Below are 144,179 nucleotides of genomic sequence, written 5' to 3' on the forward strand. Positions count from 1 at the left end.
CATTTTGGTCATTTCAAACCCAGAGTTGAATTTTGACCTAAATGCTAATTAAAATGAGAGAGATTAAAACACATAAAATAAATTAAATTGTGAAATTATGTATAGAAATGGGAAAAGAAAAGAAAAGAAAGAAATAAAATTATTGCATAAGCATGATGTCATAATGACATCATTAAAATTAGTGACCAATTAAATGTTAACAAATGCTTATAAAGGGATAAGGAAGAAAATAAATAGAGACAAAAATTTACTTAACTAATTAAATAACTCATCTTCATCTTCTTTAACACACCATAGCCAAACAACCAAAGGAAGATAGCTTCCTCCATTTTCTTTCTCCAAAGCTTGATTTTCCCTAAACTTTCCACCCAAAAACCCTTAAGTGTCTTCACTAAAATTTGTCCCCACACCTTAGGAAACCTAGTGGCAGCCAAGAATTGAAGAAATTCTTAGAGTTCTACAAGATCAAACTTGGCTCCAAAGAGCTTAGTGCACCATATGACCTTCCTTCTTTCTTTTACAGTTGTTAACATACAAAACTAAGTCAAAATAACATGAAATTGAAAGTAATACCTTGGGAATATGGAACACTAATTTTTGGTAGCCAAGAAAAGATTTTGGATTTATAATTTTTGATGAGATTAATCTTGTTTATTAGTATTATTGATGAACACATGTGAAAGACAAGTTGATTGGATATGAGTTTGGTGTGTATTGCATGTAAATTGAGTATGGAAGTTAGGATTTTTTTACCTAACTTTGAGAACTTTGTGTATGACTTGAAATTGATAATGTTGAGATTATTTGTTGATCAATAGAAGTGCCACGTATGCCAAAATGAAGTTTGGGAGATTGGAGGAATTGAAAATTGAGAGCGTGTTTTCATGCAGGATTTCTGGACTAATGAGTCCAGCATGCTTAGACAACTATAACTTGCATTGTGTTGCTCCAATTGGTATAAGGCCAATTGGAGATGAAACTATGGTTAAAATGCCCCTTTTTTCATGAAGAAGTCATGCCTAAATTCTATCCATAATTTGACCCAAATCCTGCTTGAATCTGGCTATTCATACCCTAAACCCAGAAAAATGACCAAATGAATAGTACATGTTCATTTGGCCATAACTTCCTCTAGAAAGGTCAGAATGACCTGATTTTTATACCATTGGAAAGGTTAGACATAGGAACACATTTTCATAGAGATCACATAACCCAGATCTGCCTTTAACTAAGTCAAATTGTTAGCACAAGTTAGGTCAACAGGGGTGTTACAAATAGGGGTGTTACACTATAAGGCCACAGGAGCCTGTTATAACTGTAGAGACACAGGACACTTTGCTAAAGACTGCACCAGTGCTTGTAGAGTTGGGTGACCTCCTACTACTGCAGAAGGGTTAGTTTAGAATCTTGCCACTAGAGGTTCACAACCACCTAGCAGAGGTAGAGGCAGGGGTAGAGGTAGTCCATCAACAGCCAAGGCACAGTGAATCAGTCAGAGTAAGGTAGTGCTTCAGTCAGAGTCTACGCAATGAGACAGAGAGAAGAGGCTGAGACATCTGATATTGTGGCTGGTACCTTCTCAACTTTTAATCAAGATGTGTTTGTATTATTTGATCCGGGTTCTACTCACTCCTATGTGAGTGCTAGCATCATTGATTGCATTACTGTTCTGTGTACGAAAATGGATTTTGAGGTGCTAGTAACAAGTCCGCTAGGACAAGAGGTCAGGGTCAATAGAATGTATAGGGATTGTCCTTTTGTGATCCAAGGACATACTTTTCTGTCTGATCTCATTGAAATGCCCTTCAGAGATTATGATATCATCTTGGGCATGGATTGGTTAGCCATGCATCACACCATAATGGACTGTAGAATAAAGACAGTCACTTTTGGTCTCCTTTAGTATAGTGATATGGTAATACACGGGGAGAGGCAGCTATTACCATCAAACATCATTTCGACTGCACTAGCCAGAAAAATGATCAAAAAAGGGTGTGAAGCATACTTAGCACATGTGGTAGACACCCAATTGGGGAGTCCAGCATTGAGGGACATCCTTATAGTATGTAACTTTCCAGATGTGTTTCCTGATGAGCTGCCAGGATTACCTCCGAAAAGAGAAGTGAAGTTTGAGATTGTTGGTATGCCTAGTGTGGATCCAATCTCCATAACACCATATAGAATGACACCAGCAGAATTGAAGGAGTTGAAGGTACAGTTGCAAGAACTACTTGAAAAGGGCTTCATCTGCTCTAGTGTGTCACGTTGGGGAACTCCAGTATTATTTGTTAAGAAGAAAGATGGCACTCTTCGCTTATGTATTGACTACTGGCAGTTGAATAAGGCAACAATAAAGAACAGATATCCATTGCCTTGCATTGATGATCTGTTTAATTAGTTGAAAGGTGCAGTTGTGTTCTCCAAAATTGATTTGCGATATGGTTATTATCAGTTGAAAGTGCAAGAGCAGAGTATTCCAAAAACTGCTTTCAAAACTCGATATGGCCATTATGAGTTTCTGGTAATGCCATTCGGGTTAACTAATGCTCCAGCTGCTTTTGTGGATCTGATGAACACTATCTTCGGACCATATCTCGACCAGTTTGTGGTAGTGCTTATTAATAATATTTTGATATATTAGAGGAATGCAGAAGAGCATGATAGACATCTGCGAATCGTACTACAGACATTAAGGGAGAAACAGTTATATGCCAAGTTATCGAAATGTGAATTTTAGCTGAAAGAAATCTCTTTCTTGGGATATGTTGTGTCAGCTGAAGGGGTCAAGGTAGATTTCAGCAAGGTAGAAGCTATCCTAAATTGGAAGCCACCTAGGAATATCACAAAAATTCACAATTTTCTAGGCTTAGCTGGATACTACCACCAATTTGTGAAAGGGTTTTCTATGTTAGCTTCTCCACTAACTAAGCTGCTTCGGAAAGATGTAAAATTTCAGTGGATGAATAAATGCTAGCAAAGTTTTAATGAGTTGAAGAGGTGTTTGACTGAAGCTCCAGTCCTTACTTTACCTACCCCGGGTAAAGAATACACAGTTTATACTGATGCTTCTCACAATAGGTTAGACTGTGTACTGATGCAAGATCGAAATTTCATTACTTATGCATCACACCAGCTGAAACCGCATGAGAGGAACTATTCAACATATGACTTGGAGCTAGCAGCTATTATTTTTACTCTGAAGATCTGAAGACATTACTTATATGGAGAGAAGTGTTATATCTATACAGATCATAAGAGCTTGAAGTATTTGGGCACTCAGCAAGAATTGAACTTGAGATAGAGGAGATGGTTAGAACTAATTAAAGACTATGATTGCTTAATAGACTATCAGCCAGGGAAAGCAAATGTGGTGGCTGACGCCTTAAGTCGCAAGACTATGGCAAGTCTCAGAGTTTCTTCTTTGTCCATGGTACATGAGTTGAAAGAATAGCATGCCAGTTTGGAGATTGTTGATGAGGGACAGACAGTAGTTGCATGGCATGTACAACCAGTGTTGATTGATCAGATCAAAATGGTTGCTCAGAATGATGAAAAATATCAGAAGCTACTAAAAGAAGTCCAGAAGGCAAGAAACCTGAATTCTCTGTGAGATATGATGGTTTATTGCTACATCAGGGTAGAATGTGCATTCCTAATGATGTGGAATTGAGACAGATCATTATAAAGGAAGCACATGAGTCTCCTTCTGCTATACATCCTGGTGGAACTAAAATGTATAGAGGGCTAAAAGAGCATTACTGGTGGATGGGTATGAAAAGGGATGTAGTTGATTTTGTCTCCAAATGCCTAACTTGTCAGCAAGTGAAGGCAGAACATCAAGTACCAGCTGGTTTGTTACATCCATTGCCAGTACCAAAGTGAAAATGAGAACGAAAAACTATGGATTTTGTGATGGCACGTTCGAGGACACATAATAGTCATGATGTAGTATGGGATATAGTTGACAGACTAACTAAGTCTACTCACTTTCTACCAGTCTGGATGGACTATAGCCTGGAAAGATTGGCCAGATTGTACATAGATGAGATTGTAAGACTGCATAGAGTGCCAGTATCGATTGTATTAGACAGAGATCCTAGGTTCACTTCTAGATTATGGAGTAGTCTTCAGAGAGCCCTAGGAACTAGATTGAACTTCAGCACGGCATTCCACCCACTGACAGATGGCCAGTTTGAGAGAGTAATTCAGATCTTGGAGGATATGCTACGAGCTTGTGTGATTGAGTTTGAAGGTTGTTAGGATACACGCTTGCCTTTGATTGAGTTTGCTTATAACAACAGCTACCAATCAAGCATTGGGATGCCTCCATATGAAGCTTTGTATGCCAGAAAGTGCAGAACTCCCCTGTGTTGGGATGAAGTAGGTGAAAGAAAGATTATTGGCCCAAAAATTATTTAGCAGACAGAGGAAAAGATCAGATTGATCAGAGATTGACTCAAGGCTGCATCAGACTGTCAGAAGTCCTATATTGATATGAAGAGAAGAGATATTGAATATGTAGTGGGTGATAAGGTATTCCTCAAAGTTTCTCCTTGGAAGAAGATTATGAGATTTGGCAGAAAGGGGAAACTGAGTCCTCGCTTTATTGGACCATATGAGGTTCTAGAAAGAGTGGGTCCTTTGGAATATCGGTTGACATTACCTCCAGAGTTAGCAAGGATACACAGTGTCTTCCATGTGTCCATGTTAAGGAGGTACAGATCTAACCCATCTCATATTCTATCAGTTGAAGAGATTGAGGTAAATCCAGACCTTTCATATGAAGAAGAACCCGTAGAGATTCTAGCATATGAGGTGAAGCAGCTAAGGAACAAAGAGATACCCCTAGTTAAAGTGCTGTGGAACCATCATTCAGGCCAGGAAGCTACTTGGGAACGTGAAGAGGACATGAGGAGACAACATCCACAGCTGTTTAGAGACTGATGCCAGGTAAAATTTCGAAACGAAATTTATTTTAAGGGGGGGAGAATTGTAACACCCCTATATTCAGTAGTGCGTTCTACTATTCCGACAACCAGTGTCTGTTTGGACAGCTAGAATGCCTGGAACTACACTTAAATGTTAGTGAGGAGACATGAAATAATGAAATACAATAGAGGAAAATATAAGAAAAACAAAGAAAAAATAAGTGCAATGAAATGTAACTAAGTTAAACGAGCCAAAAACCGTAGCAATGGGTGACCGCACTGGGAAGTTGCGGCAAGGACTGTTGACTAGCCCTGGAGTGCAAGAAACCCTGGAAAATATTTTTAAGACTTAAATAAACATCTACTGAGGTATAATTGACTTAGAAAATGTCAAAGAAAAATTAATTAATTAGTGCAAAGAAAAACGAGAAATTGAGAAATCAACAAAAATCGGTGCTACCGAAAAATCAGGATTACAAATCGAATAGGGGCATTTTGGTCAATTGACACCCCGAGTTGTCTTTTAACCTAAATTTCTATTAAAAATAAATGATATTAAACTTTGAAAATGTCATGAAAACTAAAAGTGTGGTACCTAATATAATTAGTGAAAGTACGGTGGCCAATTTGCAAAATTGTGAAACTTTAATTAATTAAACCTAAAACTAAGTTAGTGCTCCACTAAGGGGAATTAATGGACATTAAAATATAACATTAGTGGACAGATTTCTCCACTAAGTAAGCTTCATCTTCTTCATTCTTCTTCCAAGCCGAATTGAGCTTTCTCCCAAAACTCCCATGGCCGCCCCACATGCATAACTCCCAAACCCTTTATTGTCACCATGAAATCAAAGGCTTCCTTCATTAAAAGTGATCACCACACCTTGGGCAGCATTTAGGAGCAAGAAAGAAAGGTTTTGATGAGTTTTTAACAAGCTTCAAATTAAGTAAGTGCTCATTTCCTCTCCCTTTCTTCATTAATGTTTATCTTGGTGTTGAGATAAGTTGATTTATGGAAGAAATGTTGAGGTTTTGATGAGTTAGGGTGGTGTTCCATTTTCGGCAGCCATGGAAGTTCAAAGTGTTTAGCTTGCTTTTACATGTAATTGATGGGAAATCATGTTGATTAATGTTATAAGATATTTTAGCCAATGTATTTTATGTGTATGTGTGAATTGAGCAATTGAAATTAAGGGTTTGTAAGGGAAATTCAATACCTAAGTAAACTGCCATTTTTGGGCAGCCTTTAAACCCATGAAATTATGTATGATATCATGAAACTCATTGATGAATTCTGGTGGTGATGATGTAGGGGCAGTTTGTATAATTAATGATGGAAGTTATATGTAATGGTTAGGAGTATTATGTGTATATGTTGTTTAGAATTGGATATTGTGAATTGGAAGTGTAATTGGTGCATTGTATGTCACACCTTACCCCTCTGTAAGGCATAACATTATCCCGTAGAATACCTAATGAACTATCGAACTTCACCTACTGATAACTTATTAAGTACCCTACAAGGGATTTTGAAACAATTTTCTTACTTTTTGGAAGTGGGGAGCATGTTAGTATGAATTAAAAACATTTAATTAAAGTTTCAAAACTAGTAAAAATTTTTGTCCATTTTTATTTATCCACAATTTAGTAAAAATTTTGGCAGAGTGCCGTCTGTATTTTGAGAAAACAGTTCTTAAAAAACCTGTAAAAACACTTCCAATAATTGTTTCCACAACTGCCAACCACCAAAATAACTTAGTTCATCACAATGCAATTCAAGTCCACAATTCAATCAAAATTTGTCATTTCAAAATATCTCATCAATTCATTCACATTGCATTTAATATTTAATTTACAAATAAATATCTTAATTTAAAAAAAGAAAATCCAAAATACTATATTACAATTTACTGTACAACTACTCAACTTTGCATTAATACATATGACATTACAATATTTACATCAAAATAACTACAAGGGTATAAATAAATACCCGTACCAAAAAGGTCAATGTAGTCCTCTATCTCAATAGCAGCTCACTCTACTGCTTTCTCCTTGCCCTTATCTGCGACAACAAAATAAGCTATCGCTGAGTATAAAAATACTCAGGGTGCACAATAAAAATTCAATATGCAGTACATAAAACATTCATTGATAAATCACAATTTAAATATTTCACAAGTTATCAAAACTCATTGTAGCACAATTTTGGTCAAATAATTTAATAAACTCAGTATTGCTAATTCATACACAACTTAAGCCATGGTACAAAATTTCCAATCAATGCCGCGTTGTACACCACGACAAAGCAATCTACAACCCCACTAATCGAAATCAGTGAGGGAGGTGGCTAGCTAGCTAATGAGTACTCATCCGATCTACAACCTCAACTGGTAAGCCAGAGAGGGAGAAAAATAACCGATCTCAACCCCATAGATGGAGGAGGAATAATGTGGTACTGTCATGCTAAGTGTGATCACAAATCAATTTAAAACAATGTACTCAAATAATTTAGGAAAGATCCCAAACAATTTCAACAAAAATTATTTTTTTTGCAGTCACAAAGTGGCAACACAATTTATAAATAATACAACGTTTCCATAAAGCATAACAAGTCAAATTTTCACTTAGAAAATAAGTACATAATTTATTGCGCATAAACCTGACGTGGGTCGCCTCTAAGCCTTGATTCAGTCCCTTAGACTTTCCAGGTCATTTTCAGCTGAAACACACAATTGACAGTGTTTTAGTATCTTGTCTCACAATAAATCCAATAATTAAATTCATATATGCTCAATTCTAGCCCCAATATGCTTAAACTTACGTTCTTGTAAATTTTCATGTCGGGGTTACTATTCATGTCAAAATATTGACTTTCTTATGCTTAAAAGGTATGGGAAATCCAATTATACCCACATACCACATTTTGGTTACCAATTTTGTTGGTTTTGGCTGTTTTCTCAAATCTTAATTCTTTTAGACACAAATTTCAAATTTTCAGTTTTGGTGTCCTGTATTGCACTGTTCCATTGGTCATGTTTCTGTGGAAATTTGGCTAAGTTTTCTTCATAGAAGTTGTTCCTTATTGTCTTAAATTTATTTCTCTTTTTGAATCACTCCATTTGGAGTTTTTTAGCCTAAGTTATAGCTATTTGAACATGGCTGGGCAGATTTGCTTTTACCCAGAATTCTGGGCATTCACTCGATAAAGGCAGTTTTTGTGAGTTGACTTCAAGTGGCTTTTCAAACAGGTTATGGTCAAAATTTGAGTTTGTTTCCATCATGAAAGTTGTAGGGCTATGTCTCATCTTTCTACCGGTAAAATTTCAAGTCATTTGGACCTTCCTATACTAAGTTATGGTCATTTATGTAACTACTGTTCATTTAGTCATTTTTATATAGGTCAGTTTGCCAATTTCGGATTTGGCCTAATTGCTCACTAAGTTATGGTCACTTTTGGGCATGATTCCTAAATGAAAAATGTGCCATTTTGTGTCTAGTTTCATTCCCAATTGGCCTCACACCAATTGGGTTGGTAAATTTTTAGTTTTGGTCCCTGAAAGGGACCTAGGTCAAGCTGCCTACAGATTGACCCTCACCAATCTGAATTTAAACTTGTTTCCAACAATTCATACACACCACAAATGGTCAAAATTGACCATTTCTCAACTCAAATAAGGTAAATAATACCATTGGCCAATTTTCAAATTTTTCTTCAATTTTTCACAATCTCCAAACCCTAGTTACATGCATTTTAACTCTAATGCAAATTTAAAGTGTATATTCATGATTTATACGCTTAATTCACTTCAAATAACCACTCAATAGCATCAAACTCATTCATATCAAACCCTAAACTTAGCTGGATGAATTTCATATTTGGTCCCTCAACAATTATTTTCTTTTGATTTTAAGTTAATATCTGAGTTACTTGAGCTAAACACACAAATGAGAAACCAAAATTTTCAAAGTAAATTGCTTACCTCTACTTTGCACTTCAATCTTCAATTCTTCTCCTTTTTTTCCTCTTTCTTTCTTGCTCAATCACCTTTCCAAGTGAAGTTAACAAGCTTTAATGGAATAATTTGCGGGCAAAGTAGGGTTAAGTGAGGGAACAAAAGCTTAAGATCAAGCTTTAATGGAGGTTTTACAATGGAGAGGGAGAGAGAAAGCTTGGCCAGCCAAAAAAGAAGAAATGAAATGATTTTATTTTTTTTTTCTTTTCTTTGTTTTATATATAATTATCTTAAGTTTTACTTAGTCGAAATTTGCAATAAATTAAAATCATTTATGATGTGATGGTGGGGTCACTTGGATGATGTAATAAACTTTTCTCTTTTTCTTTTTTTTTTTTTTTCATTTCTCCATTCTTCTTTTATTTAATTCTACATTCCAAAATTTTTGTTTCTCTGATTTTATTGGACAGTTAGGTCAGGAGTCAGCTCTAGGGGTGAAATGACCAAATTGCCCCTCGCTGGTTCAATCCGATTTGCAAGTTATTCGATATTTCTTTCGGATCCATGACCTGATTATTTGACCTGCTTAACAATTCCTTTTTGTGATTTTCTCTTTTTCACTATGTCCGCAATAGTCCTAAGGATCGCAGCGTCACATTTTATAGTTCAAAAATTGAGTTTTGACTAACCTCGCAGTCATTCTCGAGAAGGTCACCCATCGCTGTGACTTTCGGCTCATTTAACTTCTTGTGTTCTGTTTCTTCTCTATACTTAACTATTTGGAAATTACTAATTATTTGTGTTTAGGGCTTAACTAGGTGTCTTAGACATGGTTCTAATTCTCTTAATTGTCTAGACCGACATTGGTCACCGGAACAGTAAAATATACTAGGCTATGCAAATAGGGGTGTTACATTGTAAATTAGTTATATTCTGTCTAAAGTGACTATAATGTAAAATGATGAATGGTTGTGGTATGATACAAATGCAGAATTGTTTGGGAAGTGAATTTATATTTGGTTGAATGTGTGATTGGTTGATGCTTTAAAAATGTGTTAAGGGCAGTATGTATTTTAGGCTATAAATGGAATTGTGTGACTCCAATTGGTATGAGGCCAATTGGAAGTGAAACTAGGTACAAAATGTGCCAACTTTCATTTTGAAAGCCTACCTAAATTTTGTCCAGAAAGTGACATGAAAATGGACCAAATCCGAATTGGTGACATTGCAAACCTGAAAATTGACCATTTGAACAGCAGTCAGTATTTTGGCCATAACTCACTCAAAACAGGTCCAAATGACCTGAAATTTATATGGTTGGAAGGCTTAGACATAGGGATACATCTTTTATAGAGATCACAAAACCCAAAAATGACCATATGTAAGTCAAAATGATTGCACAAGTTCAGGTATAAAAATTGCCAGAATCAGAAATGACCTAAAAATGACCTAAGTTTGCCATTTTAGTGCAATTTGTCCAGCATTGGTAAAATAACCATAACTTGGTCTAGTAAACTCCAAATGACCTAAAATTTATGGCAAAAGTTCAATAAGACATAGATCTACAAGTTTGTAATTCTGACTAGAACCCGAAAATTGAGGAAACTAGGTCATCCAGCTAGCTCAAAACAGCATACCAAAATTCGATAAATTGCAATAAAATACAATACACTTGAAAATGAAATTTGTGATATATACCAACACTACAGGACTATAAAATGTGACAAATTGATAACATTAGAATTGACTCACTTAGAGTGCATCAAAGGTCAATATTATAGGTTGACTAATGAAAGCAATAGTATTAAATGAATTTAATTATTGAACCTTATTGTTAGAAACAATTTAAATGAGTACTGAAACACTTTAAATTGTGTGTTTCAGTTAGCAAAGACTCAGGGAAGGGGAAAGAAACACTGATTCAAGGCCAAGAGGCTACCATTAGAGGTTTGTGCACAACAGTTATTTCTTTTGAATTTTCAATTGAAATAAATTATGACAAATTGTATGTTATTGCTTAAATTGTGGAAAATTTGTTTGAATGAAATTTGATGGATACTTATTGCTTGAAAAATATTGCAAATGGTTTGAAAACACAGCTATCATGTATATTTGATTGAATTACTCGCTAGCTTGTCTAGTGAGACAAATTGGCTTTGAATTCCCTCTCTGACTGAAGTGTTAAGGTGTGTGCGAGTTTAGGACAAATAGGATGAGTACTCATATAATTGCTAGTTAGCTATGTTATTCCTCATTAACCATTGGCTTTTGGGACGAATTGGACTTTGGAATCATGATTAAGTTGTGTGTGTGATTTATTGATATTCATTGAGACATTGTGAAATGGAGTTTAATTCTTTATGACATTCTCTGTCTTTTCAATTTAACTATGATTTTAAGTATCCACAGTTTATATGATTTATGATTTATGGTTTTAAATTGCATTTTCTTAATATTGTGCACCACTGAGACATTGGCTTAGTGATAACTTTTTTATTGCTGTCGCAGGTAAACAGACAGACAGAATAACAGAGTAGGCTGCTTGTGCTACACTTTTGGGATTCTGCAGGGTATATTGAGTATACCACTTTTTTTTGTAAATTTTGTTATAATGTATGTGACTGTATGTATATATATTATACTTGGTCTTGAGCAGTTGTAAACTAAAGTTGTAAACTAAAGTTATAAATTATTTTGGCCTGTAAAAATATTGTAATAAATTTCTCTTATCTCAGCTTTTGGAACTACTGGAAATTGATGTTGAATTGAGTTTGACAAATGTTGAGAAAATTTATTTGTGTTAAACTACTATTGGAGTTTAGAATTCAATAAATATGTTAGAAGTGTTTTTTTACAGGTTTTTGAAGAACTGTTTTATTCAAAATACAGTCGACACTCTGTCGAAATTTTTACAAAAATTATTGATGCTCAGATTTGTTATTTGGTTTCACTTCAGTCAAAAAAAAAATTTTTAACACCTGTCAAAAGTGCTCACCACTGTAAAAAGAAATAAGAAAAAGTTTAAAATCCCTTATAGTGTATTTAATGGATTATCAGTAGACAAAGTTTAGTAATTCATTAGCTATTCTACAGGATCATGTTATGCCTTATGGAGGGGTAAGGTGTGACAGGTAACTTGATGAAAAATTAATTAATTAGGTTAAATAGAAACTTAAGGTTATTTGAAATTGAATTTATTTGTAAATTAAATTCTCAATAATAAATTAATTTTAGTCATCTTGTAAAATTTTAGATGAAGTAACGAAACATATACAAGAGAGTATCCATTAGCGCATGATGTTTGCAGATGATATAGTTCTGAAAGATGAGACGTAAGAAGGAGTTAATAGAAAGCTAGAGCTTTGGAGAAGTACTCTAGAGTCAAAGGGCTTTAAGTTAAGTATAATGAAGACAGAATACATGCATTGCAAGTTTAGTGAAGGCCGAACTAGTGATAGGAAAGGAGTTAGTTTGGATGGAGTGATACTATCCTAAAGTAATCACTTTAAATATCTCAGCTTAGTCCTTCTAGTAGATGGGGGATGTGAGGAGGATGTTGGTCATAGGATTAAAGCCAGATGGTTGAAGTGGACATGCGCCACGGGAGTTTTATGTGATCGCAAGATTCCTAATAAGTTGAAAAGAAAATTTTACCGTACAACCATACGACCGGCCATGTTATATGGCAGTGAGTGTTGGGCACTGAAGGAGTCGTATATGTCTAAGAGAAGAGTTGCAGAAATGAGAATGTTAAGGTGAATGAGTGGCCATACTAGACTAGATAAAGTCCGTAATGAGAGTATTAGAGAAAAGGTCAGAGTGGTACCAATTGAGGATAAGTTGAGAGAAGGGAGATTGAGGTGGTTTGGTCATATGAAGCGTAGACATACGGAGACTCCAATTAGACAAGTAGAGCACATTAGGGTAAAAAATAGAAAGAAGAGAAGGGGCAGACCTAAACTGACTTAGAGGAGAGTAGTACAATATGACCTAGAAGCATCACACATTTTCGAGGATTTAACCCAAAATCATTTAGAATGGAGAAAGAGAATCCACATAGCCGACCCCAAATTTTTGGGATAAAGATTTAGTTGAGTTGAGTTGAGTTGAGTTGAGTTGAGTCATCTGGTAAATATCATTTAAATAATTAGTAACCCCATAGATAGAAATTACTTGTGCATGAAAATTGTTTGTAAACAATAACCCTTTTGTGAATTACTTGCGTGTGTAGGATTAGAATTATATTTTTGGGATAAAGTTTAGTAGAGGACTGGCACTCGAATTAACGAGGTTAGACCAGGCGTAAGACGTGCCTAACATCTTCCCCTTATGTACCTACTATCCCGAACCTAGACATTGGGCTATGGTAATAACGGTTGTGGAAACTCTGTAAGGATTAAATTGCCATCCATGACCCTCGAAAGAAACACTGAATATGTCCCTGTTATTACCCAAGTGGCGACTATGCCTTCGTGATATAAATCCTTAGCACCATGGTAGTGTTATGGGAAGACGGTACTTACCAGTGGTTTGATTCTATTAGGATTGTATGAAGTGCATGTCTAGGAAATGTTGTTTAAGGAGGTGGTACTTAAGTGAGACCATTGTGACTCCACCATCTTTCCTGGGCTTTACCTGGTTCATTTTATATAATTCTAGTGGCTGATAATATGCCTCACGCCCCTCCCTCTTACAGTTTGGTGACTCCACTGGGGACTAAATTGATAGTTACTCTAATATGTTTCTATTAGTTTAATATTATTCCTTTGTTAAACTTTTTGTAATGCACTACACTATCACACGGATTACCCTTACCCTTTTTAGCCCCGTTAGTACTAGCCAAGGAGACCATAGTTTCACTCGAGCTATGAAAAATTAGTGAATGCTAGCACCCCATGCCCGTACCTATAAGTATATAAAAGAGCCACAGCTCCAGCGGTTGTGCTTAATGGACAAGATCTTGCATGGGTGACCTTTTTCCTGCCCGATGAAGCCCATGAGCCATAAAATTCAGCCCTAAGTACCTTGTAGATTTTTGTTGTGCTAGATTTATAACCTTACTGTTCAAACCATAAAGTTATAGTGGTAGTTGAGATGAACCTAGGCCTATGCATAAACCCAATGTGTATATAGGCCCAAGTCCATTTCAAAACCCATGTTCAGCAAGAGGATGCTTACTTATGGTTAAACTTTAAGGATATAAATCATTTGTTTATGAGGGAAGGATCATCTTAGACTACCCCCCTGTTGGTGTGTCCAGTGTACCATAGCCTAGGATAGAATTTTTTTTTCCTACCCTACACATGAGAGTTGGGGGTATAAGGGGGTAACGATTCAGTTCTAGAGATGTTCTTTTTAGTTTTAGTTCAGTCTTTGGTTCGACTTTAGTTCAATTCACATGGTTTTGTTTCGGTTCAGTTTTGATTCTATTAGTATGGTTCGGTTTTGGTTTTGTAAAGGTAAAGGTAAAAGAAAAAATGGTCCATTCATGCATTGCATTCATGTACATAGCATGTTTAGGTTAACCCTTAAATCCTATTTTTTTGAGTAAATATAGCCTCGAAACATACCAAAGAGACTTCCGATCAGGTCACTTAGGTTAGGGAAGGGAAGATACTAGTAAGGATTTTACCTGCACTACTTAAGAAGGAAGAAACTATGGCCATGCTTGATGAAACCTTAAATGCCAAAATGTTTGAGCTAGAAGAGAAAATTGTGGTCAACCTTGGGAAAAAGTGTGACACCCCTTACCCGTGTACAGTGTAGCCGAGTAAAATATGCCACACAGTGTACTGGAATACCATATTTTATTTCAACTATTTTTATCCTTCCTTAATTTACTTCTTCATGGTTATGAAGTACAATTTATGAAATATAATTCATTTAAGTCATTAATTGAAATTATAAATTTATTTGAGGTTTTGCAAATTTTATAGAAAATCCGACAGAGTACCAGCTAAAAATGGAGAAAACAATTCTTCGGAACCTGTGAAAAATACTTCCAATAAGTTTTCAATCATTCCCAAACTCCATTTTATCAACAAAGTCTCAATATTTCTCAACAATACTTCCATTTCTCATTCATTCATTTCACATGATATTCATATACAAGTCATAAATAAATACTCAATTTTTCATTTATAAACACAAATTTCCACTATTTACATTAATACCAAACTATATTACATAAGTATCAATTATACATGAGAAAATAAAAGTTAATTACAAAATACCAAAATAAAACCTAGTGTCCTACCAATGCACTGAAGTCTGTGAGGTGACACGGACACTATGCAGAATTGTGGATGGCCTCACCCAGTTTGTGGTCTATTGGGCTCTCTGTTGGTCTCTCCAGAACCTACTCGTGGCAAAAAGCAACGCGCTAAGCAATAATGCTTAGTGGTGCCAATAATAAAATAAAAAGAACTAAAAGATAATAAATATGCAGTGATTATATTGATGTCTCATGCAGACAAATTTTCGATAATTATTTGTAGTTTTATTTATTTTGTACTTGTTATATTCATTATTTCATTAAATTTATCAACTTTCAGTTTTGGTTGCCCAAGTAACCTATACTGGATGACTGAATTGGATAAACGGGTAAACTGACACTGGGTATCAAGTACCTCGTGCTGTCACACCATCGGTCACATATGTATCTCCCAGTGTGCAACATAATAGCTAATAAGCTGTAATTAACATTAGGCACAAAGCCAAGAATCATCACAATGTCAAAATGGCCAAAAGCCATAAAATCACAGAATGGCATAATGCCATCTGCAGTACTGCTAACTGAACCCTATTGGCATGTCTACCTATCCAAACCAATCTTACTAGGTGTACTAGGGCATGTTACACTTTTAAATTGTACAATTGTTAAAATTGAAGTTTCATTGTTACTATTCATTTCATTAATCAACTAAAATATTGAATTTTTCATAGACAATAGGTATATTGGTTCAAATATCTCCAACATACCACATTTTGCATTCTAAAGTTGTTGGTATTGGTTGCCAATACCATTTCAAAGCTTAGTGTTGATTATTCACAATTTTCAGATTTCAAGCACTAAGTTTACTGTTCTATTGTTCATTTGTACAGTAGGAATTTGATAAAATTTTCTTCATGAAAGTTGTTCCTTACTGTGTCTAGTTATATTTCTTTTTTGAATCACTCCATTTGGAGTTTTATAACTTAAGTTATGGCCTAAATACCATAACTGGCCGGAATACAAATTTTCCAGATTTTTTGGATAGAACCAAATCTACAATGTTTTGTACACTGATTGCAGGTCCATTTTTGAACATGTTATGATCAAAATTTGAGTTTGGTTTCTTCATGAAAGTTGTAGGTCTATGTTTCAGCTATTTCATGGTAAAATTTTAGGTCAATTAGACCTTTCCACATTGAGTTATGACCAAATGAATAAACACTATTCATTTTGTCATTTTGCCCAGGTAGAATGCAAGTCACTCGGATTAGGATAATTTTAGGTTAACTTGGTTTGGTTTTCTGGGCAGGATTTCTTCACCAATGTTATGCCATTATGTGCCTAGTTTTATGTCTAATTGACCTTGCAGCAATTAAACCTACAAAACTCCATTTATGGCTGCCCAAACCTACTGAACTCACAACAAGTCCTGCAGATCACCAAGGGCAGCATGCCTAAGTTCAACTCCAACATCCTTACTGTTAGTAGTATGCCCTAGAGCATATCATTTAGTATGTATCTTGTACATATTTTTTATTAATAAAAGGCATTTCCACTTTTCCGTTTACATAATATATTTGTGTAATAGAAAAGGTCCATTGATATTTTGTTAGAAATTCTATTCTTAAGTTGTTAAGAATATGAGTGACAGTATTTCTAGTACAAAGTATCATAAATAGGTTCACAATCGAGGATACTTCATAATAAGGACATGACTTATCCAGAAAAATTGTATTCATGTTTGTTACCAAGTTATTTATATGAGATATAAATAAGATGGAATGGTGAGTCTCATGCCATATAGCAAACATGATAGGCACTTATAAATGATAAGTAGGTCGAACCAGTGACACTTATGACAAGCACATGGAGTTTACTCTTGTCAATGTTTTGTCATAAATCATATCAGTGCATATAATCTTTAGACCTGAGATAGCACAGCTATCTTGTATATAGGTAGTTTGAGTTTGATACTGCTTTCATACTTGTACTGTGTATGGGTATATGGGCATGTGTTGGCTCCTACTAGTTATATATGGAGGTAGGTGTTGATCAAGATGGAATCTGTTCCTCTAAGTAAATAGAGATAAAATCCTATGTTCATTTAATTGTTCTTGATATTTCAAGTTCCTGGCCAGGACAGATCGATTTATTCAGAAAAGAGTTTCTGATGAGAAAATCTTTTTAATCAAGAACTGGAATTAAAAGAGAACATAATATTCATAGTAAATGGAGTTTGACATAAATCATGACTCCAGCTTGAGTTGGGATTTTGTAACAGAGAGATTCCAGTGCATGGTAACATATGATTATAGGTTCATTTAAGGTAAACCTTATTACTAATTGGGTGGCCATGGCATAATATGCTAGGTATTAACCATGGTCTATGAGATGCATAAAATGATTTGGAGAAATCATTTATGGTAAGAAAGAGTTCTGATGATATTAAGAGTTGATATTATATCTTATTGCCAATTAGTGATGAGCCTAGTAAGTCACACACATACACAAGTTATCACCTAATTAAATATGATTTAATTAATTAATTAAAGAGCTTAATTGATTAATTAAATAGGTTTGGTTTGCAATTAGATTGCAAAGTCCCTAGCATGACTTGAAACCAAATCTAGATTATTGGATTTATAGTATAAGTTAACTTTATATTTAAAGTGTTTAAATATGAATTTAATTAATGAGAAATTAATTAATAGAGATTAATTAATTAATTTATATTTGATATAAATTGATTAGAAGAAAAGAAATAATTATTTTGGGTTAAGAACTCAAAATTAAGACACAGGGAGCATTTTGGTCATTTCACAAGGTGACATGTGGTACCATGAGATGGTGACACATGGCATTACACATAAGCTTGCCAAATGTCTTTTAATCATGTAAGATGATTAAAATTAAGATTAAATATAGGTTTGACACTTGGCACAATGTGATTGGGTCAATTAAACCTAGAACCAATCAGAGGGTGACATGTGGCAAAGGTTTAATGTGTTAACCTAGCTATATAAGTGTTGTTATGAATTAAAAATAAGACAACCAGCAGCCACTCCTCCTTTGTCATGCCATTTTGAGGCTCTCCATCTCTTCTTCTTCATCTGTCATCAATTCAAAGAGATTAGCCGTCAATCTCTTGAATTAAAAATACTAGAAATCGTTTCTAGTGTCCTGTTTACATCTTTAATCTCTTAAAAGACAGAACTTGATTTTCTAAATAATAGAAAAAGCTTTAGAAGCTGTTCAAGGGCTGCCATAGGTGTTCTTGGTGTTTACAAGCTAGAGGGACAACATCTGGTATCCTGAAGACGCATCTTAAAGGCACAAATACACTGCAGTGCATCAATAAGTTAATGTGTTTGTTCTTGACTTAATCTAGGATTCTAAAATTAATCTGATTAATTTTAAAATCTTAAATGGCAAATACAGATCCAAAAACATATTAAAAGAGTTTTAATATGTTGTTTATCATTGAAATTAAATAGATAAAAATAAATCTTCCATGATGCATGTGACCCTAGGTGAAAATTTTGAATTCAATGGCATAAACTTATGTTTTTCACGCTTCCGTTCCTTCAATTGGTATCAGAGCTACTATATTTGCCATTTAGATTGTTAATTATATGATTTAATTATGTGTTTGATCATGAGATGATTTATCCATTGCTGGTTGCAATGGATATGTGGCGGCATGCTTGAAGAACACCATCAATGGTGCGCATGGTTTGGCTTCATGGGTGGTGCAAAGATTTGGCTTTTTAATTTACAATTGTTGTATGATCTAAAAGCTCATCCTATGTCTAATTAAATTGTTTAATTAGAATTTTAATCACACAATTAAATTTTGATTCAAATCAGAATTTTAAAAAATTGTTTGAATGTGATTCAAATCTGAATTTTAAAAGTTGTTTGAATGTGATTCAAATCTGAATTTTTAAAGTTGTTTGAATCATATTTAAATCTGATATTTTAAAGTTGTTTGAATAATATTCAGATCTGAATTTTTAAAAATTGTTTGAATGTGATTCAAATCTGATTTTTTAAAAATTGTTTGAATTTGATTTAAATCTGAATTTTTAAGGTTGTTTGAATGTAATTCAAATCTGAATTTTTAAATTTGTCTGAATAAGATTCAAATCTGAATTTTTAAATTTATTTGAATCATATTCAAATTTGGATTTTTAAGTTGAATATGAGATATTCAATTTAATTTAAGTATGTATGTTTTATTTAATTGTTAAATAGTGTTATGCATGATGGATGATCATGGACTATAAAAGACCAATGTGATTGGATTTATTTCTTTTATGTTTCTTTGGGATTGTAAATTAATTAATTTATTTTAATTTATTTGGGCATGTATTATTAAGTTTTTAATAATTTTTTGTTGTAATTTCATTTTTAAGTTCTTGTAAATTTGCCTTGGTATGCCAAGGATTACTATGTAATATTGGATTGCAAGAAGTTCAAGGAGATCAAGAGCATTGGTGGGACCAGTGGGAGGAATTCAAGATCAAGTGTTGATTATGTACTCCTTCAGTAACTCTTGTAAAATGAATGAATGAAATGCACCTAGGAATGCCCTGATTCAATTCTTGGTTGCTCAGAATTAAATCCCTTAGAAAGTCCATGATCATACCATATTTACTACTTATCCATGAATGCATGAGATGTATGGGAATGTATGCAATTATATGATAAATGCATGCTAAATGGATAATGTGCAAAGTGAGACTTTAATAGTAATTAGGATGACTATAAAATCTTCCAAACAAATGATTAAGTTGGAAATGGTATAATTAAAGTAATTACAACATGGGCCCTCCATTGGGGCAATTATTTTAAGAAATTTTAAATAGTTGCATAAGATGCAATTAATTTAAGAGATTTTTTTAAGAATAATTGTTAAGCATGAGATGTTGTAAATATGTAAATCGGCCAATATTGGATGTACCTGAGGACATTAAAATTATTTGCATAATTACTGGCTCAATGGGATCAACTTAACTAATGCAAGATAAGTCAATAATGGATATACTTGAGATTTTGAGCATTAGGGGCTAGGTAAAGGATTGAACCTCACATGAGATGTGATGGGCAAGGAATTGCTCACTTATAGTTTATTGTAATTCCAATAACGGATGTACCTGAGGATGATCAATAGAATTATAAGAATTCAATCACCCACTAGAAATCCATCCAACTAGGATTTCCGTTTTCTACTTTGGAAGTGTAGGATTCGCTAAGTTAGTGGGAGGACCAATTTGATTAAAAGACCATAATCATTTTGGTTAATTACTTGATACACTTACTAATTAATCTGGTTATTTTCTGTAATTAATTTTCTGATAATAATGAGCACAGAACAACCACCACCATCCAATATCCTTGCAAGCATACTTGATCGTAATAGGTTGACAGGACCTAATCTCTCTGATTGGCTAAGAAATTTGAAACATGTCCTGAACCTTGAACATATAGGATATGTTCTAGATTCAAATGTTCCTGGTCCCTTACCTCCAGAGGCCATTCAAGAGGAACATGAAACTTTGGACAAGTGGAAGGAGCATGATATGAGAGCTAAGTGTTACATGCTTGCTTCCATGAGTAATGAGTTACAGAAGCAACATGAGAACATGAAGAGTGCGAGTGAGATCCTCCTTCACCTACAAGAGTTGTATGGCGAGCACAGTAGGAATGCTAGGTATGAGATATCTAGGCAGCTGTTCCGCATGAAGATGTCTGAGGGACAGAATGTTGGGGATTATGTCCACAAGATGATTCGGCTGATTGAGCAGTTGGAACATCTTGACTTCAACATGGAATTCCAACTACAGATGGATTTGATCCTTCAGTCCCTTCATGAGTCTTTTGGGAATTTTGTGACAAATTTCCATATGACTAAACAGGAATGCACCTTAGCTGGTATACTCAACATGCTGGTTATTGCCCAAAAAATATGCCGGGCAATAAAGGAAAAGAGGTAGCTTTGATTGCATCTTCTTCTACTGGAAAGTCCAACAAGAAGAAAGGCAATAAGAAAAAGAAACCTCAGATTCCTGGTCCTTCCAAGAAGATAGCCAAACAGAAAAATAAAGACCAAAGTTGACAAAGGTAAAGGAAAGTGTTTCCACTACCAGCAGGAAAGTGTTTCCACTGACAGCAGGAATGTGTTTTCACTGTCCAGAGTATAGCAATCTAAAAGAATGCAATGCCATGATAAAAATCAACTCAAAATTCAAAATATATTTGGCACTTAAGATTAGGTCATGTTGCAGAAGATAGGATTGCAAAATTAGAGAAAATGGAGATTTTATCCTCATTGGGCTCTGAGCCTACTCCAACTTGTGAATCTTACCTTCAGGGCAAAATGACTAGATCACCCTTTGTTGGACAAGGGCTAAGGGCTGAAAATATTTTGGAGAGTGATGTATGTGATCTGTTTAAGGAAATGGTTAAAGGCGATTTTCATTACTTTATTACCTTTACTGATGATAAATCAAGGTTTGGGTATTTGTATTTGATGAAATACAAACATGAATCCTTTGAAAAGTTCAAAGAATTTAAATCTGAAGTAGAAAATCAAACAGGAAAGAGTATTAAAGCTCTTTAATTAGATCGTGGAGGAGAATATTTGAGTACTGAATTTGATGAATACTTGAGAGAGCATGGCATTGTTTCCAACTGACTCCTCCAGGAACACCACAGTTGAATGGTGTATTTGAAAGGAGAAATCGTACCCTATTGGATATGGTACGTAGTATGATGAGCTATACTGATATGCCAATCTCCTTTTGGGGATTTGCATTAGAATCAGCTTTGTATATTCTGAATAGGATTCCATCAAAATCAGTTTCTTCCACACCTTATGAGATATGGCATGGAAGAAAACCAAGTCTTAAGCATGTTAAGATTTGGGGTTGTCCAGCTTATATCAAAAAGCTGAACATTGATAAATTGGAAATCAGATTAGAAAAGGATCGATTTGTTGGATATCCAAAAGACAGTTTTGGATATTATTTTTATTTGCCTACATCACAAAAGGTTGTGGTGAGTAGAAATGCCACATTTCTTTAACAACAGTTTGTCCAAGAAGGAGGCAAAGGAAGGAAAATAGAGTTGGAATTAGAGAATTCTGACCAATCAATAGATCAGATGGATATATATCCATCTAGTCAACCTATACCCGTTGATGAAACATCTACAGCTGTTCCTCGTAGAACAACCAGGGTATCTCACCCACCAATGAGATATGGTTTCCTTCATGAAGAAGAACAAGAGTTGTCTGCTCTTGAAGAAGTAGATCATGGAGATCATCCACTTACCTATGAAGAAGCTATATCAGATAAAGATTCTTCAAAATGGATTGATGCTATGAAATCTGAAATTGGTTCCATGTATAAGAATCAAGTTTGGGATCTTGTTGACCCACCTGAAGGTATTGTACCTATAGGGAACAAATGGGTTTTCAAGAAGAAAATTGGTTTTGATGGAAAGGTAGAGACCTATAAGGCAAGGCTAGTAGCGAAAGGGTTTGACCAAAGGCAAGGAATCGACTATGAGGAGACTTTCTCGCCTGTTGCCATTCTTAAATCAATCAGGATTCTATTAGCAATAGCTGCATACTATGATTATGATATTTGGTAGATGGGTGTCAAAACAGCTTTTCTCAATGGATACATTTAAGAAAACATTTTCATGGAACAACCTAGGGGTTTTGAATCCCAAGATAGTTCCAAAGTATGCAAGCTAAAGCGATCCATTTATGGGTTGAAGCAAGCTTCGAGGAGTTGGAACATCTGTTTTGATGAAGCCATTAAATCCTTTGGTTTTATCGAAAATGAAGATAAGCCATGTGTATATAAGAAGGTTAGTGACAGTGCTATTACTTTCCTTGTCTTATATGTGGATGACATACTGTTGATGGGTAATGACACAGGTATGTTAACAACTGTAAACGTATGGTTATCAAATACATTCTCCACGAAAGACTTAGGGGAGGCAACCTATATTCTTGGGATTCACATCTATAGAGATAGAGCAAAAAGAATAATTGGTTTATCTCAAAGTCTATACTTGGAAAAGGTGTTAAAGAGGTTTAACATACTTGATTCCAAGAGAGGATTGTTACCAGTGAGACATGGTATCCATTTTTCTAAAGAGATGTCTCCAAAGACACCTGAAGAAAGAGATAAGATGGCCAGGATTCCATATGCTTCGACTATTGGAAGTTTAATGTATGCAATGTTGTGTACTAGGCCGGATATTGCATATGCTGTTAGTTTGACTAGCAGGTATCAATCCAATCCAGGTTTGGAATACTGGATAGCTGTCAAGAATATCCTTAAGTACTTGAGAAGAACTAAGGATTTATTCTTGATCTATGGAGGTGGAGACTTGCAATTGGATGGTTATACTAATTCTGATTTCCAATCAGATATCGATGATAAAAAGTCTACCTCTGGATATGTGTTCATTTGTAATGGAGGTGCAATCAGTTGGAAGAGTTTCAAACAGAGCACGACTGCAGATTCCACTACCGAGGCTGAGTATATTGCTGCATCAAATGCTGCAAAGGAAGCTGTTTGGATAAAGAAGTTCATGACAGAACTTATAGTAGTTCCTTCTATTGAGTCAACAGTTCCACTGCACTGTGACAATAATGGAGCAGTCATACAGGCTAAGGAATCAAGGTCTCACAAAAAAAAAATCCAAACACATAGAAAGGCGCTACCTCATTATCAGAGAAATAGTTGGGCAAGGCGATATAGTCATGTAGAAAATAGCATCAGCTGAAAATCTAGCTGATCCATTCACTAAGCCTATGTCACAGACTCAGCTAGACCATCATCTTGAGAAGATGGGTCTAAGATATTGTAATGAATGGCTCTAGTGCTAGTGGGAGATTGTTAGTAGTATGCTCTAAAGCATATCATTTAGTATGTATCTTGTATATATTTTTATTAATAAAAGGCATTTCCACTTTTCCGTTTACATAATATATTTATGTGTAATAGAAAAGGTCCATTGATATTTTGTTAGAAATTCTATTCTTAAGTTGTTAAGAATATGAGTGACAGTATTTCTAGTACAAAGTATCATAAATAGGTTCACAATCGAGGATACTTCATAATAAGGACATGACTTATCCAGAAAGATTGTATTCATGTTTGTTACCAAGTTATTTATATGAGATATAAATAAGATGGAATGGTGAGTCTCATGCCATATAGCAAACATGATAGGCACTTATAAATGATAAGTAGGTTGAACCAGTGACACTTATGACAAGCACATGGAGTTTACTCTTGTCAATGTTTTGTCATAAATCATATCAGTGCATATAATCTTTAGACCTGAGATAGCACAGTTATCTTGTATATAGGTAGTTTGAGTTTGATACTGCTTTCATACTTGTACTGTGTATGGGTATATGGGTATGTGTTGGCTCCTACTAGTTATATATGGAGGTAGGTGTTGATCAAGATGGAATCTGTTCCTCTAAGTAAATAGAGATAAAATCCTATGTTCATTTAATTATTCTTGATATTTCAAGTTCCTGGCCAGGACAGATAGATTTATTCAGAAAAGAGTTTCTGATGAGAAAATCTTTTTAATCAAGAACTAGAATTAAAAGAGAACATAATATTCATAGCAAATGGAGTTTAACATAAACCATGACTCCAGCTTGAGTTGGGATTTTGTAATAGAGAGATTCCAGTGCATGGTAACATATGATTATAGGTTCATTTAAGGTAAACCTTATTACTAATTGGATGGCCATGGCATACTATGCTAGGTGTTAACCATGGTCTATGAGGTGCATAAAATAATTTGGAGAAATCATTTATGGTAAGAAAGAGTTCTGATGATATTAAGAGTTGATATTATATCTCATTGCCAATTAGTGATGAGCCTAGTAAGTCACACACATACACAAGTTATCACCTAATTAAATATGATTTAATTAATTAATTAAAGAGTTTAATTGATTAATTAAATAGGTTTGGTTTGCAATTAGATTGCAAAGTCCCTAGCATGACTTGAAACTAAATCTAGATTATTGGATGTATAGTATAAGTTAAATTTATATTTAAAGTGTTTAAATATGAATTTAATTAATGAGAAATTAATTAATGGAGATTAATTAATTAATTTATATTTGATATAAATTGATTAGAAGAAGAGAAATATTTATTTTGGGTTAAGAACTCAAAATTAAGACACATGGGGCATTTTGGTCATTTCTCAGGGTGACATGTGGCACCATGAGATGGTGACACATGGCATTACACATAAGCTTGCCAAATGTCTTTTAATCATGTAAGATGATTAAAATTAAGATTAAATATAGGTTTGACACTTGGCACAATGTGATTGGGTCAATTAAACCTAGAACCAATCAGAGGGTGACATGTGGTAAGGGTTTAATGTGTTGACCTAGCTATATAAGTGTTGTTATGAATTAAAAATAAGACGACCAGCAGCCACTCCTCCTTTGTCATGCCATTTTGAGGCTCTCCATCTCTTCTTCTTCATCTGTCATCAATTCAAAGAGATTAGCCGTCAATCTCTTGAATTAAAAATACTAGAAATCGTTTTTAGTGTCCTGTTTACATCTTTAATCTCTTAAAAGACAGAAGTTGATTTTCTAAATAATAGAAAAAGCTTTAGAAGCTGTTCAAGAGCTGCCATAGGTGTTCTTGGTGTGGACAAGCTAGAGGGATAGCATCTGGTGTCCTGAAGACCCATCTCAATGGTGCAAATACACTGCAGTGCATCAATAGGTTAGTGTGTTTGTTCTTAATTTAATCTAGGTTTCTAAAATTAATCTGATTAATTTTAAAATCTTAAATGACAAATACAGATCCAAAAACATATTAAAAGAGTTTTAATATGTTGTTTATCATTGAAATTAAATTGATAAAAATAAATCTTGCATGATGTATGTGACCCTAGGTGAAAATTTTGAATTCAATGGCATAAACTTGTGTTTTTCACGCTTCCATTTCTTCACTTACTCACTTCAATTCCTCCTCACACACATTCAGTTGGTCACTAATTGGCCATTACAATGTTAGCATACCATTATATGAGCAAACCCTAATGTTGTTCAAGTGTCCACATTTTCAAGGTTCATTCATGCATTACACTTGCATTTCACTTACTCTTACATGTTCAATCACTTATCTCATGCCAAGGGCAGCTCATAACCACTTTGTTTCAAGTAATTTCATCAAACCCTAACCACCCTAAGCTGCCAAAATTATAGGAATGGAAACACATAAGTTTTATTTTGTTATTCTTACATTTTCTACTTATTTCATGCCATTAAACATGAATTAAATCAAAGGTAGTAAGAGTTTGGACACTAACCTCTTTTGCTAACTATTCCAAGTCTTGAAAACTTCCTTCTTCCTTCTTCTTTTTTCTGGCTAGAGGATGTTCAAGTTGCAAGATCAATTTTTTGTGAAGCAAGGTTGTGGTTTCAAGGTGATTTGGTGGGTGGTTTCAAGCTTGCCTTAAGCTTTCATGGAGGAATGGGTTAGGGAAATGGGTTTTTGGTTGGTCTTTGGTTTGGGGAAGAAACATATTACTTTTTTTAATTTTACCTTATTTTACCTCTTTTTAATTGGTTTTTAATAACTTGTTCAAATGTGATTGGTGGGAGCACTTTTAATGACCTCATGGTGATGTCATAATTGATATTTTCTTTCATTTTCTTTTCCTTTCTTCTCTACTTATTTTTAATTTAATTTTTAGCAATATTTATTCAAATTTCATGTCATAATAATTATTTACTTTAATATACAAGTTAGTAAAAAATCATCTGTGAAGATAAAATGACCAAAATGCCCTCCATTTGGCTTAACAGACTAAAATTATCTGTACCGATTGTAAAATTTTTCTAAGCACCTTGGCATTCTAATGCCATAGAAACCTCAATGACTCTTCTCTAGAGTCCCAAAAATTATTCTATGAATCGTCTCCCGGGTTTAGGACTCCTACTTGCAAGAACCGCAACTTCCCACTAGGTTACCCATTGCTAGGGCACCGGCTCATTTAACTTGATTGTATTTTATTTCTAAAATTTTTCCTAAATTTTTCTTATTAATATTTGAGTTAATTATGGTTCCTCACTTTAGTTTAAATATTTTTCCTGATGTTCTAGCTGTCTGGACTGACACCAATCACCGGAACAGCAGAATGTACGGAATTGCTACAATGAGGGTATTATAACTCTTCCCCTCTAATTTAAATTTTGCCCTCGAAATTTAGCTGATGCAAACAGTTGAGGGAACTATTGCCTCATCGTCTCTTCATTTTCCCAATTTGCCTTTTCGGTGTTGTGGTGGCTCCAAAACACTTTCACCAGTGGAATATGCTTATTCTTCAACTCTTTCACTTCCCGAGCTAGGATCCGTATGGGTTCTTCTTCATATGTCAAATCCGGTTGTACTTCAATTTCTTCCATGGAGATTACATGTGAAGGATATGAGCGGTATCTTTTTAGCATAGATACGTGGAACACATTGTGGATCTTGTCCAGCTCTGGTGGTAAAGCTAGCCTGTAGGCCACTGGACCCACACGTTTAATGACTTCATATGGGCCAATGAACCTAGGGCTTAACTTACCTTTTCTTCCAAACCTCAGTACTTTCTTCCATGGTGACACCTTGAGGAACACTTTGTCGCCAATTGCATATTCTATTTCTTTTCTCTTCAGGTCGGCATAAGATTTTTGTCTGTCTGAGGCAACCTTCAGATTGGCTTTGATTAGCTTTACCTTCTCCTCAGTCTGTTTCACCAGGTCTGGTCCTACCAGTTTATCTTCACCCAATTCTGTCCAGCACACTGGAGTTCTACATTTCCTCCTATACAGTGCTTCATACGGGGCCATTTGGATGCTAGCTTGGTAGCTATTATTGTATGCAAATTCTGCCAGTGGGAGATATCTATCCCAACTTCCCTCAAACTCAATGATACAACTCCTCAGCATATCCTCAAGGACCTGACATATATTTCATGTTATTATTATCATTTCAGTTCAATATTTGTATTAGTTCAATTGGTTTCAATTATTTACCTGGATTACTCTTTCTGATTGCCCATCCGTCTGAGGATGGAAAGCTGTGCTGAAGTGGAGTTATGTACCCAAGGATTTATGCAACTTCTTCTAAAATCTCAATGTAAACCTTGGGTCTCGATCAGCTATGATGGAAAGTGGAATTCCACACAGTCTAACTATCTCACTAATATACAATTCTGCTAACTTCTCTAGTGCGTAGTCAGTCCTAACTGGCAGAAAGTGTGCTGACTTCGTCAATCTATCTACTATCACCCATACTGCATCATGCTTCTTCTAGGAGAGGGGTAGACTACTTACAAAATCCATGGTGACCCGATCCCATTTCCATTCAGGTATGCGTATGGGCTGTAGCAAACCCAATGGAACTTGATATTCTGCCTTGACTTGCTGACATGTCAAGCATTTAGTCACATAGTCAGCTATGTCCTTCTTCATACCAGGCCACCAATAATGAAGCTTCAAGTCATGATACATATTTGTACTTCCTGGGTGCATAGCATAAACACTGGTAAGTGCCTCTTTCAGAATACTGGCTTTCAATTCCCCTTCATATGGTACACATACTCTTCCTTTGTAGTACAGACACCTATATGCTTTCACCTCATAGTCAATTGCCTTCCCTTCTGAGATTTTACTCATAGTGGTCATTAACTTCTCATCTACCTTTTGCCCATCTAAAATCTGCTATAGTAGGTTTGGCCTCACTTGTAACTCAGCCAAAATAGCTCCATCTCGAGAGAAGGATAGACAGGCATTCAATGATCTCAAAGCTGTGATGGATTTTCTGCTCAAAGCATCAGTAATTACATTTGCCTTCTCAGGATGGTAGTCAATCACACAATTATAGTCCTTCAAGAACTCAATCCATCGCCTCTGTCTAAGGTTGAGCTCCTTCTGGGTTGGCAAGTATCTTAGAATTTTGTGATCTATGTAAATGTAGCACTATTCACCATACAAGTAGTGCCTCCATATCTTCAGTACGAAGATAATTGCTGCAAGTTCTAGATCATGGGTAGGGTAATTCTGCTCATGTGGCCTTAGCTGCATGGAAGTATAGGCGACTACCTTCCCCTCTTGCATCAGTACACACCCCAACCCATTATGAGAGGCATCACTATAGACCACAAAGCCCTTTCCCGACACTGCTGTGTTAACACTGGTGCCTCTGTCAACATAGCCTTCAACTTTTCAAAACTGGCCTGACACTTGTTGTTCCAGTCAAATCTGACATTCTTGTGTAACAACTTGGTCATTGGAGCAGCTATTAAAGAAAATCCCTTCACAAATCTTCTGTAATACCCAGTTAGCCCCAAGAAACTTCTGACCTCAGTTGTATTCCTGGGAGGCTTCCATTCCATCACTGCTTCTATTTTCTTGGGATCTACTCTAATCCTATCAGCTGACACTATGTGTCCAAGGAATGCAATTTCATTCAACCAGAAGTCACACTTGGACAACTTAGCATACAACCTCTTTTCTCTCAGGGTTTGCAGAACAATCCTCAAATGCTCATCATGTTCTTCCCTGGTTTTGGAATACACCAAAATATCATCAATAAAGACCACTATGAACCGATCTAGGTATGGATGGAAGATACGGTTCATAAGGTCCATGAATGCTGCTGGTGCATTTGTTAGGCCAAAGGGCATCACCAAAAACTCATAATGCCCATACCGGGTCCTAAATGCAGTCTTTAGCACATCTACATCCTTCACTCTCAACTGATGATACCCTGATCTAAGATCAACTTTAAAAAATACTCTTGGTCCCTTCAGCTGATCAAACAGATCATCAATTCTAGGCAATGGATACTTGTTCTTCACAGTCACTTTATTCAACTGCCGATAATCAATGCATAACCTCAAAGTCCCATCTTTCTTTTTCACAAATAGCACTGAGCTCCCCATAGTGACACACTGGGGCGTATGAACCCCTTATCCAGTAATTCCTGTAACTAGATTTTCAGTTCCTTCAATTTTGTGGGTGCCATCCTATAAGGAGCAATAGAGATTGGTGTTGTACCCGACAGTATCTCAATAATAAATTCAACTTCCCTTTCTGGTGGCAAGCCAGGCAATTCTTCAGGGAATACATTTGGGAAGTCTCTTACTGTGGGTATATCACACAGATCTGGCTTAGCCTGCCTAGTGTCCACCACATGCACTAGGTAGGCTTCACAGCCTTTTCTCATCAGTTTTCTTACTATTGTGGCTAAGATGACATTGGACAAAAAATCTATCCTTTCCCCCACAACGGTGATCTTATTACCCTCAGGAGTTTTCAAGGAAATCCTATTCAGTTTACAATCAACTATTGCCTGATGACGTGACAACCAGTCCATTCCCAAAATCATGTCAAACTCATGGAAAGGCAACTCAACTAGGTCTACCAAGAATTCATACCCCTGAATCCTTAACGGGCAACCCTTATACACTTTGTTCACCACTACACTGTGGCCTAATGGATTAGTGACTAGGATGTCTTGGTCACTCTCCCCTACTAGTATCCCCCTTTCTACGGGTAGGTTGATGCAGATGTATGAATGAGTGGATCCTGGATCTACTAATGCATGCACGGATGTGTTGTAGAGGGAGAACATACCCCTGATGATGTCTGGGGCATCTTGCTCCTCTTAAGCTCTTATGGCATAGGCTCTGGTAGGTGCTCTGACCTCTAGCCTTTCAGTTGGCTTAGATGCAGGTCTCTGTGATGGTCCCACTGCCTCAGATTTGTCAGATTTCCTACCCCTTTGAGGTGCAGGAGCAGGTCTGTCTGCTTGTGTTGGAGCAGCTATAGCAGTTTTGTGTGGATAGTTCCTTAACTAATGCTCTGTCGACCCACACCTTAAGCAGGCACCCGTCACTCTCCAACACTTCCCCTTATGCCACTTCAGGCAATGTGGACATGCAGAAGATGCTAGGGCTGGTCTCCTGAACCCAGTCCCTGGAGAGCTGCCCACTGATGGTGTGGACTAACCTCTCCTCGGGGTGAACTATGGCCTGGGCCCCTGGGACTGACCCTAACCTTGAGGTTGACTTGAACTCTGTGCATGTGGACCTTTGAACTTCTTTCCTAGTGCAGGAGATAAGTTAGACTGACCCGGGCCCCTCTTCTACTGTCTCTCGCTTCTAATCTGCTCACTTATTCTAACTTTCTCAACTTTTAATGAAGCTTCCCTTAACTTGGTGAAGTCTGTGATTCCCAAGGCAGTGATCATTATCTTTATATTGTCATTTAGTCCCTCTTCAAATCTTTTACTCCTTTCAGCCTCATTAGGGACTATCTCCCTTCCATAACGGCTCAGTCTGACAAATTCCTTTTCATACTCGGCCACTGTCAGCTGTCTCTGCCTCAGGTTAATAAATTCTCTTCTTCTCTCTTCCAAGTGTACACTACCCACATACTTCTTTTTGAATTCTGAAAGGAAGAAGTCCTAGGTTATTAGTTCTGGCTGCACTTCACTAGACACTATATCCCACCATTGGTAGGCATCATCTTGCAGTAGAGATACAATTGCTTCTAGGTTTTTCTCTGGAGTGCAGTGGAGTAGTTTTAAAACCCTTCCTATTATGTTCAACCAATTTTTGGCTGCAACAGAATCATCTTCTCTCTTGCCAAAGAAATCCACTACTCTAAATTTTCTTAATCTTTCCAGATGTGATTTCTGCTGTGGAGGTGGTGGTGGTGGTGGCATTACCCTAGCCATTTGTCTGAAAAACTCGGCCATTTGCTGGAACATGGCCTGTGGAGGCTGAGCAGGCTTTACTAGAGCTGGTGGAGCAGGTTCTCCCCTACCCCCAGTCTCAGCTACTGCAGGTGGAGCATGACTCTCCACTTCCTCCTCAACTGCCCTCTGAAATGTAGGGTCCATATCCTAATCAAAATAACAAAGATAAATAGATCTGCATTAGTGTCACCACAACTCTTACAAATGCAATTCATGGTATAAACTCGATCTAGACCCTGAAACACCTAAACCGTGCTCTGATACCACTAAATGTGACACCCTTACCCGTCTATAGTGTACTAGAGTAAGATATGCCACACAGTGTACCGGAACACCATATTTTATTTCAACTATTTTTATCCTTCCTTAATTTACTTCTTCATGGTTATGAAATACAATTTGTGAAATATAATTCATTTAAGTCATTAATTGAAATTATAAATTTATTTGAGGTTCTGCAAATTTTATAGAAAATCCGGCAGAGTACCAGCTAAAAATGGAGAAAACAGTTCTTCGAAACCTGTGAAAAACACTTCCAATAAGTTTTCAATCATTCCCAAACTCCATTTTATCAACAAAGTCTCAATATTTCTCAACAATACTTCCATTTCTCATTCATTCATTTCACATGATGTTCATATACAAGTCATAAATAAATACTCAAATTTTTATTTATAAACACAAATTTCCACTATTTACATTAATGCCAAAATATATTACATAAGTCTCAATTATACATGAGAAAATAAAAGTTAATTACAAAATACCAAAATGAAACCTAGTGTCCTACCAATGCACTAAAGTCTGTGAGGTGACACGGACACTATGCAGAACTGTGGACGGCCTCACCCAGTCTGTGGTCTACTAGGCTCTCTGTCGGTCTCTCCAGAACCTACCCGTGGCAAAAAGCAACTTGCTAAGCAATAATGCTTAGTGATACCAATAATAAAATAAAAAGAACTAAAAGATAATAAATATGCATCAAATGTATTGATGTCTCATGCAGACAAATTTTCGATAGTTATTTATAGTCTTATTTATTTTGTACTTGTTATATTCATTATTTCATTAAATTTATCAACTTTCATTTTTGGTTGCCCAAGTAACCTATACTGGATGAATGAACTGGATAAACGGGTAAACTGGCACTGGGTATCAAGTACCTCCGGCCATCACACCATCGATCACTTATGTATCTCCGAGTGTGCAACAGAACAGCTAATAAGCTGTAATAAACATTAGGCACAAAGCCAAGTATCATCACAATGGTAGAATGGCTAAAAGCCATAAAATCACATAATGGCATAATGCCATCTGCAATACTGCTAACTGAATCCTATTGGCATGCCAACCTATCCAAACCAATCTTACTAGGTGTAACACCCCTATGTTCGGTAGTGCATTCTACTGTTCCGGTGACCAGTGTTATCCGGACAGTTAGGATGCCTAGAACTACACTTCGTTATGAATGAGGAGACATAAAATAATGAAATACAAGAAAAGAAAATACAAGAAAAACAAAGGAAATAATAGCAAAGAAAGGTAATCAAGTTAAGCGAGCCGAGAACCCTAGCGATGGGTGACCGCACCGGGAAGTCACGGCGTGGACCGTTGACTGGCCCTGGACTGCGGGACCACTGTATGTACATATTGTTTTTGATTTTGAGCAGTTGTAAATTAAAATTGTACATTGAAGTTGTAAAATAATTATGAGTTATTTTGACTTGTAAAAAAAATTGTATTATATTTCTTTTATCTCAGTCTTTGAAAAATCACTATCGATTTGAGCTGAGAAATATGTTGTGTTAAGAAATATGTTGGAGTTGAGATTTGAAAAAATATTAAAGTGCTTTTTACAGGTTTTCTGAAGAACTGTTTTATCCAAAATACAGATGGCACTCTGCCAAAATTTTTACAGAAATTCCAAATAATTCAAATATATTAGTTCTACCACTTCAATTCAAAAAGGTTTTTAACACCTGTAAATAGTGCTCACCACTGTAAAAGAAGTAAGAAAAGTTTTTAAAATCCCTTGTAGTGTATTTAATGGGTTATCAGTAGACGGAGTTGGTAATTCATTAGGTATACTACGGGATCATGTTATGCCTTACAGAGGGGTAGGGTGTGACATGTTTTAGTGGTATCAGAGCAAAGTTTTTAAATTTTGTTTTCACCTATTATTTGAATATTCTTTCTTCATAGTACAGCTGCTCAATATCATTATTTGATACACACAGTACATTACATTATAAATATGCACTAATGGGAGGAAATCTCCTTGTGTTATTTGTTCAGGAGATCTAAAATCCTCGCATTGACTATGGAAGAGGGTGATCATTCAGTCGATCAATCTATTGAGGCTGAGGTGCAAGGGGATGCCCCAGGCCTACACAATGTCAGTGGTTCAAGAAGACCACCCAAAGAAGCACTGCAGCTTCTGCTCAATTTGCTCAGCAGATGGCTGCAATGTTCCAACAAATGGCTGGTAATGTGCCTACTCAAGTCCCAATACAGACACCAGTGGTACAACCACAGTCTCCTACTAGGCAGTATGAAAAATTGATGAAGTATGGGGCTACAGAGTTCAAGCGGACAGTAGATCCTCTAGAGGCTGAACAGTGGTTAGAGAGGATGGATAGGGTATTCAAGAAACTGGATTGTACAGAGGAACTCAGATTTGAATACTCAGTATCTTTGCTACAGGGGGATGCTTATGACTAGTGGAAAACCATTCCCCATAGTCTGGTAGAACCTACAGTGCTAACATGGAATGACTTCCTCAGGGAATTCAGACAAAAATATGTCCCTGATGCTTATGTAGACCAGAAGCTACAAGAGTTCCTAAGTCTAAAACAGGGGGGCAGATCAGTGGCTGAGTATGAAAGAGAATTTTCCCGCCTGAGCCATTACGCAGTAAGTTTACTTTCTACCAGCAGGGAGAGATGCAAGAGGTTTAAAACTGGCTTGAAGCCCAGTATCAGATTACAAGTAGTCGGCTTCAAACACACTAACTTCTCTGAACTTATTTCTCAAGCTCTAGAGTTAGAAAGAATTGAGTCTGAAGCTGCTCCTGAGAAAAAGAAATCAGAGAAAACAGAGAAAAAGGGAAAATCTATAGAACAGAGTTCCAGTGGTCCTACTGGAAAGAGGAAGAACTATGGGGGACACAGCAGAGGTGGTAAGAAATCTGGTAGGGGAAGATATTCAGGACAAAAGCCTCCCCTATCTGGTCAGCAGAGTACCAGAGGTTCCTAACCTCCCCGCCAATGTGAGACATGTGGAAGAAATCATGGTGGGATCTGCTACAAGGCTATTGGAGCCTGTTATAACTGTGGAGGCACAGGACATTTTGCCAAGGACTGCACCAGTAGTCGTAGAGTTGGACCACCTCCTACTACTGCAGAGGGGTCAGTTCAGAGCCCTGTCACCAGAAGTTCACAACCACCCAGTAGAGGTAGAGGCAGGGGTAGAGGTAGCCCAGCAGGCAGCCAAGGCACAGTGAAACAATCAGAGCAAGACAGTGCTCCAGTCAGAATGTATGCAATGAGACAGAGGGAAGAGGCTGAGACATCTGATGTTGTGGCTGGTACCTTCTCAACTTTTAATCAGAATGTGTTTGTGTTATTTGATCCGGGTTCTACCCATTCTTATGTGAGTGCTAGCATCATTGATTGCATTGTTGTTCCATGTATACAAATGGACTTTGAGGTGCTAGTAACAAGTCCACTAGGACAGGAAGTCAGGGTTAATAGAATGTATAGAGATTGTCCTTTGGTGATCCAAGGACACACTTTCCTGTATGATTTCATTGAAATGCCCTTCAGAGATTATGATATCATCTTGGGCATGGATTGGTTAGCTAGGCATCATGCCATGATTGACTGTAGGCTGAAGACAGTCACTTTTGGCCTTCCTCAGTACAGTGATGTGGTAATACATGGGGAAAGGTAGTTATTGCCATCAAACATCATTTCGGCTGCACTAGCCAGAAAAATGATCGGAAAGGGGTGTGAAGCCTACTTGGCACATGTGTAGACACCCAAGTGGGGAGTCCAACATTAAAGGACATCCCTACAGTACATGACTTTCTAGATGTGTTTCCTGATGAATTGCCAGGATTACCTCCAGAAAGAGAAGTGCAGTTTGAAATTAATGTTATGCCTGGTGTGGATCCAATCTCCATAACGCCATACAGAATGGCACCAACAGAGTTAAGGAGTTGAAGATACAATTGCAAGAACTACTTGAAAAGGGCTTCATCCGCCCTAGTGTGTCACCTTGGGGAGCACTAGTGTTGTTTGTTAAGAAGAAGGATGGTACTCTCCGCTTATGCATTGACTATCGGCAGTTGAATAAGGTGACAATAAAGAACAGATATCCATTGCCTCGCATTGATGATCTGTTTGACCAATTGAAGGGTGCAGCGGTATTCTCCAAAATTGATTTGCGATCTGGTTATTATCAGTTGAAGGTGCAAGAGCAGAGTATTCCAAAAACTGCTTTCAGAACTCGGTATGGCCACTATGAGTTTCTAGTAATGCCATTCGGGTTAACGAATGCTCCAGCTGCTTTTATGGATCTGATGAACACTATCTTCAGAACATATCTCGATCAATTTGTGGTGGTGTTTATTGATGACATTTTGATATATTCAAGGAATGCAGAGGAGCATGACAGACATCTGCGGATTGTACTGCAGACAATAAGGGAGAAACAACTATACGCCAAATTATCGAAATGTGAATTTTGGCTGAAAGAAATCTCCTTTTTGGGACATGTTGTGTCAGCTGAAGGGATAAAGGTAGATTCCAGCAAGGTAGAAGCTATCCTTAATTGGAAGCCACCCAGGAATATCACAGAAGTTCGCAGTTTTTTGGGTTTAGCTAGATATTACCGTCGGTTTGTGAAGGGGTTCTCTATGTTATCTTTTCCACTGACCAAACTGCTTCGGAAAGATGTAAAATTTCAATGGACTAATAAATGCCAGCAAAGTTTTGATGAGTTGAAGAGGTGTTTGACTGAAGCTCCAGTTCTCACTTTACCTACTCCGGGTAAAGAATACACAGTTTATAGTGATGCTTCTCACAATGGGTTAGGCTGTGTACTGATGCAAGATCGGAATGTCATTGCTTATGCATCACGCCAACTGAAACCGCATGAGAGGAACTACCCAACACACGATCTGGAGCTAGCAGCTATTGTTTTTACTCTGAAGATCTGGAGACACTATTTGTATGGAGAGAAATGCTACATTTACACAGATCACAAGAGCTTGAAGTACTTAGGCACCCAGAAGGAATTGAATTTGAGGCAGAGGAGATGGCTAGAACTGATTAAAGATTATGATTGCTTAATAGACTATCAGCCAGGGAAAGCAAATGTAGTGGCTGACGCCTTAAGTCGCAAGACTATGGCAAGTCTCAGAGTTTCTCCTTTGTCCATGGTATGTGAATTGAAAGCACAACATGCCAGTTTAGAGATTGATGATGAGGGATGATAAGAGTTTCATGGCATGTACAGCCAGTGTTGATTGATCAAATCAGAATGGCTGCTCAAAGTGATGAAAAATATCAGAAGCTACTGAAAGAAGTCCAGCAGGGCAAGAAACCTGAATTTTCTGTGAAAGATGATGGTTTATTGCTACATCAGGGCAGAATATGCATTCCTAATGATGCTGAATTGAGACAGATCATTATGAAGGAAGCACATGAGTCTCCATTTGCTATGCACCCTGGTGGAACTAAAATGTACAGAGGGCTGAAAGAACATTACTGGTGGATGGGCATGAAGAGAGATATAGCTGAATTTGTTTCCAAATGCCTAACTTGTCAGCAAGTAAAGGTAGAACATCAATTTCTAGCTGGTTTGTTACATCCTTTGTCAGTACCAGAGTGGAAATGGGAACGAATAACTATGGATTTTGTTACAGGACTTCCAAGGACACAGAGTAGTCATGATGCAGTATGGGTTATAGTTGACAGATTGACCAAGTCTGCTCACTTTTGCGATTCGGATGGACTATAGCACGGAAAGATTGGCGGATTGTACATATATGAGTTTTTAAAATTGCTTGGAGTGCCAGTATCATTTGTATCGACAGAGATCCTAGGTTCACTTCTAGATTCAGGGTAGTCTTGAGAGAGCCCTAGGAACTAGATTGAACTTCAAAGACAAGATTCCACCCACGCATGATGGCCACCGAGAGGGTTATTCAGATATTGGAGGATATGCTACGGGCTTGTATGATTGAGTTTAAAGGTAGTTGGGATACACACTTGCCTTTGATTGAGTTTGCTTATAACAACAGCTACCAATCAAGCATTGGGATGCCTCCATATGAAGCTTTGTATGGCAGGAAGTGCAGAACTCCTTATGTTGGGATGAAGTAGGTGAAAGGAAGATGATTGGGCCAGAAATTGTTCAGCAGACAGAGGAAAAGATCATATTAATTAGAGATAGACTCAAGGCTGCATCAGACCGTCAAAAGTCCTATGTTGATCTAAAAAGAAGAGATATTGAATATGCAGTGGGTGATAAGGTATTCCTCAAAGTTTCTCCTTGGAAGAGGATTATGAGATTTGGCAGAAAGGGGAAACTGAGTCCTCGTTTCATCGGACCATATGAGGTTCTAGAAAGAGTGGGTCCTTTGGCATATCGATTGGCATTACCTCTAGAGCTAGCAAGGATACACAGTGTCTCCCATGTATCCATGTTAAGGAGGTACAGATCTGACCCATCTCATGTACTGTCAGTTGAAGAGATTGAAGTAAATCCAGACCTCTCATATGAGGAAGAACCCATAAAAATTCTGGCTTATGAGGTGAAGCAGCTGAGAAACAAACAGATACACCTGGTTAAAGTGCTGTGGAACCATCATTCAAGCCAGGAAGCTACTTGGGAACGTGAAGAGCATATGAGGAGACAAAGACCACAATGCTCGTAGAGTAATGCCAGGTAAAATTTCGAGACGAAATTTATTTAAGGGGGGGAGAATTGTAACACCCCTATGTTTGGTAGTGCATTCTACTGTTCCGGTGACCAGTGTTATCCGGACAGCTAGGATGTAACACCCCTATTGGTATAGCCTGGTATATTTCACTGTTCCGGTGACCGGTGTCGGTCCGGACAATTAATGGGATTAGGGCCACACTTAAGACAATTTGAGAAGCCATAAACACAAATAATTAGTAATGTTTAATTAGTTAACTATAAATAAGAAAAACATAACATAAGAGGTTAAACGAGCCGAGAGTCACAGCGATGAGTGACCTCCTGAACGATCATGAAGTCATTTTAAACTCAAATTTCGAACCGTAAAAAGTGACGCTGCGGTCCTTAGGACCCTTATGAACACAGTGGAAAAGAGAAAATCACGAAAAAGAACTGTTAAGTCAGTCAAATAATTAGGTCAGGGAGCCGGAAGAAATATTGGATTATTTGCAAACCGGGATGAACCGGCGAGGGGCAATTTGGTCAATTGACCCCGAGAGCTGACTCCTGACATAATTGTCAAATAAAATCGGAGAAAAGAAAATTTCGGAATCGACAATAGAATTAAAGAACTAATAGAAAAATAAATAGAAAAAAAAAAAGAAAAGGAAAGAAGTTAGAAAAGTCAAAGGTGATGTCATAAAAGAATTAATAAATTGAATTAATTAATTTGGATTTAAGGGTCTTCCATAAGCAAAATAGATAAAAGAAAAGAAAAAAAAAAAATTTTTGATTACTTCATTCCCGTCACTCTTTCTCCCTCATTTCTCTCATTTCCCTTTTCACCATTAACACCCATTTCAAGCTTTCAAAAGCTTGATTTTATTTTATAAACTCCCTAACTCCTTTAAGTAAGTCTTGTTCTTGGACTTTGACAAGCATCTTGACAACAAAAAGAGGAGGAAAGAAAGAAGATTTGAAAAGGGAGAAATTCAACAAAAGAGGTTAGTGGTTAGTTCTTAATATTATGTTTAAATTCATAATTAAGTAGTTGAATTACACTAGAAATTGTGGAAAAATACAATGAAATAAATTATTGAAGGACCAAACCTAAATTTTAGTCAACTAGGGTTTGAGGATGTGTATGCATGAACTTGGTGAATTTAAAGGTGTATGTGAGCTTATTGGTGTTGAATGATTAGCATTAAAACAATTAAGTGTGATTAATTACAATAATTAGATGAATTAGGGTTTGGAGGCCTAGGGTTTGAGGCAAATTTTGGAGAAATACATAAATGGCATGTTTGACCTATTGTGAAGTGAAATAGTGGTCAATTATGACCAAATGAATTGTGTGGGAATGGTAGGAAATTAAACCAAATTCGTAGGTCAATGCAGCATGACCAAACCCACTTTGAAGGACCAAAACTCAAATTTTACAAGTCCAATTGATATGCCACCAATTGGAGATGAAAATAGACATAAAAGAGCACAATTTTCATTAAGGAACCATTGCCAAAAACTGACCAAAACTTGGTGAAACAATTGACCAAAGTGAGTTGATAGCAGGCTGCCACTGCACTAAACTGACCAAATGAACAGTAACTGTTCATTTGGTCATAACTCGAGCTAGGTAGGTCAAATTGACCTGAAATTTTACCAGCAATTAGATATGATATAGACCTAAAACTTTCATGAAGAACACCAACCCAAATTAGGCCATTAACTCATTCAAATCATTGAGCAAAGTTAAAATTTCTGTACTGAAATTCTGCAGATTTTTAGTTGAGCAGCAAAGTTTGGATAGCTATAACTCTCTCTAGAAAACTCGGATTTAGGCGATTCTTGAACCGATGGAAACCTAAGACATAGTACAACATTTCATATGAAGAAAGTGAGACCAAATTATGAACTTAACTTGATCAAATAATTGACCAAACTTGAACCAAAAATCTGACAGCACCTAAATTGCAGTATGAACAGTGTACGTGAACAGTAAACTTATTTTGGCCATAACTTGAGCTACAAAACTCCGATTGAGGTGATCCAAAAATGAGAATACACTTAAGACAATAAGGAACATTTTCTATGAAGGAAGTTTTGTCAAATTCCAACAGTAGATCGACCAATGGAATAGTGCAACTTCGGAAAACCAAAACCGAAAATTGGCAATTTTGCCAAAATGACCTAAGCTTTAAACAAATGACCAAAACCAACAAGTTTGGTGACCAAAATGTGGTATGTGGGTGAAGTTGGAGTTCCCATACCTATTAAGCCTTAGAAAGTCAATAATTTGACTTGAATAGTGCAGTGAATAGTAACCCGAAACACAAAATTTCGAGAACGTCGAATTTAACACGTTAGAGTTAGGTAAATGTGAAGCTAAATTTATTTTGAATTTATTTTAAGTTCTAGTACTGAAACATTGTAAAATTGTGTGTTTCAGTTGAAAAGAATATCGGGAAGGAACCCGAGGAACCGAGTCGAGGCTAAAGGACGACTCGTTTGAGGTTTGTGCACAATATTACTATGCTTTAAAAAAAAATTCATTGATTAAATGAATGAAATATGCATTTTATTGTTGCTTTGAATTGTTGAAAGTATTGTGACCTTACTTATGATGTTTTGATTCAAATTGTGAAAATTATTGTGTGTATTTGAAATGACAATGTTTAGCAAATTGTTAAGATAAGTTTTAAAACCACAGTATCATGACCATATATTTGAACACCTCACTAACACGACTAGTGGGGGTAATTAGTTTCGAATTTTGATTCCTTCTCTGGAGAAGTGTTGAGGTGTGCCAGTAGAAGAGGATGTGATATATTTGAGCTAGCTAGCCTTGTGACATGATTTCTCTTTAGCCTCTGGCTATCGAGATTCATGTGATTTCTCTTAGCCTCTGGCTATTGAGATTCTATTTGTTTCGAATGGCATGATTTAACTGTGGGTTTTATGAAATGTGTTTTGATACTTTGAAATAAACTTGGTTTACATGTAAAATCTTATAATGCATGATTGTATTTAATTTTCATGTTTAGTCAAATTTTTGAATGAATGTGCTTTAAGTTTTGCATAAAGATTATTTTAGTATATTGTGCACCACTGAGTCTTAGTACTCATGATAGCTTTATTCTTTGTCATGCAGATATAGAGATTAGAGGAGCAGCAGATCGAGTCCGAGGTGTGTGAAGTCATCGACTTGAAGTCTTGGGTATAATTTATACCCTAGCTAAATATTTCTTTTGATGTATATATTGCACATAAATGTATGGACATGTACATGGGTCTTGAGCGCTTGTACAAAGTTTGTATAAAAGTTGTAATAAATTTTAGTTTGGACTTCCTGAATGTAAATTTTAGTATGATGAATATATAAATTGTTTATCTTGAATGGAATACGAATAAATGATATTGATGGACAGTATTTTGAAGAAATTATTGAACTTGTGAATTTGAGAAATTGATTGAGATTGAGTTTGAAATTGAAGTAGTGGTTGAGAAAAACTTTTAGAAGTGCTTTTTACAGGTATTCGAAGAACTGTTTTCTCAAAATACAGAGGAAACTCTGTCAAAATTTTTACAAAATTTGCGAAAAACTAAAATGGCCAAAAATATTAATTAGTTTTAATTTCAACTAAATGTTTTAAATACTTATTTGAAATGCTCACCACTTGTCAAAGATAAGAAAATTGTTTTAAAATCCCTTGTAGGGTACTTAATGAGTTATCGGTAGGTGAAGTTCGGTAGTTCATTAGGTATTCTACGGGATCATGTTATGCCTTACAGAGTGGTAAGGTGTGACATGTTTTAGTAGTATCAGAGCAAGTTTTTGAATTATGTTTTCAATTGTGAATTTGTGTCTTTTCTTTGTTAAGTACAACTGCTCAATGTCCATATTTGTTACATACAGTGCATTACATCATGAATATGAACCAACGGAGGGAAATCTCCTTGTGTTACTTGTTCAGAGATACCCTAACTTCAGCTGAAATGGAAGAAGGATCGCTCGATTGAGCGATCTGTTGAAGCCGAGGCACAAGGGGAAGCCCAGCTTTACCGAATGTCGATGGGTCGCGACACCGACCCCACAAATGCCGCAAATTCTGCCTGATTCGCCGCAGATAGCGGCAATGTTTCAACAAATGGTCAGGTATGTCTACTCAAGCTCCACCCCAACCACTTGTGGCACAACCACCGCCTCGGCCAGACAGTTTGATAAATTCTTTGAAGTATGGGCTGCAGAATTTAAAGTACAGTGGACCCTTTAGAGGCGAGCAATGGCTTGAAAGAATGGGCCAGTGTTTAAGAAACTGTACTGTCAAGATGAGCTGAAGTAGGAATAATCCGTGTCGCTACTGCAAGGGGATGCGTATGATTGGTGGAAGACCATCCCCACGGCTTGGTGAACCACGATCTTGACACAGGATGACTTCATCGAGAGTTCGCATTAAATACATCCCAGATGCATATGTTGATCAAAAGCGCAAGAATTTTTGATTTTGAAACAAGGGAACCGAATCAGAGCAGTATGAAAGAGATTTCTCAAGGCTAAGCCACTATCTTTGGAAGCTTAGTCTCCACCCCAGACAGATGCAAGAGGTTTGAGTCCAGGGCTAAGGACAGTCCGAGAATGCAAGTTGTGGGTTTGGACATCAGAATTTTTCGAATTGATCTCACAAGCCTTGGAATTAGAAAGGATAGAATCGTAAGGGACGGTGAGGAAGGGTTCACAGGAGAAATCGTAAAAGACAAAGGGGAAAAATCGGTTGAATAGAGTTACGGTGCTACCTGCGGAAAGAGAAAGAAGTTTAGTGGACCCAGTAGGGGTCGGGGTGGAAGATTTAGTAGAGGCAGATTTTCCGGACAGAGACCCCCTAGGTCTGGCCAGCAGTCAAGCAGGGGTTCACAGTCTGCCCGCCCCTGTGAGACTTGTGGCAAGATTCATGGGGGGGAGTGTTATTGGGCCACTGGAGCCTGCTTTAACTGCGGAGGCAAGGGTCATTTAGCAAGAGACTGTACTAGTGCTCCGAGATATGGTCTAGCTCCTACTACTGCCGAGGGATCTATTCAGAGTCCTGCTCCCGCAGGTTCCACGATCGGTTAGCGAGAGGAAGAGGCAGAGGTAGAGGCACTGCTTCAGGCAGTCAGGGCACAATTGGTCAATCAGGACAAGAAAGTGCTTCAACCAGAATCTACGCAATGAAACAGCGAGAAGAGGCTGAGACTTCTGATGTGGTAGCTGGTACATTCTCTATCTCTGATCAAGAAGTATTTGTATTGTTTGATCCGGGTTCAACCCATTCATATGTTAGTGCTAGCATAGTTTGTTCACTTGCTGTTCCATGTGTGCAAATGGGTTTTGAAGTGCTAGTAACTAGTCCGTTAGGACAAGAAGTCCGGGTCAACAGAATCTATAGAGACTGTCCTTTGGTGATCCAAGGACATATTTTCCTGTCAGACTTAATTGAAATGCCCTTCAGAGAGTATGATATCATCTTGGGCATGGATTGGTTAGCTGCATCATGCCATGATTGGTATGGCGAAGATACCACTTTTGGTCTCCCTTTGTATGGTGATGTGGTAATACACGGGAGAGGCATTTATCGCCATCAAACATCATTTCGGCTGCACTAGCCGGAAGGATGATTAAAGGGTGTGAAGCATACTTGGCACATGTGATAGACACCGGTGGGGAGTCCAAGACTAAGGGACATCCCTACGGTATGTGACTTTCGGATGTATTTCTGATGAATTGCCGTGATTACCTCCGAAAGAGAGGTGCGATTTGAAATTGATGTTATGCACGGTGTGGACCCAATCTCCATAACGCCATATAGAATGGCACTGCGAATTGAAAGAGTTGAAAGTGCGATTGCAAGAGTTGCTTGACAAGGGCTTTATCGCCTAGTGTGTCACCTTGGGAGCGCCCGGATTGTTTGTAAAGAAGAAGGATGGCACTCTCCGGTTATGCATTGATTATCGGCGGTTGAATAAGGTGACAATAAAGAATAGATATCCATTACCCGCATTGATGACTTGTTTGATCGGTTGAAGTGCGGTATGTTCTCCAAAATTGACCGAGATCGAGTTATTATCACCGAAAGTACAAGAGCAAAGTATTCCTAAAACTGCCTTCAGAACCCGCTATGGCCCTTATGAGTTCTTGGTCATGCCATTCGGGTTAACTAATGCTCCGGCTGCTTTTATGGATCTGATGAACACTATTTTCGCACCATACCTCGACCGGTTTGTTGTGGTATTCATAGATGATATATTGGTCTATTCGAGGAATGCGAAGAGCATGATAGACATCTGCGGATTGTACTGCAGACTTTGAGAGAGAAAGACTATATGCCAAATTGTCGAAGTGTGAATTTTGGTGAAAGAAATATCTTTTTGGGGCATGTAGTATCGTAAGAGGGCATTAAGGTAGATCCAAGTAAGATTGAAGTCCTTAATTGGAGGCCACCCGAAATGTCACGTAGATTCGTAGTTTCTGGTTTAGCGGATACTACCGTAGATTTGTGAAGGATTTTCCATGTTGGCATCTCCATTGACCAAGCCGCTTAGAAAAGATGTAAAATTTCAAAGTGGACGGATAAATGCCAGCAGAGTTTTGATGAATTGAAGAGATGTTTGACTGAAGCTCCAGTCCTAACTTTACCTACTCCGGGTAAAGAGTACACAGTTTATAGCGATGCTTCTCACAATGGGTTAGGTTGTGTGTTGATGCAAGATCGAAATGTTATTGCCTATGCATCACGCCAGCTAAAACCGCATGAGAGGAATTATCCGACACATGATTTGGAGCTTGCAGCCATTGTGTTTGCTCTTAAGATCTGGAGACATTATTTGTATGGGGAGAAGTGCTACATCTACACAGATCATAAGAGTTTAAAGTATTTGGGCACCCAGAAAGAGCTGAATTTGAGACAGAGGAGATGGTTAGAGTTGATAAAAGACTATGATTGTCTGATAGACTATCAGCCAGGGAAAGCTAATGTTGTGGTGATGCCTTAAGTCGCAAGACTATGGCAAGTCTCTGGGTTACTCCTTTGTCTTTGGTACATGAGTTGAGATCATTGCATGCCGGCAGAGATTAACGATGATGGGCGACAATGTTGCATGGCATGTACAAAGTGTTGATTGATCAGTTAGAATGGTCGCTCGTAATGATCGAAGTATCGAAGTTGATGGAGGAAGTCCGACAGGGCAAGAAACCAGAATTCTCACTCAGAGATGATGGTCAATAACTACAACAGGGCAGAATGTGTGTACCTAATGATGTGGAATTGAGGAGGATCATTTTAAAGGAAGCACATGAGTCTCCTTTACCATGCACCACAGTGGTACAAAAATGTATAGAGGGCTAAAGGAGCATTACTGGTGGATGGGTATGAAGAGAGATGTGGCGGAATTTGTATCCAAATGCCTAACTTGTCAGCAAGTGAAGGCAGAGCATCAAGTACTCGCTGGGTTGTTACATCCACTACCGATCGCAGTGGAAATGGGAGAGAATAACGATGGATTTTGTGATGGGACTTCCGAGGACACGTAAGAGTCATGATGCAAGATGGGTCATTGTTGTGATTGACTAAATCTGCTCATTTTCCGATCCGGATGGACTACAGTTTAGAAAGATTGGCCAAGTTATACATCGATGAGATTGTGAGATTGCATGGAGTGCCAGTATCTATCGTATCAGACAGAGATCCTAGGTTCACTTCTAGATTCTGGGGTAGTCTTCAGAGAGCCCTAGGAACTAGATTGAACTTCAGTACTGCATTCCACCCACGCATGCATGCCCATGCGAGAGGGTAATTCAGATCTTGGAGGACATGCTACGGGCTTGTGTGATTGAGTTTGAGGGTAGTTGGGATACACACTTGCCTTTGATTGAGTTTGCTTATAACAACAGCTATCAATCAAGCATTGGGATGCCTCCATATGAAGCTTTGTATGGCAGGAAATGTAGAACCCCGTTGTGTTGGGATGATGTGGGTGAAAGAAAAATGATTGGACCCGAAATTGTTCAACAGACTGAAGAGAAAATCAGGGTGATCCGAGATCGACTTAAGACTGCATCAGACCGTCAGAAGTCCTACATTGATCTGAAAAGAAGGGATATTGAGTATGCAGTGGGTGAGAAAGTTTTCCTCAAGGTTTCTCCTTGGAAGAGAATTATGAGATTCGGTAGAAAGGGGAAACTGAGTCCTCGTTTTATCGGGCCATATGAGGTTCTGGAAAGAGTGGGTCCTTTGGCATATCGGTTGGCACTACCTCCAGAGTTGGAGAAGATACATAATGTCTTCCATGTGTCTATGTTGAGGAGGTACCGATCAGACCCATCTCATGTACTACCAGTAGAAGAAATAGAAGTAAATCCAGACCTCACATATGAAGAAGAACCCATAAAGATTCTGGCTTATGAGGTGAAGCAGCTACGGAATAAACAGATACCATTGGTAAAAGTGCTGTGGAACCATCATTCAGGCCAAGAAGCTACTTGGGAACGAGAGGAGGACATGAGGAGACAACATCCACAGCTGTTCAGAGATTGATACCAGGTAAAATTTCGAGACGAAATTTATTTAAGGGGGGGAGAATTGTAACACCCCTATTGGTATAGCCTGGTATATTTCATCGTCTTGGACCGGTGTCTCCCGGACAATTAATGGGATTAGGGCCACACTTAAGACAATTTGAGAAGCCATAAACACAAATAATTAGTAATGTTTAATTAGTTAACTATAAATAAGAAAAACATAACATAAGAGGTTAAACGAGCCGAGAGTCACAAATGATGAGTGACCTCCTCGAACGCATCTGAAGTCATTTTAAACTCAAATTTCAACCGTAAAAAGTGACGCCATGGTCCTTAGGACCCTTATGAACACAAAGTGGAAAAGAGAAAATCACGAAAAAGAATCATAAGTCGGTCAAATAATTAGGTCGTGAGCCGAAGAAATATTGGATTATTTGCAAACCGATGAACCGCGAGGGGCAATTTGGTCAATTGACCCGAGAGTGACTCGACATAATCACAAATAAAATCGGAGAAAAGAAAATTTGAATCGACAATAGAATTAAAGAACTAATAGAAAAATAAATAGAAAAAAAAAGAAAAGGAAAGAAGTTAGAAAAGTCAAAGGTGATGTCATAAAAGAATTAATAAATTGAATTAATTAATTTGGATTTAAGGGTCTTCCATAAGCAAAATAGATAAAAGAAAAGAAAAGAAAATTTTGATTACTTCATTCCGTCACTCTTTCTCCTCATTTCTCTCATTTCCTTTTCACCATTAACACCCATTTCAAGCTTTCAAAAGCTTGATTTTATTTTATAAACTCCTAACTCCTTTAAGTAAGTCTTGTTCTTGGACTTTGACAAGCATCTTGACAACAAAAAGAGGAGGAAAGAAAGAAGATTTGAAAAGGAGAAATTCAACAAAAGAGGTTAGTGGTTAGTTTTTAATATTATGTTTAAATTCATAATTAAGTAGTTGAATTACACTAGAAATTGTGGAAAAATACAATGAAATAAATTGTTGAAGGACCAAACCTAAATTTTAGTCAACTAGGGTTTGAGGATGTGTATGCATGAACTTGGTGAATTTAAAGGTGTATGTGAGCTTATTGGTGTTGAATGATTAGCATTAAAACAATTAAGTGTGATTAATTACAATAATTAGATGAATTAGGGTTTGGAGGCCTAGGGTTTGAGGCAAATTTTGGAGAAATACATAAATGGCATGTTTGACCTATTGTGAAGTGAAATAGTTGTCAATTATGACCAAATGAATTGTGTGGGAATGGTAGGAAATTAAACCAAATTCGTAGGTCAATGGTCATGCTGCTGGCAGCATGACCAAACCCACTTTGAAGGACCAAAACTCAAATTTTACAAGTCCAATTGATATGCCACCAATTGGAGATGAAAATAGACATAAAAGAGCACAATTTTCATTAAGGAACCATTGCCAAAAACTGACCAAAACTTGGTGAAACAATTGACCAAAGTGAGTTGATAGCAAGCTGCCACTGCACTAAACTGACCAAATGAACAGTAACTGTTCATTTGGTCATAACTCGAGCTAGGTAGGTCAAATTGACCTGAAATTTTACCAGCAATTAGATATGATATAGACCTAAAACTTTCATGAAGAACACCAACCCAAATTAGGCCATTAACTCATTCAAATCATTGAGCAAAGTTAAAATTTCTGTACTGAAATTCTGCAGATTTTTAGTTGAGCAGCAAAGTTTGGATAGCTATAACTCTCTCTAGAAAACTCGGATTTAGGCGATTCTTGAACCGATGGAAACCTAAGACATAGTACAACATTTCGTATGAAGAAAGTGAGACCAAATTATGAACTTAACTTGATCAAATAATTGACCAAAGTTGAACCAAAAATCTGACAGCACCTAAATTGCAGTATGAACAGTGCACGTAAACAGTAAACTTATTTTGGCCATAACTTGAGCTACAAAACTCCGATTGAGGTGATCCAAAAATGAGAATACACTTAAGACAATAAGGAACATTTTCTATGAAGGAAGTTTTGTCAAATTCCAACAGTAGATCGACCAATGGAATAGTGCAACTTCGGAAAACCAAAACCGAAAATTGGCAATTTTGCCAAAATGACCTAAGCTTTAAACAAATGACCAAAACCAACAAGTTTGGTGACCAAAATGTGGTATGTGGGTGAAGTTGGAGTTCCCATACCTATTAAGCCTTAGAAAGTCAATAATTTGACTTGAATAGTGCAGTGAATAGTAACCCGAAACACAAAATTTCGAGAACGTCAAATTTAACACGTTAGAGTTAGGTAAATGTGAAGCTAAGTTTATTTTGAATTTATTTTAAGTTCTAGTACTGAAACATTGTAAAATTGTGTGTTTCAGTTGAAAAAAATATCGGGAAGGAACCCGAGGAACCGAGTCGAGGCTAAAGGACGACTCGTTTGAGGTTTGTGCACAATATTACTATGCTTTAAAAAAATTCATTGATTAAATGAATGAAATATGCATTTTATTGTTGCTTTGAATTGTTGAAAGTATTGTGACCTTACTTATGATGTTTTGATTCAAATTGTGAAAATTATTGTGTGTATTTGAAATGACAATGTTTAGCAAATTGTTAAGATAAGTTTTAAAACCACAGTATCATGACCATATATTTGAACACCTCACTAGCACGACTAGTGGGGTAATTAGTTTCAATTTTGATTCCTTCTCCGAGAAGTGTTGAGGTGTGCCAAGAGAAGAGGATGTGAATGGATATCCATATATTTGAGCTAGCTAGCCTTGTGACATGATTTCTCTTTAGCCTCTGGCTATCGAGATTCATGTGATTTCTCTTAGCCTCTGGCTATTGAGATTCTATTTGTTTCGAATGGCATGATTTAACTGTGGGTTTTATGAAATGTGTTTTGATACTTTGAAATAAACTTGGTTTACATGTAAAATCTTATAATGCATGATTGTATTTAATTTTCATGTTTAGTCAAATTTTTGAATGAATGTGCTTTAAGTTTTGCATAAAGATTATTTTAGTATATTGTGCACCATCGAGTCTTAGTACTCAATGATAGCTTTATCATTGCCGCAGATATAGAGATTAGAGGAGCACAGATCGAGTCACGAGGTGTGTGAAGTCATCGACTTGAAGTCTTCGGTATAATTTATACCCTAATCAGAATATTTCTTTTGATGTATATATTGCACATAAATGTATGGACATGTACATGGGTCTTGAGCAGCTTGTACAAAGTTTGTATAAAAGTTGTAATAAATTTTAGTTTGGACTTCCTGAATGTAAATTTTAGTATGATGAATATATAAATTGTTTATCTTGAATGGAATACGAATAAATGATATTGATGGACAGTATTTTGAAGAAATTATTGAACTTGTGAATTTGAGAAATTGATTGAGATTGAGTTTGAAATTGAAGTAGTGGTTGAGAAAAACTTTTAGAAGTGCTTTTTACAGGTATTCGAAGAACTGTTTTCTCAAAATACAGAGGAAACTCTATCAAAATTTTTACAAAATTTGCGAAAAACTAAAATGGCCAAAAATATTAATTAGTTTTAATTTCAACTAAATGTTTTAAATACTTATTTGAAATGCTCACCACTTGTCAAAGATAAGAAAATTGTTTTAAAATCCCTTGTAGGGTACTTAATGAGTTATCGGTAGGTGAAGTTCGGTAGTTCATTAGGTATTCTACGGGATCATGTTATGCCTTACAGAGGGGTAAGGTGTGACATAGGATGCCTAGAACTACACTTCGTTATGAATGAGGAGACATAAAATAATGAAATACAAGAAAAGAAAATACAAGAAAAACAAAGGAAAAATAATAGCAAAGAAAGGTAATCAAGTTAAGCGAGCTGAGAACCCTAGCGATGGGTGACCGCACTGGGAAGTCACGGCGTGGACCGTTAACTGGCCCTGGACTGCGGGGAACCCTGGAAAATATTTATAGGACTTACAGAGACATCAATTGAAGTATAAATATCATTAGAAATATCAAAGAAAAATTAAATAATTAGTACAAAGAAAAGTGAGAAATCGAAAAACAGACAAAACCCGGTGTTACCGAAAAATCGGGAATGCAACCCGAACAGGGGCATTGTGGTCATTTGACATCCCGAGTTGTCTTTTGACCTAAATTTCCATTAAAAATAAATAATATTACACTTGGAAAATATAATGAAAAATTAAATTGATGGTACCTAAAGTAAATAGCAAAAATTATGGGATAATGTGGAATAAATGAAAGTTAAACTTATAAAATGAATTACTTTGTGAAAGTGGACCACTATAGAATAAATTAAACATTAAATGGCAGGTGTAAGTCCATTATATAATCTGAAATCTTCATGTTCTCCATTTCCCTCAACCATGCCGAAATGAAGAAAGTGAGAACCTCCATTGCCGTTTTGCTTAAACCTTCATCCACTCCTTCATTTCACCTCTAAACACCTAGGTTTCTTCATCAAAGTTTATCTCCACATCATAAGGAAGAGTTTGATAGCAAAATCAAGAAGTTTAGTGAAGGTTTAACAAGTCCTAACAATAAGTAAGTTTGTATTTTTGAATATTGCTTTGTTAAACTTTGTATACATGTTATGGGTGTGTGCTTTATGAAGGAATTTTTAAGTTTTGAGGAGTTCTTGATATATCCAGTTTGGATAGCCATGGAGTTGTATATTTGATGATTTATTCTTACATTTATTTAATGGGAAATTATGTTGAGTAGGGTGATTTAATGTCCTAGTAAGTTAATTCCACATGTATATGGTGATTGTGCACTTGAAATGGAAGTTGATGAATTGTGGGAAACTTTGGCATTGTGAAGCTTTCGGCAGCCTTGGGACTCCTTAATGAATGTTTGAATTCATGAAGATATTGGGTAAATTGTGACATTGAGGATTGATGAATATATATATATGTAAATTGATTGTTGAAAGTGTATGTAACAATTAGGAGTGTTTATGTGTATTTATGGTTGTATTTGGACTTTGTGAATTAGAGTTTCATTTGGTGTATTAAGGATGTTTGTATTCTGCCCAAAGTAACTTTAAGGTGAAGTAGTAAATGGTTTTGGTAATGTACGAAATCAGAATTGGTAAGGGAAGTGGACTTAGAGTAAGGTAAATGTGTAATTGATACATGTATAAGCAATGTAATTAAGGACAGCATGCATTTTAGCCATAACTTTAAATGTATAACTCCAATTGGTATGAGACCAATTGGAGGTGAAACTAGGCACAAAATTTGCCAACTTTCATGAAGGAAACATACCAAAATTCTGCTTGCAAGGTAACTTGAAAAATGACCAAATCCGGATTAAGTACAATTGAGACCTGAAAATTGACCAATTGGGCAGCAGTTAGTGTTTAGGCCATAACTCACTCAAAAAAGGTCCAATTGACCTGAAATTTTAACCATGAATAGTTAAGACCCATACCTACAAGTCTTATGAAGACACCAAAGCCCAGAAATGACCATAAGTAAGTCAAACAGCTTGCACAAGTTCGGGTCCAAAAACTGGCCGAATCAAAGTTGACCAAATTTGACCTAAAATGACCTAATTTGATGCCATTTGACCAGCAATAGTAAAATGACCATAACTTGATCTACATAACTTAGAATGACCTAAAATTTTGCCCCGCGTTCCGTAAGACATAGATCTACAAGTTTGTAGTTTTGACCGAAACTCAAAAACTGAGGGAACTAGGTCTTCCGGCTAGCTCAAACTAGTATCCCGGAATCCAGCAAGTTGCAATAAAATGCACTAAACAAGGAAATGAAATCGGTAACATGTATCAACCCTAAAATACTATCGAATGTGACATATTAGTAACGTTAAAACCTAATTTACCTAGAACGCATCGAGGATCGATATATTAGGTTGATTAAGCAAATAATAGCTTTCAGTGAATTACTTATCGAACATTATCGTTAGAGACAATTTAATTTAGTATTGAAACACTTCAAATTGTGTTTCTCAGTTAGCAAAGACTCAGGGAAAGGGAAGGAAACACTGAGTCCAGACCAAGAGACAGTTATCTGAGGTTTGTGCACAACAGCTATTTCTTTTGAATTATTTTCAATTGAAATAAATTTTGACTATTTGTATATTATTGTTTTAAATTATGAAACTGTGAAAAATTGTTTGAATAATATTTGATGGATACTTATTGATTGAAAATCATTGGAAATGGTTTGAAACCACAACTATCATGTATATTGATTGTATTCCTCGCTAGCTTGTCTAGTGGGACGAATTGAATTCCCTCTCTGGCTGAAGTGTTGAGGTGTGTGCCTGTTGAGGACGAATTGGATGAGTACTCATATTTTTGCTAGCTAGCTATGTTATTCCTCATTAGTCATCGACTTTTGGGACGAATTGAATACCTCATTAGCCATCGGCTTTTGGGACGAATTGAACTTTAGAACATGATTAAGCTGTGTGTGATTTATTGATTTGTATTATGAGATTGTGAAATGGAGTTAAATCCTTATTGACATTTACTGTCTTTTGAAGCTAACTATGTTTTGATCTCTGAGATTTATTGTGGTATTGTGTTAAATTCCTTCTGACACTCATTGTCTTGAATTTAACAATGATTTTACATATCCATCATTTAAATGATTATGATTTGTGATTTAAATTGTATTTGGTTAATGTTGTGCACTACTGAGACATTGTCTCAGTCACATCTTTTTATTGCTGTCGCAGGTAGACAGACAGACAGGGCAGCAGACTAGGCTGCTAGTACACCCAGCGAGAGATTTTTCGGGTATAACGAGTATACCATATTTTACATTTTGTACTGTAATGTATGACCACTGTATGTACATATTGTTTTTGATTTTGAGCAGTTGTAAATTAAAATTGTACATTGAAGTTGTAAAATAATTATGAGTTATTTTGACTTGTAAAAAAAATTGTATTATATTTCTTTTATCTCAGTCTTTGAAAAATCACTATCGATTTGAGCTGAGAAATATGTTGTGTTAAGAAATATGTTGGAGTTGAGATTTGGAAAAATATTGAAGTGCTTTTTACAGGTTTTTTGAAGAACTGTTTTATCCAAAATACAGATGGCACTCTGCCAAAATTTTTACAGAAATTCCAAATAATTCAAATATATTAGTTCTACCACTTCAATTCAAAAAGGTTTTTAACACCTGTAAATAGTGCTCACCACTGTAAAAGAAGTAAGAAAAGTTTTTAAAATCCCTTGTAGTGTATTTAATGGGTTATCAGTAGACGGAGTTGGTAATTCATTAGGTATACTACAGGATCATGTTATGCCTTACAGAGGGGTAGGGTGTGACACTAGGTGTTTAAGGGCATGTTACACTTTTAAATTGCTCAATTCTTAAAATTGAAGTTTCATTGTTACTATTCATTTTATTAGTCAACTAAAATGTTGACTTTTTCATAGACAATAGGTATATTGGTTCAAATATCCCCAACATACCACATTTTGCATTCTAAAGTTGTTGGTATTGGTTGCCAATACCATTTCAAAGCTTAGTGTTGATTATTTACAATTTTCAGATTTCAAGCTCTAAGTTTACTATTTTATTGGTTATTTGTACAGTAGGAATTTGATAAAATTATCTTCATGAAAGTTGTTCCTTATTGTATCTAGTTACATTTATTTTTTGAATCACTCCATTTAGAGTTTTATAGCTCAAGTTATGGCCTAAATACCATAACTGGCTGGATTGCAAATTTTCCAGATTTTCTGGACAGAATCAAATTTACAGTGTTTTGTACACTGATTGCAGGTCAATTTTTGAACATGTTATGATCAAATTTTGGGTTTGTTTTCATCAAGAAAGTTGTAGGTCTATGTCTCAGCTATTTGTTGGTAAAATTTTAGGTCAATTTGACCTTTTTACGCTAAGTTATGATAAAATGAATAAACACTGTTCATTTGTCATTTTGCCCAGGCAGAATGCAAGTCACCCAGATTAGGGCAACTTTTAAGTCAACTTGGTTTGGTTTTCTGGAAAGGGTTTCTTCACCAAAGTTGTGCCATTATGTGTCTAGTTTCGTGTCCAATTAGCCTTACACCAATTGAACCTATACAACTCCATTTATGGCTGCCCAAACCTGCTGGACTCATAACAAGTCCTGCAGGTCACCAAGGGCAGCATGCCTAAGTTCAACTCTAACATCCTTACTCTCTTCAATTCCTCCTCACACACATTCAAATGGTCACTAATTGACCATTACAATGTTAACATACCATTACATGAGCAAACCCTAATGTTGTTCAAGTGTCCACATTTTCAAGGTTCATTCATGCATTACACTTGCATTTCACTTACTCTTACATGTTCAATCACTTATCTCATGCCAAGGGCAGCTCATAACCACTTTGTTTCAAGTAATTTCATCAAAACCTAACCACTCCTAAGCTGCCAAAATTATTGGGATGGAAACACATAAGTTTTATTTTGTTATTCTTACATTTTCTACTTATTTCATGCCATTAAACATGAATTAAATCAAAGGTAGTAAAAGTTTGGACACTAACCTCTTTTGCTAACTATTCCAAGTCTCGAAAACTTCCTTCTTCCTTCTTCTTTTTGCTGGCTAGAGGATGTTCAAGTTTCAAGATCAATTTTTTGTGAAGCAAGGTTGTGGTTTCAAGGTGATTTGGTGGGTGGTTTCAAGCTTGCCTTAAGCTTTCATGGAGGAATGGGTTAGGGAAATGGGTTTTCAGTTGGTCTTTGGTTTGGGGAAGAAACAGATTGCTTTTGTTAATTTTTACCTAATTTTACCTCTTTTTAATTGGTTTTTAATAGCTTGTTCAAATGTGATTGGTAGGAGCACTTTTAATGACCTTATGGTCATGTCATAATTGGCATTTTCTTTCATTTTCTTTTCCTTTCTTCTCTACTCATTTTCAATTTAATTTTTAGCAATATTTATTCTTATTTCATGTCATAATAATTATCTACTTAACTGGACAAGTCGGCAAAAAATCATCTCTGAAGACGAAATGACCAAAATGCCCTCCTTTGGCTTAACAGACTAAAATTGTCTGTACTGATTGAAAAAATTTTCTAAGAATTTTCTTGGCATTCTAATGCCATAGAAACCTCAATGACTCTTCTCTGGAGTCCGAAAAATTATTTTATGAATTTTCTCCTTGGTTTAGGGCTCCTAGTTGCGAGAACCGCAACTTCCCATTGGGTTACTCATCGCTAGGTCACCGGCTCATTTAACTTGGTTATATTTTATTTCTAAAATTTTTCTTAAATTTTTCTTATTAATATTTGAGTTAATTTTAGTTCCTCACTATAGTTTAAATATTTTTCCTGACATTCTAGCTGTCCGGACCAACACCGGTCACCGAAACAGTAAAATGTACGGAATTACTACAGTGAGGGTATTACAAAAAGACCCGAGGTAGGCTAATTAAATGGCATTAAAGTTATTGAGGTTCAAATTGTGTCTCGCAAGTTTTTTCCAATTCAACCAATCTTTATCCACAATTTTCAAGTGTCTCTAAGCTCAAGACCTCCTGCAACTCTTAGCACCCAGACCACCACCAAATCCACTCCCACCTAGCTATGATATCAACCAATATTGCCAGTTCCACCAAACCCACGGTCATGAGACCGACTGATGCTTCCACTTAAGCATGATATCTAAGGCCTAATTAATGCCAAAAAGATAACCAACCCAGAAAACTGACCAAACACCTGTACCAGTCCTATGCCTAATCAAATTTTTTCATCTCCACCAAGTCTCTACATGATCTCCACCACCCTAAATAACCTTGATAGAATTATTGACTTCATCCAACCTACCCAAAAGCCCAATGAACCTATCCAACCCATCTAAAAGCCTAATGAACCTCAGTCTATAATGGTTGTTGACATTTGCGATAATTCTAGCTATGATAAGGGTCCTTTAGATGTCTAGTCCTTTAGATGTCTAGACCAATTCTGATGAGGAGGTAATTGCATTGCAAGTAAATGGTTCAGCCTCAGTAATGTCTAGTTTTTAAGTTGCTAGGATCTATGAAAACTTGATGGATCCAAAAGTGGCTATTGTGAAGAAAGGGTTGAATTTTTTTTTTTGGCATGGGCCTAAGATGTAACACTCTCCCTGTAGCAACTCTGTACATTCTACTGTTCCGGTGACCAGTGTCGGTCCGGACAGTTAGAACGTCTGAAAAAATATTTAAACTAAAGTGAGGAACCATAATTAACTCAAATATTACTAAGAAAAATTTAGAAAAAATTTTAAAAATAAAATACAACCAAGTTAAATGAGCCGGTGCCCTAGCGATGGGTAACCCAGTGGGAAGTTGCGGTTCTCGCAACTAGGAGCTCTAGACCAGGGAGAAAATTCATAAAATAATTTTTGGGACTCCAGAGAAGGGTCATTGAGGTTCCTATGGCATTAGAATGCTAAGAAAATACTTAGAAAAATTTTTTAATCGGTACAGACAATTTTAGTCTGTTAAGCCAAACGGAGGGCATTTTGGTCATTTCGCCTTTAGAGGTGATTTTTGGCTGACTTGTCCAGTTAAGTAAATAATTATTATGACATAAAATGTGAATAAATAATGCTAAAAATTAAATTGAAATTGAGTAGAAAAGAAAAGAAAAAGAAAATGGAATTAAATTAGATTTATGACATTGGATGACATCATTAAAAAGCTTCCCACAAATTAGAAATTGACATGCCAATTAAAATGAGATAAATACAACTAAAATGAAGTAAAAAACAAACACAATTTCTGCAATTCTCTTCCCATTTCAGCCATGTTCCTTCATGTCACTCCTTCCAACATTGTTGATCAAACTTCTCACTATAATTCCTTGATAAACCACCATAAGATTTTAATCTTGCTTCACAAAACCTCTTCCTCACACCTTAAACAACATCTAGCTAGCAAAAAGAAGAAGGAAAAAGGGAGATTTGGGATCTTGGAAGAGAGATCAATTGATGTTAGTGACCAATCTCCTCCGTTTCTTGTTTAATTCATGTTTAATGCCATGAGATAAGTGGAAATTGTCAGAAAAACAAAATAAAATTTATGTATATTCATCCCTACAATTCTGGCAGCTTAGGGATGATTAGGATTTGATGAATTTTCTTAAAGCAAAGGGTTTATGAGCTGCCCTTGACATGAGATGAATGATTGAACATTTAAGTGCAAGTGTAAGGCAAGTGTAATGCATAAATGGAACTTGACACTTGGACATTTGAACAATATTAGAGTTTGCTCATGTAATGGTTCATTAACCTTGTAATGGTCAATTAGTGACCATTTGAATGTGTATGATGAGGAAATGAAGTGAGTAGAGACTTGGCATTTGTGTATGGGTGAGCTACCTTGGCTGACCTGCAGGACTAAGTATGAGTCCAGCAGGTTTGGGCAGTTATAAATGGAATTATAGAGGTTCAATTGGTGCAAGGCCAATTGGACATGAAACTAGACACATAATGGCACAACTTTGGTATAGAAACCTTGCCCAGAAAACTAAACCAAGTTGACCTAAAAATTGCCCTAATCTGAGTGACCTGCATTCTGCCTGGGCAAAATGACCAAATGAACAGTGTTTATTCATTTAGTCATAACTCAGTGTAGAAAAGTCCAATTGACCTGAAATTTTACCAGCATAAATCTGAGACATAGACCTACAACTTTCATGGGAACACAAATCCAAATTCTGATCATAACCTAGCCAAATTGCCAACCAAACTTAGGTTACCAAATCTGGCAAAACCAGTTTTGCCCAGAATTTTGGATTCTGTCCAATCCTGCCAGTTATGGTTTTTAGGCCATAACTTGAGCTACAAAACTCCAAATGGAGTGATTCAAAAAAGGAAATGTAACTAGACAAAATAAGGAACAACTATCATGAAGACAATTTTGCCAAATTCCTACTGTATAAATGACCAATGGAACAGTAAACATAATGCTTAAAATCTGAAAATTTTGAATAACTAATACTAAGCTTAGAAATGGCATTGGCAACCAATACCAACAATTTTAGAATGTAAAATGTGGTATGTTAGGAGTATTAGAACCAATATACCTATTGTCTATGCAAAAGTCAACATTTTAGTTGACTAATGAAATGAATAGTAACACCTAAACTTAAATTTCAAGAATTGTAAAATTTAAAAGTATAACATGCCCTAGTATACCTAGCAAGATTGGTTTGGATAGGTTGGCATGCCAATAGGGTTCAGTTAGCAGTACTGCACATGACATTATGCCATTCTGTGATTTTATGGCTTTTAGCCATTCTGACATTGTGTTGATACTTGGCCTTGATCCTAATGTTATTACAGCTTATTAGTTGTTCTGTTGCATACCGAGAGATACATATGTGGCCGATGGTGTGACGGCCCGAGGTACTTGATACCCAGTGTCAGTTTACCCGTTTATCCAGTCCATTCATCCAGTATAGGTTACTTCGGCAACCAAAAATTAAAGTGAATAAATTTAATGAAATTATGAATATAAAAAGTATAAAATAAATAAGATTACCAATAATGATCGAAAAATTGTCTACATAAGACATTAAGACATGCACTACATATTTATTTTATGTTATTTATTTTTATTTTATTATTGGCACCACTAAGCATTATTGCTTAGCGCATTGCTTTTTGCCACGCATAGGTTCTAGAGAGACCGACCAAGAGCCCAGTAGACCACAGACTGGGTGAAATCTTGTGTAGCTCTGCATAGTGTCTGTGTCACCTCACCGTCATCAGTGCATTAGTAGGACACTAGGTTTTATTTTGGTATTTTGTAATTAACTTTTATTTTCTCATGTGTAATTAAGACTTATGTAATGTATTTTAGTATTGATGTAAATTATAGAAATTGTGTTTATGAATGAACAAGTGAATATTTATTTATGACTTTTATATGAATTTCATATGAAATGAATGAATGAGAATTGGAGTATATATGAGAAATAATGGGATTTTCTTGATGAAATGGAGTTTGGGATTGATTGAAAATTTTGGAAGTGTTTTTCACATGTTCTGAAGAACTATTTTATCCATTTTTAGCCGGCACTCTGTCGGATTTTCTATAAAATTTACGAAACCTCAAATAAATTATAATTTCAATAAATGACTTAAATGAATGATATTTCACGAATTATACTTCATAACTATGAAATAAATAAATTAGGAAGAATAAAAATAGTTGAATTAAAATAAAGTGTTCCGGTACACTGTGTGACATATCTTACTCGGCTATACAGTAGATGGGTAAGGGGTGTCACATAGGAAAACATGTAAATGGCCTAGTATCTTTTCCTGAGATCAAAAGGCATATCACAAGGTATGGTTTGGGCTATGAGCCAACTGAAGAGGAAGAAGAGTCAAAGCCTCCTCAGTTCTTGAAAGAGGGGGCAATTACCTAGGCATATGATTAGGGGTTACCACATGTGAGAGAGCTAAAGCAGAAAATCAGCACCATTGATATAAGGACTGCATGGAAAGGCAAGAACTTAAAGTTACACCCGTAAGTTTGAATATATCTTTTATAATGCTCACAATAGTGATACTGATGTTTCCAATTCTAATGTTCTTGATAAAGATTTTGAGGCAAAGATCAATAACATGACCAGTCCTTTTGCTTACTTGTTTGATGTTTATTATAATGGGAATATGCATAACATTTATAATCATTTAGAATCTATTTCTATTAATGCATCAAAATCAATCTCCATTAATTTGGGTACATCAAATAACCCTAAAGACATTAAGTTGGCTGAAGATTTAACCCAAGAAGAAAGAGATAAATTTATAGCCTTGTTAACAAAGTACTAAGAAGCACATGCCTCGAGCTTAAAATCAAATGGTCGATTCCCAAGCCATGCTGATGTCCGCATAGGAAAAGAGTGATCAAAAGTTGACTTAGCTAGTTATCCTAATAACAAGTAAAATTTCATGCTATAAAGGATTAATAGTAGCACATTTGGACCTAGAGAGAGAAGGAAAATGATATGAAGACATAGGAGGTCTTTGGAAGTGAGAGAATACTCGTAATAAGCCAACAAAAGAGATAGAGCAACAATTCATAGATTAGCCACTCAATTTACTTTAGCTAGGGGGCAATTTTACAAACCCTTATGTGTGATAGAAAAATAGGCTAAGCAAATAATGAAAGAAGTACATACAGGAATGTGTGGCCACCATATGAATGAAAAGGTTCTAGTTGGGAAAAAATGTTCGAAACATATAAGGATTAGCCTGAAAAACTCCCTTATGTTATTTAACGTTATCATAGTACCACAAGGACATCCACGAGGGCAAACCCCTTCTCTTTAGTATATAGGACTAAAGCAATGCTATCCATTAAGCAAGAGGTCAGATTCTTAAGAGTGATGCTAGAAGCTAAGACTCTAAAAAATGAGTGGGCTTAGAAGAGATATGAAGAACTAGCTTTGATTGATGAAAAGAGAATGTGAGCCTTGTATCATATGTAGGCTTATCTGAGGAAGATAGCTAAGGTCTTTAATAAGAAGATAAAGCCAAGAAAGATTAAAGAGGGAGACATGGTTTTGAAACAAGCTCAGCTTGTCCCTTTTGATTTAAGAGAAAAGTTTAGCCCAAGCTAGGATGGTCCATAAATAGTCAAAAAGATCTTGCCACAGTAAGAATATTAGAACTGGATATGAATGAATTTCAAGAACCAATTAATTTATATAGGCTCAAATGATACTTTGTGTGAGATAGGCCCGCTATGTTGAAAACCTGCAAAAGGCGGTCTAGGCAAAAGTAAGGGTCAAAGGAAAAAAAAAAAAAGAAAAGAAAAAAAATGCTAGGCTCAAAACCTACAAAAGGCGGTCTAGGTAAAAGTAAGGGTCAAAGGAAAAAGAAAAGAAAAAAAATGCTAGATTGAAAATCTATAAAAGTTGGTCTAGACAAAATGAGAGATGAGAGAAGATCTGGATGGAAAACCTGAAAAGGTCATTCAGCAGGTTATAAAGCTTATTTCTAACTTTGGAAGGTTGAAATTTTGGTAAACTAAATGTAAGAGGGAGTAATGGTGTACCTGAATAAATAAAAAAGTTTTTATTGCATTAACCAGGAATATATTTTATTTAATTATAATTGTGAATATTTGTGTCTTAAGGGATACATCAAAAGATTAAGTAATTGAACTGTATTGTTTTGATTTAACCTATTCTCTTGTGAGCATAACAGAATATGTGCTTGATATGAATGCCCTGTTGATTTTCTAATTTCAAAAAAAAAAAAGGAGAAAAAGAACAAGAAAAAGAAAAGAAAAAAAGAGAACTCACTAAGTGAAAAACTCGAAAGGGCTGCTTAGGCAAAAGTTAGAGCAAGCTCGCTGAAATGAAAACTCAAAAGAGCATTTCTGGCAAAAGTTAGGGCACAAAGAATTGAGTTCATGGAAGAGAAAGGAGTCAAGGCAGAACAAGGTTTTGAAATAGCTGTACAATAATGAAGCATGAGGGAGAGAAGAAAAAGAAAAATCAGAGGGAAATTGTATTGTGACCTTAAGGAAGTCTTTTTAGTGAACAGTTTTCCTCAAAAATTTTAAGGCTAAAAGAAAATTTTTATAAAGGAGGTCCCTCAAAGGACTATGTTTTTTTATAGAATCTCCAGTAAAATTTGCATGCCCGTGATAGGAAGCAGCATACAGGAAGCACAAAAATCACAGAGAGAGTTTTGAGACCAGTCATCCCAATTTTTTCAAATCATGAGATAGATATTTCTAGTAAGTCCTTAGACGTTGTTTAGGGCACATGACATAGTTGTGAAAGGCATAGAAGAATATGCATCAACATGTCACCTGTAGGTGTGTAATGTTAGTAGTATGCCCTAGAGCATATCATTTAGTATATATCTTATACATGTTTTTATTAATAAAAGGCATTTTTACTTTTCCGTTTACATAATATAGTTATGTGTAATAGAAAAGGTTCATTGATATTTTGTTAGAAATTCTATTCTTAAGTTGTTAAGAATATGAGTGATAGTTTTTTTAGCACAAAGTATCATAAATAGGTTCGCAATCGAGGATACTTCACAATAAGGACATGACTTATCCAGAAAGATTGAAATCATGTTCGTTCCCAAGTTATTTATATGAGATATAAATAAGATGGAATGGTGAGTCTCATGCTATATAACAAACATGATAGGCACTTATACATGATAAGTAGGTCGAACCAGTGACATTTATGACAAGCACATGGAGTTTACTCTTGTCAATGCATTATCATAAATCATACCAGTGCATATAATCTTTAGACCTGAGATAGCACAGTTATCTTGTATATAGGTGGTTTGAGTTTGATACTGCTTTTATACTTGTACTGTGTATGGGTATATAGGCATGTGTTGGCTCCTACTAGTTATATATGGAGGTAGGTGTTGATCAAGATGGAATCTGTTACCCTAAGTAAATAAGGATAAAATCCTATGTTCATTTAATTGTTCTTGATGTTTCAAGTTCCTGACCAGGACAGATAGATTTATTCAGAAAAGAGTTTATGATGAGAAAATCTTTTTAATCAAGAACTAGAATTAAAAGAGAACATAATTTTCATAGCAAATGGGGTTCGACATAAACCATGACTCCAGCTCGAATTGGGATTTTGTAACAGAGAGATTCTAGTGCATGGTGACTTATGATTATAGGTTCATTTAAGGTAAACCTTATTACTAATTGGGTGGCCATGGCATGCTATGCTAGGTTTTAACCATGGTTTATGAGGTGCACAAAATGATTTAGAGAAATCATTTATGGTAAGAAAGAGTTCTGATGATATTAAGAGTTGATATCATGTCTCATTGCTAATTAGTAATGAGCCTAGTGAGTCACACACATACACAAGTAATCATCAAATTAAATATGATTTAATTAATTAATTAAAGAGTTTAATTGATTAATTAAATAGGTTTGATTTTCAATTAGATTGCAAAATTCCTAGCATGGCTTAAAACCAAATCTAGATTATTGGATGTCTAATATAAGTTAAATTTATATTTAAAGTGTTTAAATATGAATTTAATTAATGAGAAATTAATTAATAAAGATTAATTAATTAATTAATTAATATTTGATATAAATTGATTAGAAGAAGAGAAATAATTATTTCGTATTAAGAACTCAAAATTAAGACACAGGGGTATTTTGATCATTTCATAGAGTGACATGTGGCACCATGAGATGGTGACACATGGTACTATACATAAGCTTGCCATATATCTTTTAATCATGTAAGATGATCAAAGTTAAGATTAAATATAGGTTTGACACTTGGCACAATGTGATTGGGTCAATTAAACCTAGGGTCAATCAGAAGGTGACTTGTGGCAAGGGTTTTAAGTGGTGACCTAGCTATATAAGTGTAAGGATGAAAGAACAAAAATACAAGCTGCTCATTCTTTCTTTGGTGCCGCCACCCTTGGCTGCCTCTCCCTCTCTTCTTCTTCATCTCTCAACAATTCAGAGAGATTAGCCAACAATCTCTTGAATTAAAAATACTAGAAATAATTTCTAGTGTCCTGTTTACATCTGTAATCTCACAAAAGGCAAAACTTGATTTTCTAATTGATTGGAAAAGCTTTAAAAGCTGTTCAAGGGCTGTCATTGGTGATCTTGGTGTGGACAAGCTAGAGGGACAACATCTAGTGTCCTAGGCGCATCCCAAAGGTGCCAAACACACTGCAGTGCATCAAAAAAGGTTAGTGCACTTGTTCTTGATCTAATCTAGGGTTCTAAAGAATTAATCTGTTAATTCTAAAATCTTAAATGGAAAATGTAGATCCAAAAATATATTAAAAGAGTTTTAATATGCTGTTTATCATTGAAATCAAATAGATAAAAATAAATCTTGCATGATGCATGTGAACCTAGATGAAAAATTTTTGAATTTCAATGATATAAACTTGTGTTTTTCATGCTTCTGCTCCTTCATGTAAGGCATAGAAGAACATGCATCACCACAATTTTAAGTGTCGAACTACGAGGGGGTCTGATTCCTCCTCAGGATAGCGAGAGGGATACGTAGGTAGTTTAGGATCACGGTACTAAATACGAACCCACAACATTTCATGATAGATATTTTTGTTAAGTCCTTAGATGTTGTTTAGGGCATATAGCATAATTGTGTAAGGCGTAGAAGAACGCACATCAACATGTCACCTGTAGGTGTGTAAGGCATAAAAGAACATTCATCACCAAAGTTTCAAGTGTTGAACTATGAGTGGGTCTGATTCTTCCTCAAGATAATAAGGAGGATACAAAGGTAGTTTAGGACCACGATCCTAAATACGAATCTACAACATTTCAAATCACACAGTTGCCATTGTCATGAAACCGTAGCTAGTCTCATGACGCAGAGTGTATCGACAGAGCAAGATGCACTCGATTCTCACACGACATAGTTATCACGGTTATGAGACCATAACTAGTCTCATAACATAGAGTATGTAGACCGAGCAAGATGTACTCGATCCTTATAGCCAATACTTCATAGTTATTAGATGATTGCGTTTCACTTTGACGAAACTTGAGCAATACTTTCACATTGATTTCAACTTTCGCCAAAGTGGGGGGGCAAACTGTAGACCTTTATTTTGTGATGAGTATGTTCATTGAGGCTATGAGAAGCCTGATGATTAAAAATTATATGATTGTAAGATATAATTGAAGGCATGAAGCTGAATTATTAATTCCGTGGCATGATCTTAAAAAAATAATAATAATATGTTTTTTTGAAAAATTAATTTAATTAAATTTAAATAAAATTTTGTTTTGTTTAAATTTAATATGGGTAGTTCTTAAATGGACCTAATTAAGTTTAATTAGGCCCATGGGCCCAAGAAAGGCTAGTTAAGAATTTTAAATAGGACCCATTTAATTTATTTTCTACAAATTAAAATAAGAAAATATCTTGTTCTCTCTCCCTCTCCCATACAAACTCTCTCTCCCTCTTGGCCCCACTCTTTTCCTTACTCCCTATTAGTGCTGCCCCCTTTTCCTCTCTTCCTATTGGTTAAAACACCTCACCTATATTCCCATCTCACCCAAATTCTGCAATCCTAATTGTTTAAGTTATCTAAACTTTATCACCCTAGGACTCCAAATCTTATCACTCCTCTCTACCAAAACCCTATAAATACCCTACTGGAGAAGGGAAGAAGGGAGGAGGAGGAGAAGAAAAAAAAAAGGAAAAAAAAAGAAAAAGAAAAAAAAAAGGAAAAAAAAAAGAGGAGAAGACAAAAAAAAAAACAAATAAAAAGAAAAAGAAAGTAAAACAAATTTAAAGAGAGAAATAGTCAAAATTCTTTTAGTTCTTCTTTCTTTCTTGCTATATTTCTTAAAGGTTAGTTCTTTTATTTTCTTTTCAAGATCTATGCCATACAATGTTTAATCTATGTTCCTTGTTTTTAATTTATTTTGTATGTTCATATAGATTATGTAATCATGTTTAATTTGAGGGGATAACAACTTTGCACATGTTCAGTTTTCTGTTTCTCATATATTTATTATTTTTCATTATTTTCTGAATCTGTAAAAAATTTGAAAAAGTTATATTCATATTCTACACAAAATTATATTAATTTTAGGCTCAAGAATTACTAAAAAAGCTTTAATATTTTATAAGAAATGGCTGTTTGAAATTAGGGTTCCTGTAAAATCCGATTTGCAGGATACCCGAATTTTTGGAGTCCATATCTCCCTTGTTTCTTAATATTTTTATGTAAAACTAGTATCTAAAATTGAGTTTGGAATCTTGTGAATCTTTTCCAATTAGTTTCACATTCATATCTATTATGGTTGGTGAGTTATGAATTTTACAAAAAAGTAGTGCGATTTTGTCATTAGGAAAATTTACTATTTGTGCAGATTATGTGGCTAGGGTTTTGTTTAATCTATGAATTTTATGATGTTTTAGCTGTCTTCTGTAATTTTTTTATGATTTTTAGGTGTGTCTAACTATTTTTCAAAAATCAAATTTCTTGCCACTGTCAATCTGTCAGAATCTGATAATTGTATATTTATGCATTTTCTTGTGTCTTCTTGAGTTCTAATTGATATTTGATTCATTTTTCTGAGTTCTCTTAATTCAAGAAGTGTTATGAAGTATTTGGATCATGTTAGAGGACCTGGACCCTTAGGTAGTTGCAATTAATTAGGAATTTTAACCCCTTAGGAGACTAGAGTTAGAATCTAATATGAATTGTTATCAGTATTTTCTTGTTTTCTTTAGTTTCCTTACTTTTTAGTTTCTTTATTTTTATTACAAATAAAATTGGTAAGTAGCCCTAAGGTAAGTACCAAAGAGGGCATTTGCATGGAGCTTACATGGAGCCAAACGGGAGTAAGCCAGGGATATCATTGCCATACTAGAAGAGAATACCCTTTTTTTAAGGGTAGTTTACCCCAATGGCAACTGCAATTACTAACAAGTTATCCTAAATTCCTAGAATAACCATTGGCATGAAATTGTAGTAATAATAGGATTTTTATTTGGTAAATTAAAGTCAACTTTGTTTTTAATTTGTAACACCCCCATACTAAGTGGTTTATACATCCTACTATTCTAGTAAATAGCGTCTGTCCAAATAGTTAGGTTGTCTAGAACTATGTATGTGTCACCTAGAAAAGTTATAAATAAAAATTAATAGAAATTAGATGAAGGTGAAATACAAATAAGAAAAATAAAGTATAAAAGGTTAAATGAGCTGAGGTCCCCGCGATGGGAGATCAAACCGGGAAGTGACTGCGAGCTCAGTTGTAACCCTAATTTCATGTGGCGCCCTATAACACCTCAAGCCTAAGGAAAATTGTGAAGCTAATGGTAGTGTGGATATCACGGAAAAGAATAGATAACCAGTTCAAATAATTGAATCAAAGTTCAGGAAGCAACCTAGTGCTATTAGAAAAATTAATCAGTCCGATAAGGGGCAAAATGATCAATTCACCCTTAGAGGTGACTCTTGGCCTAAATGTCCATTAAAATATAGGAAATTAAAATTATGAAAAATAATTAAGAACATGAAGAGGTGTGGAAGAAAAGAAAAAGGAAAAGAAAATCAATTTAAAAGGAAATTATGACATCACACCTATGCAAGCATGACACAATAAAACTTATAATTTAAAATTTGGAAATTGTAAGATAATGTTAACATAAAGAGACAATTAAAAGAAAAAAAAATTAATTTGTGGTTTTCTTCTTTATGGTTGCCGAATTCACTCTCTCTCCTCTCTCTCTTATCTTTCATTCCACCATTTTTTAAGATTGAAAAGCTTGAATTTCCTTAGTTTCCTATCTTAAATCCCCTAAGTCCCAACACAAAAATTCATCCTTAGAGCTTGCTTATCATTTTGGGAGCAAAAAGAAGAGGAGTAGTGTAGGTTTTGGAAATTCAACAAGAGGTTAGTGCTAATTCTTTCATTTCTCTTCCTCTCTTCATGATTAGGCACTTAATTGAGTTGAGAATTGTTGAAATTGAAACAAAAAATTGCTTGTATGGAAACCTTAAGAATTTCAACCAACTTGATGGAATTAGGATTTGTTGTGCTTTGATGGAATTAAATGGGTAGGCAAGCTTAAATGATTAACTATAAGTGATTAGTATACTTTAATTGCATGAATTGTAACAATTAAAAATTTAGGGTTCTTGGTGATTAGGGTTTTAGTTGAAAATTAGGGATTTTTAGAAATTGTTGACCAATTAATGTTGTAATGCTCAATTATGGTCAATTGGGGTGTTTATAGGTGTAAATTGATGAATGGAATTGAGAAGTGTTGATGGTGTGGTATTATCGAATTCTGGATAGCTTGACCTCTGCGCATTTAAGAAGTTATAAGTTGAATTCTATTGCTCCAATTGGTGTAAGGCCAATTGAAGATGAAATTAGGGTCATAATGCTGCATTTTTTATGAAGAAACCTTGCCCAAAAACTGACCATAAGTTGGTCTAAAATTGGGTTGAATCCGGAATTGGTGCCCTGATGTTGGGCAGAATTGACCACATGAACAGTACATATTCAAATGGTCATAACTTTGTGTAGACAAGTCCAAATGACCTGATTTTTAAACCATTAGAAAGATTAGATATAGTAGAACAACTTTCATGAAGAATAGAAATCCAATTTATGACCATAACACATTCAAATTACTAACCAAAGTTAGCTAACCAAAACTGCTAGAACCAAAATTTGCCCAGAATTCTGGAATTTGACCAATCTGGCCAGCTATAGTTAAAGTGCTATAACTTGAGCTACAACGCTCAAAATGGAGTGATTCAAAAGAGAAATTAAAGTGGACACATTAAGGAACAACTTTGATGAAGAAAGTTTAGCCAAATTTCCACTGTAGATTAGTCCAATAGAACAGAAAACTTTGGAGACAAAAACTGAAAATTTGGAATTTCTCTTAGGAAGCCTTGAATTTAAATTGACAACCAATACTAATAAAATTGTGACCCAAAATTTGGTATGACCATGTGCTTAGAAATGGTATACCTATTAATTATAAAAAAAGCCAATATCTTGAATAACTAATAAAATGAATAGTAACCACCATAGTATTAAACACAAAGAAATTAACTTATGAGACTTTATAAGTGAATTTAAAATGCAAAAATTCAATTGATGGAATTAATGTTAGAAATAATTTGGATAGGTATTAAAACACTTTAATTTTGTGTTTTAATGGAAAAAGAGCCCTTCAAGGAAGGAGTTAGAGTGGACTAAATCAAGACTAGTTCAAGAGGTTTGTGCACAACAACCACTACTATTTTGCTTTTTAAATTGAATTTTTGTTTTAAAGGAATAGTATGAATGGTTTATGATCTTTGTTGTATTAAAAACTTTAATGGAAAAATTATGTGTTGCTAGCCCATTTTTGGGTAATTGTTTCGAATGGAATGTGATTGTGAGTTGATAAATGTGTTTGATGATTGGATAATTTTTTTGAATTGGTTTGAAACCATAGCTGACATGACTATGTGTGTTAAATTCCTTACTAGCTTGCCTAGTGGGACGAATTGGATTTGTATTCCCTCTCTGGCTGAAGTGTTGAGGTGTGTGCCAGTTGAGGATGAATTGAATGAGTACTCATATACATGTGCTAGCTAGCCTTTGCATTTCCCGTTAGCCTTTGGTTATTGGGACAAATTGGATAATTGTGTCATGATCAAAATTGCGTGACCTTTCAAAATTCTTGTTCTATGATTTATGGAATAAATTTTGGTTTATTTAAGAAAATTTTCAGCTTTAAAAATAAAGTATGATTTTATATGTGTAAATATTTCAATTGATTTAAGTTGGAAGATTGTGATTTATGTTGATGTGTAAATTGTTTTTTTTTTTAAGTTGTGCACCATTGAGTCTTTGACTCAGCGATAGCTTGGTTATACTATTGTAGGTAAAGAGGCAGATAAAGCAATAGAGTAGACTGCTTGTGACGTGGAGTGATCAGCATTACTAGGTATATAGATTATACCCTTGTAAATTTTCGTTTAATATATATGTATCTATGTGTATGTATATAACAGACTTGAGCAGTTGTATAAAGATTTTGAAATTTTATTTTTGATCAGTGTAAATATTTGTAATGTAAACCTATTATTTCATATTAATGAAATGTTTAAGTTTCTTTTTATATTGTTCAAATAATGAATTGTTGAAGTTTGTGTTTGTTGAGATGGAGTTGTGTTGAATGTCACACCTTACCCCTCTGTAAAGCATAATATGATCCCGTAGAATATCTAATGAACTAACGAACTCCACCTACAGATAACTCACTAAGTATCCTACAAGAGATTTTAAAACTATTTTCTTACATTTTGGAAGTGGTGAGCATTTTAGTAGGAATTAAAAACATTTTATTGAAGTTTCAAAAATAGTAAAAATTTTTGTCCATTTTTATTTTTACGTAATTTTTAGAAAAATTTCGGCAGAGTGCCATCAGTATTTTGAGAAAATAATTCTTCAAAAACATGTAAAAACACTTCCAATAATTGTTGTCACAACTCCCAATACCAAAACAACTCAAGTCAACACAATTCAATTTAAGTCCACAATTCAACCAAAGTTTTCATCTCAAATATTTCATAAATTCATTCACATTGCATATAGTACTTAATTTACAAATATAGATCTTAATTTACAAAAAGAAAATCCAAAATAACAATATTATAATTTACTGTACAACTGCTCAACTTTACATTAATACATATGACATTACAATATTTATATTAAATAACTACAAGGGTATAAATAAATACCCATATAAAAATGATCAGTGAAGTCGTTGTCAATACAACAGCTCACCCTGCTGCTTTTTCCTTGCCCTTATCTGCGACAGCAAAATAAGCTATCACTTAGTATAAAAATACTCAGTGGTGCATAATAAAAATTTAAAATGTAATACATATAACATTCGTTGATAAATCACAATTTAAATATTTCACAATCACATTTCACAAATTATCAAAACTCATTATAGCACAATTTTGGTCAAACAATTTAATAAACATAGTGTTGCCAATTCATACACAACTTAAGCCATGATAGAAAATTTCCGATCAATACCGCGTTGTACACCACGACAAAGCAATCTACAACCCCACTAATCGAAATCAATGAGGGAGGTGGCTAGCTAGCTAATGAGTACTCATCCGATCTACAACCTCAACTGGTAAACCAGAGAGGGAGGAAAATAATCGATCTCAACCCCATAAATGGAAGAGAAATAATAAAGCACTGTCATGCTAAGTGTGAATCAGAAATCAATTTCAAACACTTTATTCAAATAATTCATGAGAAATCCAATATATTTCCAAAGTCATAGTTTCATTCACAAAGTGGCAACACAATTCATGATTAACACCAAATTTTCATAAATCATACCCAATCAAATCGGTAATAAGAAAATGATGAAATAAGATTTATTGTGCACAAACCTAACGTGAGTCCCCTCTAGGCCTTGACTCAGTCTCTTAGACCTTCCGGGTCTTTTTCAGCTAAAACACAAAATTTATAGTGTCTCAGCATTGTTGCCTCACAATAATTCCAATAATTAATTGATATATGTTCAATTCTAGCCCCAATATGTTTAAACTTACATTCTTGAAAATTTTCATGTTAAGGTTACAATTCATGGTACTATTCAAGTCAAAATATTGACTTTTTTATGCTTAATAGGTATATGAAATTCAATTATACCCACATACCACATTTTGGTTATCTAACTTATTGGTTTTGGTCATTTTCTCCAAACTTAAGTCTTTTAGGTACAAATTTCAAATTTTCAGTTTTGGTGTCCTATTTTGCACTGTTCCATTGGTTATGTTGCTGTTAGAATTTGGCTAAGTTTTCTTCATAGAAGTTGTTCCTTATTGTCTTAACTTTATTTTCCTTTTTTGAATCACTCCATTTGGAATTTTGTAACTCAAGTTATAGCCATTTGAACATGGCTGGCCGGATTGGTCTAACCCAGATTTTCTGGGCACCAAACCTAGTTCTGGCAATTTTAGGTCACTAAATTTGGATGGCTAAATGACTTGGTTAAGGGCATAAATTGAGTTTGTATTCTTCATGAAATTTGTAGGGCTATGTCTCAGCTTTCTACTGGTAAAATTACAGGTCATATGGACCTGCCTAGCCCAAGTTATGGCCAAATGAACAAACACTGTTTATTTGGTTATTTTTGTATAGGTTAGTTTACCTAATTCCGGATTTGGTCAATTTGTTCACTATGCTATGGTCACTTTTTGGGCATGATTCCTAAATGAAAAATGTGCTATTTTGTGTCTAGTTTCATTCCCAATCAGCCTCACACCAATTGAGTTGGTAAATTTTCAGTTTTAGTCCCTGAAAGGGACCTTGGTCATGCTGCTTGCAGAATTACCATATCCAATCCAAATTTCAATTTGGTTCTAACACTTTCAACACACCACAATTGGTCATACATGACTATTTTTCAAGTCAAGCAAGGTCAAATACATTATTTGACCAATTCTCAAAATTTTATCTCCCAAACCCTTGGTCCAAAACCCTAACTTCCATGTTTAGTTCATTTGATGAAATTTAAATGCACATTTAGTACTTATACACTCATTCACACTTAACTACTTCATTATTTGCATCAAAATCACCCATTTCAACCCTAAACTACTGCTAGCCGAATTCATGTAGGTAGTCCACATACTTGATTTAATTCACTTATTTGTTAATTCCAAGTGTAACTTTGCTACTTAAACATAAATCCAAAGAGAGAATGAAGAAAGAACACTAACCTTAACCTCTTTAAAACTTCTTCCTTTCTTTTTCTTTTTGTTGTCAAGCTCCTTATCAAGGTCTAAATACAAAATTTAATGATGGAAAGTAGAATTTCTATGGTGGGATTTAGGGTTTATGGAGCTTGGGTTAGTGCTCTAATGGAGCTTTTGTGAGAGAGAGAGAGAAAGGTGAAGGTTTACTGCAACAAGAAGAAGAGTGTTGTTTATATTTTTTTTTCTTTTCTTTTATGAATTTTTAAGCCTTTAGTAAGACAAAAATTATCCTAAAATTTTAAATTTTTAATTATTAAGTTTAGTGCATCATGTATGATGTAATAAACTTTTTCACTTTTTCAACTTTTTCTTTTTCTTTTTTTTTTTCATTTATTTTTCTTTAGTTCTTTAATTTAATTCTTGATCCCAAAATTTTCTTTTCTCCTATTTTATTGGACAGTTAGGTTAGGAATCAGCTCTAGAGATAAATTGACCAAATTGCCCCTCGCCGATTCGATCCGGTTTGCAATTAATTCAATATTTCTTCCGGGTCCATGACCTAATTATTTGACCTGCTTAACAATTCTTTTTCATGATTTTCTCTTTTCCACTATATTCGCAATAGTTCTAAGGACCACGGAGTCACATTTTACAGTTCGAAATTCAAGTTTAAATTGACTTCGCAGTCCTTCCCGAGAAGGTCACCCATCGTTGTGACTCTCGGCTCATTTAACCTCTTATGTTATGTTTTTCTTACTTATACTTAACTAATTGACAATTACTAATTATTTGTGTTCAGGTCTTATCTAGTTGTCTTAGGTGTGATTCTAATCCCCTTAATCATCCAGACCGACACTGGTCACCGAAACAGTGAAATATACCAGGCTATACAAATAGGGGTGTTACATTGAAAATACTGGAGTTGTGATTTAAATGTATATTGGGAGTATTTTTAACAGGTTTTGAAGAACTGTTTTCTCAATTTTTAGATGGAACTCTGTCAAAATTTCTGTAAAAATTTTAGTAATTCCGAAAAGATCAAAATTATGGTTATGATATAAACCCCAATTAAAAGTTCTTTAATAGTTATTTATCACTTCTTTTCACTTTAAAAGGGAATGAAATTGTTTAAAATCCCTTGTAATATATTTAATGAATTATCGGTAGGCAAAGTTCTGTAGTTCATTGAATATATTATGGGAGCATGTCATGCGTTACGTAAGGATAAGGTGTGACATAATTTAATTGACTTTTGCATGTAATTAATTTAAATAAATACTTTGTAAATTAAAATTAATCTTGTTTATAAATTAAACTAATCTTGGCATATAAAATAAATTTAATTTAATATTTGTTAATTATAAAATAAATTTGCATGTTAAAATTCTTTATTAGGTTGTGATTGTTTGGGCCTTATGTGATATTAGAATAAATTACATATGTACATAATTAATTTAGTTTAATTATCCTTAGGGTAATTTGATGAAAAATTAATTAATTAGGTTAAATAGAAACTTAAGGTTATTTGAAATTGAATTTGTTTGTAAATTAAATTTTCAATAATAAATTAATTTTAGTCAGCTGGTAAATATCATTTAAATAATTAGCAACCCCATAGATAGGAATTACTTGTGCATGAAAATTATTTGTAAACAACAACCCTTTTGTGAATTACTTGCGTGTGTAGGATTAGAATTATATTTTTAGGATAAAGTTTAATAAGGAATAATAAACAAGACTTTCAGAAACATTAGTAGAGGACTGGTACTCGAATTAATGAGGTTAGACCAGGTGTAAGGATGCCTAATACCTTCCCCTCACATACTCACTATCCTGAACCTAGAAATTGGGCTATGGTAATGACGGTTGTAGAAACTCTGCAAGGAGTAAGTTGCCATCCATGACCCTCAGAAGAAACATTGAATATGTCCCAATTATTACCCGAGTGGCAACTCCTATCTATCTATGCCTTCGTGGCATAAATCCTTAGTACAGTGGTAGTGTTATGGGAAGACGGTACTTTCCAGTGGTTTGATTCTATTAGGATTGTATGAAGTGCATGTTTAGGAAATGCTATCTAAAGAGGTGGTACTTAAGTGAGACCATTGTGACTCCACCATCTTTCCTGGGCATTACTTGATGCATTTTATATAATTCTAGTGGATGATATTACACCTCATGCCCCCCTCCCCCTCTTACAGCGATTGCAAGCTCAATTGCTAAACTAAATTTGTGTGGACCCCATGACATCCTTAGTTAAGGGATAATTATGAAACAATTAGGAACTAGAAAATCATGGAAAAAAAGAGGGAACAAGCACAAATAAGTGAATCAGAACTTAAGGACTCATCAGGCATTATTAAAAGATAGACTATAACCTGATGAGAGGCATTTTGGTCAATTCACTTCTAGAGGTGACTTTTGACCTAAATGTCCACTAAATTGTGAGAGATTAAAATATTGAAAAAGGATTTAGAAATGAATAAGTGAATGGATAAAAAAGAAATGAAATGAAGTTATACATTTTAAATTAGAATTATAACATCACCATGATATAAGCATGACACAATTAAAAAAATTATAATTTAAATAATTTAAATTAGAGATTATCTACACATTATATTAGAAGACAAAATGAATTAAAGATGAAAAAAAAAATCAGCCATCTTCTTCCTTGGTTGGTCGGCCACCCTTACTCATCTCTCCCTCCATTTTTACACCTTACAAGCTCTTGAAACCTTGTCTCTCTTCTATATTTTCCATAGTTCCTTGAGGAAAATTTTAAATTACACTTTGATTAGAAGATTGATAGCAATAAAAGTTGAAGAAACTTGAAGATTAGAAGAGTTGGAAGAACTCCATTAGAGGTAAGCTTTCTTTTAAGCTAACTTGGCTATGTATGCATGGAAATAAGCTTGGAGAGGAGGATTTAACTTCAGAAATCATAAAAATTATGCATGAATTTTGATGCAAGAATTTTGCCCAGCTTAGGAACCTTAGGGTTTTGGTATATTTTAAATGAATTGAGCATGAAATTGAGCTTATATGAAGTGGTATTCATGAGTTAGGTGTTGAGGTTGCATGATTTTGCATGAGTTTAGAAGATGGAAAAATTAGAGTTTATGGAAATTAGGGCTATAGTGGTATGTTATACAATTGATGTTGACAAGGCCCAATTATGGTCAATTAGCATATTTTAGTTGAGAAATTATATTGAATTGATGAAAGGAATTGATGGTGAATGAGTATAATTTGGCCTACATAGCTTCAATTAATGTGAGGTCAATTGGAGATGAAACCTAAGACATAATGCTAGAAAATTCATGAAGACACCTTGTCCATAAACTGGCCATAGGTTTTCTTAAATTTGGCTTGAATCTGGATTGCAATTCTAAACCTGACCAGAAATGACTAAATGAACAGTACTTAGTAAATTAGGCATAACTCAATCTAGAAAATTCTAAATTAGGTGATTCTTAAACCACTAGAAACCTGAAACATAGTAGAACAATTCTTATGAAGACCATAGAGCCAAATTATGATCCTAAGTTGATCAAATTACTAGAAAAAATTGGTCCAGCAAATCTGCCTGGATTCTAGACTAACCTGAAAATTCTGGACAATTACCTATCCGACCAGCTCTGGGAAAATTGCCATAACTTAGCCTATAAAACTAAAAATGCAGTGATTCAAAAGCCAAAATCCTCATAAGACCTAAAACTACAATTTTGATATTTTAGTCAGAACCCAGATCCTAAAGGAACTTAGGGAAATTGGTAGGACAAATCAGGAACTCCAATCTTGGAATTCCTACATTTGGAGTAATTGGCCATTTGGCACCCAGATAGTAATCAAACCATAACTCCCACTAGAAAATTCAAATTGGGGTGAATCAAATTGATTTGAAAACTTAAGAATTAGGGCTACAACTTTAGTTGAGAAACCTTACTTAAATTTTGAGTGTAAGAACCCTAAATGCTAATTGCAAAAGCTGACTTGAACCTGAAATCTTGAATGTATAGGATTCAAGAGTCCAGGTTAGTTGATTGGCCATAACTTACCCTACACAACTTCAAATTTAGTGAATCTTAGACATGTGTAACCATGAGACATCGGGGAATAACTCATATGAAGAACATCAAGCCAAATTATGGCTGTAAATTAATCAAATGGCTTGACAAAATTGAGTTCCAGAATCTGCCAGGTACTAAAAATATTATTGGCCACTGAACCCGTACTTGGTAAATTGACCATAACTAGAGCTAAAAAAACTCCAAACTAAGTGATTCAAATTGGAAAATAAAACTAAGACATAGAGGAAAAAATTTCATGAAGAACACTTCACTAAATTATGACTAAAACTAGGTTGAAATGGGGTTATAAAATCAGGGTCCAGAACTGCCCTAAACCCAGAACATATGAAATTTCAAAAAATAATTAGGGATGCATTAGACATTTATTTGAGTAGTTATTGAAGATAATTGGGAGGAGTATTAAAATGCTTTAATTGTATATTTTCAGTAAAAAAGGAGACTTTGAAGGATAAGGAGAATTAAGTCAAGAAAAAGAGGATTCACATAAAGTTTGTGCACAACTAATCCTATTTCTTTGTTTTTCAATTGGGAATTGATTTAAATAAGTTTATATGAATGATTTATGATCTTTATTGCTTTGAGAAATTTAATTTGAGAAATTGTGTGTTGCCAACCTTATAAAGAAAAAATTTATGAATAAAATGTGAATGTTGATTTGCAATGAAATTATTTGGATTTTTTTTTTGAAACCACACTTAGCATGACAATTATTGTTGTGTTCCTCCTCTATTTATGGGGTTGAGTTTGATTATATTTCCTCCCTCTCTGGCTTGCTAGTTGAGGTTAAGTTCGGATGAGTACTCATATAGCTAGCTAGCCACCTCCCTCATTAATTTTGGTTAGTGAGGTTGTAGATTGCTTTGTCATGGTGTACAACACAACATTGATTGAAAATTTTGTGTTATGACCTAAGCTGTGTGAATTGTTAGCAACACTGTTGTTTGAAATTGCTTTGATAAATTGTTATTGAAAATATTGGTATAAATTTTGAGATTTATGGAATTGTGAATATTTTAAACTCTTGTTTACCAATTGATAATCTATGTTTATAGTGAGTTTTAATTTTTAGTTGTGCACCACTGAGTGTTATGCTCAGCGATAGCTATTTCATGCTATCGCAGGGGTCACACCCTACTCCTCGTAAGATGTAACATGTTCCCGTAGTACACCTAATGAATTACTGTACTTCACCTACCGGTAACCCATTAAATATACTACAAGGGATTTTAAAACAATTTTCGTTCATTTTTTAAATTGGTGGGTAAAATTTTTTCAAACTTTAAAAACCTTTATTTAAAGTCCAAACATAAATTAAATTCTTAGATATTTAAAATCTTCGCAATTTTTACAAAAATTTCGGTAGAGTGCTGTTTCTATTTTGAGAAAACAGTTCTTTAAAACCTGAAAATAGAAACACTCTCAATATATTTCTCAATCACAACTCCATTTGTAACCACCAAACTTCAAATCAACAGCAATAGCAACACTTCAATTCAAAATCCAAATTTCAAATCAAAAATTAATATCTCAAAACATTTCGTAACTCATGCACATTGCATTTTAAATCATTAATTTACAATCATAAGTTAATTTACAGATGAAAAATCTCAAAAATAATATTATTACAATTTTATCTGTACAACTACTCAAATTACAGAGATACATATGCATACTATCATATTTACATCAAACTAAACTATCAGGGTATAAACAAATACCCGTACAAAAATTCTTCAATTGTGCTCCTCTCTAACTGTAGCAGCTCGCTCTGCTGCTATGTCCTTTTCTCTATCTGCGACAGCAAGTTAAAGCTATTGCTGAGTATATAAATACTCAGTGGTGCACAATAAAGCATAAAATGCATAATATAAAACATTTATGAACAAATCATCACTCAAAAATCTCATAATCGCATTTATAACAAATCATAATTTTCAAAGCTTAATATAACACAACTTGATCAAATAATTTAATAAACATAGTATTGCCAAACAATAACACAACTTAGGCCATGACACAAAATTTCCGAACATGTCGTGTGTACATCACGACAAGGCAAACTCACCCCACTAATCGAAATCAATGAGGGAGGTGGCTCGCTAGCTAATGAGTACTCATCCAAACTCATCCCTCAGACTGGGAAGCCAGAGAGGGAGGAAGTGATCAAATATCAAACTCACCCCACAAGTGGAGAAGGAACATATTAATATTGTCATGCCAAGTGTGAATTAAAAATAATTTAAATCAAGTTATTCAAATATTTTATACAATTCACAAATCATATTTCATTCTAAACTTTTCATTTACAAAGTAGGCAATACACTATTTTTCAAATAATATTTTCAAAGCCATAACAATCAAAATTATTCACAATATTTATTTCAAGAATTGTCAAGTAGAAACAAAGAATTTTAAGTTTGTTGTGCACAAACCTGGCGTGAGTCGCCTCTAGGCCTTGACTAAGTCCCTTATACCTTTTGGGTCTTTTTCAGCTGAAACACAAAATTTATAGTGTTTCAGTATCTTATTTCATAATAAATCCAATATTAATCCATAATTACTTAATTCTAGCCCAAATATGCTTAACTAACATTCTTAGAAATTTTCATTTTAGAGTTACTATTCATGATACTATTCAAGTCAATTTGTTGACTTTCTACGGCTTAATAGGTATGGGAACTTCAACTTCACCCACATACCACATTTTGGTTCCCTAATTTGTTGGTTTTGGTTGTTTTCTCAAAACTTAAGTTTTTTAGGCAAATTTGCAAATTTTCAGTTTTGGTGTCCTAAGTTGCACTATTCCATTGGTTATCTTTCTGTTAGAATTTGGCAAAACTTTCTTCATAGAAAATGTTCCCTATTATCTTAAGTTTATTCTCCTTTTTGAATCACTCAAATTGGAGTTTTGTAGCTCAACTTATAGCCATTTAAACCATGGCTGCCGGATTAGACTTAACCCAAATTTCTGGGCAAATTTTCATTCTGGCAGTTTTAGGTCACTAATTTTGGGTGGCTAAATGACTAGGTTAATGGCATAATTTGGGTTTGTGTTCTTCATAAAAGTTTTAGGTCTATATTTCATCTGTCCACTGGTAAAATTTCAGGTCATTTAGACCTTTCCAGCTCAAGTTATGGCCAAATGAATGAACACTATTCATTTGGTCAGTTTGTACAGGGCAGACTGAGAATTTTCTGGATTTGGTCAATTTGTTTACTAGGTTTTGGTCACTTTTTGAGCATGATTCCTAAAAGAAAATTGTGTCATTTTGTGTCTATTTTCATTCCCAATTGGTCTCATACCAATTAGACTTGTAAATTTTCAGTTTTGGTCCCTCAAAGGGACCTTGGTCCTGCTGCCTGCAGCATGACCACATTGAATCCGAATTTAACCTCAATTCAAACACTTCCAACACACTTCATTTGGTCACAAATGACCATTTCTCACTTCAAACTAGGTAAAAAACATCATTTGACCAATTCTCAAAATTTCGTCTCCCAAACCCTAGGTCCAAAACCCTAACTCATAATTTTTGTTACATTTTATTAATTTAACACATATAAACTTACTTACTCAACTCATTCAAGCTCATTTTTACTTTTAATTCAATCAAATACATGCAATTCTCACCCCTACATAGGCTGGACGAATTTACTCTTGTCCCCTAAGGATGTTTTCATTTCATTTTAACCATATTTATGAGTTCTTTATGCTATAAATACATTGATTAAACTAAAAATTTGAAGTGAATTTACTAACCTTGAGTGCAGAATTTTCTTCTTCCTTTCCTTCAAGTTTTCTTTTCTTTCTTTCCCTTGGATCTTGTTTTCTATTTGCCCAAACAAGTTTTATCTATGGTAGGACAATTTTCTATGGTGAGGTTTTTGGGTTTTTCAAGCTCAAAGATGAGCTTTCATGAAGGTTTTAAGGGTGAGAGAGCTTTGGGAGAAAGAGAGAAAGAGAGCTACGGAAATGGAAGAAGATGGGTCTTTTTATTTTATTTTATTTTTTTCATTTTATGTGTATTTATGCAAAATTTGACTTATTCAAATTGGTTAATTAAATTAAAATTAATTTTGATGTCATATCTTATGTCATTATTCAATTTTCTTTTTTTTTTCTTTTTCTTTTATGTGTTTTTTAAATATTTAGTAAGACAAAATTATCCTAAAATTTAAATTTTTAATTATTAAGTTTATCGCATCATGCATGATGTCATGCATGATGTAATAAGCTTTTTCACCTTTTCCAAATTTTTTTCATTTTCTTTTTCATATATTTTTCTTTAGTTCTTTAATTTAATTCTCGATTCCAAAATTTTCTTTTCTCCAATTTTATTTGACAGTTAGGTCAAGGGTAAACTCTAGGGGTCAATTGACCAAATTGCCCCTCGCCGGTTCGACCCGGTTTACAAATAATTCAATATTTCTTCCGGATCCTTGACCTAATTATTTGACCTGCTTAATAATTCTTTTTCGAGATTTTCTCTTTTCCACTGTGTTCACAATAGTCCTAAGGACCGCGGCATCACATTTTACGGTTCGAAATTTGAGTTTAAATAGATTTCGCAATCCTTCCCGAGAAGGTCACCCATCGCTGTGACTCTCGGCTCGTTTAACTTCTTATGTTCTTTTTTTCTTATTTATACTTAACTAATTATCAATTACTAATTATTTGTGTTTATGGCTTATCTAGTTGTCTTAAGTGTGGTTCTAATTCTCTTAATTATCCGGACCGACACCGGTCACTAGAACAGTATAATTTACCAGACTATGTAAATAGGGATGTTACAATTTTCCCTCCCTTAAAATAATTTCGTCCTCAAAATTGTGTCCACTATCTGTCCTCAAATAGTTATTCATGTTGTTTTCTCATGTTTTTCTCACATTTCTACATAGCTTTATAATAGGAATAATGGTCCATAGCACTTTAACCAACGCTATTTACTCATTGATTGCTTACCTCGTGTGTCATGTTCCTTATGAGCTTCTGTCATAAGTTAGATTCAAATTCATTTCAATTTTTGAGGTAAGTAAATCTGTGTGCTAGTGGATCCGCTTTTCTAGGACCTCGTGTTATCCTATGGGTGAGAACTTAGTTTTACTCTTTTCTTATCAAATCTCTTAATCATTTGATGTAACCTTCAGTTTAGTTTAGAATATTTTAATCTTTTCTTGCTGTTGTTTTAACAATTATTTTCTTTTGTAGTCTTTTCTTTCTTAGCCATAGGTCCATAACCATTATCTTACCATCTCCATTTATGACCAAGGCCTATGTGCCATTTTGCACTATCTTGTTTGCTTTGGTTTAACTTTTTTCTTTCTTGATAAAATAGTTCGGAATATCGTTACGCATCTTAAGTAAATTGCTTGCCTTGGTGGCAATTCCTCATCTAGTATTTTTCTCATTTCTTACTGTTCTATTTTTTTTTATCTATCGATATTCTATAGCTTATTTTGCACTGATGTGTAATCATTATTTTCTTTTGTACTGAACTATAACCTTTCAATATTCTAACTTTAGAGTTTTAAATCCCAGGTTAGGATTTTCAAACTCCTTTCCAATAAGAAAACTTTATCTTATCATAATTGTACCAAAACAGATGCCGTTTGCAACTATTCTTATTCTTGGGTATTATTGGGTAGTATGTAGCTCTACACAATAAATCCCAAGTTGGTACTGTAATCTGCAGCTTACAACACAAACATTAAGAATATTGCATAGTTACTACGATACATCCCAATAGAACAAACTTCCCTATATCTTATTTCTTTTAAATTCACTAATATCTTGAACTTATTTTGATTATGGTACCCACTAACATCTATCAGCAGTAATACCCTTACCCGCATCTAAGGTAGCTATATTACCATAACTTAATTTTAGGTTCTCTTTCCTGACATAATTAGGCTTACTAATTAACTTTACAAATTCTTGTGTGCTAGCAAATACTTTTCACTGACAAACTCTTCCAAAATTAATTTTAAAAAGACTAGTCACTAAAATATCAATTTTTTTTTTTACACATATACATATCTTAGTTAAGAATTGAGAAAATACCAGCAACCATACCAGAAGTCTCATCCTCATCCCTCTGTCGCATAGTGTATACTCTCACTAGAGCATCACCTTGTCCTGGTTGATTCACAGTACTCTGACTTCCAGGTGTACTATCCCTACCTCTGCCTCTGCCTCTACCAACTGCTAGTAAACTCTTCGGGGTAGAAACTTGGGCTGATCCTTCTGCCGTGGTAAATGATCCATATCGGCGTGGACTTATGCAATCCTTAGCAAAATGACCAGTCCCTCCACAATTGAAACATGCTCCTATAGCTCTATAACATACTCCACTATGTGGTTTACCATAAGTCTCACAAAGTCGATCCGATAGTGTATTTCTGCGTGTCTGTGGAGTTTGTTGATCGAATTGGGATGGTTTCTGTAACACCCTATGTTCGGTAGTGCGTTCTACTGTTCCAGTGACCAACGTTGTCCGGACAGCTAGGATGGCTAGAACTACACTTCGATATGATTGAGGAGACATAAAATAATGAAATACAAGAAAAGAAAATATAAGAAAAACAAAGGAAAAATAATAGCAAAGAAATGTAACCAAGTTAAGCGTGCCGAGAACCCTAGCGATGGGTGACCGCACCAAGAAGTCACGGCGTGGACCGTTGACTAGCCCTGGACCGCGGGGAACCCTGGAAAATATTTTTAGGACTCAAATAAATATTTATTGAAGTATAAATATCATTAGAAATATCAAAAAAAAATTAAATAATTAGTACAAAGAAAATTGAGAAATCGAAAAACGGACAAAACCAGGTGTTACCGAAAAATCGGGAATGCAACCCAAATAGGGGCATTGTGGTCATTTGACACCCCGAGTTGTCTGTTGACCTAAATTTCCATTAAAAATAAGTGGTATTAAATTTTTTAAAATGCCATGGAAATAAGAAATTTTACAAGTAATGTAATTAGAGGACTTATGGGGGATTAATTAAAATGTTAATAAGATTTGATTATTATAATATTAATTACACTTAATGGACAATTAGTGGACCACTAAGTGGGACTATAAAATGCCAAAATTCTGTCCACTTTCACCTTCATCTTCCTCATTCTTGATATTTGCCGAATTGAATTTTCTCTCCATTGTCCACCATGTCCACACCTTGCATGCAAGCTCCACTCCTAATGATCAAGCCACAATTTCTCCAATTGTTCTTCATTAAAAGTGTTCTACACATCATGGGCAGCATGTAGGAAGCAAGAAAGAGGAGTTTTGGTGAAGTTTAATTAAGCCCAAGTTGAGGTTAGTGCTTAATCTTTCCATTTTCCTTCATTAATCCTTGTGTTGAGCTTTGGGTAAATTGAATTGCTAAGAAAATTTGAGGAAATGATTGAGTATTGGTGAACCTTATTTTTGGCAGCCATGGAAACTCTTTAAGGGCAGTTTATTCTTGCTTATAAATGGTGGATTAAAGGATTGATTAAATGTATATTGTGTAGGAAATTGTTTGGGTGATGTATACTTAGTATATGTAAATGTGAAATGAAATTTAAAGCTTAGAAATTAATGGAATGTAAATGTACCATTGTGGCAGTTTGTTAACTCTTGAGGAATGCTGGAATTCATGCTTGGTTTATGAAATAATGGTGTTGAATTGTGATAGTGGTTATGGTAGTTTGAGTGCATGTATGATGGTGTGAAGTTGGACATGTAAATGAGCATGAATTGGTGATTGAATTATTGTAAATTGAGTTGGACAAATTCTGCACTTTATGGTGTTTGTTGAATGTAATTGTAAGCTACCAAAATGACCTATAATATGTTGTGAATTATGTTTAGGTTATGGTATAACCAGACTGGGCTTGAATGTTGAGTTTGGTAAGTGTTAGGAGTGATCCTTGATGTATATGAAAGAAATGTAATAAGACAGTTTGTGTTTTAGGCCTATAACTTTAAGTGTGTGGCTCCAATTGGTATGAGACCAATTGGAGGTGAAACTAGGCACAAAATGTGCCAACTTTCATGAAGGAAGCTTGCTAAAATTCTGCTTGCAAGGTAGCTTGAAAAATGACCAAATTCGGATTAAGTGCAATTGAGGCCTGAAATTTGACCATTTGGGCAGTAGTTAGTTTTTAGGCCATAACTCACTCAAAACAGGTCCAATTGACCTGAAATTTTAACCATGAATATTTAAGACCCATATCTACAAGTCTTATGAAGACACCAAAACCCAGAAATGACCATAAGCAGGTCAAACAGCTTGCACAAGTTCGGGTCCAAAAACTGGCCGAACCAAAATTGACCTAAAATGACCTAAAGTGACCAATTTTGATGCAATTTGACCAGCAATAGTAAAATGACCATAACATGGTCTACATAACTCAGAATGACCTGAAATTTTTCCTCACGTTCCATAAGACATAGATCTACAAGTTTGTAGTTTTGACCGAAACCCGAAGACCGAGGGAACTAGGTCGTCCGGCTAGGTCAAACTAGTATCTCGGAATCCAGCAAATTGCAAGAAAATGCAGTATACACGGAACTGATGTACCAACCCTAAAAGACTATCGAATGTGACATATTAGTAACACTAAAACCTAATTTACCTAAAACGCATCGAGGGTCGATATATTAGGTTGATTAAGCAAATAATAGCATTCAGTTAATTACTTATCAAGAATTATTGTTAGAGACAGTTTAATTAAGTACTGAAACACTTCAAATTGTGTTTCTCAGTTAGCAAAGACTCAGGGATAGGGAAGGAAATACTGAGTCAAGACAGTTATCAGAGGTTTGTGCACAATAGTTATTTCTTTTGAGTTTTTCAATTGAAATAAATTATGACTATTTGTATATTATTGTTTTTAATTATGGAAATGTGTTTGAATGGATACTTATTGCTTGAAAAGCATTGTAAATGGTTTGAAACTGTGGAAAAATTTATTTAGTGTGATTTGTGAAAATTTGAAGTTAATTATGAAATGTGTTGCCACCTTGTGAATGAAATTATGACTTTGGAAATTATTGTGTTGCCTACTTTGTAAATGGAAATTTTGAGATAAATTGTGTTTAGTGGTATCGGAGCAAAGTAGGGACGGCGATACGTAACGCCTACGATTCTTGGGAACTCTCACGCGGGAACTCAAGAGCTTGCAGGGACGGCGATACGTAACACCTGCAAGTGCTCTGATAGGTACCACCCAAGGGCTTGCAGGGACGGCGATACATAACGCCTGCAGGTGCTTTGATAATTACCCTTAAATGCCACCACCTCCCTCATTGATTTCAATTAGTGGGGTTGTAGATTGCTTTGTCGTGGTGTACAACGCGGCATTGATCGGAAATTTTGTGTCATGGCTTAAGTTGTGAATGAATTGGCAACACTGTATTCTTAAATTATTCGACTAAATTGTGTTATTATGTGATTTGATAATTTGTGAAATGGAGTTTAAATTCTTATTGACATTCACTGTCTTTTGAATTTAACTATGTTTTGATTACTGAGATTTAATGTGATATTGTGTTAAATTCCTTATGACATTCATTGTCTTGAATTTAACTATGGTTTTATGTATCCATCATTTATATGATTTATGAATTGTGATTTAAAGTTATATTTGGTTAATGTTGTGCACCACTGAGACATTGTCTCAGCGATAGCTTTTCATTCTTTGTCGCAGTGGAGCCAGTGTGAGACTAAATTTGCTAGTACATTCAGCGAGAAATCATTGGGTATATTGAGTATACCACATTTTGCATTTTGTACTATAATGTATGTTCATTGTATGTATATATTGTTCTTGATTTTGAGCAGTTGTAAATTAAAATTATACATTGAAGTTGTAAAGTAAATTATGAGTATTTTGACTTGTAAAAATTGTATTATATTTCTTTTATCTCAGTCTTTGAAAAATTATTGTGGATTTGAGTTGAAAAAGATATTGTGTTGTTTAACTGTTGAAGTGGAGATTGAGAATTATATTGAAGTGCTTTTCTGAGTTTTCAAGAAATTTATTTTATTCAAAATACAGAAGGCACTCCGCCAAAATTTTTATAGAAATTCCTAATAATTCAAATGTGTTTTCTTTTTCATTTAAGTTCAAAAAAATTTTTAACACCTGTAAATAGTTCTCACCACTGTAAAAAGAAGTAAGAAAAGTTTTAAAATCCCTTGTAGTGTATTTAATGGGTTATCAGTAGACGAAGTTGGTAATTCATTAGGTATACTACGGGATCATGTTATGCCTTACAGAGGGGTAGGGTGTGATAGTTTCTGTTTAGAAGATATACCTCTACCCGATTCGCGTGGGCTAGATCCTTCAAAATGTTTTCTTTTCGTAGAGCCACTCTCAGTAGCTTGACCAGTAACCTTTTCAGTTTTCTCTTTCTCTTGTGTACTCTTTTTCACTGTAACACCCCCGTTTGCATAGCCTGGTAGATTTTACTATTCCAGTGACCGGAGTCGGTCCGGACAGTTAAGGGGATTAGAGCCACACTTAAGACAACTAGAGAAGCCATAAATAAAAATAATTAGTAATTGCCAATTAGTTAAGTATAAGTAAGAAAAACAGAACATAAGAGGTTAAACGAGCCGAGAGTCACAGCGATGGGTGACCTTCTCGGGAAGGACTGCAAAGTCGTTTTAAACTCAAATTTTGAACCGTAAAATGTGATGCTGCGGTCCTTAGGACCATTATAAACACAGTGGAAAAGAGAAAATCATGAAAAAGGACTGTTAAGTCAGTCAAATAATTAGGTCAGGGAGCCTAAAGAAATATTGAATTATTTACAAACCAGGATGAACCGGCGAGGGGCAATTTGGTCAATTGACCCCGAGAGCTGACTCCTTACCTCACTGTCAAATAAAATCAGAGAAAAGAAAATTTCAGAGTCGGGAATTAAATTAAAGAACTAATAAAAAAATAAATAAAAAAAAGGAAAAAGAAAAAGTGTAGGGAGATGACATCATGCATGACATCATGCATAATGTCATAAAAGTAATAATTAATAAATTAATTAAATTGATTTTTTTTGGGTCTTCCATAAGCTAAAATACATAAAAGAAATAAAAAGAAAAAAAATATCATTTTGGTCATCTTTTTCCCATTGTTGCCGCCTCACCCTTTTCCCGCTCATCTCCATGAATGGCCCTCCATTAAAGCTTGCACTCAAGCTTTAATTTCTTCACTTAATCTTAATAACTCCCATAAAAACCTTACAAGAGCTTGTTATCTCAACTTAAGAACAAGAAAGAAAGAAGAAAAGAAGAGAAAAATTGAAGATTGGATATTAAAGTTGAGGTAAGCACATCAAATTGAAAGTTTGTGATTATTTGTTGTGTTTTTAGTTTGAATTAGCTTGAAATATGCTTAAAATAAAAAAAAAAATAGTGAGGGACCATTACTGAAATTTCGGCCAGCAGGTGATGGGAGTATGATTTGCATGGTTTGATGGATTTAAATGAGTTTAGAAACTTTATTTAGTTGAATGGTTAGGATTAAAAGCATTAAATGTGGTTAAATACAACAATTTAGTAAGTTAGGGTTTTGGGACTTAGGGTTTATGAACCAAAAATGTAAGAAATGAGTATATGGTGTCTTGGACCTATTGTGAAGTGAAAAATGATCATTTGTGACCAAATGAGTTATGTTGGAATGGTTGGAGTGAAAGCTAAATTTGGAGGAAGTGTGGCAGCATGACCAAGTCAGCTTTGAAGGACCAAAAATGAAATTTTATAAGTCCAATTGATATGGAACCAATTTGGGATGAAAATAGACATAAAATGACACAATTTTCATTCAGGAACCATGCCCAAAAAGTGATCAAAACCTAGTGAACAAATTGACCAAAGTTGGATAAGTGCAGGCTACCCTGTACAAACTGACCAAATGAACAGTATTTATTCATTTGGTCATAACTCGAGTTAGGCAGGTCCAAATGACCTGAAATTTTACCAGTGGTTAGATGAGATATATACCTAAAAATTTCATGAAGAACACAAATCCAAATTCTTCCAGCAACCAAGTCATTTTGCCACCCCAAGTTGGTGACCCAAAACTGCCAGCACCAAATTTGCCAAGAAAATCTGGGTTGTTTCAAATATGGCAGCCATGGTTCAAATGGCCATAACTTGAGCTAAAAAACTCCAATTGGGGTGTTCCAAAAATGAGAATAAACTTAAGACAATAAGGAAAATTTTCTATGAAGGAAGTTTTGCCAAATTCCAACAGTACAATTACCAATGGAATAGTGCAACTAGGAGCACCAAAACTGAAAATTTGACAATTTTGCCAAAAGGACTTAAGCTTTGAGAAAATGACCAAAACCAACAAATTTAATGACCAAAATGTGGTATGTGGGTGAAGTTGGAATTTCCATACCTATTAAGCCTTAGAAAGTCAACAAATTGACTTGAATAGTGTAGTGAATAGTAACCCAAACACAAAATTTCAAGAACGTCGAGCTTAGCACGTTAGAGCTAGGTAAAAATGAAGCTAAATTTATTTTGGATTTATGTTAAGTTCTAGTACTGAAACATTGTAAAATTGTGTGTTTCAGTTGAAAAGAATATCGGGAAGGAACCCGAGCAACCGAGTCGAGGCTAAGGGGCGACTCGCTTGAGGTTTGTGCACAACATTACTATGCTTTAAAATGTAGTGATAAAGTGAATGAAATATGTATTTTACATTTGCTTTGAATTATTGAAAATTTATTTGTGACATTAGTTATGATGTTTTGACTTAAATTGTTGAAAGTTATTGTGTATATTTGAAATGACAATGTTTAGCAAATTGTTAAGATAAGTTTTGAAACCACAGTGTCATGACCATATATTTGAACATCTCACTAGCATGACTAGTGGGGGTAATTAGTTTCGAATTTTGATTCCTTCTCTGGAGAAGTGTTGAGGTGTGCCAGTAGAAGAGGATGTGAATGGATATCCATATATTTGAGCTAGCTAGCCTTGTGATGTGATTTCTCTTTAGCCTCTAGCTATTGAGATTTTATTTGTTTCGAGTGGCATGATTAAACTGTGGGTTTTATGAAATGTGTTTTAATACTTTGAAATGAACTTGGTTTGCATTTAAAATCTCATAATGCATGATTTGTACTTAATTCTCATGTTCAGCCAAATTTTTGAATAAATGTGATTTAAGTTTTGCATAAAGATTATTTTAGTATGTTGTGCACCACTGAGTCCTAGTACTCAGCGATAGCTTCTATTGCTATCGCAGATACGGAGACTAGAAGAGCAGCAGACTGAGCTGCTAAGGATTGAGGATCTTCCTGTTTTGAAGCTATCGGGTATAATTTATACCCTAATTGTAAATATTTCTTTTGATGTATGTATTGCATATAAATGTATGGACATGTAAAAGGGTCTTGAGCAGCTTGTACAAAATTTTGTATGAAGTTTGTAATAAAGTTTAGTTTGTGTTTCTTTTGATATAAATTTGTAAGGATATGTATAAATTGTTTTGTCTTTAATGAAATATGAGTGGAACTATTTTATTTAATTTGAATGAAATGTATTGCTAGTATTTTGAGGATTATTGAATTTTGAGCTTGAGAAATTGATTGAAATAAATTGAGTTTGATTGTGAAATTGAAGTAGTTGTTGAGAAAAATTTTTAGAAGTGCTTTTTACAGGTATTTGAAGAACTGGTTTTTCAAAATACAGACAGAACTCTGTCAAAATTTTTATAAAATTTGCGAAAAAACAAAATGGACCAAAAATATTAACTAGATTTACTTTTAATCATATATTTTAAATACCTATTAGAAAATGCTCATCACTTGTCAAAAGTAAGAAAATTGTTTAAAATCCCTTATAGGGTACTTAATGAGTTATCGGTAGGTGAAGTTCGATAGTTCATTAGGTATTCTACGGGATCATGTTATGCCTTACAGAGAGGTAAGGTGTGACATGTTTTAGTGGTATCAGAGCAAATTTTTGAAGTATGTTTTAACTTGTGAATTTGTGTTTTTCTTTGTTAAGTACAACTGCTCAATGTCCATTTTTGTTACATACAGTGCATTACATCATGAATATGAACTAACGAAGGGAAATCTCCATGTGTTACTTATTCAGGAGATACCCTAACTTCAGACTAAAATAGAAGAAGAGGATCGCTCAGTTGAGCAGTCTGTTGAAGCTGAGGCACAAGAGGAAGCCCCAGCTTTACCAAATGTCAGTGGGTCAGTAGCACTAGCCCCGCAAATGCCGCAGTTTCCTGCACAGTTTGCACAGCAGATGGCGGTAATGTTTCAACAAATGGCTGGGGGTATGCCTGTTCAAACTCCACCACAACCACCTATGGCACAACCATTGCCTCCAGCCAGACAGTATGACAAGTTATTGAAGTATGCGGCTGCAGAATTCAAGGGTACAGTGGACCCTTTAGAGGTAGAGCAATGGCTTGAAAGAATGGATAGAGTATTTAAGAAGCTGCACTGCCAAGATGAGTTGAAGTTTGAGTATTCTGTGTCGCTACTGCAAGGGGATGCATATGATTGGTGGAAGACCATCCCCACGCTTTGAACCACCGATCTTGACACAGGATGACTTCATTAGAGATTTCAGACAGAAATACATCCCAGATGCACATGTTAATCAGAAACTACAAGAATTTTTGAGTCTGAAACAAGGGAACCGATCGGTGGCAGAGTATGAGAGGGAGTTCTCCCGCTTAAGTCATTATGCTGGGAGTCTCCTTACTACCAGCAAGGCAAGATGCAAGAGATTTGAGACGGGTTTGAAGCCTAGTATAAGGATGCAAGTTGTGGGATTTCGACACAGTAACTTCTCAGAGCTTATGTCTCAAGCACTTGAACTGGAGAGAATTGAATCAGAAGCGACCCCAGTGAAAGAAAAATCAGAGAAAGCTGAGAAATCAGAGAAAGACAAAGGGGAAAAATCAGTTGAACAGAGTTTTGGTGCTACCTCTGGAATGAAAAAGAAGTTTAGCAGACCCAGCAAGGGTCGAGGTGGAAGATTTGGTAGGGACCAATTTTCCGGACAGAGACCCCTAGGTCCAGTCGCAATGAGTGGGTTCACATTCCGCCTACCGTGAGACTTGTGGCAAGATTCATGGGGGGGAGTGTTATTGGGCCACTGGAGCCTGCTTTAACTGTGGAGGCAAGGGCCGTATGGCTAAAAACTGTACTAGTGCTCCGAGATATGGTCTAGCTTCTACTACTGCCGAGGGATCTATTCAGAGTCCTGCTCCCAGAGGTTCACAGTCAGTTGGCAGAGGAAGACGTAGAGGTAGAGGCACTGCTTCTGGTAGTCAGGGCACAGTCGGTCAGTCGGCACAAGGGAGTGCTTCAGTCAGGGTTTATTCAATGAGACAACGAGAAGAGGCTGAGACTTCTAATGTTGTAGCCGGTATATTCTCTATCTCTGATCAAGAAGTATTTGTATTGTTTGATCTGGGTTTAACCCATTCATATGTTAGTGCTAGCATAGTCTGGTCACTTGCTGTTCCATGTGTGCAAATGGGTTTTGAAGTGCTAGTAACTAGTCCGTTAGGACAAGAGGTCCGGGTCAACAGAATTTATAGAGACTGTCCTTTGGTGATCCAAGGACATGTTTTCCTGTCAGACTTGATTGAAATACCCTTCAGAGATTATGATATTATCTTGGGCATGGATTGGTTAGCCAGGCATCACGCCATGATTGATCAGAGACTAAAAATACCACTTTTGGTCTCCCTCTGTACGGTGATGTGGTAATACATGGGGAGAGGCATTTACTGCCATCACATATCATTTCGGCTGCACTAGCTAGAAGAATGATCAGAAAGGGGTGTGAAGCATACTTAGCATATGTGATGGACACCCAAGTGGGGAGCCCAGCACTAAGGGACATCCCTACTGTATGTGATTTTTCGGATGTGTTTCCTGATGAATTGCCAGGATTACCTCCCGAAAGAGAGGTGCAGTTTGAGATTGATGTTATGCCTGGTGTGGATCCAATCTCCATAACGCCATATAGAATGGCACCTGCAGAATTGAAAGAGTTGAAAGTGCAGTTGCAACAACTGCTTGACAAGGGCTTTATCCGCCCTAGTGTGTCACCTTGGGGAGCGCCAGTATTGTTTGTAAAGAAGAAGGATGGCACTCTCCGCTTGTGTATTGATTATCGACAGTTGAATAAGGTGACTATAAAGAACAGATATCCATTGCCCTGCATTGATGACTTGTTTGATCAGTTGAGGGGTGCAGCTGTGTTCTCCAAAATTGACCTGAGATCAGGTTATTATCAGCTGAAAGTACAAAAGTAGAGTATTCCTAAAACTGCCTTCAGAACCCGCTATGGCCATTATGAGTTTTTGGTTATGCCATTCGGGTTAACTAATGCTTCGGCTGCTTTTATGGGTCTGATGAACACTATCTTCAGACCATACCTCGACCAGTTTGTTGTGGTATTCATAGATGATATATTGGTCTATTCGAGGAATGCAGAAGAGCATGATAGACATCTGCGGATTGTACTGCAGACTTTGAGGGAGAAACAGCTATATGCCAAATTGTCGAAGTGTGAATTTTGGCTGAAAGAAATATCCTTCTTGGGGCATGTAGTATCAGAAGAGGGCATCAAGGTAGATCCAAGTAAGATTGAAGCTGTCCTTAATTGGAGGCCACCCATAAATGTCACAGAAATTCGTAGTTTTCTAGGTCTAGCTGGATACTACCGTAGATTTGTGAAGGGATTCTCCATGTTGGCATCTCCATTGACCAAGCTGGTTAGAAAAGATGTAAAATTTCAGTGGATGGATAAATGCCAACAGAGTTTTAATGAATTGAAGAAATGTTTGACTGAAGCTCCAGTCCTGACTTTACCTATTCCGGGTAAAGAATACACAGTTTATAGTGATGCTTTTCACAATGGGTTAGGCTGTGTATTGATGCAAGATCGAAATGTCATTGCCTATGCATCACGCCAGCTGAAACCGCATGAGAGGAACTATCCAATACATGATCTGGAGCTTGCAGCTATTGTGTTTGCTCTTAAGATCTGGAGACACTATTTGTATTGGGAAAAGTGTTACATCTATACAGATCATAAGAGTTTGAAGTATTTGGGCACCCAGAAAGAGCTGAATTTGAGACAGAGGAGATGGTTAGAGTTGATAAAAGAATATGATTGTCTGATAGACTATCAGCCAGGGAAAGCTAATGTCGTGGCTGATGCCTTAAGTCGCAAGACTATGGCAAGTCTACGAGTTACTCCTTTGTCTTTGGTACATGAGTTAAGATCATTGCATGCCAGCTTAGAGATTAATGATGATGGGCAGACAGCAGTTGCATGGCATGTACAAACCGGTGTTGATTGATCGATTAGAATGGTCGCTCGTAATGATCGAAGTATCAGAAGTTGATGGAAGAAGTCCGACAGGGCAAGAAACCAGAATTCTCAATAAGAGATGATGGTCTATTGCTACACCAGGGCAGAATGTGTGTTCCTAATGATGTTGATTTGAGGCAGATCATTTTGAAGGAAGCACATGATTCTCCTTTTGCCATGCACCCTGGTGGCACAAAAATGTATAGGGGGCTAAAGGAGCATTATTGGTGGATGGGTATGAAAAGAGATGTGGCAGAATTTGTATCCAAATGCCTAACTTGTCAGCAAGTGAAGGCAGAGCATCAAGTACCCACTGGGTTGTTACATCCACTACCAGTACCAGAATGGAAATGGGAAAGAATAACAATGGATTTTGTGATGGGACTTCTGAGGACACAGAAGAGTCATGATGCAGTATGGGTCATTGTTGACAGACTAACTAAGTCTGCTCATTTTCTGCCAGTCCGAATGGACTACAGTTTAGAAAGATTGGCTAAGTTATACATCAATGAGATTGTGAGACTGCATGGAGTGCCAGTATCCATCATGTAAGACAGAGATCCTAGGTTCACTTCTAGATTCTGGGGTAGCCTTCAGAGAGCCCTAGGAACTAGATTGAACTTCAGTACGGCATTCCACCCACAGACAAATGGCCAGTCTGAGATGGTAATTCAGATCTTGGAGGACATGCTACGGGCTTATGTGATTGAGTTTGAGGGCAGTTGGGATACACACTTGCCTTTGATTGAGTTTGCTTACAACAACAGCTACCAATCAAGCATTGGAATGCCTCCATATGAAGCTTTGTATGGCAGAAAATGTAGAACCCCGTTGTGTTGGGATAACGTGGGTGAAAGGAAGATGATTGGACCCAAAATTGTTCAGCACACTAAAGAGAAAATCAAGGTGATCCGAGATCGACTTAAGACTGCATCAGACCGTCAAAAGTCCTACATTGATTTGAAGAGAAGAGATATTGAGTATGCAGTGGGTGAGAAAGTTTTCCTCAAAGTTTCTCCTTGAAAGAGAATTATGAGATTCGGCAGAAAGGGAAAACTGAGTCCTCGCTTCATTGGGCCATATGAGGTTCTGGAAAGAGTGGGTCCTTTGGCATATCATTTGGCACTACCTCCAGAGTTAGAGAAGATACATAATGTCTTCCATGTGTCTATGTTGAGAAGGTATCGATCAGACCCATCTCATGTACTACCAGTAGAGGAAATTGAAGTGAATCCAGACCTCACATATGAAGAAGAACCCATAAAGATTCTGGCTTATGAGGTGAAGCAGCTACAAAACAAGCAGATACCGTTGGTAAAGGTGCTATGGAACCATCATTCAGGCCAGGAGGCTACTTGGGAACGAGAAGAGGACATGAGGAGACAGCACCCACAGCTATTCAGAGATTAGTACTAGGTAAAATTTCGACACGAAATTTATTTTAAGGGGGGGAGAATTGTAACACCCCCGTTTGCATAGCCTGGTAGATTTTACTGTTCCAGTGACCGGAGTCGGTCCGGATAATTAAGGGGATTAGAGCCACACTTAAGACAACTAGAGAAGCCATAAATAAAAATAATTAGTAATTGCCAATTAGTTAAGTATAAGTAAGAAAAACAGAACATAAGAGGTTAAACGAGCCGAGAGTCACAGCGATGGGTGATCTTCTCGGGAAGGACTGCGAAGTCATTTTAAACTCAAATTTCGAACCGTAAAATGTGACGCTGCGATCCTTAGGACTATTATAAACACAGTGGAAAAGAGAAAATCACGAAAAAGGACTGTTAAGTCAGTCAAATAATTAGGTCAGGGAGCCTAAAGAAATATTGAATTATTTACAAATCGGGATGAACCGGTGAGGGGCAATTTGGTCAATTGACCCCGAGAACTGACTTCTTACCTCACTGTCAAATAAAATCGGAAAAAAGAAAATTTTGGAGTCGAGAATTAAATTAAAGAACTAATAAAAAAAATTAAAAAAAAAAGGAAAAAGAAAAAGTGTAGGGAGATGATATCATGCATGACATGATTTGCATGTGATGGGAGGGACCATTACTGAAATTTCGGCCAGCAGGTGATGGGAGTATGATTTGCATGGTTTGATGGATTTAAATGAGTTTAGAAACTTTATTTAGTTGAATGGTATTAAAAGCATTAAATATGGTTAAATACAATAATTTAGTAAGTTAGGGTTTTAGGACTTAGGGTTTATGAACCAAAAATGTAAGAAATGAGTATATGGTGTCTTGGAACTATTGTGAAGTGAAAAATGGTCATTTTTGACCAAATGAGTTATGTTGGAATGGTTGGAGTGAAAGCTAAATTCGGAGGGAGTGTGGTCATGCTGCTGGCAGCATGACCAAGTCAGCTTTGAAGGACCAAAAATGAAATTTTATAAGTCTAATTGATATGGGACCAATTGGGGATTAAAATAGACATAAAATGACACAATTTTCATTTAGGAACCAAGCCCAAAAATTGACCAAAACCTAGTGAACAAATTGACCAAAGTTGGATAAGTGCAGGCTGCCCTGTACAAACTGACCAAATGAATAGTATTTGTTCATTTGGTCATAACTCGAGCTAGGTAGGTCCAAATGACCTGAAATCGTACCAATGGTTAGATGAGATATAGACCTAAAACTTTCATGAAGAACACAAACCCAAATTCTGCCAGCAACCAAGTCATTTGGCCACCCCAATTTGGTGACCCAAAACTGCCAGCACCAAATTTGCCCAGAAAATCTGGGTTGTTTCAAATCTGGCAGCCATGGTTCAAATGGCCATAACTTGAGCTACAAAACTCTAATTGGGGTGATCCAAAAATGAGAATAAACTTAAGACAATAAGGAACATTTTCTATGAAGGAAGTTTTGCAAAATTCCAACAGTAAAATTACCAATGAAACAGTGCAACTAGGAGCACCAAAACTGAAAATTTGACAATTTTGCCAAAAGGACTTAAGCTTTGAGAAAATGACCAAAACCAACAAATTTAATGACCAAAATGTGGTATGTGGGTGAAGTTGGAATTCCCATACCTATTAAGCCTTAGAAAATCAACAAATTGACTTGAATAGTATAGTGAATAGTAACCCGAAGCACAAAATTTCAAGAACGTCGAGCTTAGCACGTTAGAGCTAGGTAAAAATGAAGCTAAATTTATTTTGGATTTATATTAAGTTCTAGTACTGAAACATTGTAAAATTGTGTGTTTTAGTTGAAAAGAATATCGGGAAGGAACCCGAGGAACCGAGTCGAGGCTAAGGGGCAACTCGCTTGAGGTTTGTGCACAACATTACTATGCTTTAAAATGTAGTGATAAAGTGAATGAAATATGTATTTTACATTTTCTTTGAATTGTTGAAAATTTATTTGTGACATTAGTTATGTTGTTTTGACTTAAATTGTTGAAAGTTATTGTGTATATTTGAAATGACAATGTTTAGCAAATTGTTAAGATAAGTTTTGAAACCACAGTGTCATGACCATATATTTGAACACCTCACTAGCATGACTAGTGGGGGTAATTAGTTTCGAATTTTGATTCCTTCTCTAGAAAAGTGTTGAGGTGTGCCAGTAGAAGAGGATGTGAATGGATATCCATATATTTGAGCTAGCTAGCCTTGTGATGTGATTTCTCTTTAGCCTCTGGCTATTGAGATTTTATTTGTTTTGAATGGCATGATTTAACTGTGGGTTTTATGAAATGTGTTTTAATACTTTGAAATGAACTTGGTTTGCATTTAAAATCTCATAATGCATGATTTGTACTTAATTCTCATGTTCAGCCAAATTTTTGAATAAATATGATTTAAGTTTTGCGTAAAGATTATTTTAGTATGTTGTGCACCACTGAGTCCTAGTACTCAGCGATAGCTTCTATTACTGTCGCAGATACGGAAACTAGAAGAGCAGCAGACTGAGCTGCTAAGGATTGAGGATCTTCCTGTTTTAAAGCTATCGGGTATAATTTATACCCTAATTGTAAATATTTCTTTTGATGTATGTATTGCATATAAATGTATGGACATGTAAATGGGTCTTGAGCAGCTTGTACAAAAATTTGTATGAAGTTTGTAATAAAGTTTAGTTTGTATTTCTTTTGATATAAATTTGTAAGGATGTGTATAAATTGTTTTGTCTTTAATGAAATATGAGTGGAACTATTTTATTTAATTTGAATGAAATGTATTGCTAGTATTTTGAGGATTATTGAATTTTGAACTTGAGAAATTGATTGAAATAAATTGAGTTTGATTGTGAAATTAAAGTAGTTGTTGAGAAAAATTTTTAGAAGTGCTTTTTACAGGTATTTGAAGAACTGGTTTTTCAAAATACAGACAAAACTCTGTCAAAATTTTTATAAAATTTGCGAAAAAACAAAATAGACCAAAAATATTAACTAGATCTACTTTTAATCATATATTTTAAATACCTATTAGAAAATGCTCACCACTTGTCAAAAGTAAGAAAATTGTTTAAAATCCCTTATAGGGTTCTTAATGAGTTATCGGTAGGTGAAGTTCGGTAGTTCATTAGGTATTCTACGGGATCATGTTATGCCTTACAGAGGGGTAAGGTGTGACATTCACTGCCCATTCTGATTCTATCCTTTCCAGTTCCAGGGCTTGTGAAATCAATTCAGAAAAATTCTGGTATCGAAACCCCACCACTTGCATTCTCAAGGTAGGCCTCAACCCAGCCTCAAACCTCATACACCGGTCTCTGGGGGTGGAGACTAAGCTTCCAGCATAATGGTTTAGCCTTGAAAAGTCCCGCTCATACTCTGCTATAGTTCTATCCCCTTACTTCAAACTTAAAAAACTCTTGCAGCTTCATGTCTACATAAGTATCAGGGACCCACTTTTGCAGAAATTCCCTTAAAAAGTCTGCCCATGTGAGGACTGGTGGCTCTACCAGACTGTAGGGGATGGTCTTCCACCACTCATATGCATCCCCTTGCAGAAATGATACTAAATATTCGAACTTTAACTCATCAGCACACTGTATTTTTCTCAAAATTCGTTCCATCCTCTTTAACCACTGTTCTGCTTCCAGTGGATCCACTGTTCTTTTGAATTCTATAGCCCCAAATTTCATTAATTTCTCATATTGCTGAGCTGAAGGCTATGATTGTGCTGCAGGTGCTTGTGTATGTACTTGAGGTGGCACATTTCCTTCCATTTGTTGAAAGAACGCAGCCATTTGCTGTGCAAACTGAGCAGAGAACTGCAGTGCTTGAGGAGCAGCTGGAGTGGCTGACCCACTCATATTCTGGAGTGCTAGGGCTTCTCCTCGGGCCTCAGCCTCGACAGATTACTCTACGGAATGATCTCCCTCTTCCATTCCGTTTTCCAGAAATTTTCTACTCTCTGATAACAAACACAAGGAGGTTGACCTCCGTTAGTGCATATTCATGATGTAAATATGTCATATATATCAAACATTTGAGCAGTTGTATTTACTGATAAAATATTTCAAATTCACAGTTCAAAATTTATTTTAAAACCTTGCTCTGATACCACTAAACATGTCACACCCTACTCCTCGTAAGATGTAACATATTCCCGTAGTACATCTAATGAATTACCGTACTTCACCTACCGATAACCCATTAAATATACTACAAGGGATTTTAAAACAATTTTCGTTTGTTTTTTAAATTGGTGGGTAAAATTTTTTCAAACTTTAAAAACCTTTATTTAAAGTCCAAACATAAATTAAATTCTTAGATATTTAAAATCTCCGTAATTTTTATAAAAATTTCGGCAGAGTGCCGTCTGTATTTTGAGAAAACAGTTCCTCAAAACCAGAAAATAGAAACACTCCCAATATATTTCTCAATCACAACTCCATTTGTAACCACCAAACTTCAAATCAACAGCAATAGCAACACTTCAATTCAAAATCCAAATTTCAAATCAAAAATTAATATCTCAAAACATTTCGTAACTCATGCACATTGCATTTTAAATCATTAATTTACAATCATAAGTTAATTTACAGATGCAAAATCTCAAAAATAATATTATTATAATTTTATCTGTATAACTGCTCAAATTACAGAGATACATATGCATACTATCATATTTACATCGAACTAAACTACCAGCGTATAGACAAATACCCGTATAAAAATTCTTCAATTGTGCTCCTCTCTAACTGTAGTAGATCGCTCTACTGTTATGTCCTTTTCTCTATCTGCAACAGTAAGTTAAAGCTATCGCTGAGTATATAAATACTCAGTGGTGCACAATAAAGCATAAAATGCATAATATAAAACATTTATGAACAAATCATCATTCAAAAATCTCATAATCGCATTTATAACAAATCATAATTTTCAAAGCTTAATATAGCACAACTTGATCAAACAATTTAATAAACATAGTGTTGCCAAATAATAACACAACTTAGGCTATGACATAAAATTTCCGAATATGTCGTGTGTACATCATGACAAGTAAACTCACCCCACTAATTGAAATCAATGAGGGAGGTGGCTAGCTAGTTAATGAGTACTCATCCAAACTCATCCCTCAGACTGGGAAGCCAGAGAGGGAGGACAGTAATCAAATGTCAAACTCACCCCATAAGTGGAGGAGGAACATATTAATATTGTCATGCCAAGTGAGAATTAAAAATAATTTAAATCAAGTTATTCTAATATTTTATACAATTCACAAATCATATTTCATTCTAAACTTTTCATTTACAAAGTAGGCAATACACTATTTTTCAAATAATATTTTCAAAGCCATAACAATCAAAATTATTCACAACATTTATTTCAAGAATTGTCAAGTAGAAACAAAGAATTTTAGGACTTTTGACCAAAAAGGTGTAATCGAAAACAAAATAATACCAAAAAAAGGTGCGTTCGAAGATAATTACCAAAAAGGGGTGAGTTACGCTGAGCTGGACGAGGTGAGTGCGGGACGCTAATTATAATAGCGTTTTTAAGGTTCGGACGCTATTTATAATAGCATCCGCATCAAAATTTTTCAACGAAAGCTGGACGCTATTTTGAATAATTTTTTGAATAGCGTCCAGCTTTCGTTTAAATAATAAAAAATTAAGTAAAAAAAAATTTAAAGGTTGGCGCTACTTATAGTAGCGTCCAACCTTTTTTTTTTAATTTTTAATTATTTTATTTTATATTTTAAATAAAATATAAATATTATTTTAATAAATAAAATTATAATATAAAAAAATTATATATTATAATATTTTTATTATAAATATTATTTTTTAATTTTAAATTAAATTAAAATTTAATAAAATAAAAAATTAAAATTAAAAAAAAATTAATAATTAAAAAGATTTAAGAAAAGTTGGTAAGTAGCGTCCAATTTTTCTTTAAATTTTTAATTATTTTATTTTATATTTTAAATAAATTAAAATATTATTTTATATATTATAATATTTTATTTTTTTAATTTTATTATAATATAAAAAAAATTATATATTATAATATTTTTATTATAAATATTACTTTTTAATTTAAAATTAAATTAAAATTTAATAAAATAAAAAATTAAAATTAATAATTAATAATTAAAAAGATTTAAGAAAAGTTGAACGCTACTTAAAATAATATTTATAATAAAAATATTATAATATATAATTTTTTTATATTATAATTTTATTTATTAAAATAATATGTATATTTTATTTAAAATATAAAATAAAATAATTAAAAATATAGTAGCGTCTAACCTTTAAATTTTTTTTAATTAATTTTTTATTATTTAAAGGAAAGCTGGACGCTATTTTGAATAGCGTCAAGCTTTCGTTGAAAAATTTTGATGCGGACGCTATTATAAATAGCATCCGAACCTTAAAAACGCTATTATAATGAGCGTCCCGCACTCAACTCGTCTAGCTCAGCATAACTCACCGCTTTTTGGTAATTATCTTCGAATGCACCTTTTTTTGGTATTATTTTGTTTTCGATTACACCTTTTTGGTCAAAAGCCCAGAATTTTAAGTTTGTTGTGCACAAACCTAACGTGAGTCGCCTCTAGGCCTTGACTCAGTCCCTTATACCTTTCAGGTCTTTTTCAGCTGAAACACAAAATTTATAGTATTTCAGTATCTTATTTCACAATAAATCCAATAATTAATCCATAATTACTTAATTCTAGCCCAAATATGCTTAACTAACATTCTTGAAAATTTTCATTTTGGAGTTACTATTCACGATACTATTCAAGTCAATTTGTTGACTTTCTACGGCTTAATAGGTATGGGAACTTCAACTTCACCCACATACCACATTTTGGTTCCCTAATTTATTGGTTTTGATTGTTTTCTCAAAACTTAAGTATTTTAGTCAAATTTGCAAATTTTCAGTTTTGGTGTCTTAAGTTGCACTGTTCCATTGGTTATTTTTCTGTTAGAATTTGGCAAAACTTCCTTCATAGAAAATGTTCCCTATTGTCTTAAGTTTATTCTTCTTTTTGAATCACTCCAATTGGAGTTTTGTAACTCAAGTTATAGCCATTTGAACCATAGCTGCAGGATTGGACTTAACCCAGATTTCTGGGCAAATTTTCATTCTGACAGTTTTAGGTCACCAAATTTGGGTGGCTAAATAACTAGGTTAAATGCATAATTCGGGTTTGTGTTCTTCATGAAAGTTTTAGGTCTATATCTCATCTGTCCATTGGTGAAATTTCAGGTCATTTAAACTTGCCTAGCTTAAGTTATGGCCAAATGAACAAACACTGTTCATTTGGTCAGTTTGTACAGGGCAGACTGAGAATTTCCGAATTTGGTCAATTTGTTCACTAGGTTTTGGTCACTTTTTGGGCATGATTCCTAAATGAAAATTGTGTCATTTTGTGTCTATTTTCATTCCCAATTGGTCTCATACCAATTGGACTTGTAAATTTTCAGTTTTGTCCCTCAAAGGGACCTTGGTCTTGCTGCCTGCAGCATGACCACATTGAATCTGAATTTAACCTCAATTCAAACACTTCCAACACACTTCATTTGGTCACAAATGACCATTTCTCACTTCAAACTAGGTAAAACACATAATTTGACCAATTCTCAAAATTTTGTCTCCCAAACCCTAGGTCCAAAACCCTAACTCACAATTTTTGTTACATTTGATTAATTCAACACATATAAACTTACTTACTCAACTCATTCAAGCTCATTTTTACTTTTAATTCAATCAAATACATGCAATTCTCAACCCTACATAGGCTGGATGAATTTACTCTTATCCCCCAAGGATGTTTTCATTTCATTTTAAGCATATTTATGAGTTCTTTATGCTATAAATACATTGATTAAACTAAAATTTGAAGTGAATTTACTAACCTTGAGTGCAGAATTTTCTTCTTCCTTTCCTTCAAGTTTTCTTTTCTTTCTTTCCCTTGGATCTTGTTTTCTAGTTGCCCAAACAAGTTTTATCTATGGTAGGACAATTTTCTATGGTGAGGTTTTTGGGTTTTTCAAGCTCAAAGATGAGCTTTCATGGAGGTTTTAAGGGTGAGAGAGCTTTGGGAGAAAGAGAGAAAGAGAGCTACGGAAATGGAAGAACATGGGTCTTTTTATTTTATTTTTTTTTTCATTTTATGTGTATTTATGAAAAATTTGACTTAGTCAAATTAGTTAATTAAATTAAAATTAATTTTGATGTCATATCTTATGTCATTTGGTGATGTCATTATTCAATTTTCTTTTTTTTTCCTTTTTCTTTTATGTGTTTTTAAAATATTTAGTAAGACAAAATTATCCTAAAATTTAAAATTTTAATTATTAAGTTTGTTGCATCATGCATGATGTCATGCATGATGTAATAAGCTTTTTCACCTTTTCCAAATTTTTTTCTTCTTCTTTTTCATATATTTTTCTTTAGTTCTTTAATTTAATTCTCGATTCCGAAATTTTCTTTTCTCTAATTTTATTTGACAGTTAGGTCAAGGGTAAACTCTAGGGGTCAATTGACCAAATTGCCCCTCACCGGTTTGACCCGGTTTACAAATAATTTAATATTTCTTCCGGATCCTTGACCTAATTATTTGACCTGCTAAACAATTCTTTTTCGAGATTTTCTCTTTTCCACTGTGTTCACAATAGTCCTAAGGACCGCGGCGTCACATTTTATAGTTCGAAATTTGAGTTTAAATCGACTTCGCAATTCTTTCCGAGAAGGTCACCCATCGCTGTGACTCTCGGCTCGTTTAACTTCTTATGTTCTGTTTTTCTTATTTATACTTAACTAATTATCAATTACTAATTATTTGTGTTTATGGCTTATCTAGTTGTCTTAAGTGTGGTTCTAATTCTCTTAATTGTCTGGACCGACACCGATCACTGGAACAGTATAATTTATCAGACTATGCAAATAGGGATGTTACAGCAGGTAAAGAGAAGGAAAGAGCCGCAGAGTGAGCAGTGTGAAGTAGTGGTAGATATAACTTCGGGTATATATTAGGCATACCCTTTTGTATTTGCATTTTGATGTAAATTAGTCTGCATGTACATAAAAACAAATGAGCAGTTGTGTAAATAAAATTGTAATAGTATTTTGATGTCTTTTTATAAGAAAATTCATCTTAATTTATGTTTATGATATGAGAACTATTGCTTGAGGTCGATGGAAAGAAATGTGATGACTTGAGTTTTATTGTGTTGAATTGTGAAAGATATATTTTTATGAATTGATTTTCACAGATTTAGAAGAACTGTTTTATCGTATTTTTAGCTGCCACCATGCAGATTTTTTGCAAAATTTTAAAAATACCTATTAACTTCTAAATAAATTTTATATCACTCAATTGAATCAAAGATACTTTGATAATCCTTTTATCACCACGCCAATCTTATAAAATGACTTTGATATGTTAAAATCCCTTGTAGTATATTTAATAGATTATCAGTAGGTAAAGTTCGGTAATTTATTAGGTATTCTACGGGATTATGTTATACCTTATAGAGGGGTAAGGTGTGACAAGTAAAATTTAGGGGAAAGGATGGGTTAGAAGTAGTTTTCTAGAGAGATCAAGTACTATTTCAGATGGGGGTGAATTATGCCATGCAAGCTAGAAAGATGCTTAGGAAAGGATGTAAAGAGTTCCCAGCTTATGTCAAGGATGTCAGTGGGAAAAGAGTCGGGCCAAAGTCATTACTAGTGGTAATAGAGTTCTTAGATGTTTTCCTAGAGGAACTACTAGGGTTGCCACCTCAAAGGGGAGAGATTTTTAAATCGACCTAATGCTTAGTACTATTCCTATTTCTATCCCTCCTTACAAAATGGCTCTTGTAGAATTAAAGGAGTTAAAAGAGCAATTACAGGATCTGATAGAAAAGGGGTTCATCAAAGTAAATACCTTTTATTATGGTGCTTTAGTACTACTTGCAAACAAGATGGATGGTTTTCTATGGCTATGCATAGATTATAAACAATTGAACAAAGTAACCATGAAGAACAAGGAGCTATTGCCTGTATCGAGGATTTGCTTGATCAATTAGTAGGTGGTAGTTGTTTCTTTAAAATATATCTAAGGTTCGAATATCGGCAGTTGAAAATTAAAGAGACAGACATTTTGAAGACCTCTTTCTAGACTAAAGACAAGCACCATGAGTTTCTTATGATGCCGTTTGGGTTAACTATCACTCTAGTTGCATTCATGTATTCATGAACAAGGTATTAGACCTCTTTTTGATCATCTTCATTGATCACATCTTAGTATATTCTAGAAGCACATAGGAGCATGCACAACATTTATGAGTGGTTTTATAAGCACTGAGGGAGCATCAGTTATTTGCAAAGTTTCCAAGTGTGAATTCTAGTTAAGGAGCATATCTTCATGTGGTCTTATAAAATGGCATTAAAGTGGACCCCAAGAAAGTTGAAGCGGTGATAGATTGGCAAAGGCTAAGTATAGTGATAGAAATCAAGAGCTTTCAAGGTTTGGCCCGCTATTATTTGTGGCACCCTTACCCGTCTACAGTGTAGCCGAGCAAGATATGCCACTTAGTGTGCCGGAGCACCAATTCATACTTCCATTTCAATTTATCCCTTTTAATTCATTTATTTACAATTTTTGATAAATTTGAATTTTTTCACAATTTTTATAGAAAATCCGGCAGAGTGTCGGCTATAAATTGGAAAAACAGTTCTTCTGAACCTGTTTAAAAGACACTTCCAATATAATTTCCAAATCCATAACTCCATTATACACACATCTCAACTCAATCTCAAAATCTCAATACTATTTTCAGAATTTTTTTTTTGTTCACATCATCACTTGAAGCACATTCATAAAAATTTCTCAACATAATATACAGAAAATTTCAATAACATGAAATTTCATATCTTTACATTATCACATAAGTTCAGGAGTTTGTAATTACAATCAAAACTAATACAAAATGCAAAATACAAAATGCCACCCATAGTCCTAATGTCCTACCAAGTGCACTGCAGATGTGAGGTGACTCTGGACTCAGTATGCAGCTCTGAAAGTTCACCCAGTCTGATGTCTGTTAGGCTCCCTAGCTATGTCTCCAGTACTTGTGTGTGGCAAAAGCGACACGCTAAGCAATTCTGCTTAGTGGTGACAATATAAAATAAAATAAAATAACTAAAATAATATAAATATGCAGAATGTATGTTTACATTTTTGGTGGACTTAATTTCTGATATTTATTGCAGTATTATTCGATTAAAATTTGATAAGATTTATTATCATTGCCCGAGTAACCCATACTAGTCGACTGAATTGGATAAACGGGTAAATTGACACTGGGTGCTAAGTACCTCGAATCATCACACCATCGGTCACGTTGTGTCTCCCGGTATGCAACAGAATATCTAATAAGTTGTAATAATTATCAGGGATAAAACCCGAGTATAACAACTCAAATAACATAGTCAAAGGCTATTATGACACAAAATGGCATGGGAGGTCATGAAACACAGAATGGCATGAAACCATATGCAGTACTGCTAACAGAACCCTATTGGCATGCCAACCTATCCAAACCAATCTTGCTAGGTATACTAGGGCATATTACACTATTAAGTTTCACAATTCTTGAAATTCAAGTTTTGGTGTTACTATTTAATTCATTAGTCAACAAAATGTTGACTTTTACATGGACAATAGGTACATTGGTTTTAATACTCCCAACATACCACATTTTGCATTGTAAAATTGTTGGTATTGGTTACCAATACCATTTCTAAGCTTAATGTTAATTGTACAAAATTTTTAGTTTTCAAGCTTTGTGTTTACTGTTCCATTAGTCATTTTTGTATTGGGAATTTGGCAAAATGATCAACATGAAAGTTGTTCCTTATTTTGTCTAGTTACATTTCCTTTTTTGAATCACTCTATTTGGAGTTTTGTAGCTTAAGTTATGGCCCAAAAACCACAACTGGCTGGATTATAATTTTTCCAGAATTTCTGGACTGACCAAATCTACAGTATTAGGAGCAGTGAATGCAGATCACTTTTTGAATATGTTATGATCAAAATTTGGGTTAGGTTTCTTCATGAAAGTTGTAGACCTATATCTCAGCTTGTCTCTGGTAAAATTTCAGGTTAATTGGACCTTTCTACACTGAGTTATGACCAAATGACTAAACACTGTTCATTTGGTCATTTTGCCTAGGCAAAATGCAGGTCATCCAAATTAGGGCAATCTTTTGGTCAACTTGGTTTGGTTTTCTGGGATTGGTTCTTCACCAAAGTGGTGCCATTATGTGTCTAGTTTCATGTCCAATTAGCCTTGCACCAATTGAACCTCTACAACTCCAGTTATTGCTGTCCAAACCTGCTGGACTCATGCCCAGTCTTGCAGGTCACCAAGGGCAGCCACACCAAACTCAAATCCCACTACACAACCCACTTCATTTTTTATTCAAACAAAACCAAATGGTCACTAATTGACCATTAAAACCTACTTTCATCATCACATAATTAAAGTCTCATTTTCATCCCAAACCCTAACTCAAACATCACAAACCACGCATTATCATTTGCATTTCATCACTCCACTTAAGAGATTCATATTAGGGCAGCCATACTACCATTTTAGCTCCATAAAAATCATCACAATCTTACCCCAACCAAGGCTGCTGAAATTATGGGATGGCATACAAATGGTAGTTAATAAATTTCTTTGTAATTTGCACTCATTCATAGTCCTTTAACATAAATTTAAAGTGAAAATCAAGGTTTGGTCACAAACCTCTGATGGAGTGAAATTTCCACTTGCTAGGGTTCTTCTTTTCCTTTTCTTTTTTCTCCCAAAAGACTCACCAAGATGTAAGAATACTTTTTTGTGTTGGGAATATAAGGTTTAGTTGGGTAAAAGCTATGGAAATCAAGCTTTAAAAAGCTTGGTAAGGTTGGCTATGGAGGGAGAGGGTGACGGCAAGGAATAAGGTAAGAGAGAGTTCTAATTTTTTTTCTTCATTTTTCTGCCCATTTAGTCTTTTTAAATAAACTTATGCCATGTGTCAACATTGGATTGGGTGGGAGAATTTTAATGACATCATTATGATGTCAAAATTCCATTTTCTTTCATTTTCTATCATTTTCTTGTCTATTTAATTTCAATTAAATTTTTAACAAATATTTTTTCACATTTTATGTCATATAAATTATTTATCTAACTGGAAAAGTTGGCCAAAAATCATCTCTGAAGACAAAATGACCAAAATACCCTCCGTTTGCCTTAACGAGCTAAAATTGTGTGTACCGATAGAAAAATTTTTCTAAGCATTTTCTTAGCATTCTAATGCTATAAGAATCTCAATAACCCTTCTTTGGAGTCCCAAAAATTATTTTATAATTTTTTCCCCGGGTCTAGGGTTATTAACTGCCTTCACCATTACTTCCCTTTCGGGTTACTCATCCCTGGTGTTTCGGCTCGTTTAACCTTAGTGTATTTGATTTCTAAAATTTTTCCTTGATTTTTATGAGCATTATTTAGTTTCTTCATAACTCCTCACTCTAGTCTATTTATAATTTCAAACATTCTAGCTGCCTGGACCGACATTGGTCACTAGAACAGTAGACTGTACGGACTAGCTAAAGTGAGGATGTTACATTATTAGAGATTTGTATAAGATTTCTCAAAGATAACTACTGCAATGACTAGGTTGATTCAAAAGAACAAAAAGTTTTAAATGAATAGAACAGTTTGAAGAGAGTTTTTAGAAGTTAAAAGATAGTCTAGTTACTAAACTAGCGTTGGCTTTAACTTTGGGCAATGAAGATTTCACAGTATACTACAATACCTCTAGGGTGGGTTCAAGGTGTGTGATCATGCAAAATAGCAAAGTGATAGCTTATGCTTCAAGATAGCCATCATTTATGATATGTGATAAGAGGAAGTCTTGAGGAGTTTCTTTATAAGCCAAGCATATTAGTATATGATATGTGATAAAGGAAGTACAGAGGAGCATCTTTTATGAGCTGGGCAATTGGCTTTGGGAAATCACTACTAATAAGTCAATCTTATGTGAAATGTATCAAATGCCTTTTGAATTTCATATATATGAAATTAATGAAAATAAAAGTTATGTTAACTATTGGTTTTCTCACTAAGCTTCCCAAAGCCTTTCCCTTAACCACAGGTGAAGAGCAGCAATGCGAGAGACATCAACAAAGTGGTTAGCAAACTACATGGTTTAGTAAAGTTGTGTGACTAAATTTTAGTTTGATAGATATGTATAATTAAAGGATTAGTTTGCTATACTTGGCTCTAGTTTAAAGCATGTCATGTAACATGTAATTTTGAAGAATCTTTATGTTCCTATGAACTCTAAAGCACAACTAATTGCATTAATTTATGCCTGATGAATTAGACTTTAGCATTCCAGCTTGTGATGTATAGGCTCAAATTTGGACCTATTTTTATGAAATGTTTAATGCTACAAATGGAATGATAAAGTATAGTTGTTATTAGGTTGCTTAGAGTCATGAATTGATATGAAATACAATAATATTTTTAACAGGTTTTAGCTTGCTATGGGTTTGGACAACCTTAAGAGGACCCATTTCCTAGTGCCAATAGTAGCCCCAAGCTTTGTCATTACAAGTAGCTTGACCCCAATGTATTGTTGATGCCATTTTCAATAGCTTTCGAACTTTATGTTGGTTTTTTGCAATTTGATGTACCAGTACTAGGGCAACTTTCATGTAACGTCCTGAAATTTTTTAAGAAATAAAAAATGTATTCATTTGATTATTTTAATGTTATTTCATTAACTAATTAAATATATTGTTATGGGATTATTTTAAAAATTTAACTTTAAATTTGGGTGTATTCAAATTTAGAAATTTATTTTAATGTTGCTTTATTAGTTGTCTCATCATTTAAAGTATATTATTAGTATGAAAAATGTTATTTAAAGTATTATTTAATGAAATTTAAATATTATCTTATTATAAGAGTGCAATGGTAATTTTAAAATCTTAATGTTAGTGGCATTTTATAATATTATTTACATTTAATTATGTTTTTAGTTAAAGATTGATGATTTTTTTAAATCAATAATTATTTCTAAATTGATTTAAATAAATGTTATTATTATTATTATTATTATTATTATTATTATTATTATTATTATTATTATTATTAAGCTAAATATATTTTATCATTAGTTTATTAAGAATTAATGAAAATATTTTAAAGAATAAATTATTTTATTATTATATTAGTTAAATAATGTTATCACAAAATTAAAAAAAAAAACTAAAACTTACATTGTGAATGCAGAACAACCTCTCCTTCTTTTCACCTTTCCAGCAAGACACCCATTAGTTGGTGGCACACCAAGTAGAAACAATACCCCCCAGCAATTATCTTCAGCCCTTTATCCTACCCCCAATTGTCCCTAGATCACCAAAAGAATGTGCCCAAATATACCTAGCAACCCATTCAATTTTAAGCTATATCTCCCTCTTCCAGCCACCATTTCTAATAAGATTAGTCCCAAAACACTCCTTTCCTCTTAGGCTTCACATAGATACCAAGCTTGCGCGATATTGTTTCTCAATTTACGCCAATTGAGCTTCAGAAGTTTTATTTCATTTTGGCTTCTGAGCTTAATATCTCCTAAATTGGAATTAAATAAAAAAAATTTAAGGGCACCAGTGAGTTATACACTTTGAGAGCTTCAGAACGATACCGATCAAGAATTTTTTTTAGATGAAAAAAATTCTTGGGATGCATTAGCTTTCCCTCGGTAGCATTCTTTGGTGTGTGTATAATGTCTCAGTTCTCGTAAGGATACAAATGATATAATTTGAGTTAACAAACGTGTTGAGGTCTACCATAAGAATAGGTACCCTAAGAAATAATATGATTAGCTAGTGTGAGTTCATGTGGCATTCCTATTTAGCACAATGCACAATTACATAAAGGTGAGTTATGGCAGTATAGTCGCTCTAAATGAGGGAACAAGTACTATTGTTAGTAAAGTGCCAGTGGATTGCTTAATTATGGCAAGTTTATGGTATCAATGGTTTAGAGAGGCATAAAAGGTCAAGAAACATGGTATGTTAGGACGTATTGCAATAACTTATGTAATGCTCCTGATGTTTGTGTTGTAAGCTGTAGATAACACTACTGACATGGGATTATTATGTAGAGTTGCATGCATCCCTAATGTGTTCCACTAAGATGTTTGCAAACAGCTTTTGTTTGGTATAGTTGCACCATAACAAAATTTTTATTTTACAAAGGAGTTAGGAAACTCCTAATTAATATTTAAAGCCCTCAAGGTAGAGTATCATAGATCGCTATTAGGCATTAACTAGAGTCATTGACTCGGTTATCCTAACTTGAGCATAACATTATAGCATGAGTTAACAAGTGATTACAGTATAATGTTGGCGCCTATCAAGTGGGACCATCTAGTTTCTTATATAGATCTTTAATAGTTTTAGCTTTAGAATGGATGTTTTGTCGAGAGTTTAGTGAGGATAGTATCTCCTTTATGTAGCATCGAGGTGTAGAGTACAACTCTACTCCTTAAAGGAGACCAAAGATTATGAATAATGTTCATAGCCTAAGAACTGATATTTTAGGAAAGTTTGCAGTATGATAAGAGAGAAGATAACCTTGCATAGTTGTGGAAATGTGGTAAATGTACCTTTATTGCAGTCAGTTATGTATAAAATATAGCAGTGTCTTTTTAGGAGAGATAAAAGGTTACCACTAGTGTCTGTGACCTACAAAATGGCATCCTAGATAGGACTGTAATATGATGGAGAGTTGTTAGCTTAGGTACTCTAGGGGGTATAAGTTTTGCTATAAGAATCATAAGTAATAAGGTCATGATAGATATAAAACCTTTGAGTTTAATGATGGGAATTGAGTACCTAGTACCCTAAGTTCTAACTAATTAAGTAGAATGAAAGATGGAACCCCTGTAGATCCCCTCCTCAAGGTGGTTGAGGGTATAAATTCCAAGTTCAAGATAGATAGTGGTGACAGGTCTTGACAGTAGTGTGCAATGCAGTTAAGGTTTCATGAATGGAGATTGAAAAGGTTTGGTACTACTGGAGCACTAATCAGAGTGGTTAGAGAACTAATTCTAAGTAGCACAGAGGTGTGGATGACTTAACAGAGAAAGTAAAAAGGTATAAGATTCTAGCATAGTTGTTAGATCTAGAGGGAGAATAGAATTAAGAAATATAACAGACAGGTGTGTTCTGAGTAATGTAAAATAGATGAACTAAAAGGCAAGATTAGAAAGCCCAAAGTAACACCACATTAGTGCAAATAGTTATTAAGGTATAGAACCCAAAATTATAGGACTTAGAGCAGGTCATAGTTGAGGCGGTGCTATGAGCCAGAACATTACTCTTAGAGTTATAGGATCAAGATCAAACTCTATTGTTCCTCAATCCCAGGATGGAGTAAGTGGTAAAGGGACACGATCCCTTTTGCTTATAGACAATATTAGGCTTTAGGTGGGGAATGCAACCAAAGTGAGCAAAAGCTAGAGTGTGTGCAATGATATCTTGAACTATCCTATTAGGTAGAGAAGTGAAGCTAGCAAGTAGTAAGTTGAATAGAGGTAAATGTAATGGTTCAAATAGGCATGATGAGAGAAGAGAATGAGGGATAACGGCACAGAGGCTTTATGTTAGAATGCAGATATGGTGAAACGGTAGTCAAGGGCTTATTATAAGGAATCCAGTAGACATCTTCAGCGTGATCAACAACTTCACTTATGTTAGAGCATCAATAATTGAAAAACTATAAGGAATAGAACGAAAAGATATCAAAATTAGATTGGTTCAAGAAGAATCTGTTAGTGAGACATATCTTTCTGAATATAATAGAAGATAAAGAGCACACTGACTAAAGGTGGGGGCAAGTTATTATGATGGGGAAGTATGTAGGATGTAGTTGGGCCTGAATGTGAGTGCATCAAGTGTCAGGAGGTTACATCCAAATGTAAGGTTTAGAAGGATATTTCTATTGTAAAAAAATGAAGATGAAGAGATAAGAGTGAGAATAAACAAGATGGAAAATTAAATAAGCTCACTATTAGTAATATAAGTGAAGGACTAGAGATAGAAGTTAAAAAAGGAGTGTAACAAGTTTATAAGGTATCAATGGTAATAGAGACAAGAAAAGAAAGAGTAAACAAAACCTTAAGGACGTAGGAATATCTGGATAAGATTGGGTATAGGGATAAGATCAAGAGTGGATGAGGGAGAGTGTAGAGGAAATTGATTATAAGTCATACATCACAAAATTCAAAGATCAGAGATTAGGTAAGTGGTCTTGAGGCAGTAATATGCACCTTGATTAGATGAGTTGAACCATTGAAGTAAAAACCACTATTGGTCTTGACTTGTCCATGTAGAATAGAAGGAACAGCAAGTACAATTCTAGAACACATCAATAGACTTTCTTGGCAATCCTGTCATCCTAAAGGAGTGTTATGCTAGGTCCTTAACATACTTACCTTCACAATTTAGCAATTTGGCTCAATGAGTCATTGAAGTACTTAAAAAAGGTATCAGTGTACTGAGCATGGAGACATAGCTAAGAGATGGTGTTAGAACTCCAATGGTAACATAATGTAAGTTGGAACTTATGAGATCATGGAATAGAGAATATGCATAAGTTTTGAGTAAGGAGAGAGTCTTACTACGACTTTAGTGCTCATTACATTTTGAGTATAATATTTACAACAACAATTGCATCAGAGTTACTGTAACACCCTCACTTTAGCCTAATCATACATTCTACTATTCCGGTGATTAAGGTCTGTCCGAACAGGTAGAATGTCTGAAATTATATTTAGACTAGAGTGAGGAGTCACAAATAATTCAAATAAGTGTAATAAAAATCTAAGAAAAATTTTAGAAATAAAATGCAACCAAGTTAAATGAGCCGGTACCTTAGCGATGGGTAACCTAACGGGAAGTTGCTGTTTTCACAGTAAGAAACCCTAAACCCGAGGGAAAATCCATGAAATAAATTTTGAAACTCCAAAGAAAAGTCATTGAGGTTTCGATGGCATTAGAATGCCAAGAAAATGCTTAGAAAAATTTTTAGATTGATATAGACAATTTTAGTCTGTTAAGCAAAACAATGGGCATTTTGGTCATTTCGTCTTCAGAGATGATTTTTGGTCAACTTGTCCAGTTAAATAAATAATTATTATGACATAAAATATGAATAAATATTGCTAAATATTTAATTGAAAATGAGTAGAAAAGAAAAGGACAGAAAATGAATTAAATTAGAATTTTGACATCACTATGATGTCATTAAAACACTTCCATCCAATCACATTGTGACACATGTTTATAAACCCCATTAAAAGAGATAAATGGGCAGAAAATTAACTAAAAAAAATGTTGTCTTCCCTTACCTGTAACCAGCCAAAATCACTCTCCAACCCCAATCCACCATTCAAGCTTCAAACTCCACTTCAATTCACCTCAAAAACTCATCCTCCCTTCGCTAAAAATTACCCTTACCACTAGAGCAAGACTTGGGCAGCAATTAGAAGAAGAGAAAGTAAAAGAAAGTGAGGTGTGAACAAGCTTAGAAAATCACCAAAGAGGTTAGTGCTATAATCAAGTTATTTTCCTTCTTTAATCCTTGTTAGTGTAGTGAATTAAGTCAAATTTTTCTGAAATTGAAAGAAGTTGATGAGAAATTGCAAGATCAATTTTTGGCAGCCATGAGAGAGAGTTCAATTTGTTGAATTGGTTGAATTAAATTTACTTAGAAAGGGTTTTTGATGAGTATGTTTAAGTTAGATTTTGATTGGTGTCTATTTGATGTAATTGAGGATTGTTGAGGTTAGGGTTTGGGGCAAACTTAGGGTTTTGCTCATGTGTTGGTGAATGAAAGCCCTAATGGTCAATTAGTGACCATTTGGCTATATTTGATGAGAAATGGAAGTGATTTATGCTAATGGAATTGAGGTTAGGTATGCTGCCTTAGGTGACCTGTAGGGCTAGATGTGAGTCCAGCAGGTTTGGGCAGCTGTAACTTGAGTTGTGTAGATTTAATTGGTGTAGGTCCAATTGGTCATGAAATTAGATACATAATGGCACAACTTTTATGAAGAAACTATGCCTAGAAAATCACAATAGACTAACCTAAAAATTGGCCAAATCTGGGTAACACACATTCTGCCTAGGCAAAATGACCAAATGAACAGTATTCATTTATTTGGTCATAACTCAGTGTAAAAAGGTCTGATTGACTTGAAATTTATATCAATGAAAAGCTTAGACAATTTAGAACAACTTTCATGTGGAACACAAACTCAAATTCTAGACTTAACCAAATGAAATTGCTAGCCAAAATTGAGCAACCAAATCTGGCAAAACCAGGACTGCCTAGAAATTCTGGGAAAAAGGTAATTCGACCAGTTATGGTAAAATGGCCATAACTTAAGCTAATAAACTCCAAATGGAGTGATTCAAAAAGGGAATTAAAAAAGACACATAAAGGAACAACTTTGATTAAGAATATTTGGCAAAATTCTCACTGTAGAATTGCCTAATGGAACAGTGAACTCTAGCATCCAAAACTGAAATTTTTGATTTATTTCCTATTGGTTTTAAGTATTGATTGGTAACCAATGCCAATACTTTTGTGAACCAAAATGTGGTAATTTCATGTGATTAGAACTCATGTAACTATTATGTATGAGAATGTCAATATTTTGACTTGAATAGTAAAATAAATAGTAACCTTACATGTTAAACACAAATATTCAATTAAGAGCTTTGTAATATGCCCTAGTAGACCTAGTAAGATTGGTTTGGATAGGTCGGCATGCCAATAGGGTTTTGATAGTAGTACTGTGTATGGCTTCACGCCGTTCTGTGTTTTATGGACTATTATGCCATTCTATGATATGATAGCCTATGGCTATACTGATTGTGATGTTATGCTTAGCTTTATGCCTTATTGCTTTTATGGCTTATTAACCATTCTGTCTGCACACCGGGAGACACATTGGGACCGATGATGTGACGGCCCGAGGTACTTGGTACCCAGTGCTAGTTTAGTCAATTTGTATAGGTTACTCGGGCATGGAAAAGTATTAATAAAATTAAATTAAGTTTAAAGGACATAAATTGATGAAATATTAAGTTACGAAACAAGAATGATTCCAATAAAAATAAATATTCTTAAGGATCAGAAAATTAAGATAAATAAATACATGAGGCTTAAAATCATTGTGAGTCGATTAATAACATGCTAGGAAAAATTAATATCATAAGATTTAATTAGCCTTAAACAAAACAAAAATTTAGGAACTATTTATTATTCTTATCAGCACAATAACTAAGAAATTATTATTTTTGTTTGTATATTATATTTTCTTGTATTATTGGCACCACTACGCTTTATGCTTAGCGCGTCACTGTTTGCGACGTATAGGTACTAAAGATTTAGCCAGAGAACCCAGTAGACCATAGGCTGGGAGATTAGAAGTTTTGATCTGCATTTGGGTCCCGAGTGTCACCTCCTCTGCAGTGCATATTTTGGTAGTGTCCAGCAACTTGTATTTTATTTTTGATCATTATAATCAAATTTTGGACTTTTAATGTAAATTATGTATTTTTGTACATTACATGTACATATAATGTAAATTAATACAGTTTAAAATTTTCATATTTGAATTGTATTTGTATGGAAATGATTTAAATTTTCTTATGTATTTATATGAGTGAAACTTATTAATGTTCTGAATGAGAAAACGATTTTGTGAATCTGTACAAAGATAATTGTTTCACACAGGTGGGAAAATTGTCAAATTATTAAGAAATGAGGGGAAACTCTATCAATTTCTCCACAAAAAAGAAATAATAATAATAATAAAATAAAATAAATGAACAATTGATTAAATTTAATGAAAATTGAATGTGATAATTAAGAAGTAATAAATTGAGATAAGATAAGATAGGGTGCTCCGGCACCGAGTGTGACATATCTTGCTCGGCTACACTGTAAATGAGTAAGGGGTGTCACATTTTGTGGTATCAGAGCACGGTTTAGGCGTTTCTTGGTCTAGATAGAGTCCATACCATGCATTGCATTTGTAAGAGTCGAGGTGACACTGATGCAGATCTGTTTGTTTTTCTTATTTTGATTATGATATGGATCTACGTCTCAGAGGACAGTTGAGAAAGAAGTGGAGAGTCAAGCTCTACCTGTAGCTGAGAGTGGAGGCAGGGAAGAACCTGCTCCACTAACACCAGAAGTGCCTGTACAACCTCCACAGGCCATGTTTCAGCAAATGGCCAAGTTTTTTAGATAAATGGCCGAAGTTATGCCACCACCACCACCTCCACAGCAAAAGTCATAATTAGAAAAGCTCAGAAAATTTGGGGCTGTGGACTTTATGGGAAAGAAAGAAGATGACTCGGTGGCGGCTGAGAATTGGCTAGACCGCACCATAAGGGTATTGAAGCAACTACATTACACCCCAGAGCAAAACTTAGAGGGTACTGTGTCCCTACTCCAAGACTAAGCCTATCAGTGGTGGGACACCATATCTAGTGAGGTCCAGCCAGAGCTAATAACTTGAGATTTCTTCCTCGCTGAGTTTAAGAAGAAGTATGTGGGAAGTGTGTACCTAGAAGACAGAAGAAGAGAGTTTATTAGCTTGAGGCAGAGACAGCTGACTGTAGCAGAATATGAAAGAGAATTTGTGAGATTGAGTGGGTGTGGGAGGGAGATAGTCCCCACAGAAGCTGAGAGGTGCAGAAGGTTTGAAGAGGGGCTAAATGATAATATTAAAATTATGATAATAGCTTTGGGAATTTTGGATTTTACAAAACTGGTTGAAGTCGCATTGAAAGTGGAAAGGGTCAAAGTAAGTGAACAGAATAGGAAAGATAGGCAGCGTAAGAGGGAATTTGGATCAGGGCAGTCAAGTATACCAACTGACAGTAAGAAGCTTAAAGGTTCTGATTCACAAGATCAGACACAAGGCCAGAGAGGCCAGACTGGGATATCTATAGCTAGCTCCCCAGGCATAGTAACGAGGGGATTAGTCCTAGTGCAAGAATGTATGCACTATAGCAAGAGACACAGAGGGGAGTGTTGATTGTTAACTGGAGAGTGTTTCAAGTGTGGGGCTACGGATCATTTCATAAGAGATTGCCCTTAGAGGAGTGATTTAGAAGTTCCAGCATGAGCTGATAGATCTATCCCCACAATACAAAGGGGTAGAAGACCTAGTAGAGCTAAGATGACTGATATTTCATAGAAGTTTGTTTCTGAGATAGTTGAAAGGCCCGAAGTCAGGGTGGTACCACAGGTATATGCCATGGAGGCTAGAGAGGAGCCGAACCCAGACATTAATGAGGCAATACAAGGAAGTGAAGAAGCAAAGAGGTAGCAGCTCCTCGATTACTTAAGTCAGGTAAATTTTGAGGACGAAATTTAAATTAGAGGGGAAGAGTTGTAACACCCTCACTTTAGCCTGATCATACGTTCTACTGATCTGATGACCAAGGTCTGTTCGGATAGCTAGAATGTCTGAAATTGTATTTAGACTAGAGTGAAGAGTCATAAATAATTCAAATAAGTGTAAGAAAAATCTAAGAAAAATTTTAGAAATAAAATACAACCAAGTTAAATGAGCTGGTGCTCTAGCGATGGGTAATCTAACGGGAAGTTGCTGTTTTCACAGTTAGAAGCCCTAAACCCAGGGAAAAATTTGTGAAATAAATTTTGAAACTCCAAAGAAGAGTCATTGAGGTTTCGATGGCATTAGAATTCTAAGAAAATTCTTAGAAAAATTTTTAGATCGGTATAGACAATTTTAGTCTGTTAAGCAAAACGAAGGACATTTTGGTCATTTCGTCTTCAGAAATGATTTTTGGCTAACTTGTCCAGTTAAATAAATAATTATTATGATATAAAATATGAATAAATATTGCTAAAAATTTAATTGAAATTGAGTAGAAAAGAAAAGGAAAGAAAATGAATTAAATTAGAATTTTGATATCACTATGATGTCATTAAAACACTTCCACCCAATCACATTGTGACACATATTTATAAACCCCATTAAAAGAGATAAATGGGCGAAAAATTAACCAAAAAAAATGTTGTTTTCCCTTACCTCTAACTAGCCGAAATCCCTCTCCAACCCCAATCCACCATTAAAGCTTCATTAAGCTTTAAACTCCACTTCAATTCACCTCAAAACCTCATCCTCCCTTCACTAAAAATTACCCTTACCACTAGAGCAAGACTTGGGCACCAATTAGAAGAAGAGAAAGTGAAAGAAAGTGAGGTGTGAACAAGCTTAGAAAATCACCAAAGAGATTAGTGCTATAATCAAGTTATTTTCCTTCTTTACTCCTAGTTAGTGTAGTGAATTAAGTTAAATTTTTATGAAATTGAAAGAAGTTGATGAGAAATTGCAAGATCGATTTTCGGCAGCCATGGGAGAGAGTTGAATTTGTTGAATTGGTTGAATTAAATTTACTTAGAAATGGTTATTGATGAGTATGTTTAAGTTAGATTTTGATTGGTGTGTGTTTGATGTAATTGAGAATTATTGAGGTTAGGGTTTAGGGAAAACTTATGGTTTTGCTCATGTGTTGGTGAATGGAAGTCCTAATGGTCAATTAATGACCATTTGGCTATATTTTATGAGCAATTGAAGTGATTTATGCCAATGAAATTGAGGTTAGGTATGCTACCTTAGGTGACCTGCAGGACTGGATGTGAGTCTAGCAGGTTTGGGTAGCTGTAACTTGAGTTGTGTAGGTTCAATTGGTGCAAGTTGAATTGGATGTGAAATTAGATACATAATGGCACAACTTTGATAAAGAAACCTTGCCCAGAAAATCACAATAGACTGACTTAAAAATTGATCAAATCTAGGTAACACACATTCTGCCTAGGCAAAATGACCAAATGAATAATATTCATTCATTTGGTTATAACTCAGTGTAGAAAGGTTTGATTGGCCTGAAATTTATATCAATAAAAAGATTAGACAATTTATAACAACTTTTATGTAGAACACAAACTCAAATTCTAGACTTAACCAAATGAAATTGCTAGCCAAATTTGAGCCACCAAATTTAGCAAAACCAAGATTGCCCAGAAATTCTAGGAAAAAGGTAATCCGGCCAGTTATGGTAAAATGGCCATAACTTGAGCTACAAAACTCCAAATGGAGTGATTAAAAAAGGGAATTAAAGAAGACACATAAAGGAACAACTTTGATTGAGAACATTTGGCAAAATTCTTACTGTAGAATTGCCTAATGGAATAATGAACTCTAGCACCCATAACTGAAATTTTTGATTTATTTCCTATTGGTTTTAAGTATTGATTGGCAACCAATGCCAACACTTTTGTGAACCAAAATATGGTAATTTTATGTGATTAGAACTCATATAACTATTATGTATAAGAAAGTCAATATTTTGACTTGAATAGTAAAATGAATAGTAACCTTACATGTTAAACACAAATATTCAATTAAGAGCTTTGTAATATGCCCTAGTAGACCTAGTAAGATTCATTTGGATAGGTTGGCATGCTAATAGGGTTCTGATAGCAGTATTGCATATGGTTTCATGCAATTCTATGTTTTATGGACTATTATGCTATTCTGTGATATGATGGCCTATGGCTATCTAATTATGATGTTATGCTTAGCTTTATGCCTTATTGCTTTTATGGCTTATTAGCCATTCTGTCTGCACACCGGGAGACACATTGTGACCGATGGTGTGACGGCCCGAGGTACTTGGTATCCAGTGCTTGCTTACCCGTTTATTAAGTTCGGTCAATTTGTATGGGTTACTTGGGCATGGAAAAATATTAATAAAATTAAATAAAGTTTAATGGACATAAATTGATGAAATATTAAGTTACGAAACAAGAATGATTCCAATAAAATAAATGTTCTTAAGGATCAGAAAATTAAGATAAATAAATACATTAGGCTTAAAATCATTATGAGATCTATTAATAACATGTTAGGAAGAGTTAATATCATAGGATTTAATTAGCCTTAAACAAAACAAAAATTTAGGAACTATTTATTATTCTTATAAGCTCAATAACTAAGAAATTATTATTTTTATTTGTATATTATATTTTATTGTATTATTGGCACGACTAATCTTTATGCTTAGCACGTCGCTATTTGCAACGCGTAGGTACTGAAGATTTGGCCAGAGAACCCAATAGACTATAGACTAGGAGATTAGAAGTTTTGATCTGCATTTGCGTCCCAAGTGTCACCTCCTCAGCAGTGCATATTTTCGTAGTGTCCAGCAGCTTGTATTTTATTTTTGATCGTTGTAATCAAATTTTGGACATTTAATGTAAATTATGGATTTTTGTACATTAAATGTATATATGATGTAAATTAATACAGTTTAAAATTTTCATATTTGAATTGTATATGTATGGAAATGATTTAAATTTTCTTATATATTTATATGAGTAAAACTTATTAATGTTCTAAATAAGAAAACGATTTTGTGAATCTGTGCAAAGATAATTGTTTCACACATGTGGGAAAATTGTCAAATTATTAAGAAATGAGGGAAAACTTCGTCAGTTTCTCCAAAAAAAAATTAATAATAATAAAATAAAATAAAATAAACGAACAATTGATTAAATTTAATGAAAATTGAATGTGATAATTAAGAAGTAATAAATTAAGATAAGATAAGATAAGGTGCTCCAGCACCGAGTGTGACATGCCCTGCTCGGCTACACTGTAAACGGGTAAGGGGTGTCACAGTTATACTTGACAAGAAGTTCATATCATCTTTTCTTTAAGTAGAGCTCAAGGAACAAGTACTCGCACTTGTTTTCATTATTAATATTATGAAAAATTTTATTCAAAGTATTATTTAAAGAAATTTAAATATCGTCTTATTATAAGAGTGTATTGGTAATTTTAAAATCTTAATATTAGTGGCATTTTATAATATTATTTATATTTAATTATGTTATTAATTAAAGATGGATGATTTTGTTAAATTAATAATCATTTCTAAATAGATTTAAATAAATGTTGTTATTATTATTATTATTATTATTATTTATTAAGCTAAATATACTTTATCATTATTTAATTAAGTGTTAATGAAGATATTTTAAAGAATAAATTATTTTATTATTATACTAGTTAAATAATATTATCATAAAATTAAAAAAAAAGATAATTAAAACTTACATCATGAACACAACCCACCCTCTATTTTAACAATTTTCTTTCGGTCCCTAAACTAACCTCTCCCTCTTTTCACCTTTCCGTGAGACACTCAACGGCCAGAGGCACACCAAGCAGAACCACCACCCTTCGAGGACTGTCCCAGCCCTTTTCCCTGTTGCCGGCTATCCTTAGATCATTGAAAAAATATTCCCAACCATACCCAGCAACCCATTCGATTTTTGAGCCATATCTCCCTCTTCTGGCCACCATTTTTTTAGCAAGATTGATCCAAAATGCTCCTTTCCTTATGGCCTTCATGTGGCTTGTGTTAATCAAGCTTTAGAAATTTAAAACCATTTTGACTTCGAAGCTTGATTTCCCCCAAACCAGAATTTTAATAAAAAAATATGAGGTTACCAATGAGTCATACACTCTTAGAGCTTCAAAATAATATCAATTCAATAATTTTTCAATACGGACAAATTCTTGAGACCCATTAGCTTTCCAGTGAGATTGTCTTTTAGGTTAAATAAAATTTCTTTTTAACTCCTTATGTTGTAGGCTTTATGTAGGTACTTTTGTTTCGAAGAAATTTCACTAGCACTCGGGACTGTAATTTTTATTCGAATACGTGTGTTCCGGGACCCACCTTAGAAGTGGATCAATACTACAATTGTTCCTACAGTTTTCAGATGCCTCGGATATGTTCCAAGTGTCAAAATTAAAGAAGGTAAAATACGAACTCAAATTTGCACTTTTTGCTTTAAGTTGAACTTTAGATTAATATTTCATAAAATATTCATGAATAATTGAAATGCAAAAGTTTCAATTGTAATATTAATATAATATTATTAAGGACCCCAGAGAATATTTATAGAATTTTTTGAGTTGTTTTGGATATTTTAGACAATAGTGAAGTTTAGGTACCTGAGTTAGATTTGGACAATGACACTAGTTAGTTTGATTTGATAGGCCCTAAATGGGCAATTTTTTGTGTTGTGTTATGGGTCTGAGAGCTTCCAGTTATTGAAATATAAATTTTGTTTTCTTGCAAGAAGATCAGCTCTTAGGTATAGAGAAAACTCTGCCGAATTTTCAGTACGATCTTAGGAAGTCTTTTGCCTCTTTAATTAATTGCTATGGGTCTATTCTTCATGGTTTCTTGATGTGTTTGCTTATGTGATCCCAACTAGTCCTCCTCTTCTTCTCACCAGAATTAGTGAATATCAAGTCACACCATTTGTGAGTTTGATATGTATCCTTTCAGACATGTGCATCTCGTTACATGACCCAAATATCCATATGTTTTTCTCTTAACTAAAAGTAAAAGTAAATTTTGAGATACTAGTGAGTGGCCCTATGGGTTAATAGTTATGTTAAAAAGGAGTCTATAATGACTACCCATGTCTTGAAAGGCTAAAAATTTTGGCTACTTTGTATGTGATGTTTTCCCTATAGAAATATGGCGATTTATTGTATGCAAATTAATGATTGAGTACTATACTATATCTGTGATAGCCCTAGAGATGATCATCCTTAATACTCAAGGGACTATTTTAGGATGGAGTTTATAAAGGGTAAATGAAGAAGTCATTTCCTAATATTGTGTGTAACATCCCAAACTTTTGAGCTTTAAATAGTATCATTTTCAATCAGTGAATATTACTATTTAAGGCCAGTTTGAGGACTAAAAATAAGATAAAAATAATTTAAAACAAGAAGAATAAAAATCAAAGTGACAATTGAGTTATGGACTTAATCGGTATTATCGAAAAAGATTGACTATAACCCGATAAGGGGCATTTTGATCAATTCACTCCTAGAGTTGATTTTTGACCTAAATGTCAATTAAAATGAGAGAGATTAAAATATTGAAAAAGAATTGAAAATATGAAAGTTGTATGGAAATTAAAAAGGGACATAGATGGAATTAATGGGATTGTTAAAATTATAATTATTATAATTAATAATTAAATTAAAATGTAACACCCCTATTGGTATAGCCTGGTATATTTCACTGTTCTGGTGACCGGTGTCGGTCCGGACAATTAATGGGATTAGGGCCACACTTAAGACAATTTGAGAAACCATAAACACAAATAATTAGTAATGTTTAATTAGTTAACTGTAAATAAGAAAAACAGAACATAAGAGGTTAAACGAGCCGAGAGTCACAGCGATGAGTGACCTCCTCGGGAACGACTGCGAAGTCATTTTAAACTCAAATTTTGAACCGTAAAAAGTGACGCTGCGGACCTTAGGACCCTTATGAACACAGTGGAAAAGAGAAAATCACGAAAAATAGCTGTTAAGTCAGTCAAATAATTAGGTCAGTGAGCCGGAAGAAATATTAGATTATTTGCAAACGGGATGAGCAGTGAGGCGATTTGGTCAATTGACCCCGAGAGCTGACTCCTGACCTAACTGTCAAATAAAATCGGAGAAAAGTAAATTTCGGAATCGAGAATTAAATTAAAGAACTAATAAAAATAAATAAATAGAAAAAAAGAAAAGAAAAGAAAGAAGTTAGAAAAGTCAAAGGTGATGTCATAAAAGAATTAATTAAATGAATTATTAAATTTGGACTTTGTGGTCTTCCATAAGCAAAATAAAAAGAAAAGAAATTGGTTTTTTTTTCTTCTTCATTTCAAATCAACCTTCATCTCCTCTCTCATCTCTCTCTTTTTCTTAACTCTCCATCTCCACAAACTCCATTAAAGCTCAATTTTGAGCTTGTATATCATAAAATTTCACCATAGAAAAATTAGCCACCATAGTTAAAGCTTATTTAGGCAACTTGAGAAGAGGATTGAGCAAGAAAGAAAGAAAGAAAGAAGAACAAAAGTTAGGGTTTTGAAGATTTAAGAAAGGTTAGTGTGTTAACTCATTATATTACTTCTTTAAATGCATATGCAATGGTTGACATGAGCTTAGAAATTATGAAATGAAATAAAAACATGGGAGAAGGACCAAACTGAAATTTGGGCAGCTTGAGAGGAGTATGATTTACATGAATTTGATGCATTAGAATAAGTTTAAAAGCTTTGATTAGTGAATGGTTAAGGTTAAGTGCACTAGTTGTGATTTAATGCATGAGATGGAAGAGCTAGGGTTTGAATGTTAGGGTTTTGAGGCAAAATTTTGGAGAAATGCATAAATGATATCTTTGACCAATTGTGGACTGAAAAATGGTCAATAATGACCAAATAAGTTGTGTGGGAATGGTAGGAAATTAAACCAAATTCGTAGGTCAATGGTCATGCTGCTGGCAGCATGACCAAACCCACTTTGAAGGACCAAAACTCAAATTTTACAAGTCCAATTGATATGCCACCAATTGGAGATGAAAATAGACATAAAATAGCACAATTTTCATTAAGGAACCATGGCAAAAAACTGACCAAAACTTGGTGAAACAATTGACCAAAGTGAGTTGATAGCAGGCTGCCACTGCACTAAACTGACCAAATGAACAGTAACTGTTCATTTGGTCATAACTCGAGGTAGACATGTCAAATTGACCTGAAATTTGGCCAGGGATTAGAGGGCATATTGATCTAAAACTTTGATGAAGAACAGCACCCCAAATTATGCCATTAACCCATTCAGATTATTGAGCAAAGTTAGGCTACCAAACCTGCGACTCTGCAGAATTTTCATTGAGCAGCAATGTTTGGATGGCTATAACTCCCTCTAGAAAACTCGGATTTAGGCGATTCTTGAACCGATGGAAACCTAAGACATAGTACAACATTTCATATGAAGAAAGTGAGACCAAATTATGAACTTAACTTGATCAAATTATTGACCAAAGTTGGACAAAAAATCTGTCAGCACCAAAATGTCAGTATGAACAGTACACGTGAACAGTAAACTTATTTTGTCCATAACTTGAGCTACAAAACTCCGATTGAGGTGATCCAAAAATGAGAATACACTTAAGACAATAAGGAACATTTTCTATGCAGAAAGTTTTGTCAAATTCCAACAGTAGATCGACCAATGGAACAGTGCAACTTCGGAGAACCAAAACCGAAAATTGGCAATTTTGCCAAAATGACCTAAGCTTTAAACAAATGACCAAAACCAACAAGTTTAGTGATCAAAATGTGGTATGTGGGTGAAGTTGGAGTTCCCATACCCATTAAGCCTTAGAATGTCAATAATTTGACTTGAATAGTGCAGTGAATAGTACCCGAAACACAAAATTTCAAGAACGTCAAATTTAACACGTTAGAGCTAGGTAAATGTGAAGTTAAGTTTATTTTGGATTTATTTTAAGTTTTAGTACTGAAACATTGGAAAATTTCGTGTTTCAGTGGAAAAGAATACCGGGACAGAACCCGAGGAGTCGAGTCAAGGCCAACAGGCGACTCGTTTGAGGTTTGTGCACAACATATACTTTTATAATCATCTTTTGCATATCATTTTGAATAATATGAAATATTGGATTATGGCATTTTATGATGTTTGATCTAAATTGTTGAAAGTTATTATGTATATTTGAAAAGACAATGTTTAGCAAATTATTAAGATAAGTTTTGAAACCACAGTGTCATGACCACATATTTGAACACCTCACTAGCACGACTAGTGGGTGTAATTAGTTTCGAATTTTGATTCCTTCTCTGGAGAAGTGTTGAGGTGTGCCAGTAGAAGAGGATGTGAATGGATATCCATATATTTGAGCTAGCTAGCCTTGTGATATGATTTCTCTTTAGCCTCTGGCTATTGAGATTCATGTGATTTCTCTTTAGCCTCTGGCTATTGAGATTCTATTTGTTTCGAATGGCATGATCTAGCTGTGGGTTTTATGAAATGTGTTTTGATACTTTGAAATGAACTTGGTTTACATGTAAAATCTTACAATGCATGATTGTATTTAATTTTCATGTTTAGCCAAATTTTTGAATGAATGTGCTTTAAGTTTTGCATAAAGATTATTTTAGTATATTGTGCACCACTGAGTCCTAGTACTCAGCGATAGCTTTTATTGCTATCAGATACAGAGAACTAGAGGAAGCGTGGTAGTCTTGAGGTGTGTGAAGTCATCAGCTTGAAGCCTCCAGGTATAATTTATACCCTAACTGTAAATATTTCTTTTGATGTATATATTGCACTTAAATGTATGGACATGTAAAAATGGGTCTTGAGCAGCTTGTACACAAATTTGTATGAAGTTTGTAATAAGGTTTAGTTTGTGTTTCTTTTGATATAAATTTGTAAGGTTGTGTATAAATTATTTTGTTTTTAATGAAATATGAATGATATTGATTGACAGTATTTTGAGAACTATTGAACTTGTGAATTTTGAGAAATTGATTGAGTTTGATTATGAAACCGAAGTATTAGTTGAGAAAAACTTTTAGAAGTGCTTTTTACAGGTATTCGAAGAACGGTTTTCTCAAAATCTGAGAGAAACTCATCAAAATTTGTATAAGATTTGCGGAAAACTAAAATGGCCAAAAATATTAATTAGTTTTAATTTCAACTAAATGTTTTAAATACTTATTAGAAATGCTCACCACTTGTCAAAGATAAGAAAATTGTTTTAAAATCCCTTGTAGGGTACTTAATGAGTTATCGGTAGGTGAAGTTCGGTAGTTCATGAGGTATTCTACGGGATCATGTTATGCCTTGCTGAGAGGTAAGGTGTGACATGTTTTAGTGGTATCAGAGCAAATTTTTGAAGTATGTTTTAACATATAAATTTGTGTCTTTCTTGTTAAGTACAACTGCTCAATGTCCATATTTGTTACATACAATGCATTACATCATGAATATGAATTAACGGAGGAAATCTCCATGTGTTACTTGTTCAGAGATACCTAACTGATGAAATGGAAGAAGGGATCGCTCGATCGGCGATTTGTTGAAGCGAGGCACAAGGAGAAGCCCGGCTTTACAGAATGTTAGTGGGTCGACAGACCCCACAAATGCCGCGATTCCTGCGATTCGCCCGCAGATGGCTGCGATGTTTCAACAAATGGTGAGGTATGCTGCTTAGCTCCACCCCAACCACTGTGGCACAACCATTGCCTCGGCAGACGGTTTGATAAATTGCTAAAGTATGAGGTGAGAATTTAAAGTGCAGTGGACCCTTTAGAGGCGAGCAATGGCTTGAAAGAATGGACAGTGTTTAAAAATTACACTACCCGGATGAAATAAAGTTTGAATATTCGTGTCGCTACTACAAGGGGATGCGTATGATTGGTGGAAGACCATCCCCACGGCTTGTTTGAACCACGATCTTGACACAGGATGATTTCATCGAGAGTTCGACAAATACATCCCAATTCATATGTTGATCGAAGCGCAAGAATTTTTGAGTTTGAAACAAGGGAACAGCTGTAGCAGTATGAGAGAGATTTCTCAAGGCTAAGCCACTATCTTTGAAGCTTAGTCTCCACCCAGAGATAGATTCAAGAGGTTTGAGTTCGGGCTAAAGCGAGTGCGAGAATGCAAGTTGTGGGTTTGGACATCAATTTTCTTTGAATTGATCTCACAAGCCTTGGAATTAGAAAGGATAGAATCGAGAAGGGCCGGTGAGGAAGGGTTCACAAGAGAAATCAAAAAAAGACAAGGGGAAAAATCGGTTGAACAGAGTTACAGTGCTACCTCTGGAAAGAGAAAGAAGTTTAGTGGACCCAGGGGGTCGGGGTGGAAAATTTAGTAGAGGCAGATTTTCGGACAGAGACCCTAGAGTGCAGCCTTGATCAGCAGGGTTCACTGATGCGCCGCCTGTGAGACTTGTGGCAAGATTCATGAAGTGTTATTGGGCCACTTTGGAGCTGTTTAGCTGCGGAGGCAAGGGTCATTTAGCAAGAGGCGTACTAGTGCTCAGAGATATGGTCCAACTCCTACTCTACGAGGATCTATTGAGTCCTGCTCCCGAGGTTCACGATCTGTTGGTAGAGGAAGAGGCGGAGGTAGAGGCACTACTTGATGATCGGGCACGATTGGTCGATCGGGACAAGGAAGTGCTTCAACGGAATCTACGTAATGAGACAGCGTGAAGAGGTGAGACTTACGATGTGGTAGTTGGTACATTCTCTACCTCTGGTCAAGATGTATTTGTATTGTTTGATCCGGGTTCAACCCATTCATATATTCTTGCTAGCATAGTCGGTTCACTTAACATTCCATGTGTGCAAATGGGTTTTGAAGTGCTAGTAACTAGTCCTTTAGGACAAGAGGTCCGGTCAACAGAATTTATAGAGTGTCCTTTGGTGATCCAAGGACATGTTTTCTGTCGAGACTTGATTGAGATGCCCTTGAGAGTATGATATTATCTTGGGCATGGATTGGTTAGCGGGCATCATGCTATGATTGGCTGTAGATTGAAGGCGATCACTTTTGGTCTCCTTTATGCGGTGATGTGGTAATACACGGAGAGGCATTCGCCATCAAACATCATTTCGGCTGCACTAGCTAGAAGAATGATCGAGAAAGGGAGTGAAACATACTTGGCACATGTGATAGACACCCAAGTGGGAGTCGGCACTAAAGGACATCCCCTCTTTGTATGTGATTTTAGGATGTATTTCTGATGGTGCAGGATTACCTCCGAGAAGAGAGTGCGATTTGAGATTGATGTTATGCACGGTGTGGACCCAATCTCCATAACGCCATATAGAATGCACTGCAAAATTAAAAAGTTGAAAGTGCGATTTGCAAGCGCTTGACAAAAGGGCTTTATCCGCCTAGTGTGTCACCTTAGGGGCGCCGGTGTTGTTTGTAAAGAAGAAAGATGGCACTCTCGCTTGTGTATTGATTATCGGCGGTTGAATAAGGTGACAATAAAGAATAGATATCCATTACCCGCATTGATGACTTGTTTGATCGGTTGAGGGTGCGGTATGTTCTCCAAAATTGACCTGAGATCAGGTTATTATCAGCTGAAGGTACAAGAGCAAAGTATTCCTAAAACTGCCTTCAGAACCCGCTATGGCCAGTATGAGTTCTTAGTTATGCCATTTGGGTTAACTAATGCTCCGGCTGCTTTTATGGATCTGATGAACACTATTTTCAGACCATACCTCGACCAGTTTGTTGTGGTATTCATAGATGATATATTGGTCTATTCGAGAATGCGAGAGAGCATGATAGATATCTGCGGATTATGCTGAGACTTTGAGGGAGAAAGCGACTATATGCCAAATTGTCGAAGTGTGAATTTTGGTGAAGGAAATATCTTTCTTGGGGCATGTAGTATCGAGAAGGGCATCAAGGTAGATCCAAGTAAGATTGAAGTGTCCTTAATTGGAGGCCACCCGGAAATATCACGAGAGATTCGTAGTTTTAGGTTGTTGGATACTCTGAGTAGATTTGTGAAGGATTTTCCATGTTGGCATCTCCATTGACAAGGCTTTAGAAAAGATGTAAAATTTGGTGGGCGGATAAATGCCAGTGAGTTTTGATGAATTGAAGAGATGTTTGGTGAGCTCGATCCTAACTTTACCCACCGGGTAAAGAATATCTGATTCTGACGATATTTCTCTGCAGGTTAGGTTGTGTGTTGATGCAAGATCGAAATGTCATTGCCTATGCATCACGCCCGACTAAAAGCATGAGAGGAATTATCAGACACATGATTTGGAGCTTACGACCATTATGTTTGCTCTTAAGATCTGAAGACATTATTTGTATGGGAGAAGTGCTACATCTACGGATCATAAGAGTTTAAAGTATTTGGGCACCAGAAAAGTGAATTTGAGGCAGAGGAGATGGTTAGAGTTGATAAAGACTATGATTGTCGCGGACTATCGGGGAAAAGCTAATGTTGTGGTGATGCCTTAAATTCCCATAAGAACTATGGCAAGTCTACGGGTTACTCCTTTGTCTTTGGTACATGAGTTAAGATCATTGCATGCGGCTTAGAGATTAGTGATGATGGGCGGGCGGTTGCATGGCATGTACGGCCGGTGTTGATTGATCGATTAGAATGGTTGCTCGGAATGATCGAAGTATCAGTGTTGGAAGAAGTCGGCGGAGCAAGAAACCATAATTCTCAATCGGAGATGATGGTTTATTGCTACACCGAAGCGAATGTGTATTCTTAATGATGTTGAATTGAGGAAGATCATTTTGAAGGAAGCACATGAATCTCCTTTTACCATGCACCACAGTGGCACAAAAATGTATAGAGGGCTAAAGGAGCATTCTTGGTGGATGGGTATGAAGAAGCGTGGCGAGTTTGTATCCAAATGCCTAACATCGGCAAGTAAAGCGAGCATCAAGTACCTTTGGGTTGTTACATCCACTACCCGATGCGAATGGAAATGGGAAAGAATAACGATGGATTTTGTGATGGGACTTGAGGACACGGAAGAGTCATGATGCGGTTTGGGTCATTGTTGTGATGACTAAATCTGCTCATTTTACGCCATTTCGGATGGACTACGATTTAGAAAGATTGGCCAAGTTATACATCGATGAGATTGTGGCGCATGGAGTGCGGTATCGCCGTGTCGACAGAGATCTAGGTTCACTTCTAGATTAGGGTAGTCTTGAGAGAGCCCTAGGAACTAGATTGAACTTGATCTTGCATTCCACCCACATTGGATGGCGATCGAGAGGTAGTCGGATCTTGGAGGACATCTACGGGCTTGTGTGATTGAGTTCGAGGGTAGTTGGGATACACACTTGCCTTTGATTGAGTTGCTTACAACAACGACTACCAATCAAGCATTGGGATGCCTCCATATGAAGCTTTGTATGGCGGGAAATGTAGAACCCGTTGTGTTGGGATGGCGTGGGTGAAAGAAAAATGATTGGACCGAAATTGTTCAGCAGTGAAGAAGAAAATCGGGGTGATCAGAGATCGACTTAAAGTGCATCGAGCCAAATCAGAAGTCTATATTGATACGAAAGAAGGGATATTGAGTATGCGATGGGTGAAAGTTTTCCTCAAGGTTTCTCCTTGGAAGAAGATTATGAGATTCGGCCAGAAAGATGAAACTAAGTCCTCGTTTTATCGGGCCATATGAGGTTACGGAAAAGAGTGGGTCCTTTGGCATATCGGTTGGCACTACCTCGAGTTGGAGAAGATACATAATGTCTTCCATGTGTCTATGTTGAGGTATCGATTAGACCCATCTCATGTACTACGATGAAGAAAGCGAAGTGAATCGGACCTCACATATGAAGAAGAACCCATAAAGATTACGGCTTATTAGATGAAGCGACTACGAATAAGCGAATCCGTTGGTAAAAGTCTTTGTGGAACCATCATTCGCAGAAGCTACTTGGGAGCGAGAGGAGGACATGAGGAGACAACATCCGCAATTTGTTCGAGAGATTGATACGGTAAAATTTTGAGGCGAAATTTATTTAGGGGAGAATTGTAACACCTATTGGTATAACTTTGGTATATTTCCTTTATTACAGTGGCCGGTGTCGATCAGGACAATTAATGGGATTAGGGCTACACTTAAGACAATTTGAGAAACCATAAACACAAATAATTAGTAATGTTTAATTAGTTAACTATAAATAAGAAAAACAGAACATAAGAGGTTAAGCAATGAAGTCACGATGAGTGACCTCCTCGAGAGCAGCTAGAAGTCATTTTAAACTCAAATTTGAGCCGTAAAAGTAGCCATTGCGGTCCTTAGGACCCATATGAACCTGATGGAAAAGAAAATCACGAAAAATAGCTGTTAAATCGGTCAAATAATTAGGTCGAGGGCGGAAGAAATATTGGATTATTGCAAGCGGGATGAGCAGCGAGGCGATTTGGTCAATTGACCGTGGCGACTCTGACCTAAGTCAAATAAAATCGAAGAAAGAAAATTTCGTAATCGATAATTAAATTAAAGAACTATTAAAAAAAATAAATAGAAAAAAAAAAAAGAAAAGAGAAGTTAGAAAAGTCAAGGTGATGTCATAAAAGAATTAATTAAATGAATTATTAAATTTGGACTTTGTGGTCTTCCATAAGCAAAATAGAAAGAAAAAGAAATTGGTTTTTTCTTTTTCATTTCAGATTAACCTTCATCTCCTCTCTCATCTCTCTCTTTTCTTAACTCTCCATCTCCACAAACTCCATTAAAGCTCAATTTTGAGCTTGTATATCATAAAATTTCACCATAGAAAAATTAGCCACCATAGTTAAAAGCTTATTTAGGCAACTTGAGAAGAGGATTGAGCAAGAAAGAAAGAAAGAAAGAAGAACAAAAGTTAGGCTTTTGAATATTTAAGAAACGATAGTGTGTAAACTTATTATATTACATCTTTAAATACATATGCAATGTTAGACATGATCTAAGAAATTATGAAATGAAATAAAAACATGGGATAATGACCAAACAGAAATTCCGGCAGCTTGAGGAGTATGATTTACATGAATTTGATGCATTAGAATAAGTTTAAAAGCTTTGATTAGTGAATGGTTAAGGTTAAGTGCACTAGTTGTGATTTAATGCATGAGATGGAAGAGCTAGGGTTTGAATATTGTTAGGGTTTTGAGGCAAAATTTTGAAGAAATGCATAAATGATATCTTTGACCACTTGTGGACTAAAAAATGGTCAATAATGACCAAATAAGTTGTGTGGGAATGGTAGGAAATTAAACCAAATTCGTAGGTCAATGGTCATGCTGGCGGCAGCATGACCAAACCACTGAAGGACCAAAACTCAAATTTTACAAGTCCAATTGATATGCCACCAATTGGAGATGAAAATAGACATAAAATAGCACAATTTTCATTAAGGAACCATGGCAAACTGCCAAAACTTGGTGAAACAATTGACCAAAGTGAGTTGATAGCAGGCTGCCATTGCACTAAAGCGACCAAATGAGCAGTAACTGTTCATTTGGTCATAACTCAGGTAGACAGGTCAAATTGACCTGAAATTTGGCCAGGGATTAGAGGGCATATTGATCTAAAACTTTGATGAAGAACAGCACCCCAAATTATGCCATTAACCCATTCAGATTATTGAGCAAAGTTAGGCTACCAAACCTGCGACTCTGCAGAATTTTCATTGAGCAGCAATGTTTGGATGGCTATAACTCCTCTAGAAAACTCGGATTTAGGCGATTCTTGAACCGATGGAAACCTAAGACATAGTACAACATTTCATATGAAGAAAGTGAGACCAAATTATGAACTTAACTTGATCAAATTATTGACCAAAGTTGGACAAAAATCTATCAGCACCAAAATGTCGTTATGAGCGATTGCGTGAGCAGTAAACTTATTTTGTCCATAGCAGGCTACAAAACTCGATTGAGGTGATCCAAAAATGAGAATACACTTAAGACAATAAGGAACATTTTCTATGCAGAAAGTTTTGTCAAATTCCAACAGTAGATCGACCAATGGAACAGTGCAACCAGGAGAACCAAAGCGAAAATTGGCAATTTTGCCAAAATGACCTAAGCTTTAAACAAATGACCAAAACCAACAAGTTTAGTGATCAAAATGTGGTATGTGGGTGAAGTTGGAGTTCCCATACCCATTAAGCCTTAGAATGTCAATAATTTGACTTGAATAGTGCGATGAATAGTACCAAAACACAAAATTTCAAGAGCGTCAAATTTAACACGTTAGAGCTGGTAAATGTGAAGTTAAGTTTATTTTGGATTTATTTTAAGTTTTAGTACTGAAACATTGGAAAATTTCGTGTTTGATGGAAAGAATCTGGGACCAGAACAGGAGTCGAGTCAAGGCCAACAGCGACTCGTTTGAGGTTTGTGCACAACATATACTTTATAATCATCTTTTGCATATCATTTTGAATAATATGAAATATTGGATTATGGCATTTTATGATGTTTGATCTAAATTGTTGAAAGTTATTATGTATATTTGAAAAGACAATGTTTAGCAAATTATTAAGATAAGTTTTGAAACCACGATGTCATGACCACATATTTGAACACCTCACTACTTGACTAGTGGGGGTAATTAGTTCAATTTTGATTCCTTCTCTGGAGAAGTGTTGAGGTGTGCGATGAAGAGGATGTGAATGGATATCCATATATTTGAGCTAGCTAGCCTTGTGATATGATTTCTCTTTAGCCTCTGGCTATTTAGATTCTATTTGTTTCGAATGGCATGATCTAGCTGTGGGTTTTATGAAATGTGTTTTGATACTTTGAAATGAACTTGGTTTACATGTAAAATCTTACAATGCATGATTGTATTTAATTTTCATGTTTAGCCAAATTTTGAATGAATGTGCTTTAAGTTTTGCATAAAGATTATTTTAGTATATTGTGCACCAGTCCTAGTACTCAGTGATAGCTTTTATTCTTTCGCGGAATCTGAGAGACTAGAGGCGTGGTATTTGTTGAGTGTGTGAAGTCATCGACTTGAAACTTGGGTATAATTTATACCCTAACTGTAAATATTTCTTTTGATATATGTAATGCACATAAATGTGTGGACATGTAAAAATGGGTCTTGAGCGGCTTGTACACAATTTTTGTATGAAGTTTGTAATAAGGTTTAGTTTGTGTTTCTTTTGATATAAATTTGTAAGGTTGTGTATAAATTATTTTGTTTTTAATGAAATATGAATGATATTGATTGTGATATTTTGAGAACTATTGAACTTGTGAATTTTGAGAAATTGATTGAGTTTGATTGTGAAGCAAAGTATTAGTTGAGAAAAACTTTTAGAAGTGCTTTTTACATGTATTCGAAGAGCAGTTTTCTCAAAATCTGAAGAAACTACATCAAAATTTGTATAAGATTTTGGAAAACTAAAATGGCCAAAAATATTAATTAGTTTTAATTTCAACTAAATGTTTTAAATACTTATTAGAAATGCTCACCACTTGTCAAAGATAAGAAAATTGTTTTAAAATCACTTGTAGGGTAATTAATGAGTTATAGGTATTTGAAGTTAGGTAGTTCATTAGGTATTCTACGGGATCATGTTATGCCTAACAGAGGAGGAGTAGGTGTGACATAAAAGGTGGATAATTATAAAGGAAGAAACAAAAATGCATTAGTGGAAAAGTCATCTTCTTCTTCTTGCCAATGTTGGCGGACCAAGCTCCCCATAGCCTTCCACCATTTTGTCTTCCCAAGCTCTATTTTCTTGCATTCTCACAATAATTCCCATAGCCCCCAATATTAAACTTTGATATTTGACCTAGCTAGAGTGACTGGAAGAAAAAGAATTGAAGAATATTGAAGTTTTGGCAAGAGAAAGAATTGGTCAAGTGAGGTTAATGCTAAATCATGTTTACTTTCTTCTTACATACTTGAATTTAAGATAGATTATGAGAATTGCATGAAAAATTCAAGAAATCATCGAAATCATGCATGAATGGAAGAGTACAATTTTTGGCTAGCTATGGTAGAAGGAGGATTTGATGTGTTTAATTGAATTTAAACTTGAATCCTAGCTTAGATAAGATGAAATATATGATTGGTATGTTGAATTGCAAATGATTGCATGAAGTTGGAATTATGTGGAAGTTAGGTTTTGAAAATTTGGGAGATTTTGTGCTATGATATGAAATTAATGTTCTTATGGTTAAATATTGACCAATTGATGTGTATTGATTATGAAATGAAGTTGGTTGGTGAGATGAGTTAATAATTTGGAAGTGTGCTTAATGTATAGGAACTCTAGACCTTTGAGTCCAGTAGGTTTAAATGAGTATAAGTTGAGCTACATAGCTCCAATTGGTGTGAGGCTAATTGAAAATGAAACCTAAGACATAATACTAGAAATGTCATGAAGGAAGGTTGCCCAGAAACTGATCATAAGTTGCCCTAAATTAGGCTTAAATCTGGAATTGACATTTTGGACCTGGGCAGAATTGACCATATGAATAGTACTTAGAAAATTTAGCATAACTCACTCTAGGAAACTCCAATTGACCTGATTCTTGAACTTATGGAAACCTGAGGCATAGGAAAACATTTCATATGGGAAACTTAGAGCCAAATTATGACCCTAACCCAACCAAATTGCTAGACAAAGTTAGTTCATGAAACCTGCCCTAGTTCTGGACTAAACCTGAAACCCTGAACATTTTAGGTATCCGACCAGTTGTGGCAAAATTGCCATAACTCAAGCTAAAAAACTGCAAGTGAGGTAATTCCAAAGCCAAAATTTTCATGAGACATAGAACAAAAACTTTTCTCTTTTGACCTAAACCCAAAGCTTAAGGTAACTTAGGGAAATTGTTAGAATAATTTAGAAAGGACAATCTGGAATTTAGAAATCTAGCAAATTGGCCTTATAACCTTTGAATAGTTGTCAGGTCATAACTTTCTCTAAAAAACTCCAATTGAAGTGTTTTAAAAAGATTTGGAAACCTAATACAAATGCCTAAAACTTTGTTTGAGGGACTTGAAGTCAATTCTGAGCCTAATGTGCTCGGATATTGGATGAAAATTTGGTGAAATTATGGAAAAGAAGGAAAGAGCGAGGATTTAGTACCTAGAATAGCATTTAGTAATTTCATCATAACTAGAGCTACAAAACTTTAAATTGAGTTATTCAAAGAATTAAAGTTAAAACATAGGAAACAAGTTTCATGAAGAAAATGAGGCCAAAGCGATTTTATATCTTTGGTCAAATTCTTTGAAATTTAAAATATCAATTCTGGAAATTAATGAAACTGTCATAAATGACTTGAAATGTGATATAAAATTGACATAAATGGATTAATGATCACATGAACCACATGATTAGGTGATTGGGACTCATGTTCCCACTATGAATAGAGTACTAATGCTATGAAGCATGAATAACACATGTGATAAAATATTAAGATTTATAGACACCTAATGATACAAATTGCCCTTATATGCCTAGACATTAGTGTATGGGTTGGATTGATTGGCATGCCAATTAGGGACCACAGATCGATCTGCCCATGGCTTTTGAGCCTACTTTATAGATGATCATTGATAGATAATGTATGCACGATATGGTTATTCTTACGGCTTTATGCCTACATTGCCTTTATGCCTTACAAATGTATACCTGATAGGCACATGGGGTGTCTAACTAGTATACTTCCATGTATCCAGTCTTAATAGTCTGGTATAGGATACTTAGGCATTAAAAGTAATAAGAAAATTGAATATTAAGCAAATAAATGGAAAAGATCCATACGAATTAAATTGTTCCTAATGATCACAAAAAATGTGCAATGACTCATAATCAATGAAAATGCATTTCTTTAATGACACTATAGACAGGAAATATTTATTTTTAATTATTTAGTTTATTTTCATTTTATTATTGCACCACTAAGCTTAATATGCTCGGTGTATCGGTTTGTCCATGCGTGCGTCTTGGAGACAAGGACCGATGGTGATCGGATCTGCGATGGGAGTTGTCACCTCGTGAGTATATTGGTAGGGCCCATGGATACTAGTTATATATTTATTTTGATCATTGTAAATGGGAAAGCTTGTAATTAAATCTTGGGATTGTATAAAGGTTTTTAAATTACGTAAATTATATACATAAACTTCATAAATGAAATGAGATGAATTCCATATGAATTATTATGAAAAGTTTATATAAGTAGATGAAGACATGATCTGATATTGATATGATAAGATATGAGTTGAAATGATTGAAATTATGATGAGATTTATGACTAGGAAATTGATTTTAATAGATCAAATGCTAATAAAATAGGGGAAACTCTATCCGTTTCTCAGTTTTAAATATTGTGATTTAAAATATAATTGACTTAAAAGTAATAATGAATAAAAAATGATAAGATAAGGTACTCTAGCAGAATATGACATTCTTTGCTCAGCTGCTATGTAGCAGGGTAAGGGTGTTACATTGTGATTCTTAAGTCTGATGGAAAATTAAGCCAAATAAGAGGCATTAATGGAGGATGAATAGTTGGAATCTATGTAACATGGATATCATAGCTCACCTCTTAAAAGAGGGGAAAGAAATAATGCATTTATAGTGAACAACCCTTGACTTTAAAGAGACTAGAGATTTTGATATCCAAGGCCAAAAAAGCAAGGACTAGAGGGACTACTATAAAGAAAATGCCATGATGTAGCAAAGAGGCAACATAAATAAGAGAAAGTTATGAGACGTTGACAACCCCATAAAGTGGAGAAATGGTGATTTAAATTTTAGGAGAAAATTTCTTACAATAGGAAGAGTTGTAACATCCCAAAAATCTTAATTTCCTTTGTTTAAGAAAGTAATAGTAAATTTTTAATTTATTACATTGCTTGAGTCAATATATTTAGTAAACTAGAAACTTCCATTCTCTAACTTTAAAACTAGGGAACAACCTGAAGGGTCACCTGGTGAAATAAATTAGAAGCTTTTCTTTAGTGAATAAATAACAAGATAATTATTTATTTTAGTGGCATAATAACTTAAACAAGTAAATAATAATTTCACAAAGTGAGAAAATAAATTATCAGGTGCTCCTAACCTTAGACCCTGTGAAAGTTAAATAAATATTTACTGAGCACTTGAAAATAATTTATGAGTGGCATTAATATAGATGGGTTACTAAGAAAGAAACCAAGACTAAGAACAAAATATATGTATAATGTATGTAACACCCTCATTAGCAACTCAGTACATTCTGCATTAAGTGGCCAGGTGTCGATCAGGACGGCTAGAACATCCGGAAAAATATTTAAACTAAAGTCAGTAACCATAATTAACTCAAATATTAATAAGAAAAATTTAGGAAAAAATTTAGAAATAAAACACAACCAAGTTAAACGAGCCGGTGCCCAAGTGATGGGTAACCAGGGGGAAGTTGCGGTTCTCTGAGCCCTAGACAGGAAAAATTCATAAAATAATTTTTGGGACTCCAGAGAAGGGTCATTGAGGTTCCTATAGCATTAGAATGCTAAGAAAATATTTAGAAAAATTTTTCAATTGGTGCGAGACAATTTTGACAGTTAAGCCAAGCGGAGGGCATTTTAGTCATTTCGCCTTGAGGCGATTTTGGCCGACTTGTCAGTTGAGTAAATAATTATTATGACATAAAATATGAATTAAGGTTGATGAAAAATTAATTTAAAGTTAGTAGAAAAGAAAAGAGAAGAAAAATAAAGAAAATTAGGGATAATGACATCACATGATGTCATTATCTTACTCCCAACCAATCACAAGTTAACAAGCATTCTTAAAACATTTAAAAGATACAAAATGGACCAAAAATTCTGAGTCATCATCTTTTTCTTCTTCCTCAAAACGTGACCTCTCTTCCATAGCCCTCCATAAAAATTTCTTGCATCACTTCCATTTTCCCATGAATTTCCACTATAAAACCCTAGACACCTTTCATTAAAACTTGTCCATACCTCTTGGGAAGTGTTTGGCAGCCTAGAAAAGGAAGGAAAGTGAAGTTTGAGCTTGGAAAATTCTGCCCTACAAGAGGTTAGTGCACTTATACACCTTAAGCTCTTTATTTCCATGTTAGTGACTTGAATTAAGTAAGAATTTGTGAATTAAATGACAAATATATGTGTATATCCACCATGAATTTAGCAGCCTAAGGAAGGAACAATGATGGAGTGTTTTGATGGTTTTAATGGACTTAAAATGAATTAGAAGTTATGTTTAAGGTGTATATACACATATAGAATGAATGAAAGTGCTTAACTAGGTGTATGGGTGAATTGAAAGGAAAATTAGGGTTTTGGGAGTAGAAAAATTGGACTTGGCTTATGAAATGATTAATGGACATTCTAATGGTCAATTGGTGACCATTTGAGGCAAGTTAATCATAATTTGAAGTGAGCTAATGTATGGCAAATTGAAATGGGAAGAAGTTGCCTAGAGGCAATGATGGTGTGATTCGGCCATTTAGGCAGCCATAACTTTGGCTGTGTAGGTCCAATTTGTGTTTAGCCAATTGGACATGAAACTAGACTTATAATGACACAATTTTTCTGAAGAAACCATGCCCAAAGACCAAAGAAAGTGGACCAAAAGTTGGCCCCAATCAGGATACCAGCGACACTGCGAAATGACCAAATGAGCGATGGCTTGTTCATTTTGGCCATAACTCACTGTAGATATGGTCAATTGATCTGAAATTTTAACAGCAATAAGTTAAGACATATAAAAACAACTTACATTAATAAATCAACCCCAAATTATGACCAGAACCTATCCAACAAGGCAGTGGCGATCCTTTGTTCGTAGTGCGTAGATTTGAAGTAGTGCCGTTTTTCCAATAACAGTGCTATGATTGGTATAGATTGAAAGCGGTCACTTTTGGTCTCCTTTGTACGGTGATGTGGTAATACACGGGGAGAGGCATTTCTTGCCATCAAACATCATTTCGGCTGCACTAGCTAGAAGAATGATCAGAAAGGGGTGAAACATACTTGGCACATGTGATAGACACCCAAGTGGGGAGTCCAGCACTAAAGGACATCCCTACTGTATGTGATTTTCCGGATGTATTTCCTGATGAATTGCCAGGATTACCTCCGAGAAAGAGTGCGATTTGAGATTGATGTTATACGGTGTGTACACAATCTACATAACGCCATATAGAATGGCACCTGAAAAATTAAAAGAGTTGAAAGTGCAGTTGCAAGAACTGCTTGACAAGGGCTTTATCCGCCCTAGTGTGTCACCTTGGGGAGCGCCAGTGTTGTTTGTAAAGAAGAAAGATGGCACTCTCCGCTTGTGTATTGATTATCGGCAGTTGAATAAGGTGACAATAAAGAATAGATATCCATTACCCGCATTGATGACTTGTTTGATCGGTTGAGAGTGCAAGTATGTTCTCCAAAATTGACACGAGATCAGTTATTATCATGAAGGTACAAGAGCAAAGTGTTCCTAAAGCGCCTTGAGAACCCGCTATGGCCATTATGAGTTCCTAGTTATGCCATTTGGGTTAACTAATGCTCTGGCGCTTTATGGATCGATGAACACTATTTTCAGACCATACCTCGACAGTTTGTTGTGGTATTCATAGATGATATATTGGTCTATTCGAGGAATGCGAGAAGAGCATGATAGATATCTGCGGATTATGCTGAGACTTTGAGGAGAAGCGACTATATGCCAAATTGTCGAAGTGTGAATTTGGTGAAGGAAATATCTTTCTTGGGGCATGTAGTATCGAGAAGAGGGCATCAAGGTAGATCCAAGTAAGATTCAAGCTGTCCTTAATTGGAGGCCACCCGGAAATGTCCGCAGATTCGTAGTTTTACGGTTTAGTGGATACTACCGTAGATTTGTGAAGGGATTTTCCATGTTGGCATCTCCATTGACCAAAACCGCTTAGAAAAGATGTAAAATTTCAAAGGACGGATAAATGCAGAGTTTTGATGAATTGAAGAGATGTTTGGTGAAGCTCAGTCCTAACTTTACCCACACCGGGTAAAGAATATCTGATTCTGACGATATTTCTCACAGGTTAGGTTGTGTGTTGA

This window comes from Hevea brasiliensis, chromosome 4 (assembly GCF_030052815.1).
Source record: "Hevea brasiliensis isolate MT/VB/25A 57/8 chromosome 4, ASM3005281v1, whole genome shotgun sequence".
In the NCBI taxonomy this organism is placed as follows: domain Eukaryota; kingdom Viridiplantae; phylum Streptophyta; class Magnoliopsida; order Malpighiales; family Euphorbiaceae; genus Hevea; species Hevea brasiliensis.